The sequence below is a fragment of the Arachis stenosperma genome, chromosome 9 (assembly GCF_014773155.1).
Source record: "Arachis stenosperma cultivar V10309 chromosome 9, arast.V10309.gnm1.PFL2, whole genome shotgun sequence".
NCBI classification, from domain to species: Eukaryota; Viridiplantae; Streptophyta; class Magnoliopsida; order Fabales; family Fabaceae; genus Arachis; species Arachis stenosperma.
Genome location: NC_080385.1, coordinates 7,579,356 through 7,722,681, shown reverse-complemented (window position 1 = coordinate 7,722,681; position 143,326 = coordinate 7,579,356). Strand labels below are relative to the sequence as shown.

General features: G+C 31.7%; 12 protein-coding genes across 21 annotated transcripts; 9 read left to right on the top strand and 3 right to left on the bottom strand.

Moving 5' to 3' along the window:
• The first annotated feature begins 28,697 nt into the window (after positions 1–28,697).
• LOC130951409 (40S ribosomal protein S29-like) lies at positions 28,698–30,839 on the top strand. The gene is made up of 4 exons (XM_057880055.1): positions 28,698–28,790; positions 29,301–29,404; positions 30,444–30,543; positions 30,639–30,839. Exons 2-4 carry the CDS (start codon positions 29,343–29,345, stop codon positions 30,645–30,647), a joined length of 171 nt encoding a protein of 56 aa, XP_057736038.1. The 5' UTR covers positions 28,698–28,790; positions 29,301–29,342; the 3' UTR covers positions 30,648–30,839.
• An 8,853-nt stretch (positions 30,840–39,692) lies between these two features.
• Positions 39,693–44,254, top strand: LOC130950517 (F-box/FBD/LRR-repeat protein At1g51370-like). Its single transcript, XM_057879037.1, has 4 exons — positions 39,693–39,789; positions 40,452–41,711; positions 41,822–42,001; positions 43,362–44,254. Exons 2-3 carry the CDS (start codon positions 40,554–40,556, stop codon positions 41,996–41,998), a joined length of 1,335 nt encoding a protein of 444 aa, XP_057735020.1. The 5' UTR covers positions 39,693–39,789; positions 40,452–40,553; the 3' UTR covers positions 41,999–42,001; positions 43,362–44,254.
• A 7,051-nt stretch (positions 44,255–51,305) lies between these two features.
• LOC130951591 (B3 domain-containing protein At5g42700) lies at positions 51,306–52,895 on the top strand. The gene is made up of 5 exons (XM_057880282.1): positions 51,306–51,527; positions 51,607–51,702; positions 51,781–51,999; positions 52,205–52,411; positions 52,649–52,895. The coding sequence occupies exons 1-5, from the start codon at positions 51,378–51,380 to the stop codon at positions 52,694–52,696; spliced, it is 720 nt and encodes a 239-aa protein (XP_057736265.1). The 5' UTR covers positions 51,306–51,377; the 3' UTR covers positions 52,697–52,895.
• A 10,981-nt stretch (positions 52,896–63,876) lies between these two features.
• On the top strand, positions 63,877–68,829 carry LOC130950540 (uncharacterized protein At3g49140-like). Its single transcript, XM_057879063.1, has 11 exons — positions 63,877–64,062; positions 64,260–64,335; positions 65,100–65,322; positions 65,820–65,922; positions 66,008–66,075; positions 66,658–66,843; positions 66,956–67,084; positions 67,255–67,587; positions 67,679–67,831; positions 68,147–68,242; positions 68,540–68,829. The coding sequence occupies exons 1-11, from the start codon at positions 64,017–64,019 to the stop codon at positions 68,642–68,644; spliced, it is 1,518 nt and encodes a 505-aa protein (XP_057735046.1). The 5' UTR covers positions 63,877–64,016; the 3' UTR covers positions 68,645–68,829.
• A 143-nt stretch (positions 68,830–68,972) lies between these two features.
• On the bottom strand, positions 68,973–70,341 carry LOC130950541 (protein SAR DEFICIENT 4). The gene has a single exon (XM_057879064.1). The coding sequence runs from the start codon at positions 70,271–70,273 to the stop codon at positions 69,284–69,286; it is 990 nt and encodes a 329-aa protein (XP_057735047.1). The 5' UTR covers positions 70,274–70,341; the 3' UTR covers positions 68,973–69,283.
• A 14,197-nt stretch (positions 70,342–84,538) lies between these two features.
• Positions 84,539–85,769, top strand: LOC130950837 (protein PELPK1). The gene has a single exon (XM_057879433.1). It carries the CDS (start codon positions 84,597–84,599, stop codon positions 85,455–85,457), a length of 861 nt encoding a protein of 286 aa, XP_057735416.1. The 5' UTR covers positions 84,539–84,596; the 3' UTR covers positions 85,458–85,769.
• Positions 85,770–86,348: 579 nt separating this feature from the next.
• On the bottom strand, positions 86,349–87,779 carry LOC130948978 (probable serine/threonine protein phosphatase 2A regulatory subunit B''delta). Its single transcript, XM_057877825.1, has one exon. It carries the CDS (start codon positions 87,777–87,779, stop codon positions 86,349–86,351), a length of 1,431 nt encoding a protein of 476 aa, XP_057733808.1.
• Positions 87,780–98,559: 10,780 nt separating this feature from the next.
• On the top strand, positions 98,560–104,104 carry LOC130947737 (putative hydrolase C777.06c). The gene is made up of 12 exons (XM_057876442.1): positions 98,560–98,811; positions 99,008–99,135; positions 99,245–99,357; positions 100,630–100,671; positions 101,342–101,397; positions 101,523–101,599; positions 102,484–102,603; positions 102,814–102,890; positions 102,986–103,049; positions 103,170–103,220; positions 103,652–103,700; positions 103,833–104,104. The coding sequence occupies exons 1-12, from the start codon at positions 98,670–98,672 to the stop codon at positions 103,949–103,951; spliced, it is 1,038 nt and encodes a 345-aa protein (XP_057732425.1). The 5' UTR covers positions 98,560–98,669; the 3' UTR covers positions 103,952–104,104.
• A 10,825-nt stretch (positions 104,105–114,929) lies between these two features.
• Positions 114,930–118,490, top strand: LOC130947301 (protein indeterminate-domain 7-like). The gene is made up of 3 exons (XM_057875966.1): positions 114,930–115,656; positions 115,741–116,137; positions 117,319–118,490. The coding sequence occupies exons 1-3, from the start codon at positions 115,422–115,424 to the stop codon at positions 118,292–118,294; spliced, it is 1,608 nt and encodes a 535-aa protein (XP_057731949.1). The 5' UTR covers positions 114,930–115,421; the 3' UTR covers positions 118,295–118,490.
• Positions 118,491–123,891: 5,401 nt separating this feature from the next.
• Positions 123,892–127,245, bottom strand: LOC130948062 (uncharacterized). Of its 2 annotated transcripts, XM_057876768.1 has the most exons (3): positions 127,015–127,230; positions 126,031–126,211; positions 123,892–124,405 (listed from the first exon to the last, which is right to left on the bottom strand). In XM_057876768.1, the coding sequence occupies exon 3, from the start codon at positions 124,396–124,398 to the stop codon at positions 124,198–124,200; it is 201 nt and encodes a 66-aa protein (XP_057732751.1). In that variant the 5' UTR covers positions 124,399–124,405; positions 126,031–126,211; positions 127,015–127,230; the 3' UTR covers positions 123,892–124,197. The 2 variants fall into 2 exon arrangements, 1 of the variants encoding a protein (XP_057732751.1); XR_009072917.1 differs by lacking the exon at positions 126,031–126,211 and having other exon boundaries at positions 127,015–127,245.
• Positions 127,246–127,706: 461 nt separating this feature from the next.
• Positions 127,707–131,603, top strand: LOC130951173 (mediator of RNA polymerase II transcription subunit 9). Of its 9 annotated transcripts, none has more exons than XM_057879806.1 (7): positions 127,707–128,047; positions 129,158–129,304; positions 129,780–130,139; positions 130,229–130,291; positions 130,469–130,549; positions 131,004–131,062; positions 131,145–131,603. In XM_057879806.1, the coding sequence occupies exons 3-7, from the start codon at positions 129,804–129,806 to the stop codon at positions 131,200–131,202; spliced, it is 597 nt and encodes a 198-aa protein (XP_057735789.1). In that variant the 5' UTR covers positions 127,707–128,047; positions 129,158–129,304; positions 129,780–129,803; the 3' UTR covers positions 131,203–131,603. The 9 variants fall into 9 exon arrangements, with proteins under 9 accessions (XP_057735789.1, XP_057735786.1, XP_057735783.1 ...); XM_057879803.1 differs by having other exon boundaries at positions 129,756–130,139; XM_057879800.1 differs by having other exon boundaries at positions 129,701–130,139.
• Positions 131,604–135,770: 4,167 nt separating this feature from the next.
• On the top strand, positions 135,771–137,996 carry LOC130948977 (LOB domain-containing protein 22). The gene is made up of 2 exons (XM_057877824.1): positions 135,771–136,567; positions 137,867–137,996. The coding sequence occupies exons 1-2, from the start codon at positions 135,771–135,773 to the stop codon at positions 137,994–137,996; spliced, it is 927 nt and encodes a 308-aa protein (XP_057733807.1).
• The last annotated feature ends 5,330 nt before the right edge of the window (positions 137,997–143,326 follow it).

Genomic DNA, 143,326 nt, shown 5'->3' with positions numbered 1-143,326 from the left:
ACTAGATCAATTTAAACATTAATCATACGTAATAGCAGGATACATCAATTTAAGATACAACACCAGAAACCATAACAAATGTTTAAACATTACTCAAACTAAATAACAAAAGAAACGACATAGACAAAAGGGAAATACATAGCTAACTAATCAGAGTCCTCGATCGTGTCACTGTCGTCATCCTGCAACTGACCAATAAAGTGACCTCCAGTGCCACATAAAGGAGCACGACGAGCCCTCCGTGGTCTCTCATCCACCTGTGGCACCTGTGCCTGTGGCGGAACTACGCTGAAAGCCGAAGCTGGGGTACCTCCTAACGCGAACCATGGGTCCAATGGTGAAGGCGCAGGCTCGTTCAGGTCAACCGGCAAAGCTGGCTGTACATCCTGAACATGTGGCTGGTGCTCGGCAAACTGTGAATGTACCTCATCCATCTGTGGCCTATAATGAGTGGCATCATCCTCCCCCAAGATGTCTGCTATATCTCTGAAGAACTCTGACTGACTCACAGGATCATCAATGTCCATACCGACTGCCGCTGTAGTATAGTCGGCGAACATCTGAGAAGAACCCCCCACCTCAAACATCTTAGAAGAACCCCCCGCCTCGTACGTACCCTGATCCATCCCTGTGCCCACACCACCAATGTCCTCACCAACAGCATCCTGACCAATGTGATACTCTCCAGATGGTCCTCTACCACGGGCCCGTCCACCACCATCCCGCTGACCATGTCGTCTGGCCCTACGTCTCGGAACACGAGGATCAACATCACCTCCCTGACCACCAACACCCTGACCCTCATCTAACTGGTCGGCCAGCCATCGCCACTCTCGATCCGTCGTCCGTGTGCCGATACGCCTACGCCTGTCCACGCGGCGGTTGTCCGGTCTGTCGACAACCTGCACCATAGGAGGTGCCTGCGATGACCCTCTATGGCGAGCCTCCTCAGTCAACACAATAGGCCTGGGATCCTGAAATGCAACATCTGGGGATAGAAATCGGTGCGCCACACGACACCACCAGTCCAGGTACTCAGCTGATGGCCCAGGATCAGCAACTCGGTCAACGGGTAAAACTGAGGCATGCCGATCCTGCCAATGCTCATGCCACTCCCGATAATATGAGGGAAACCACCTATCTCCACCCCTGCCGTCCTTCGCATGAAGCCAGTCTATGTTAAGAGCCAAACGAGGGAGATGCTGAACCCCGCCGAACTGAGGCATAACCCTATCCACCTGGTGCCACTCAATCGCAGCAAAATAAATGAGACTCGTAACTGCCGTCCATAGCCTGCGGTGCTGGTCTAGTAGTATCTCTGGATGAACAATAGCTGCGACATCCGGAGTGGAATAGGGCTCCCACACAATCTACATCACGTAATGAAACTTTACGTAAAACAAATTGTATAACAGGCAAAACATAACTGAATGAACTACAAGTAAATTACTCACATCATGCACACGCAATCTATCCAAAGAGAGGCGTGCAGCCACCACTCGCTGATCTACTGCATCGTTCCTCGGTAGATACTGAGCCCATCTACAAGTTCAAATAAAAGAATGTCATAACATCTAATGGGACATGTAAATGAACAATTTCAAACTCTAGCATCATATTTCTTTACCTGGATGCAAGTGGAAACCCGAATCTGTTGAAATCACTTGGCCTCAGACAAGGAAATCTCCAGAAGATCCAAGACTGTAGAAGCTGAAGTGGCCCAGCCAAGTTGACGACATTTTTGTTTGTTCCACGACAAAGACATCTGTACAACCACGCCAGCGCGGCCGAGCCCCAGCTATATCTACCCAAGTCGTCCAACGACGCCACATATGGCAACCAGCGAAGGTGGACACGGTTGGCGTTCTTGTCCGCAAACAGCTGAGATGACAACATCATCATAATATAGGCCCTCGCGTATATACGACGATGTCCTCAGTAGCATCTGCTGGCAAAACCCGAAACCGCTCATGGAACCATGTGTAGCACACTGTCATCTGCTTCACTTTATTCTGCGGAGGTAACTCCCCAAACAGCTCACGGAACCACACCCATGCCGGTCTTCCATCTTCCATGAAATTCTCAAACTCAGTAAGGCACCCACTCACAGGCTCACCATCAATCGGTAAACCCAGCTGATAGGCCACGTCCTCCAAGGTGACCGTACACTCCCCAAAGGGCATGTGGAATGTGTGGGTCTCAGGACGCCACCTCTCAATGAATGCGCTAAGTAGAGGCTCATCAACCCAGAACCACTGACTGTTCAGCCTAGCCAAGTGATATAAGCCCGCCGTCTCTAGATACGGTATGATACGCTCGTGTAAAGGCATATTCTGTTGTCTTCTCACACCAGTAATAACCCTAGCAGGCTGTAAAAATAAAGATAGCGAACTCTCAACAGACAACAACAGCAACAATTTACAGTAATATGAATAAAAAACCCTAAGCATAACAACAATAGAGAAAATAAATCTACTAACAATATTACTAAGACGTAAACCTAAAAAATTATTTCTGCCAACAATATAAATTACAAATTCAATAAATATAAAATACTAACTATCATGATAACAGCAAAAAATTCTATTATAACTATTAAAATATTAACTTAACATTTACCATTAATGATAAGAACATTAAACAAAAAATAATAAAAAAAAAGCCGGTTTAACCAACCTCTTGGTCGATAAATCCAGCCACATGCGCAACGCGGTTTAACCGGTACAGCCGGTCTTCTTCTTCCATCGGTTCTCCCATAAACCGGTTCAACTTCTCAAACCAGCAACTTCACAAAAAAAATTTTTTTTTCTCTCTCACCCACCAACCTTCCCCTCACTCACAAAACTCACAAATGATCCGCCCTCACCAGCCACGGCTTTGCTATTTATACTACTCACTCATAAACCGTGGCTGCCTCTAAGGGTTTATGTTTGAAACCATTTACTCATAAACCGTGGCTGCCTCCCACGGTTTATGCTTCAGATTCTCTTCACGTAAACCGTGGCTGCCTACCACGGTTTACATACAATAAAATTTGATCATAAAACCCTGCTGCCTCCCACGGTTTATGTGCATTTGGAATCCGTGGTTGGCAGCCACGGTTTGTATATAAATGGATTCAACGCAAAATGGTAACCAAATTCCAAATGTTGTAATTTGGTAAAGCTTTCATCCAATCATTTTAATTTGGTACATTGCCCTATTTTTTACGTACTAATTAATTAGTGTCTGATTTTTTTATATAAATAATAATATATTTTATATTTTGATATTTTATGTAAAAAATATTTTTTTATTTATTAATTATATTTAGATATAATAATACAAAAATATTTATTTATTTATTAGTTATGTTAAAATATCTTTTTTTAAATAAAAAAATTTTAAAAATATAAATTATAACTTTTAAAAAATATATTTTTATTTTTAATATTTATTTTTATTATTAAAAATTTATTAAGCACACTAAAAAATAAAAAATATTTTTATTTAAAGATATTTTTTAACAATCTAATAATACCCAAATAAACTCTTAGCTACGCTAACTTAGATGATGGATGGGTCCTTTTCAAGTTTTTATCAATCTATGTTTTGGATTCAAGATACTGATTAAGTGAGGACGAGAATTGGTATGATCAAAATTTCAAAATACAGAAGTGGTTAATCTTTTTTTAATATTATTTAATTGTTGGTTAGTTCTTTATTTTGAAAGTTTTTTTATTATTTTAATTTCTTTACGTATTTTATATAATTTTATATGTTTCAATATTTTTACACTTATAATGATAAAAATAATGGAAAAACTCATGTTTAAAAAAATAAAATATAATTTAAAAAATATGAATTAATATATATATATTATCAGATTTTTTTAAAATAAAAGAAATTATTTTTTTGTGATATATACAGTAATTACTGATAAATTATTCTTTTACCAGAATTTTAACATTTGCGTTATCTTCTCTTTTCTTTTTAATTGACGCTATATTTTTCTTAAACCTTGATAACAATGTCATTTTTATCATCCCATCAAATACACCTCTCCTTCTCCAATTTTTAAATCTTAATTTCTCTATAATTTCAACGAATATATCTATCAATTTTTCAGTTCTCTCTTTTCTAAGATTTTCTTCCTAGTATTTTTTTTAAATTCAGTGGGATCAACAATAGTACTCCTCTTCAGGTAACTAACCCCCGATTTAGATCCTCTAAATTTTGAATTTCACTCTAGAGGCTCTCACCATTTATTTCATAAGTGGGACAAAAAAAAATATGAATGAAAAATCATTCAAAAATGCGAAATCACACTTTACCTTTTAAAAATTCAAAATTTAGAGAATTTAAATTCCTAACCCACATAACTTTGTATAACTATATAACAAAAACAAACCAAATTAAAATATTAGTTAATAATAAAAATAATAAGTCAATAATTATTATCTTAGAATTTTTATTTTTTGAATAATGATTAAAAGATAATTTAAGAGTAATTAAAAATAAAAAAAAGTTAAAATATTTTGGTGTCTCTTTTCACGCACTAATTACTATCATTTTTAACTAATATATCACAAATTTTTATCAATTTTTAAACTCTCTCTTTTTTTTAAATTTTTTTCGATAATATTAAAGATAACAATCAGATTTGATGATTTCATTTAAATCTTAAAATTTTGATTAAAAGATAATTTATCAATAATCACTATACATGTTATAACGGATAATTTATGTTTTATTTTAGAAAAATTACAGTAAAATTTATCATATATATATATACCATGAGTTTCATATATATTATTTAAGAAGTAAAAACTAATGTGAGTTTTTGTCGTTACTTAAATTGTTTAACCGTAAAATAATAATGATTCCCAATGGCTTGATCTGTCATTGTTATGATATATTTAACATACAGTTTAATAGTGCTTTCTATCTTGATTCATTGCTTTAACAATTAAAGACATCTCTTTGGGCATCTTAGTTAGACTTGTACTCTTTTTTAATTAGAGCAAGACATCTGGAACTCATTTTTCGTTGAAGCCCTTGAAGGTAGGTATGATGACGAATATTTTTTTTAAATAAAATTAAAAATTCTTTTGGAGATTGTGAATTTGTGACCATCAATTTCGTCAGCGTTAAACTCATCAAATGATCGAATTGGTAGCCTTTGATAGAATTTGAATCTTCTAAAATACGAAAGATAATAAAGCGATAAAATAAAAGATTGATTATTATTTATTTTATAATTTTATAAATGATGTAATTATTATTTTAATTTAAAAATAATTAATTTTTTACTTTATTATTTTACTAACTTTTTTATTTTAAAAGATTTTAATATTCCTAGATATGCCAAGGTTAAAATCTATCACTTTTATTTTTTTTCTTTAACAAAATATTCCTGTTAAAATCTATCACTTTTATTTGTTAAATTTTTTTTCTATGTTTAGCAAAAAAGAATAGTCTGAAAGACATGAAATCGAAACGCACTTAACATATGATGAGAGGTTTTTCAGTTTCTACTTTCTACTTGTGCCATGGCGTATGAATTTTAATTTGTTCTTTTATAGTATTGGATGTGACGTGAAAATACCACTTTGCATTGCATGCATTACATGTCATGTCATGATACACATGATCAAAGAAACTTTTTTATTATCATATGTAATCACTAAAAACTAAAAAGAAACCACCATTAAGCATTTTATTCATATTATTGCACACTCATATTCTGTTGACCGTAGGGAGCTATCGACCATTAAAAAGATTTCAGAAAAGAATTAAGTGAGATAATATAAGATAAGAAGATACTACATTTAACTCAAAATCTCAAGGTAATAAATTTATGGATCTTTTATCTTATAAATTTTTCACTCTTCTTTATTTTTTTAATGTGGGACTAACTTCAACACTTCTCACACTAGCAACATTAACATATTCATGTATAAAGTTTTTTATATTTTAGGAGAAAAATATAGCGAGTAATTTTCGTAAAATCTTATTTAACCGTCTAGAAGCTTTCTTAATTTGTATCTTCTTATCATGCATAATTTTTCTATATTTAATATATTATCTCAATTTCAAACCAAATTCAAAATAATGTTATTTTGACTTTTTAATACATTAAAAAAATTTTAAAGTATACTTATTTTGTATCTAAATACATTATTAGTTTTTCAAATCACATTCATTTTAAAAATGATAAGAGTAATTTTTCTTCTTGGAGTAGTAATGTGTACATACATTCGATAGATATCTTGTGTAGTTGGTCAATCACTAAATAGAAACAACCAATTTTTTGGATTATCGACAAAATATTAATGTGCTACAATATAGATGTCATATAATAGAGTAGCTTAGCCTTTTGAATGTGTTACTTGAGTTTGAAATGTCATGTTTAACTTTTATTCTCTTTCTCAGTTCGTTACTCTCTAAAAATATATAGATTCTATAATATTATATTTTTTAACCCATATTATTTATATAAATATGAAAATATTAAATAAAAAATAAGTATTTTATTTAAAATTTTCTATGAATTTAATTTTAATTTATATTTTATTGTAGTTTGTATTTAATATTTTATAAGTATTTGTTGTATTATTTATTTGTGAAATTAAAAATTATATATTTTTAATATATTCTTAATTATAACTTATTATTTTTCATGGAATATATTATTATTTAAATTATTATTATATATTTAGTTATTTATGTTTGATTAATATTTATTTAATAACTAAAATGGTTTAATTTTTTATTTCATTAAATAATTATTTATTTAGTATTATCGAAATATAAATAAGTAGCTAATAAGAAGTGCTTCATTCTAGTTACTTTTAGAGATTTCTTGAAGAAAGTTGTGTGGTGAAGATGGCTACCGTCCACTCATAAGGATATATATTGTGCTTATATAATTGTGTTCTCATAATTGGTTGTATATAAATGGTGGATAACATACATTATTATATTATGTGCGTTTCCATTTATTTACCTTTTTGTTTCAACCATAAACTTTTGTCTTCCACAGTTCAATTGATAATGCATATCCATTTATATGATCATGTGTGTAAGTTTCTCGTGACTTCAAATTGGCAAAAGATAAAAAGGTTTTCATGGGTGGTGATTATTATTGTTTACGATTAATTAACTTTAATTTGTTTTTCACAAACAATTTTCAATACGTCGTGATACAAGTTAAAATTTCTTCTTTTTTTTTTTTGGTTTCAATTGAAGGCATTTTAAAAGGAAAAAGTACGTGGGGATCAGGAAAAAAAAAACAAAATCACATTAATCTTAATTAATTTAATTTTATTTAATTTTTAATTTTTGTTATTAATTGCCGTGTTCAATGAAATCACTCCTTGACTAATATGTTTCAAAAATCCAAAAACCACTCCTGGGATCACGGAACACCTCATCAAGCCCGTTTCAAAATTCAGCTTCCCTTTGGTTAAATTCGAATCAACTTTCTTTTTCATTTGGTGGCGCAATTCATTGTTACTCTAGGTATCATTGACGGCGCCGATTAGAACTTTCTATCGCGACGGCTACGGTGCATAGTTTCGTGAGGGTGTCATCAACGGCGCCAACCTCATCAAGTCAAACAGTCAAAGATAACTACGATTGGATCACTTCCGAAAGAGAGCAACTTCCATGGCGTTTTCACCCACTGAAGAAGGATCGATTACTACATTCACCAATCCAACACAAGGCGATGAACAATTCAATGTGGATGAATTAGACATTCAAGAACAAGTAGGGTGCAAGGTATGTTTCATAAGCTTCTCATTGGTTGTTTTAAATTTTGTAACAACGTGGTATTTGAAGCATTCTTATTCATGCTAATTAAATTTTTTTTTACTTCAAAAATTATATCGTTATGGAGAATTCTGGCACAGTTATATATTGAGCTGAGTAAAAAATTGCTACTAAACACTTACTCATCATGTGTGAATCATTAGAATTGCCATCATTAAAGTATGCTTGACTCCCAGATTTGTGATACAATTTTCTTTGATGGTTTTTATATGACTCATTAAATATATAGTAAAGAATGTTCTTAACTTCACAATGCCTTTTTCCGGTTTCTTTAATTGAAGTTCGACGAAATTACTGATGTCGTTGTAATTAGAAAGGATGAGCTGGACGACGGACACCGGATTTGAATGTGCTATCTCGATGTTTCTAGTTCATGCTAATAAGATGTTTCTTAAGCGACATTGGACTTTTCACTATGTTAATTTTGCATTATTGATTAAGAAAGAACATGTGCTCTTTTTGGAGGTATTTATGCCTTGGCAAGGTTTTTATGAGATGAGAATATGCTTTGATTTCACACTTCACTTACTTCATTAGGGTAGGATATACCTACTCGGCACATGCCTTCAATATAGTATAACTCTATTAGTGAGTGCTTTATGAATCCTCAACTAGTATTAGGCCATATAATGACATAGGAGGAAAAAAGTAGATTGATAATTGTACACTTTCCTAAAGTTTAAATATCATTTCTAGATTTATCAAGATAGTATTTTACTGAAATTATTCCCATGTTACTATATAAAGGTGTTTTGTGATTTGTAAACCTATTAATTTTTTTTGTTTTTTTTTTTTAATTTCAAAAAGCTCATTTATTTGAGATATTATTATAGTATGCTAAGAATTTCTATTAAACACTTACTGTGTTAGGGCTAGTTTAATTCGTATCTAATTTTGTGTATTAACGTTATAGTTGCCGGATCATAGTGGCGTAGGTAAAGAGAAAATTCCACTCGTAGGAATAAGTTTTGGTTCGTTGCCTCTCGCACAGAAATTTTATGCAAACTATACAAAGAAAGTTGGATTCGTTACTAAAATCAGGAACACGAATTTCGACAAGACGCGGAAGAAATCAAAGATACCGGTTAATCAATCTATTTACTGCACACGTGAAGGTTATCGAGAGTCTAGGGTGAACGCAACAACTCGAGCAAATAGAATTACAGCCACGAGATGCAGAGCAAGGATGTATGTCGTGCTGGACAATGAGAATGAATGTTGGGTTGTGTCTAGATAAGAACTGAGGCATTCTCATCCTTGTTCGACTGAGAAAGCTGTCCACTATCATGAGTATCGGGAGCTGACCATGCATGCTAAGTGCGTCATTACGGATAACGACGAGGCTGGAATAAGACCCAACAAGACGTATCTAGCACTGGCAAACGAGGTTGGTGGGTCCGCAAACCTGAGTTTTTCAGAAAAGGATGTCAGAAATTACATCACACGCAATCTTCGATGCTCCGATGACAATGAGGACTTCTAGGGGATGATGAATTATTTTGTTCGAATGAAGGAGATCAATCCCAACTTCTTCTATGCAATAGATGTTGACGATGCTAATAAGTTTAGAAGCGCACTTTTGGTAGATGCAAGGTGCAGGGCTTCGTATGAATATTACGAAGATGTGGTGTCGTTTGACACCACAAACAGAAGAAACAGGTCTGTATATGTATTTGTAAATAGCAAGAGCAGTTATTTCTTAATTTTCTATTGTTGCCTCACAGTTGTCTTTGCTCTTTTTATAGGCATGGTCTGCCGTTTGCATTCTTTGTAGGTGTAAACCACCATGGGAAGTCTATTCTTCTTGGCTGTGCTTTACTTGGGAGCGAGGAGATCCCTCGTTTTGAGTGGGTGTTCATGCAGTGGGAGAAATGCGTCGGATCTGCACCAAGGGGAATTATCACTGACCAGTGCAAGGCGATGACTGGAGCTATTAGGAATGTCCTACCTGACACTGTCCACCGATGGTGCATCTGGCACATTATGAAGAAATCACAATTCAAGCTTGGTGGATACTCTAGGTACGGAGAACTGCAGCAACGATGAATCATATTGTGTGGAATTCTCCTTCGACTGAATCATTCGAGTCTGATTGGGCTGGTTTCATCAAACAATTCAAGTTAGGCCAAAACATATGGTTAGCAAGTAGGTGATTGTTAAAATAAATCCCTTCTGTTGATTTCTAGTTGTCTATTTATTCACATCATGTGATTTGTGCCACCTTGATTCCGTTCCTATTATTTTTATAAGAAATGTAGCTGAGTTTTCTACCTCTAGCGACAGTGGATGTTCCTTTCAGTATATAAAGAGATGTTTTTTCTATCAGTGTGTCTGGATGTTCGTAACCATTTGTTTTTTTTATTTGGGCAGACCTTTACGCGAATCGACGGAAGTGGGTTCCAATATTTTTCAAGAGTGAATTTTGGACAGGCATGAGGAGTACACAGCGTAGTGAAAGTATGCACGCATTTTATGGTGGATACCTGCATTGCAAGAGTGGGTTGGTTCAGTTCGTCCATGAATACGACAATGTCCTCGGAACCAAGGAGCAAAAGGAGCTAAAAGATGATGCTGCAGACTCGAAAGGTGTCATCCCATGTATAGGGAGCACGGGCATTGAGAGACAGTTTTAGTAGAAATACACCAGTAGTATGTTCAGGATTCTTCAACTGGAGGTAAGAAAAAAACCGATTGCATGGTTCGATCAATTGAACAAAAGGGAGATACAATTTCTATTACAGTGGACGAGCAGAAGGTATTCTAGGGGAAGCTGGTCTACCATACTTTTAGGGTCGACTTTGACACTTTGAGTCGAAAGGGTCAGTGCGAGTGCAACAAGTTTGAATCCGCTAGTATATTGTGTTGTCACACCCTGGCGGTCTGGTCATACTACAGAGTTGACATAGTACCGAGCTGCTATGTTCTTCCTCGATGGAGTAAGAATGTCATCCGCAAGCACACTTACGTCAAGAGTAGCCATGACGTGACTCGGAGTGATGAAAGCAACAACTTGTTCACGCATCTGTGTTCAGAGTTCTATAACATTGCGCAGGAGTTTGTTGCTTGTGATGAGGAAGCAGCCATCTTGCGAGCTGCCCTTTGGGATGCAAAGTCCAAGCTGATTGATTACCGTGCTAGCATATGTTTCACTACTACTGCTATATCTCAGAATACCGTGCCCACACAGAGCACAGGCGGTGCGATTGTACATGACATTAGGGACCTTCAAGAGTCAAAACCAAAGGACGGCCTAAGGGTAAGAGACTTGGAGCAGAGTTGGACAAGTCAATTAAGAAATCAATGCAAAAAAGGAATAGGAAATCACACCTGGTATGTGTTAGTAGCGGCTTATATTTTAAATTTTTATCACGCAATGGTGTTCTTCATTGATGTATGTTTTTCTGTTTGTGTTGTGCATCTTGTAAGATGAGGTTGACCTTCCGTCAGATAATGATCATCATGGGTCCCTTAGTAAAATATTTGAGGATTCTACTATGTGGAACTCATCGGAAGGTGGAGGATTCATGCACCTGTTGAACTCTTTTAGGCATATATAGATAGGTTTCTTGGTGCGAGTTTGGTGTCATTCTATACATACAACTTAATAAACTATTCCCTTTTCTATTTTGTCACTAATGGTTATCATGTTTTATTGTAATCTTTTCAATAAAACAAAATTGAAGACAATAAAAATCATGATTGATAAATGGTTTAAATCTACCGTGAAATTGGACCAAGAGAATTTAAAACAAGAAAAAAAAGCACAAAACGCATTGATATCTCAATGCAGTGCACGCCGTCGCTAATGCATAATACACGTAACAAAGAAATCATATACAAAACCATCCAATTTAGTTAACAGAAGAAACATCCGACTCCCTACCAAAGACACCGCCCACCTAAAATCCTACCTACTGTAGCTTGATCACGACCGAAGTCCGTGCAATGCGTTAATTACCAGCAACTTCACAATAGACATGACCAAAAGGATTATATACACCGATAATAGTTCACTCAATATTATCAATGTGCAATGAATTGCTTAAATAACTAGTGACATCACTAACTTGGAAAAACATTGCTTGACAATCCTGAAATAACTGATATATGAAACTTGCTGACGAGTATCTAACAAAACATGAGCCACTCACTCATCATTGAAATACTAATAAGTTCAAATGCTTTAAACATGACAAAACATAAAATAAATCCAGAACCATCCAATTTACAATGAGAAGAAACATCCGAGTCCCTACCAAAGACACCATCCACCTAAGATCGCACCTACTGTGGCCTGATCGCGACTGAAGGCCGTGCAATGCGTTAATTTCCAGCAACTTCAGAATTCCAGCATTAGATAAAAAATGATAAAAAAATAAAGAACACCACGAGAGTCAATGGACATCAGTGCCACTTAAGCATAGACATGATCAAAAGGGTTATATACACCGATTATAGTTCACTCAATATCATCAGTATGCAATGACTTACTTAATGAACTAGTGACATCACTAACTTGGAAAAACATTGCCTATGAATCCTGAAATAACTAATATATGAAACTTACTGACTAGTTTCTAACTAAACATGAACCACTCACTCATCAACGAAGTACTAACAATTTCAAATGCTTTAAACATGACAAAACATAAAACAAATCCAGAACAATCCAATTTATAAAGTAAAAGAAACATCCTAATTCCTAGCTCAAGCACCATCCACCCAGAGGTTTACGATTCATTGTCACCATCAACTTGAGAAAATCACCACCATGAAATGATAAACCTGCGGCGAAACAGGAATTATCAGGCTCACAAGAAACTAGTTTAAGATGGAAAATGCCATATTAAGCTACATAACTCTACCACAAGCAAAACATAGATGTAGTAACAGAGGTGACTATAGTGAGGTTTTCCTACCTAGTAAAAAATTCTACTTCCGTTGTCTTCCCCCCTTTCTCGGCTTTCTTGTGGGTAACCCCGCACGCTGCAGCATGCTCTTCGTGCTAGGTGCTGTGAAAGGTGATTTCACAGCCTTAGACTTTTTCCTAGGCTGGTTTCGGCACACATGATTGCTTTCCAATGCCTGCAGCGCCTTGCCAATTTCTAAATTGTGAGGACCCATTACTATGTCTAGAACGATCTCCTTCCTAAACTCATGTACAACGTCCTGCATGACAATTACGTGTTGGAGGATAATTTTAAAGACGAGAAAGAATTGACCACAAATGATTTCAACCTAATTGTTATGACAAATTCACCGTGTCCCAATGCTGCAATGGTTTATCCAAACCCCAAAACTGCATGAATTTGATTACGAATACACCACAATCACAGCTACATGTACAAACACAGAATATTACTTCCAACCATGATATCATTATCTAGTGAAGTGCTATTAAGAATATTGTTAGGTGTATATTTAACTGACCCATTATCTTGTTGTGGGACGCTAGCATAGAAACGAGGTAGGCCGTTCTCCGTGTGCTCATATGCGGGCATGGAGACTTTCGCCATGTCTTCAATGAGTCTCACCTGGAGATCAGCAACACGTTAGAAATCATACAGTTTCAATTACCAAGTCTAACGTCAAACTAATTAGTTGTCATATTCATACCGCATAAGCATGTAATTTTACTCTTTCATTGTTAGGCACTCATGTATTCATACTATCCAGCACCCACAGCCTTTTCTGAGCAATCTCAAAGGCATACAACCACCAATGACGATCGATGCAGACTGGGGCAAACCACTACGATGGAAACAGAAATATATATTTTCATGATCAAGTTAGTGACCAAATAGATATAGTTGCAAAATTTCTAAAACATTTAACGTGTTGCAATACATCTATTGAAACGAAAGCCAACGACATCTCAATTAAGCACACGCAAATTCAAGTGACTGAGACACAAAAACCAAAAAACATATTCAGAACCATCTATTTGACAATTAAGGGGAACATCCTATTGCCTATCACAAGGAACATCCAAGTAATACACACCAGGTTGTAAGTACTTAAACAAAAGCATCAACCTTCAAGCGTTAAATAATACAAGAACCATATAGTTTTTTTCATGTAGCGAATTAGCTTACCCATTTTCGCATGGAAGCTGCTATCTTGTCAAAAAATATCGAATCATCACCAAAGTGAGGACCCAGCCCCACATAACTAACGGTGGGATCCTCCCTGAAGGAAGCCAAGTTCCTCTTCTGCAACACGGTTTCCTGTTAAAAAAGTACTATTTAGGTCCAGATCTCAAATCATTATCGATTAGAATCTGCAATTTCGTGCATACCAAAATTTCGGGAGGTATACAGTAAAAGTCATCCTTAAACTGCAGTGATTCTGAATCATTAAATGTTGAACACATCCACTGAACAATCTGCATAAAATAAGTTTAAATTGCGTTAGCGTCATCTATTTTATCCACTATCTATATTAAGAAACATATTCATTATATCAATGTGATAGTATGTTATACTTACGTTGCTGGTGCCCCAGTGTCGGGGCAGCAGTGAGAAGATGTCCTCTCGGAGCAAAGATAGGTGCTGCCTTCCTTCATAGGACGCCAAAACCTCACTTTGCTCCAACGATCCATTGGCCGCCCATCGTCGGACTCGCTCCTCATCATCTTCGTCGATCTTTCGCCCTTTTAGAAGTGGATGCACCTTTATCGGAGTACATTGGGTATACTTCTGTTCCGTCCCAGCATTGCCCAATGAGATTTGCTTTCCTGGTGGGCTAGGAGTCATGCAAGACGGATTGGCTGGCATCACGGCCTGTAGTGGACTCGTATTCTGCAGTTGCTCAAAGTATTGCCATATTCGTTCACTCTCAAGGTCTCGGTTCGACAGGAAATTGGGATTACTGCAAGTAACTCAACCGATGTTAGAGAAATGACAGTTGTATACGGATACAATCCTTAACTCACTAACAAACAAAATAGACCAGAAAATGAGATAGTTTTGGTTAGGAGACTTGTCCGTCGAACTCCTATTCTTCATGTTTCACTAGCGCAACAGAGAGTGTTCCTGCATTGGGAAGGACAGAGACTGGTGTTTCATGGGTTCCCTAGTCCTGATTGAGGTTGCCTTCTATTGGTTCGTCACTTGGTTTTTTTTGTCAACTCTCTGTTTATATAGTCGGCACATCCGCTTGGCAAGAGGCTCATTCTCCTCATCATCATCAGTGCCACTTGGGAGATCCTTTTCCTCAAATTTTTTTGGGGGGCACCTACGTGGTCGGTCCTTTTTAGCCTCCCCCCTTTTTTGCGCAGCTCCCCTATTAGGCTATTTTACGTACAACAAATAAGTTGTGTAAAGAAACATCCAAGTACATTTAAATGACACTAGTACACGTAATCAAAGCTAGTCAATGAATTAAGCCGTAGATAACAGTAATTGTATACTCACCCTCGTGCTAGTTTCTGATCGTTTGGTGCGCCGTGAACTTCCCGCTGTTGGAAGTGGAGATGATGTACGTCCCCTTGGTCGTCTTTCATTTGAAACCTGCTTACTCTCTCCACTAACTGACCTCCGCTGTTTGAGGCAAGATCCAGAACCAAATTAACAATGGCGAACTAAGCTAGTTAACATGCTAAAGCAGTAAAACGTGCTTACCCTTGGCAGCACCGATTGCTTTTGTCGATGCTTCTGTGGTTCCTTTTTCCCCGGTTTCCTCTTGGCAGCTTGTGGTGTCTGGCCATTTATGTCGTCACCTCCCCCATGTCTCGTCAAAAGGCGCCCCTGAATTAAGAAACGAAGATAATCAAAGATTTTAATCAACCCCCAAATCCCCCGTGTATATCTCATAAAAACTAATGATTTAGTTGTGAATTTGAAAAATGGAATTCAATGATGTTTTTCTATTGAGCTCCGACTTCCTAACGTCATAAATTAACCGATTATGAGATAGAAACGAGTACCTCGGATAGAATATACTGCGCCTTCTTTTCAAGTCTCTCCGAGGTCCACGCAGCACAACCGAGCTCTGGAATTTAGTCTACAATTGTCCAATGACGACAGAGTCAGATAGGATGGAGTTTCGGAGATATTTCATACTGGTGGTGATGAAGATGTTCCTGTGCCCCACCACTCAACATGTACTTTCTCCGTGGCACATCTACCCCGTGTTAGATGTTTCTGATCCACGGAGATTCAATTGGCCGTTGGAGATTTTGAAGTGGTTCGACACGACAGTCGAGAAATATAAGCTGAAAGGGAACAAAACGTGTGAAGGCTGCATGTTCATCGTGCTGGTAGAACACAATGACCATTAATAAATTCTGTTTGCCTTTCTTTTTATGAATATCATAAATTGTATAAAATTAATTTCCTATACATTAGCTTGGAGAGCTCAGACTCTAGTACTGTTATTTGAATGTGATGTACTGATATGTTGCTGAATTACTTGAATCTTTGTTCACTAATTTTAGATGGTTCTGTGTATGATTTCAGCTGAGTGTTTCATGTCACTAGTTCCATGTCCAGTTGCTCTATACCAAATTAGTATATTCAGCGTGGTTTTTCGTAATGTATAACTTAAATTTGGCCCATCCTCTGTGTAGATACTCTATTTTCAGCGTCTGCAATACGGTGTGCTTGACAATTGTCTTGAGCATGAGCCATGGCTCGATGCGTGGACCTCGGAGAGACTTGAAAAGAAGGCGCAGTATATTCTATCCGAGGTAATCGTTTCTATCACATAATCGGTTAATTTATGACGTTAGGAAGTCGGAGCTCAATAGACAAACATCAATGAATTCCATTTTTCAATCTCACAACTAAATCATTAGTTTTTATGAGATATACATGGTGGATTTGGGGGTTGATTAAAATCATTGATTATCTTCGTTTCTTAATTCAGGGGCGCCTTTTGACGAGACATGGGGGAGGTGACGACATAAATGGCCGGTCACCACAAGCTACCAGGAGGAAACCGGAGAAAAAGGAACCACAGAAGCGTCGGCAAAAGCAATCGGTGCTGCCAAGGGTAAGCACGTTTTACTGCTTTAGCATGTTAACTAGCTTAGTTCGCCATTGTTAATTTGGTCCTGGATCTTGCCTCAAACAGCGGAGGTCAGTCGGTAGAGAGAGTAAGCAGGTTTCAAATGAAAGACGACCAAGGGGACGTACATCATCTCCACCTCCAACAGCGGGAAGTTCACGGCGCGCCAAATGATTAGAAACTAGCACGAGGGTGAGTATACAATTATTGTTATCTACGGCTTAATTCATTGACTAGCTTTGATTACGTGTACTAGTGTCATTTAAATGTACTTAGATGTTTCTTTACACAACTTATTTGTTGTACGTAAAATAGCCTAACAGGGGAGCTGCGCAAAAAAGGGGGGAGGCTAAAAAGGACCGACTACGTAGGTGCCCCCCAAAAAAATCTGAGGAAAATGATCTCCCAAGTGGCACTGATGATGATGAGGAGAATGAGCCTCTTGCCAAGCGGATGTGCTGACTCTATAAACAGAGAGTTGATAAAAAAAAAAAAAAAACCAAGTGACGAACCAACAGAAGGCAACCTCAATCAGGACAAGAGAACCCATGAAACACCAGTCTCTGTCCTTCTCGATGCAGGAACACTCTCCGTTGCGCTAGTGAAACATGAAGAATGGGAGTTCGACGGGCAAGTCTCCTAACAAAAACTATCTTATTTTCTGGTCTATTTTGCTTGTTAGTGAGTTAAGGATTGTATCCGTATACAGCTGCCATTTCTCTAACATCGGTTGAGTTGCTTGTAGTAATCCCAATTTCCTGTCAAACCGAGACCCCGAGAGTGAACGAATATGGCAATACTTTGAGTAACTGTAGAATACGAGTCCACTACAGGCCGTGATGCCAACCAATCCGTCTTGCATGACTTCTAGCCCACCAGGAAAGCAAATCTCACTGGGCAATGCTGGGACAGAACAGAAGTATACCCAATGTACTCCGATAAAGGTGCATCCACTTCTAAAAGTGCAGAAGATCGACGAGGATGATGAGGAACGAGTTTGACGATGGGCGGCCAATGGATCGTTGGAGCAAAGCGAGGTTTTGGCATCCTATGAAGGAAGGCAGCACCTATCTTTGCTCCGAGAGGACATCTACTCACTGCTGCCCCGGCACTAGGTCACCAGCAACGTAAGTATAACATACTATCACATTGATATAATGAATATGTTTCTTAATATAGATAGCGGATAAAACAGATGACGCTAACGCAATTTAAACTTTTTTTATGCAGATCGTTCAGTGGATGTGTTCAACATTTAATGATTCAGAATCACTGCGGTTTAAGGATGACTTTTACTTTATACCTCTCGGACTTTTGGTATGCACGAAATTACGGATTCTAATCGAAAATGATTTGAGATCTGGACCTAAATAGTACTTTTTTAACAGGAAACCGTATTGCAGAAGAGGAACTTGGCTTCCTTCAGGGAGGATTCCACCGTTAGTTATGTGGGACTGGGTCCTCACTTTGGTGATGATTCGATATTTTTTGACAAGATAGCAGCTTCCATGCGAAAATGGATAAGCTAATTCGCTACATGAAAAAAACTGTATGGTTCTTGTATTATTTAACGCTTGAAGGTTGATGCTTTTGTTTAAGTACTTACAACCTGGTGTTTATTACTTGGATGTTCCTTGTGATAGGCAATATGATGTTTCCCTTAATTGTCAAATAGATGGTTCTGAATATGTTTTTTGGTTTTCGTGTCTCAGTCACTTGAATTTGCGTGTGCTTAATTAAGATGTCGTTGGCTTTCGTTTCAATAGATGTATCGCAACACGTTAAATGTTTTAGAAATTTTGCAACTATATCTATTTGGTCACTAACTTGATCATGAAAATATATATTTCTGTTTCCATCGTAGTGGTTTGTCCCAGTCTGTATCGATCGTCATTGGTGGCTGTATGCCTTTGAGATTACTCAGAAAAGGCTGTGGGTGCTGGATAATATGAATATATGAGTGCCTAACAATGAAAGAGTAAAATTACATGCTTATGCGGTATGTATACGACAACTAATTAGTTCGACGTTAGACTTGGTAATTGAAACTATATGATTTCTAACGTGTTGCTGATCTCCAGGCGAGACTCATTGAAGACATGGCAAAAGTCTCCATGCCCACATATGAGCACACGGAGAACGGTTTACCTCGTTTCTATGCTAGCGTCCCACAACAAGATAACAGGTCAGTTAAATATACACCTAACAATATTCTTAATAGCACTTCACTTGATAATGATATCATGGTTGGAAGTAATATTCTGTTTTTGTACATGTAGCTGTGATTGTGGTGTATTCGTAATCAAATTCATGCAGTTTTGGAGTTAGGATAAACTATTGCAGCATTGGGACCAGGTGAATTTGTCATAACAATTAGGTTGAAATCATTTGTGGTCAATTTCTTTCTTGTCTTTAAAATTACCCTTCAACACGTAATTGTCATGCAGAACGTTGTATAGGAGTTTAGGAAGGAGATCGTTCTGACATAGTGATGGGTCCTCACAATTCAGAAATTGGCAAGGCGCTGCAGGCATTGGAAAGCAATCATGTGCGCCGAAACCAGCCTAGGAAAAAGTCTAAGGCTGTGAAATCACCTTTCACAGCACCGAGCACGAAGAGCATGCTGCAGCGTGCGGAGTTACCCACAAGAAAGCCGAGAAAGGGGAAAAGACAATGGAAGTAGAATTTTTTACTAGGTAGGAAAACTTCACTATAGACACCTCTGTTACTACATCTATGTTTTGCTTTTAGTAGAGTTATGTAGCTTAATATGGCATTTTCCGTCTTAAACTAGTTTCTTGTGAGCCTGATAATTTCTGTTTCGCCGCAGGTTTATCATTTCATGGTGGTGATTTTCTCAAGTTGATGGTGACAATGAATCGTAAACCTCTGGGTGGATGGTGCTTGAGCTAGGAATTAGGATGTTTCTTTTACTTTATAAATTGGATGGTTCTGGATTTGTTTTATGTTTTGTCATGTTTAAAGCATTTGAAATTTTTAGTACTTCGTTGATGAGTGAATGGTTCATGTTTAGTTAGAAACTAGTCAGCAAGTTTCATATATTAGTTATTTCCGGATTCAGAGGCAATGTTTTTCCAAGTTAGTGATGTCACTAGTTCATTAAGCAAGTCATTGCATACTGATGATATTGAGTGAACTCTGATCGGTGTATATAACCCTTTTGGTCATGTCTATGCTTAAGTGGCACTGCTGTCCATTGACTCTCGTGGTGTTCTTTATTTTTTTTATCATATTTTATCTAATGCTGGAATTCTGAAGTTGGTGGAAATTAACGCATTGCACGGCCTTCGGTCGTGATCAGGCCACAGTATGTGCGATCTTAGGTGGATGGTGTCTTTGGTAGGGACTTAGATGTTTTTTCTCATTGTAAATTGGATGGTTCTGGATTTGTTTTATGTTTTGTCATGTTTAAAGCATTTGAACTTGTTAGTATTTCGTTGATGAGTGAGTGGCTCATGTTTTGTTAGATACTCGTCAGCAGGTTTCATATATCAGTTATTTCAGGATTGTTAAGCAATTTTTTCCAAGTTAGTGATGTCACTAGTTCTTTAAGCAAGTCATTGCACATTGATAATACTGAGTGAACTCTGATCGGTGTATATAACCCTTTTGGTCATGTCTATTATGAAGTTGCTGGTAATTAACGTATTGCACGGACTTCGGTCGTGATCAGGCTACAGTAGGTAAGATTTTAGGTGGATAGTGTCTTTGGTAGGGACTCGAATGTTTCTTCTGTTAACTAAATTGGATGATTTTGTATAAGATTTCTTTGTTACTTGTGTTACGCATTAGCGACGGTGTGCACTGCATTGAGATATCAATGCATTTTGTGCTTTTTTTTCTTGTTTTAAATTCTCTTGGTCCAATTTCACGGCAGATTTAAACCATTTATCAATCGTGATTTTTATTGTCTTCTATTTTGTTTCATTGAAAAGATTACAATAAAACATGATAACCATTAGTGACAAAACAGAAAAGGGAATAGTTTATTAAGTTGTATGTATAGAATGACACCAAACTCGCACCAAGAAACCTATCTATATATGCCTAAAAGAGTTCAACAGGTGCATGAATCTTCCACCTTTCGATGAGTTCCACATAGTAGAATCCTCAAATCTTTTACTAAGGGACCCATGATGATCATTATCTGACGAAAGGTCAATATCATCCTACAAGATGCACAACACAAACAGAAAAACATACATTAATGAAGAACACCATTGCGTGATAAAAATTTAAAATATAAGCCGCTATTAACACATACCAGGTGTGATTTCCTATTCCTTTTTTGCATTGATTTCTTAATTGACTTATCCAACTCTGCTCCAAGTCTCTTACCCTTAGGCTGTCCTTTTGTTTTGACTCTTGAGGTTCCCTGAATGTCATGTACAATCGCACCGCCAGTGCTCTATTTGGGCACAGTATTCTGAGACGCAGCAGCAGTAGTGGAACGCATGTTGGCACGGTAATCAATCAGCTTGGACTTTGCATCCCAAAGGGCAGCTTGCAAGATGGCTGCTTCCTCATCACAAGCAACAAACTCCTGCGCAACATTATAGAACTCTGAACATAGATGCCTGAACAAGTTGTTGCTTTCATCACTCCGAGCCACGTCATGGCTACTCTTGACGTAAGTGTGTTAGTGGATGACATTCTTACTCCATCGAGGAAGAACATAGCAGCTCGGTACTATGTCAACTCTGTAGTATGACCAGACCGCAATGGTGTGGCAACACAATATACCAGCGGATTCAAACTTGTTGCACTCGCACTGACCCTTTCGACTCAAAGGGTCAAAGTCGACCCTAAAAGTATGGTAGACCGGCTTCCCCCAGAATACCTTCTGCTCGTCCACTGTAATAGAAATTGTATCTCCCTTTTGTTCAATTGATCGAACCACGCAATCGGTTTTTTTTCTTACCTCCAGTTGAAGAATCCTGAACATACTACTGGTGTATTCCTGCTGAAATTGTCTATCAATGCCCGTGCTCCCTATACATGGGATGACACCTTTCGAGTCCGCAATATCATCTTCCAGCTCCTTTTACTCATTGGTTCCGAGGACATTGTCATATTCATGGATAAACTGAACCAACCCACTCTTGCAATGCAGGTATCCACCATAAAATGCGTACATACTTTCACTACGCTGTGTACTCCTCATGCCTGCCCAAAATTCACTCTTGAAAAATATTGGAACCCACTTCCGTTGATTCGCGTAAAGGTCTACCCAAATAAAAAAAACAAATGGTTACGAACATCCAGACACACTGATAGAAAAAACATCTCTTTATATACTAAAAGGAACATCCACTGTTGCTAGAGGTGAAAAATTCAGCTACATTTCTTGTAAAAATAATAGAAATGGAATCAAGGTGGCACAAATCACATGATGTGAATAAATAGACAACTAGAAATCAATAGAAGGGATTTATTTTAACAATCACCTACCTGCTAACCATCTGTTTTGGCCTAACTTGAACTATTTAATGAAACCAACCCAATCAGACTCGAATGATTCAGTCGAAGGAGAATTCCACACAATGTGATTCATCATTGCATGCAGTTCTCCGTACCTAGCGTATCCACCAAGCTTGAATTGTGATTTCTTCATTATGTGTCAGATGCACCATCGGTGGACAATGTCAGGTAGGACATTCCTAATAGATCCAGTCATCGCCTTGCACTGGTCAGTGATAATCCCCCTTGGTACAGATCCGACGCATCTCACCCACTGCGTGAACACCCACTCAAAACTAGGGATCTCCTCGCTCCCAAGTAAAGCACAACCAAGAAGAGTAGACTTCTCATGGTGGTTTACACCTACAAAGGATGCAAACGGCAGACCATGCCTGTGAAAAGAGCAAAGACAACCGTGAGGCAACAATAGAAAATTAAGAAATAACTGCTCTTGCTATTTACAAATACATATACAGACATGTTTCTTCTGTATGTGGTGTCAAACGGCACCACATCTCTGTAATATTCATACGAAGCCCTGCACCTTGCATCTACCCAAAGTGCGCTCCTAAACTTATTAGCATCGTCAACATCTATTGCATAGAAGAAGTTGGGATTGATTTCCTTCATTCGAACAAAATAATTCATCATCCCTTGGAAGTCCTCATTGTCATCGGAGCATCAGAGATTGCGTGTGATGTAATTTCTGACATCCTTTTCTGAAAAACCAGGTTTGCGGATCCACCAACCTCGTTTGCTAGTGCTAGATACGTCTTGTTGGGTCTTATTCCAGCCTCGTCGTTATCCGTAATGACGCACTTAGCATGCATGGTCAGCTCCCGGTACTCATGATAGTGGACAACTTTCTCAGCCGAACAACGGTGAGAATGCCTCAGTTCTAATCTAGACACAACCCAACATTCATTTTCATTGTCTAGCACGGCATACATCCTTACTCTACATCTCGTGGCTGTAATTCTATTTGCTCGAGTTGCTGCGTTCACCCTAGACTCTCGATAACCTTCGTGCGTGCAGTAAATAGATTGATTAACCGGTATCTTTGATTCTTTCCGCGTCTTGTCGAAATTTGTGTTCCTGATTTTAGTAACAAACCCAACTTTCTTTGCATAGTTTGCATAAAATTTTTGTGGGAGAGGCAACGAACCAAAACTCATTCCTACGACTGGAATTTCCTCTTCACGTACGCCACTATGATCCGGCAACTGTAACGTTAATACACAAAATTAGATACGAATTAAACTAGCCCTAACACAGTAAGTGTTTAATAGAAATTCTTAGCATACTATAATAATATCTCAAATAAATGAGCTTTTTGAAATTTAAAAAAAAAACCAAAAAAGAATTGATAGGTTTACAAATCACAAAACACCTTTATATAGTAACATGGGAATAATTTCAGTAAAATACTATCATGATAAATCTAGAAATGATATTTAAACTTTAAGGAAGTGTACAATCATCAATCTACTTTTTTCCTCCTATGTCATTATATGGTCTAATACTAGTTGAGGATTCATAAAGCACTCACTAATAGAGTTATACTATATTGAAGGCATGTGCCGAGTAGGTATATCCTACCCCCAACGAAGTAAGTGAAGTGTGAAATCAAAGCATATTCTCATCTCATAAAAACCTTGCCAAGGCATAAATACCTCCAAAAAGAGCACATGTTCTTTCTTACTCAATAATACAAAATTAACATAGGATTTCCTTCATTCGAACAAAATAATTCATCATCCCTTGGAAGTCCTCATTGTCATCGGAGCATCGGAGATTGCGTGTGATGTAATTTCTGACATCCTTTTCTGAAAAACCAGGTTTGCGGATCCACCAACCTCATTTGCTAGTGCTAGATACGTCTTGTTGGGTCTTATTCCAGCCTCGTCGTTATCCGTAATGACGCACTTAGCATGCATGGTCAGCTCCCGGTACTCATGATAGTGGACAACTTTCTCAGCCGAACAACGGTGAGAATGCCTCAGTTCTAATCTAGACACAACCCAACATTCATTTTCATTGTCCAGCACGGCATACATCCTTGCTCTACATCTCGTGGCTGTAATTCTATTTGCTCGAGTTGCTGCGTTCACCCTAGACTCTCGATAACCTTCGTGCGTGCAGTAAATAGATTGATTAACCGGTATCTTTGATTCTTTCCGCGTCTTGTCGAAATTTGTGTTCCTGATTTTAGTAACAAACCCAACTTTCTTTGCATAGTTTGCATAAAATTTTTGTGGGAGAGGCAACGAACCAAAACTCATTCCTACGACTGGAATTTCCTCTTCACGTACGCCACTATGATCCGGCAACTGTAACGTTAATACACAAAATTAGATACGAATTAAACTAGCCCTAACACAATAAGTGTTTAATAGAAATTCTTAGCATACTATAATAATATCTCAAATAAATGAGCTTTTTGAAATTTAAAAAAAAAAACCAAAAAAGAATTGATAGGTTTACAAATCACAAAACACCTTTATATAGTAACATGGGAATAATTTCAGTAAAATACTATCATGATAAATCTAGAAATGATATTTAAACTTTAAGGAAGTGTACAATCATCAATCTACTTTTTTCCTCCTATGTCATTATATGGTCTAATACTAGTTGAGGATTCATAAAGCACTCACTAATAGAGTTATACTATATTGAAGGCATGTGCCGAGTAGGTATATCCTACCCCAACGAAGTAAGTGAAGTGTGAAATCAAAGCATATTCTCATCTCATAAAAACCTTGCCAAGGCATAAATACCTCCAAAAAGAGCACATGTTCTTTCTTACTCAATAATACAAAATTAACATAGTAAAAAGTCCAGTGTCGCTTAAGAAACATCTTATTAGCATGAACTAGAAACATCGAGATAGCACATTTAAACCTGGTGTCCGTCGTCCAACTCATCCTTTCTAGTCACAACGACATCGGTAATTTCGTCGAACATCAATTAAAGAAACCAGAAAAAGGCATTGTCAAGTTAAGAACATTCCTTACTATATATTTAATGAGTCATATAAAAACTATCAAAGAAAATTGCATCACAAATCTGGGAGTCAAGCATACTTTAATGATGGCAATTCTAATGATTTACACATGATGGATAAGTATTTATTAGTAATTTTTTGCTCAGCTCAATATATAATTGTGCCATAATTCTCCGTAACGATATAGTTTTTGAAGTAAAAAAAATTCAAATTAGCATGAATAAGAATGCTTCAAATACCACGTTGTTACAAAATTTAAAACAACCAATAAGAAGATTATGAAACATACCTTGCACCCTACTTGTTCTTGAATGTCTAATTCATCTACATTGAATTGTTCATCGCCTTGTGTTGGATTGGTGAATGTAGTAATCGATCCTCCTTCAGTGGGTGAAAACGCCATGGAAGATGCTCTCTTCCGGAAGTGATCCAATCGTAGTTATCTTTGACTGTTTGACTTGATGAGGTTGGCGCCGTTGAGGACACCCTCACGAAACCATGCACCGTAGCCGCCGCGATAGGAAGTTCTAATCGGCGCCGTCAATGATATCTAGAGTAATGATGAACTGCGCCACCAAATGGAAAAGAAAGTTGATTCGGGTTTGACCAAAGGGAAGCTGAATTTTGAAACAGACTTGATGAGGTGTTCCGTGATCCTAGGAGTGGTTTTTGGATTTTTGTAACATATTAGTCAAGGAGTGATTTCATTGAACACAGCAATTAATAATAAAAATTGAAAATTAAATAAAATAAAATTAATTAAGATTAATGTAGTTTTGTTTATTTTTTGGTTGATCCCCTTTTGGTTTCACATACTTTTCCTTTTTAATAATGTGAGATTACATCTAATAATATAAAATTATTCACTTTTATTTTACTGGTTAAATACTGGTCAAATTTCAATAAAAATACTAGTTTCCTAGACTTTCTCTTTTAAAAATAATAACACTCAAATTAATCCCACCAATAAATTTTTATTATTTTAAATATAAGTCTTTGAGAACTACTTCTACTTTTAATCAAAATTTAACGTGTTAGACAAATAAGTCTTTAATAAATTTTATTATAAAACAATTAAATTTCAAAAAAAGATTATAAGACATTTAGTCTCCCTTTTTAAATGATGAAGAGACTAATTTGTCTTAGGGGATAATTTCTGAAAATTTTTAAGAAATAAAAGTTGATATAAAGAATTAATGATCTAATTTAAAATATTTTGGATGTTAACTTAGGTATTTATTCTTGAAGAAAATATATGGAGAAATTAAAACAACGTATTTTTACCTTTCATTTTAATTGATACAATACCATTAAAGATATATTTTGTCGATTTTTAGCAAATCGATGGTAGTTCGATATCTAGTAGTCTGGGAGCGAAACCTACTCCTCTGTGCGAATATTAGTTTTCTAGAAGTGCATCAAAGCGTCTCCGATTAGACAAATATTAAAAATAAAAGAAACAAAATAAATTTGTAAACTGATAAATGAGACTTAGACATTAAAGTTTTGAAAATTAGATAAATGGCAAAGAAAAAATTTTGCATGAAAATTAAAAGAGAACAATAAAAATACCTTGAAATAAATCAAAGAACTTTAACAGAAAGAACGAAATGCAGGAAGATAAATTAGACAAATAAAGTGAATAATACTTGATAAATATAATTAATTGAAATGTTAAAATTCCATCAAAGATAAATTAAGAAAATGAAGAAGATGGAAGGAACCCTACAGAAAAATATAACTCGATTGTAAACTCAGAAATTCGCTGGAATGTGAGAGTGCCAGAGTGTTTTTTTTTTAGTAAAAGTTTTAACCCTTATTTCCTAACACTTCACAGTATTTATAGGCTATCTTACATAACGGTTAATTAAATTATAATTAATTACAGTTAAATAAAAAATTATGAATTTGAAATACAATCACTGTTGGTAACTGTTCCCGCTACGTGATTGTAGATATTTTCTATGTTTTCCTTGCGTGATGAAAGCCACTAACCTTTCCGCTTCCATTTCTATTCGACCAGCTCTTCGAAGACTTTACTCGATTTCTTAAATCGAATCTCTTATTCGATTTAGCTTCATTCGATCAACAAAATGATCGAAACCCAAATCGACGCGAGCTACTCTCAAACTCATACTTATACATGTGTCTTCTCGAGAAACTATACTTGATTTACATCGATTCGACAAATTTCTTTGATCGAAAATATTTTCGATCAACAAGACAAAAATTGAGAGAATAGTTTTTTTTTTTATATATACCGTATCTTCTAATCTAATAAATCAAAAACTAATTTTCTGCACATCTAACCTCCATATTTCGGACAAAAATTGAGAGGATTTATTTTTATTGATCAAATCCAACAGAATAGGTTATCATATTTGAGTATTTGACTGGCCCAGGTTTATTATTATTATTATTTTTGGGTGAGGTTGTTCGATACTTAAACCCAACCCACCGTTCGGCCTACAGGTTTCCTTCTTTTTGGTGGGAGCATGGGCCAATAAGTTAAAATCACAAAAATGGTTAAAAACATAAAACTCAATGCCCCATGACAATGATATATTCATGATGGACAAAAACAATACCAAGAAAAATGTAATGAATCATGTGTACAAAAACTATTGTTTATGTAACCAGAAAAAAATACATTTGTTTATTCATTTAAAATTGTCATACAACATTTGTTGAAAAACATAAATATTTTCGAACTAGAGCAGTAACTTGAGTAGTAGTAAATTTTTAAATAAAAATTTAGATTGATAGAGAATTAATCGTTAATTTAGAAAGATACTATAAATAAAAAAATATTTTTTAAATTAATTTTTAAGATGATTATTAATATAAAATAATTGTTAAAATAATTAAATTAATTAATTGATATAATTGATTTATTATAATTGATTAGATTTAAAATATTAAAAAAATAGTTAGAGAAACAATTTTTAAAAGAGAATGATTTTTTTAACTAAACTAATATATATTTATCGTATTCCGTTAGAATAAGTAATAAATAATTTATTTTATTATGTATCGTATAAATTAATGAATCAAAATAATTGGTATAATAAATGATTGATATAAGTTATAATAAATTATATTATATTTAAATATATAATTAAATTAATTCATTAATATAATTAATTTATCGTAATAAATCATGTTTAATAAGTGTAGAATTATTTTTTTTAAGTTAAGAGTAAGATTCGAACTCATAATTTTTAAATAAATATAAAAAAATTATATCATTTTAATTATAGAAACTTAATTTTTATATGATAGGATAAAAGAATAGAGAGATAAAAGAGAGAGAGATTATTATGTAGTCAAATTAAATTAAATTAAATTAAATTAGATGTAGTTTTTCCTATGTTTTATGAGAGAATGAAAGTGTATAAATGCATGTTAACTCACGGCGCCTAATACTAGGGTTTTCACTTACACTCTAAGGCAGGCGCTTCCATCGTCTTCTTCTGAGGTACGATTTTGATTCATCCTTATTTCTTCTCAACTATTCGGCGTTTAAAATCAAACTTCTCTTTTTTTAAGAATTTCTCTGCAATTTTTTCGTGTGAGTGAATGATATTGGAAGATTTATGATTTCTAATCTTTCGCACTACTTCTTGAATGGAATCATTACCATTAATCTTAATCTTAATTTCTCAATTCCCAATTTCAATGAACTTATTCTTTGAATTGAATTGAATGTATTGTATGTCATGCTTTGTATTTAGGTTCCTTTTATAACAGCTACATTATTCTCGTTGTGACCTTCGATTATATTATAACTTGAAGTTTCAACTCAATCGCTTAGCTGAATTATGAAACTTTTGATTTGAAGCGTTAGGTTAATGAATGATTAGCTCATTAACAATTGTTTCGTCAATGCTTATGATATTTTGTATCTTCTGTCGTGCTCATATTGATGAAGTTTTTCGATGGATATGTTTGTGTGATGCTTGTTTTCTTTGTAAATTGGTATTTGCAGCTTGAGATTTTGTGCATTTGAATTTGGTCTAGCGGAAACATCATGGGACACACCAACATTTGGAACTCTCACCCAAAGAACTACGGGCCTGGTTCTCGCACTTGGTATATTACTGAGCCTTATCTCTGTTCCCATTAATTTTAAATTTTAACTATTTGTTTGAAAATTTTTTTGTCAATCCCATGGTGTGGTGCTAGTAAAGATTTTTCTTTCCTTATTAAGATTTTTTTTTCTTATGGGAGTGAAAAGTGGGAGGAGATTTTTTGTCAATCGGTCATGCCATTTTTTGTGATAAAAGAAGAAATATTATGAAAAAGAAGAAAGATAAGACAGAGCATGCAGGACGAGAGATCCTCAATACTTAAGCTTGGAATAGCCAACAAAATTTCAAAAGTGTAAAGCTTTCCCACACTTTATATATATATATATATAGAGAGAGAGAGAGACATCCCTCTGAAAAGATTCCCCTCCTTTCATGAATCATAAGATGGTTGGATCATTGCTGCATGGTCAGCCTTCTCTATTTTCCACGCTTCGATGTGCTTTATGTAATAATGTTATCGAATCACTTTCTAGTACTTGTATTGTCCCCTACATGACTTTCACATCTCTAGAGAATATCGTTTGCGTTTGGTTCAATTTAGATGCTATTTTTGCTTTCTTTTGATTTGGTTGTCCTGTTCTGTGCATACTTGTAGCCTTGCCCTTGTAGGATATGTATGTGACTTGGTGTTTTAGAGGGGAAGAGAGGGTAGGGAAGGTTTTGAATCACTTCAGCCGTTCCCTTCCCTTCCCTCCCTTTCTCGAAACTAAACTTGCTAGCACCCCATTATATAAAATCATTTGTGAGCTATTATTTACATTGTAGGGCCATCCATTTGTAATTGCTATCCAGCCTAGTAGAGGGAACTTTTTAGCTTGTATGAGGCCTACCCTTTCTGGTGTAGTTTTAGTTTTTCTTTCAAGTTTCAATATGGAATTAACACATGAATTCTTGACTATTATATTTTAGATATTCTCAAAATTGTTGCTGATTGAACTGAAGTTGGTTGGGTGTAATTTTTATATAGTATTTTACTTACGCATTTTGTTTTTGCCAATAATGGTGGATAGTGATTGTTCTTTCCTGTTCTCTCCTTGCAGTCGGGTGTGTGGAAACCCACATGGAATAATCAGGAAGTATGGCCTCATGTGCTGCAGGCAGTGCTTCCGTAGCAATGCCAAGGAAATCGGATTCATTAAGGTATGAAACATTTGAATATAGTTAATTAATCCAAAGTGAATTTTTCTTTATATCACTAGTTCATTAACTTTATGCTGATTTCTCTGTTTTTGCAGTACCGCTGAAGAGCTTTGACGCTTAGCTGCCCAACCAGCTGTTTTAGATTATTGATTTATGATGTTATATTTGAAGAAACTTGATTTTTTTTATGGCAACTAGTTAATCATCAGACCAAAGTTTTGGATTACTCGGAATATTTTCTATACATTGTTGATTGTTTTCAACGTCCAATCTGATCCTTTAATTATATACTTCAATTTTGTGTGTTTGCTGTGTCACACAGCTGCATTACCATCTATTCTTCCATTTGCTTATTTATGTTTATATTTATAATAGGAAATATACTATTAGACAATCATTAAAATATACAGAAAACATAAGTTTGTTATATATATATATATATATATATAGTCATTTGTAATTAATCTTGACATCAATTTTGTTAGTGTTTTGACTGTTTGTAAAGTTGATTCTAGGTAGAATTAATCCTATCATAATTGGTTTTTGATAGAAAGGTGATTTCATTGAATCAATTCTATGCTGTGCAATTCAAATATGATATTACCCAACCAGAATCAATTTTACCCTCCAAGAACTAATTCTACGCGCACCTGAATGGATTCACCATAAGGAATATGTAAACAATATAGACGGATGAGAAATGATTTTTGTGCACCTAAATTGATATTATGCTTTTATATACACGTCAATTGTCATTTATAATTATTAGTCAGATTGTAATTATAAAGTAATACATTGTATAAAAATCCTTTCTATGTGGGGTAGTCGTACCTCTTACATTTTGTTTGGATGTTTGATGGAAAATAAGGAAAAAGAAAATAGGAAGAAAGAAAATGAAAGAAAAAGTAGATTTCTTTGTTTGTTGTTTGGATGTAGAGAAAATAGATGAAAAAAAAAAAGATAAAATTATAATAGAGTAAAATTATTTTATTATTCTTACATATATTATATATAAATTATAATTTATTAATGTATTTAAATTATTTTTTCAATAAAAAGATTTTTTAAATTATTTTTCAAAATTTTAAAGGTCATAAACAAAAAATTATATATTTGTTTTTCAAACAAATACATATAATAAAACACCAATTAGAAGAAAAAATTAGAGTTAGTTAGGAATTTTATTTTTTGTTGTTGAAAGGATAAATATAGAATTTAACATTGTTTATCCGTTCCTTTCCAGTTTTCATCGCAGCAATGAGAAAAAAAAAAAATTTATATGGACTCTACACTTATTTTTTTGTTTTTCACCCATTTTCCACTTTAATCCAAATAAAGAAAAATGAACTTTTCTATTTATTTTCTCCCCTTTCATTTTCCTTCCTTCTAAAATTTGTTGTTCCAAACAAAGTGTTAAACTATGGCTTTTGGAGTTAAATCTATTTAATTTCTTATGCAGTATTATAGAAAAAAAATAAAAATAGAAAAAATATATTTTTTACTTATTCTCTCATCATACACAAGTTTATATTAAACTATCAAAATTCATGCTCCAACTTTTGACTTTTGAGTAGCCTTTATGATTATGAGAGGGGTAAGTCAGGTAACTATTACTTTTTATGCTAATTTTTGAAGTTAAAGTTAGACTTATTTAATTGGTTAGGGTCATTTTTATCTGGTATATTTTTATCTTTATACTTTCTAATCTTACTAGTAAGCAAATGTGTTAAACATGAAATTAAACAAAAATTAAGGAAATAGTTATGAAAGATAGATACGTAACGTCAAAACCCTTGTAGTTGTAGGCCACACTTTTGCTCTCAATTACTTTTGAAGCCTTTCTTCTCCTCTATTATTTGTCCCTAACCTTTGATGTAATATTTCTTGTCTTGCTAGTCTGTTTAGGGGTTTATGATGATATTGAAACAAATATGTTAATTAGTGAAATAACGGTAAATAAATAACAAAGGGGTGTCAGTGTGTCATATCACTCGTTTGTTTCTTTGTGCAATCTATGTGAGATGAGAGACTCTTTGTCCTTATGAAACCATGGCAAATTACGTGATCTTAAATTTTTGTCACTATTTCCTTTTGCTTTTCACAAAATTTTTGTGAGGGGAAATTTGCATTGCATTTCCCGGATTTTTTATTTTTATAATTTAAATAAATATAATAATAACTAAAATAAATAATTTAAAAAATATCTACCAAAATCAATACCCTTTTCTTATCTCGTTTACACGGTAAACAAGATAATTTTGCATGTATCTCGTTTATATTATAAACGAGATAAGAAAGGTGGACACGACACATGTATATCTCGTTTATCGTGTAAACAATATATAAACATATATCGTCATATCTTGTTTACACTATAAACGAGATACATGTATTTTTAAAATAAAAAAATTGAAAATAATAAAAAAATATTAATAATCCAAACTTTTAGCATGCAAATGGTACATAAAAAGATTGGTAGAAAAGATTAAAATGAATATGTTTAATCAATTAGTACTAAAAAAAGAATAAAAAAAATTAGATTAGATTAAATTATAATCCAATTAGATTAATTTAAATTTGAAAAAAAAAAATCATTTGCCAATTATTAGGAGAGGTTGATGAGATAGTGAAAAGAGAATTGAAACGATCTTCCATGTGGATAGTGGGAGATAACGTGAGAAATAACATTTTTTTATCTCTCAACGCTATCTCCCACTATCTACGTGGGAGATAGTCATTTCAATCCTCTTCCCATTATCTTCATTAACCTCTCCTAACAATTGGCAAACGATTATTTTTATTTTTCAAATTTAAATCAATCTAATTGGAACATAATTTAATCTAAAATTTTTTATATACATTTAAATAACAAGGGAGATGGATTGTCCATTTAACACGTTTATGTGAAAGCACGCTTTCTAACTACCCATTATTAATCTTATTGTTTCTAGCCGACAAAATTTTTAAATTTTTCATGTGAGTATTAATTTTTAAATTATATTTCAAATTTTTATTTACTCTTATGCAACAAACGAAATTTAAAATATATATAATTTGAATAAAAATTAATACTCAAGAGAATACATATGAAATTTAAAAATTTTATCAATTAGAAACAATAGTATTAATAGTAGACAGTTAAAAAAAGATAACCGTGTTAACAGTGAGACGGTGCACTTATATGCTATCACATCAACGTGTTTAGTTTAAATGGACAATCAATCTTTTTTATTATTTAAAATGGACTGTTTCGTCCATCTTCTCCATTATATGAAATATTCTATTTTTAAAAGTTTGATCCAAATTATATTATTAATATTTTTTTATTATTTTTAAAAATTATATTTAATTATTTATAAATACATATATCTCGTTTACTATATTGTAAACGAGATATATAAAAATAAAAAAAACACACATATCGCGTTTACACTGTAAATAAAATACGTGTAAAATTATCTTATTTACAATATAAATAAATGAGATAAGAGAGAAATATTTATTTTGATGAGTATTTTTTAAATTATTTATTTTAATAATTATTATATTTATTTAATTTATAAAAATAAAAAATCCTGCATTTCCCACTTACTGTCTTGCCGATTTAAGCATATGATGAAATTGAGTAACGGTCTAAAATATATAACAAATAATGAGGGTGAAAATGAAATTAGTAGTTAAAATTAGGTGGAAATTTAGGTGTAGCCGACCTCACGTGAAATTGATATTTAAAAATGTTAAATAATTTAACTGATTTGACTAAATTTTTATCTAACAATTCTCAAATATCAATTTCATGTAAAGTCGACTTTACCTAAATTTTCATCTTAAAATTATTAAATAATAATTTAATTAAACATATTAAATTATTTAATAATTCTTAATTATTAACCTCACATAAAAGATATTACATATGATTCTTTACCAATAGTTAATCATCAGTGCACAATATAATAAATAAAATACAAGTACGTTTGAGAACTATTATCTTCATTTTTTAGTCATAATTATTTTTATTTCGATTATTTTTTATATAAAAAACAAATAAATATTTGTGAACTCCCAACATATCATTTTAAATTGATCCATTCATAAAATTTAACTTTCAATTGACTCTGGTATGTTGAGTTTTATTCGTAAAAATATAATCTCGTTGGATTCGCATGATGAATGAATTTCATTAGTAAGAGTTTATAAGATTTGGGAAAAGATTAATTGAGTTTGGTCAAATAGGTACAAATTATTACATGTACTGTATCTAGTAAGGATAAGATTTTTCTAGAATTTACAAGTGAGTATCTTTCAACTAAGGAGTTAGCTTTTTTAGATTCTATTTAATTTAATGTTGTTGAGTTACTTACTTAAAACTAATCATTCTTGTGCGTGAAGAAAATGTTTTACAAGTCTCATATTAATTAAAGATAAAATTCCTACAGAATTTATAAATATGATACGTCCTTTAATCTATAAAGTTTTTGAAATTGAATTAGAGCCAACTAATCTTAATTTTAATACAAATTAACTAAACACCGTTCCTCTGATCATGATTTTTAATAGGTAGGGTGTAGTATTTTTGGAGACCGCTAATGTTTATATTCTTAATCTGTTTACCAAAATTTTAAGATTGAAAGTTAATTTGTCTAAGTTTAAGACTTTCTACTCTAAGAATATTTAAAAAAAAGTATTGAGAGTGTCTCATATTTAATTTACTTAAAATTTGGACAAGTATTTAAGTATTAATATTGACTATGAGTGAACAACAAAAAAAATAAATCAGGAAATAATTGAAAAGGTTTACGAGAGGTTGGCTAATTGGAAAGGACGTTTTCTCAATAAGACAGGTAAACTGTGTTTAGTTAAATTGGTTATGCTCGTCATTATCAAATGCAGATTTTTTATCTTTTAATTTATATTTGTGAGAGAATTAATTCGATGATAAGACAGTTCTTTTAAAAGGGTCAGGTAAACAAGAGAAGTCTAACTCTTGTGAAGTGAGAGAAGATTGTAACCCCTAAAAAATTTGGAGGTTTGAAAGTCTGTGATTCACAGTGTGTTAACATAGTTCTTCTTGAAAAGCTTGTTTGACAACTTCTCCATAACAAAGACAAACTTTGGACAGAACTCTTAATCAAAAAATATTTTTCTCACCAAAAATTGGAAAAATACGAATAGAGCATTTTAGGTTTACAAGAATGTGATGAATGCTTATAACCACTTAAAAAATGGTTTTGTATGGTGTTGCGAAAACTTGCATTAATTGTTATAGTTTGAAATGTGGATCTCTTTTGATAACCTGGTAGATGCCATTCTTAATGTTCATATAACTGATCTCTGTTTTTCGATCGGTGATGTGATACATAATGAAAGTTAGAATTTTAGCAAGCTATATTTTTCTCTTCTAAAAAATGTCAAACTGTTTTTAGAAAATTTGTCCATCCCTGATCATTGTCATGGGTTCTCCTTTGCCGATTACACCACAAAAAATAAATATCATTGGTTAGCTAAAAGAAATACCACTGAGATGAGAATGATAACTAGATTTGGCTGTGTAACATGTTTATTTCGAAAAAGATTAGGTTGTTGTTGTGGCAATCCCTGCATGATTCCCACTGAGCTTCGGTTAGTGTTGCGGGAATCATCCTAAAACTACCTTACATTGTTTGTGTGATTGTGAAGCAAAGGTTATTTAGCATAATCTTAGTCTATCTTATATTGTAAACTATAGTGCTGCAGATTTTTCTTCTTGGCTCAAGTAGAGTCTAAAGGGAAGAAGGACTTTTAGCAATTGCATCAAGGTTAACTGTGATTGGAAGCTTAATTTAGGATATGCAGTTGGCTAGTCTTGGATGCGCTTTGAGAGACGAAAGAGGAAGATGACTTCTTGGTTGTTCCAGCGCTATTCCACCTTGGCCTATAAATCAAGGTCTTATGCTAGTTTGGGAAGCTGGTTGCAAATGGGTGATCTGCGAAATAGATTTCTTCGAGGCGTATTTGATTCTAGGACTGGAAGTGAGTCGAGCCGAGTTGAGCTAGACTAAACTCAATCTCGACTCACAAAAATTAAGTTTGGCTCACGGCTCGATTCATTAACAATCGAGCCTATTTCTTAAGCTCAAACTTTACTCACCAAAAACTCACAAACTGGCTCAAATAATAAAAACATAATCTATAACTCTATATCAATAAATTATAACTTATATATTTTGAACAATATTTAAAAAAAATCAATTTTATATATTCTCTATCTATCAAATAATTATAAATTTTTTATTTATATCTTACATCAAAATTATATATAAAAATAAATATAAAATTTTAAACAATTAAGATTAGGCTAAATAATTTGGTTATGGAGTAAAAAGAGGTGTTTTGGCTGGAAATGGGGGAACTTAGTGTATTTACACATGGATGGACATGTCAGATGACATGCCCAACACGTAGGGGGCGTGTTACAGGCACCACGTGGGGGGCGTGGAGGCCATGTGGCGGAGACTGGTTGGAAGAACCACGCAGCACGTGGGGAGCGTGGTGAATCAGCACGCCGGGGGCCTGATGACACGTGGCAAAACGTGATTGGCTGAAGCATGCAGCACGTGGGGGGCATGTTGAATGCTCCGCTCTATATAAGACCAAGCTCGGTACTATTTTCATTCCGAATGAGAGTGTGCTTTGAGCGTTCTCTGAGTGTGTTGGTAGTGTAATGGAGGGTACCGCAAATTTGGTAGTATATCGCAATGGTGAGATAATACGGAATTCTTATGAGGGAGTGAGGTTTGTGTGCCAGAATTCATTTTCGTTTGTAGTTCCATGCACTATGACCTTTATGGAGTTTCAGAACAGTCTCTGTCAAAACATGGAGAATAGTATGTTAATGAGAGTGAGCAGAATTCTGTATCGGATTTCGGTTGTAGTTTTTGGTGGATTAATACAGTTTGATGCCATGCCAATCACTAACGAAGCGAGTATGCAGAATATTTTTCAAATTCATCGGCAGACTCAGATGCGACAGCCACAGATTGAGCTGTATGTTGAGTTTGAAACCGTAGAGGCAGAAGGGATACAAAATGATTTAGATATAGAGGATGATAGACATGCAATGTACGAAGGAATGAATAGTAACAGCGAAGAGGACTTCGAAGCCACTTATGAAGTTGGCGACGAAGACGAGGATGATGATGTGAAAGTTGAGATAGCAGTGAAGAATGTAGTGGTTCATCCCTCGAGAAATCAACCGATGAATGTGCCACCTTTTATGCGTGAGTTGGATCTCGACGCCATGCACGCACAGGAATTTTCGGAATATGCAAACATAGGTACGTGATGACTGAATAATAAGATTTTGTTAATTTAAACTTTGGATTGATTAATGAACGATGATTTCTGCTTTCTGTAGGCGCTGCTGATATTGAGGACGGAGAGTTTCGGATTGAAATGGAATTCAGTTCTAGAAAGCTAGCCGTCGCAGCCATTAGAAGTTACACTATCTCTAGAGGAGTTGACTACGATGTGTATGAGTTTGAGTCACAGACGTTCTATGCAAAATATAAAATGTATGGACGTGGGTGCGACTGCTTATCCGAGTTAGTTTGATACGGAAAAAAAGTTATTGGGAGATCCGCAGATATAACGGTAAGCACACCTGCACTACTTCACGGGTTCCACAACAACACGCCCCTTACATGTTGATTGTGCTCTGTCTCGTCGCCACATCAACACACCGCCAAACTTGCTCAGACACCACGCTCCTAGCGTGTTGTATCTGACACCATCCTCCGACAAAACACCTCCTTCACTTATATTCGACCAATACACCAACACAAATTCCATAAAAAAATAATTTCTGTTAAGATTATATATATATTTATATACACTACTATTTCATGTGGACCTAACCTCCAAGTCTATTGGTCCATTTGTACAACGATCTGGAGCCCCTAGCTCCATACTGGCTGAAGGCCTAAAATTTCTGCCAGCTCAGTGTAATCTAAATAAATTTTTGGATTTAAAACCCCTAATCTCCTAACTACCTAAGAGATAAGATAAATAACTATATATATATATATATATATATATATAGAGGAGCCTCCCAGATATGTGACACACACATTTGTTAATCTTACTTTTTAAACTCTTTTTGACTTGATCACCGAAATTTTTTTGCAAGTCACCCTCCATCTTTCACATAATTGAATCGGAGACCGTAAAAATCATCAACTTAGAGCACAACGAATTTCAATATTTCAGAGATTCATGAACGGTAATATATTACTCCCCTCATCCAAAGTGAAACTAGTACAGTTTTGCTCTTAATTCTTGAATGTATTCAAACACAACAATGTACAAACTACAAACACATTTACTTTTGAGTTTTGAGTAAACTGATTTTGATTAATTCTATGTTTTCATTCCGCTAATTGATTAGTCTTTCCAATCCAATTTGAAAAAAGAAAAATACTATAAACACTATTTTTATATATACTTTTTTATATATTTTTCATTTTTGACAATAAAAAAAATTATCTTTTATGCTATAAAAAAAATATACACATTTTCTCTTTAAAAAATGTTAAGAAAGTTAATAGTTAAAAACTTAAAATAGCAACGATGTCTTCTTCTACATTCAAATCCAAATTCTCTGTATTGTAGATTTCTATGAGTATCCATTCCAAGTATTATTGATAGGAATAATATTTTACTAATTTCTTAAATATCAAATCTGTGATTTTATCGAAAATAAAACATTATTGAGAGAGAGAAGAAGGAAAAAACGAAAAAGAGGGTCACATTTGTCGCAGCCATTGCGTGCTACCAAACAGTGGCAATTAAACTATTCGAGTTGTGCAGTAAAAAACTCTCTCACTTCATTAAATTTCATTTTAAATCTTTTTTATTACATCTAATTTATACAAATTATTTTAAACTTAAATTCAGATCTCTTAATTTAAATTTAAAATATTTATTATCTAAATTAATTTTATTTATGTTTTTAAATATATTTAATAAATAAAAAATTTCGATTAATAATCAGTTAGTCACATCAATATTAACTACGATAAAAGTAATATTATCAATTACAAATTTACAATAAAAAATAAAGTTACAATAATATAATATAGTATTATTTAAAATATAAAGCTCTCTCCCCAGAAGGAAAAAAAAATCCCAACCCCTGTCAACGCGCGTGCCCATCATCAACGTGATCATCATCATCTTCTTCTCCTTCTTCTTTCCCAGGACCTCACCCAGGTGCAAAAGTCACTTCCTTTTTCAACTGCCCCAATTGATTTTATTTGATTATTTATATTTTTAATTTTCCACTGTGTTGTTAGGTTGTGCTTTTCTGTGACTTTTTCAACTGTGGGAAATAGTAAAGTTTTGTTTTTGATGTTCGTTTCTATCTCAAAATTGGTTAGCTGAGTGGTTTTATACTTTGGTTTCTGATGGGGTTTTGCTTTAACATGAATTTGGGGTTTCTTTGTTTCAATTTTGTTGGGGTTCTGTTTGTTTGTGAGGAATTGATTTGGGGAGAAGGTTTCAAAAGGGGATAATTTCTCTTTATGAGAGGGAATTATGCTCTGTGTATTTATGCCCTGTGTTTTCATGTTTCAATTGTTAGAAGCCGTAGTGAAGGTAGGTTACTCTTGATTTTCACTTCAATTTCTTGATTATTCAATGGAATTTTGCTAACTATATTTTTAGGTATAGATAAGATTTTTTTATTTTTATGTTTTTCCTTCTCTTTCTCTTGTTGTCACAGATAGAGTAGTAGCATTACTGCTAAACCACTAAGCTAATCACTTTCACTGGATTGCTTCTTAGTATAGATAACATTTCTTGTATTAATATGCTGGATTTCATGTTAACACTTTTAGTTTGTATTTGTTTTATTCTTTTTTCTTTCATGCCAGATTACAGATAAATTAGTACTATAGCTAAACTACGGTACTGCTAAAGCACTAAGCTAGTCACTTGGTTGTTCCAAATTTGGAGAGCAATAATTTGATGGGAATATGATTGAGGGCTTCGACCAGTGCAATTCGATGTTGTGCTGGGAAGACGAAGCTGAAATGCCAAAAGTTGAATTTCAGGAATCTGGTCCTGCTTTGAAGAAAGCCAAGAAAACCATTTTGGCTGCTGAAAATGTTGACACCTATGAAGTGGCTGAAAGCCAGGACAGACTTGGTGACTTACCGGATTGCCTTATCCATCATATATTGTCGTTTATGGAAACGAAGGATGCAATTCGAACATGTGTTTTATCTAAAAGGTGGAGGTATATTTGGGCTTCAGTTCCCTGCTTGAACTTCAGCAGCAAGTCATTCAATCGGTTGGTTGATTTCAAGAAATTTGTGTTGTGGGTTCTATCCCATCGGGATGATTCTCAGGTCAAGGTTCTTATTTACTATCGCTTCGGGGTGGATTACGCAACAGATCAGTATCTGTTGAATAAGGTTATTGAATATGCAACATATCATGGTGTTGAAGAAATCAGAATCAATCTTCGGGCTAAAACCTCTGGCAGCCCACCTGTTGAAATCCCTTTGCCTCTATTTACTTGTCAGTCTTTGAAACGGCTTGAGTTAAAAGATTGCAATCCTACAAATGTCTCGTCCCCCGTTGGCTGCAAGTCATTGGAAACGTTGCACCTGGAACATTTTTCAATGTATCCTGCTGCAGCTGACTTTATGAATCCATTTTCAAGTTTGGCGGAACTCTTTGGTTTTACAACATTGACGACTTTGCACCTTAACAGCTTCACTCTGTGTTATACAGGAATTGACTGTCTCAACCCATTTGCTACATGTGTCAATTTGAAGAATTTGCACTTAGGTGAAATGTCCTTTAAGTCCGATTTGAACCCTAAGGATTTTGTTATATCTGCTCCCAAACTCAAAAACTTGAGCCTAATGTGCAACCGCTTCAAATGTAAGATTGTAGTTGCTGCACCAACTCTTACCAATTTCAGCTACTTGTATTCTACATCTTGTGCCTTCTTTGAGTTCAGTCTTCCATCTTTGGATGGCTTGGTCATTGATATTCATGAACCGCGTGATCAATTGGAAAAATCAATCCGGAGGAAGAGAGAGGAGACTTTGCATGGTTTGATCAATATGATACGGGGACATTGTAAATCTGAAGCAGTTAAACTATCATTCTGTACAGTAGCGGTTAGTATGTCAGAGACATAGACAGTTTGGTTTTACTGTTTTGCATTTTCAAAAGAAATATCGTACAGTTTGCCTGATTTTTATTTATTTATTTTTGTGCTTTTTTCCAGGTTACCTGTGGTACTGCAGTTTTTCTAAAGCCAGAGTTTTACTCCTGTAGTAAATTGAAATCATTGAACTTCGGGGTGGGTTCAACATACAAAATCTTCATTAGCAACCTTGACAATATAACGGCCTACTTCCGTGATTGCTCTCAACATGCAGATTTTGAAATCCTGACTATTTAGAAGGTATTCATAAATTCCCTTCATCTTGAATTAATTTGATCAACTTTTATTATGCTAAACAATGCTTGTGGATATATTCGTTAGAGATTGCTTTCTTTGCCATGGCTGATCATATATAAATCTGAATTCATGGTTAAAGTTTGTATGTGGATAATATTCTACATTGACTATTTTAGCATCTAAGTTTGTATGGTGTCTTGCATTTACTTTGCACACATGTTTTCCAATGTGAAATTATATTTTTAGACAAAGAAGCCCATGCATTTGTAACCTATAACAAATTTTCATACTAGTGTGAATTTACAAATTTTCACTTATTTGCATCATCTTTCTTTGTTTCTTCATAGGATATTTGATGTAATGCCAGTGTAAATGTTGCATTAAGGTGTAGCGTTTGATAATTGTTTAGATATTTATACTAGTTTTGCTATAGATGTAGATTATGGGGAATAGCGATCTATAAGAAGGATAGTATAAGCTTATAGTACAATGATAATGGGCTACAATCTATTTCAGTTGTTTCCTTTATTCATTTCTTGTTTTATTTGATAATTACAATAATACCATATTTTTGTTTTGCTTCAAGCTTTCTTGAGTGAAATTCCTTTAGAATTATCTTAAAAAGATGGTATACAAATGACCACATGGTATCTTTTTTTTCAATTAACTAAAAAGATTATCTTTCCTTTAGAATTATCTTATTTATAGTGTACTTAGAACTTTTACAGCTTATCAAGCTTTTAAAAGATTTAAATTGCTATAGTGATCAGTGACGTGGCTTCAATCTTTTAGTTATTAGGATGAACTGAGGTTGTATCATATGTGTAACATGTATGGTTATGAAGCTAGAAACCGTGAAGCGTTGATTTAGATTTTGATGTCTTGACTATAGACGTGATATATGATAGGATGTAGTAGCATGGTTTGTCCATGGAGTAGACTCCACCAAATGGAAAGTGGCTAGTTTATTGTTGTATATGGTTATGAAGTATAGTGAAAGATAATACTCACTCTTCTTTTTTACCTTCTGTCATAACTATTTTTTTGTTACTTCCCTGGATCAATTTGTATATGGATACAATACAATTGTACCGAAATACCTTGACAAAGATGTTCCAAAAAGTGACAATGATGTATAAAAGAGATTTAAGTCTTCTGCACTGTTTTACATATCATTAAACCTTTTTGTGCATCGAATTTAAACCGTGCTTAGGGCTTATCAATATTAAATGTCTCTGTTGCTACTATCTATTCTTGTTCTAAATAAGCTATTGTCTCCTTATCTTTGTCATTGAGGCTGTTGATATTAACTCCTTAATATTCTTTTCATTCCTCTATTTTTTTTTTTTTTTTGATTTCAAAGGATACATCGCGGAGCAGGCTTGGCTTATGCTGGGGTGGAGGTTAACCCAATACTTGGATCATTGTTGTATAAACAAGGATTAGTGCTCGGTAATAGTTTCACTGGGAAGGATTGGGGTATACTCATATGTGGTCAATTTTAGAAGATAGGTCACAGTGAAATAGAAATTCAAACACTTTTTGTATCTTGATTCTCCTTTTGTAGTCATTTTCACCCCAAAAATAGGGGAGAAAAGAAGCAGAATATAGACCCTTTTTTTCCTTAATATTTTCTAGTTTCTTTTATGGGGTAAAAGGAAGGAAAAGGAAATAAAGATCCAAGTTATTAGCTTGCTTAGACAGTTTTAGTTTAAGTGGCTATAAATTGGGAGTTGATGTGAAATGAATTTGGATTCTTTAGAATGAGGAGGTTTGTAGAGTGATAAAGCGAGACGATGAAAATCGTTAGATCATTTGACAGTTCTAGTTTTAGTGATCTAGGGGTGTTTATACCCTCGCATAATTACTTAACAGATATCTTCATTTCGGAGGATTCAGATTCATACTAAAATAAGGCATTTTATGCTGATAATTTTTAGATAAAAAGTCAAAAGAATTGATGGCTGAAAATGTTGCAGCAATCTTTTTACTCCTATATTCACTGTTGACTGCTGAAACAGCCAAAAGAACAAGTGTTCATTTCAAGGTGAAAGACAAGGAATGCCAGAAACTATTCAATGGGAAAAATATTTGCATTTAGCTGCCTGGTGAATGGTGATCCAAGGTTGTAGTTTCATTGTAATTCGGCATGTACTGATAATTTTAATATTTAGCAAGGATATATTTATTTTTGGTTTTTTCTTTTTGAATTATTATTATTATTATTATTATTATTATTATTATTATTATTATTATCTCCGTTTTAAAATATCTATCATTTTAGAATTTTGGTACTTGAAAAGCTTAATGTATTTGAATATAATTTATATTAAGATACATTAAATCTTTTTAACATAGCAAAATTCTAGAGTGATAGATAGTTCCTAGTTCATAGGAAATATTTGCCACGGATATCAATTTGGTTTTTGGTAGTGGCGAGAATATCGTTTATTTTGGGGGAAATTCTTACTTATTCTATGGAAGCAAAATAATTGTTTCTCCAAATGATTTATTTATTTAGAATAAATGACAAATAGGTTCTTGAACTTTTAATTCGCGGACATTTAACTTCTTTAGGACTGAAAAATACAGAACGATTTTTGATATTTCAAAACGCCGTACAAATTGATCCTTCCGTTCAATTTGCTTCGCAACACGTTATGGATTCAGATTACCTGACGCTTATGGGTACATGTCTCCAAAATGCTGTGAATGGGCTGATGTGTTCCACTAGAAAAAGTTATGGGACATTGTAGTCCTTGTGCACTAAGACAAGTTGTTTCGGAAAATGTTGTGCAATGGTTCTTATGAGATATGCCTATGATGCCCATATCAGTCACAGACAATTACAGGAAGTCCTAACACTTATGTTTTTTCTCCAAAAAATACAACGCTTCGACTTCGTGTTGTCGTCGTTGTTGTTCTGTAAAGCAGTTCCATGAAAGGTTCATGGTGCTACCTGCGTTCGCTATGAAGAGTGGTAAGTACATTGTTGTTTAAATTTGTTCTACTTATGCCCTTTATTTGTTATCAATGTCATAAGATGGGACTTATATAGACTGTAAGTGAGTGTAGTAGCTTATTAGTTGTGGGGTTAGTCATTTGTCGGGTATTGTTTAGTGAGATTTTGGAGATTTTGATAATAAGGGTTGGTTTTGTGTTGTGTAATGAAAAATGTTACAGATGGTTGATGTATTCGGTGTTCCCATGTTCCATCATGGGGGCTATTTTTCAAGGGTACCTACCGGTAAGTTAGTTTATCTGCATAGTCAAGTTGAGAGGTTTTCGCCGATGGATTTGGATTTTGTCAATTTCGGAGATCTGATCACGATGTTCAAAGGACTGGGGTATCAATTGTATAAGGAGGCTTACTGGTATGATCCAAAAAACAAAGATATAGAGTAAGGGTTGCATGTACTGAGGAGGGATGCAGGGATCAACCAAATGTGACAGGCTAAGTTGAGGAACAAAGACACGGATGAATTTTACATTTTTTTTACCATCCTGTTGATCAACCTGAGATCGCAGATGATGATTGTGAGAAAAATGATGAGGTTGAGGAAGAAGTCGATCCAAATGACTTGGAGAAGTTGGATGACTCATCTACAAATGATGATAGCGATGGCAGTGAGGAAGATGAACTATATAAACTACCACCTGCTGGTTATGAAAGTGGGAGTGAGAGTGGTGAAGATGATGAGGGTAGAAGGGTGAGAGCTGCCAAAGGAAAGAGGAAACAATTGTCTTCATCGTCGAAGAAAGGGGTTAAACCAAAGGAAAAGCAAAAAAAAAACAAGCAACACATGAGTCTAAAAGGCAGAAATTTAAAGCAAGAAGAGTGGGCTCATTTGAAAAAGGTTCCTCAAGGTTCACTGGGCCTGCTAAACAGCCCAGCACAAGTGGACCAAGAAGACAGCCCAATAGAGCTAGGCCTGCTAGGGAGCTCAACATGAGACTAGCCATTGCAGAGTATGTCAGTGATATAGACACAAAGGATGAGGACATTGTGTTCGAATATGAATCTGAAGAGTTGTATACCCCTGTCTCATCAGAGGAGGAAGGAAACAAACCACACTAGCCTGAGTTTGATGAACAGTATGGTTTCAAAAAAGGCAGATTTGAGCTTGAAACAAGATTTGCTACAACAGAAAGGTTCAAAAAGATTGTGAAAAATTCATTTATTGCTGAGGGGAGGGAGTTGGTCTGGATTAAAAATGACAGGAAAAGGGTTAGAGTTAGTTGCAAGGGTGAGGATTGTCCTTGGATTGCCATCTCTCCTACAATAAACAGCTGCAGTGTTTCCAAGTAAAAACATATAGGAGTGAACATACGTATGCAAGAGATCTAGGAAGCAATGCAGCTGACTAATACTGGATCAGCAAGAAAGTAGAGAAAAGGATGACCACCCATCCCCACAATGTGCAAGGAAGTGCACTGCTATCTCATGAGGCGTATGGTTCAATACAAGAGACTAATAGGCTGCCATCACGGAAAGCTTGCACCAGTTCAAGAGAAAAGGTTGAAGTGGCTTGTCAAGCCAAGTAACAAGTGAACTGCAGAGTGGATTGGTGATAACAAGCGCAAGCATTTTGAGGTCACCTACAATGGATCTAAATTGGATGTGGACCTGATCAAACATACATGCACATGTAATAGATGGAAACTAACTGGTTAGTGTGGAATTATATTTATTTTAGTGAAAATTGCATTTCTCTACTTGCTGCTGGTGTTTTTATTACTTGAAATTGTATTTGTATACTTGTTTTGGCTGTCTTTGCCTTGCTGCTCGTATTATGATTTCTTGAGTTTGTATTTTGCTGTTATCCTTACTTGCATTACTGTTACCAATTTGTTGTATTTTCTGAAAAAGGAATGTTGTACACTCATGCCGTAGCTGCAATTAGAAAAAGATATGATAACATAGAAGATTACGTGCATTCATGGTTATGCATGGAATTTCTGAATAAGACTTATGAGCACTTCATCTAGCCTGTTACTAGTGAAGAGTTTTGGACACAAACTAATCAGATTAGGCCTGCTGCACTTGTCATTAAGAGGCCAATCAATCGTCCAAAGGTCCATAATAGGTAAAAAGACCCAGCAAAAATGGTTATTGAAGGTAAAAAATTGAAGAGGAGTTTCTATGTGACCTGCAGCAAGTGTGGTCAGACAGGACATAATTATAAGACTTGCAAGGGTGCGCCATCGAACCCAAATTGAAAACTTAATACCAGGAAACCAAAGAAGAAGACCGATAACAACCTTTCACTTGTGGTTCTATCATTGTCACAATCAACCCCTCGGGCAGAGGTACTTGACTGGACTAAGGATCTTTATGTCCCCCCGATAAAAAGTTGTAGGATTTAGTTGTCCATTTTAATAGTGTGTAAAGGACCTACTTGTATCTTTTTAAATTTGCTTGATGACTTTAGTGTCTTTCTTCATTCATGACATGAACATAACATGGTGTTTCAGGGTGAAGAGCCGAATTCAGCTAAGGCAACCAATCAGAACCATTCTGCAGCTAGCACAACTCCGGATGTGGCCCAACAAGAAGCTACTCCAGAAGCTTCATCTGTGCCTGTTTCTACAGTCCCTGTAAGGCAAGGCCAAATTCAATTCAAACCTCCAGCCAGAGTTCTAGCAAGGCCACCCAACAGAACCTTGAGACCAAAACAACCAATTAAAAGAAAGGATGTTGGCAAAGAACATGTTCAACCATCACAACAGCAAAGTGCAGAAGCAAGTGGAGGACCATCTGATGAGACTTTGGCTACAGCTAGCACTGGAACTAAAAGAATGTTTGTGTTCATCCCCACCTCAAGAGTCAACAATTCCAAGAAATGATGTTGCTATTTTAGGAAGTCAGTCATAGCTGATGTAAAAATGTGACAAACTTATTTTGGTGTGTTATGCATTCTATTATCTTTTTGGCAAAATTATGGTGTTCAGGTGGTTCAATATTTTGTTAGGATTGTAATCCTTCAAACTTATCTTATTTGGTGTGAGACTGCTTATCATATTTTGTTAGGATTGTAATCTTTCAAACTTATCTTATGGTTCAATGTGTAATGATCCAAATTATTTAATAAATTTTACATACCTGGACCATCAACATGATATTAGATATAGCCATTTAAACACATGATATGTTACCGCAACAAAATATTATTATTCATCAAAGAATAAACATAACTACATTATGTCAATTGTTCCTCACAACAGTAATGCACAACATCTAATAACACCTAATAACAGCAACAACAGCACAAATTACTAACAAACATACAACAATAACCCACATATTAGATTTTTTTTCCCTCTCTAGACAGGAAAGCTTCTTCTCCAACTTAACCAGCCTCTGTTCTACTTTATTCTTGCACAAGTACTACTCCAAGTCGTCAACCTCGTTGCCACAAATTGACTTCTCTGTACCTCTAATTTTTACAACATGATCATCAAGTCAGACAAAGAACTTGTAGTGAGGTGGATTTTTTAACTGCAACATCAACAATAAAATCAAAATTCAGCTAAACACATGAACAACTTCAAGCTTTACAGAACCATGTTACCTTGAAGAAGTGGCACCCAAGAAACAATCGGTTGGGGTTAGTTGGCGTCTTGGACTTGTACAGTACAGCATACACGCCACACTTGCACATCGGAGCAATGCCGTCCTTCTCTTCTCCAACCTCTACGCAACGAATGTGAGACAGCAATCGAACTCGTTGGGTGCTCAAGGAACCTCTTCATTGGCCATAGACGCCCTAGACGCAACAACCCCCTAACTATACAAGTGTGATGGCGTCTGGGACCAATTTGGAGAATTAGGACACCTCCCAAAACGTCATTGTTTTGGGAGCAAAACAGAAGGACCTTCTTATCTTCCAAATGAATATCAACATCTCATCGTACTGAAAGAGCCTAGCAGCGAAAACGACACAAATGTCCTACACAAGAACAATATGGAAGCACTCACAACACAATATGGCAGCAACTATAACAAGCAAATATAGCAAGTAAAGCAATAATAAGAACACATCGAGATTTTAACGTGGAAAACCCTCTCAATGTGAGAGGTAAAAATCACGGGTCGTCCAGACCAATGAAATAACTCAACTATAATCAAACGAGGTACAAGAGAGTCTCAAACAAAGCACAAAAACGTGCATATAACCAGCCAAAACATCAAACTCACCAAAGCTCATAAATGAGAAGTAAGAAGATGAAATATACCTAAAAAAATAGAGCTGCTGTCAAAACCAATTTCTCCCTCTTGAAACCTCCAATTAAAATCTCCACCGTCCATAATGAAAAACAAGATGTGAAGAATCTACAGTTCAAATTTCACGTCAATCCAACGGTGAAATAATAAGAAACTGCCGTTCCAAAATTCCTGCTCTGTGTAAAAATTGGAAACCTAATTTCTCTCTTGCGAAGCCAATTTCTCCTACTAAAAATCTCCAATCAACATCTCCACCGACCAGAATGAAGAACAAAATAATAGGAACACGCAGTTTAAATTTCAAGCCGATCCAACGGTGAACAACTGAGAAACTGCCATTTGAAATTTACTACTTTGGGCAAAAACGGAAATTCTGTTTTCTCCCTTCTTTTTCTCTTTTGGTGGCTACTCTCTTTCTCTCAAAAGGCCTCAAAAAACTAAATTAGGGTTATGACATTAGGATGCAAGAATACACCCCTAAAAAGTTGGGCTTGAACCTCACAAAGGAGAGAAAAAATCCAACACGTACATCGTAACGGATACATCACTCCGTTATTACCACATGGACGCCACATCAGTCTTGTCCATTTCACATTAGAGAGCAGATTGAACGGAAAGACTAATTTGTATGGTGTTTTGAGAGGTCAGAGATCGTTTTGTATTTTTCAATCCTAAAAAAATTAAATGCCTACGAATTAAAAATTCAGGAACCTATTTATCTTTTATCCATTTATTTATTATTTTCATTTCTATATTTTATTCTTTCTCTTGTTTTGTGTTTACTTAGTTTCCCTTGTATCGTGCCTTCTATTAGTCTTAGGTAGATTTGTTCAAGGCAAGGTCTAAATATACCTTTGAACTTGTTAAACACTCCGAACAGAACAATAGTGTAGGTTCAGTCTCAACAAATTAATAATAGAGTAATTATTCAAATCAATTTGTAAGGTTTTTAATATTGGATAATTTTTTAGGTTTTAAAATATAATTTGTAATATTTATTTTATTAGACAATATATATATTTTTTTAATTTGATTAGGTTAATAGAAATGATTGTGGATTTTTTAAGAATTGTTTTGAGATTTTTTAAACTCTTAGAATTATTTTGTATTTCACTCTTTAAATCAAATTAAAAGAAGATTTTACTGTCTATGAAGATAAATATTGAGAGTTATTTTATATATTTTAAAATTTAAAAGATTATAGTGTTTAATTTTAAAAATTTTAAAAACTAATTTGAGTAAGGGTGAGTAATTACTCTTAATAATAATAAATAAATAGAGTACTTCAATTGTCATTTTTTTTTTCAATTGAATTTTATAATCATCTTACGAGTGACAAAACTGATATTATATGATAACAGATAAATTCTTAATTTATTTAAGTATTATATTTTGAATTTAATCTTTAAAAATTAGGTATGCAACAAATTTTATAGTCAAGTTTTATTCAACCAAAAATAAACTAATAAAATTAAGAATTAGTTGGTAATTTCTGCTCAATTGAGAATTTATACATAATAAAAAAATATTATATCAAATCTATTCCGGAAAAAAATCCTAGGCTTAGTTTGTATCTTAAGAACAAAATTTTTAATTTTTTTAATTAAAATTATTAAAGTTTTTGGAAAATGAAAATGTTGTTAGGTATAATATTAATTTTTAGAATTAACATTATCAAACACATGAATTGAAGTATTTTCATAAATGTCATTTCCTGTTCCTGCCCTTTGATTCCTAGTAGAGAAAAAGAAAAAAAATTGAATATTGTGATTTTTAGGCTAATTTTTTTTAATATAAAAAAAATATTGGTATTTTTGTTGAAAATGAAATTATTTAGTGTAATTACAAGTAGGTGAATTTTGTAGGTAGAAAGTCAACATGTAGGGAGCGTGTTGAATAACTTCCACGTAATATACTTTAAATGTTAATATTCAACCAAAACACCATCTCTATTTCCATATTAAAAATAATTTCTGTGATTTTTAATATAATTTATTGATTATATGTTATTTTAAAATTATTTTAATAATAATAATTTGTCTCTTTTTAAATGGCATCCCTTGTGTGGGAAAACAACGGTCGTCTCCACACTGCCCTAGACTCTGGTCCTCATTTTGAATCTCGCCGTTGTAAGAAACGTGAAAGAAGAGGAAGATGACGGCAAAGGCCAGTGAATACGAGGAGATTCGCCGGAAGAGGTTGGAGGAGAACAAGAAGAGGATGGAGGCCCTCAATCTCCCCAATCTCTCTCAGGCCCTCCACACCTCTCCTCTTTCCAAATCCAAATCACACTCTCCCTCTCCGGTATCTCTTCTCTTCTCTTCTCTTCTCTTCTCTTCTCTTCTCCAACCATCATTTCCCTCACTCTCCTCTTTGCCTGCAGCTGAAGCGCGTCAAGTCACGCACCATTGAGAAGCAGGTGGTTGTGGTGAGGAGGTCCAGCCGCGTCGCCAACATGCCAGCTCCTGTTTACAAAGAAGTCTCTCTCTTTCTCTCTTCTTCTAACTTTTCCCCTTTTCCCTTCTTCACTTAATTTCTATTCAATCTCCCATGGCAGGTGGTTATTGATCGTGTAGTCACACCTAGAAGCCGCAGATATGGCGGCTCCTACGATCGCTACAGGGATTATTCAAAGCGGGTGTATGCTTCCGATGAAGCTAGACAGGAAGCCCTAGACAAGGCCGATAAGATACAATCCGATTTGCAGTCTAAGTCTCATCATCCATCCTTCGTTAAAACCATGCTCCAGTCTCACGTCACCGGCGGATTCTGGCTGGTCCGTAATCTTAATTCTCTCTCTTTTTTTTTTCTCGTTATTTTTGTGGAATTGTTCTAATGAAAAGAATTAGAGTTCAGCAAGGTTTACAGCTTTTGAAGTTTTGTTAGGAATAGAATTTTGCAAGTTTATTTATCTTTAGAAATGATTAGTAAAATGCAATGATTATAATCGGTTTATCATTGTGGCCATCTTTGACAAATAGGGTCTTTCAGTCCAGTTCTGTAAGACGCATCTTCCAAATCGTGACGAAAGAATTACTCTGATTGATGAGGATGGGGATGAGTATGAAACACTATATTTGGCTCGAAAAACAGGACTTAGTGCGGGATGGAGAGGCTTTTCAATTGCTCATAACCTAGTTGATGGGGATGCTTTGGTTTTTGAACTAATTAGCCGCACTACATTCAAGGTGACTAAACATTCATCATTTTCGGTTTTTAGTACATTCATCTTGTATAATTAAGAGAATGGTATGTGTGAATGTGATTATTAACACTGCTATGGCATGTCATGACTACTGTTACACAGTTTTCTTATCCCCTTTTGTGCTATCTCATTTCTGCAATGTCTAATCCTTGCATTATCCCCATTCCTTAGGAGTGCAGGTTTTAATAACGTTATTGTGGTTTCTATTATTTTCTTTCAGGTTTACATTGTTAGAGTGAATAGTCCTGGAGAGGGTGAAGAGCAATGAATTTCAATAGAAATTTGGAGTCAGTAAACTAATGTGTAGGTATTATTGTTAGTAACTAATTAAAGTTTGCAGTTAGCTCCACTCCTGGAGTCTTTCAAATACTGCTATAAAATTGTAATGATATTTAAGTTATTAGTCCTGAGACCCTTAAAATTTTAGTACTATGGAATTTTGATGATCTTTGCTGGATAAAGCTATATAGAGAGAAAACAATGTGTCTTAAGAACCATAAAAGTGACAAAAAGCTTTGGAGTCCAAAATTACTCATATTTATAAGAAATAGATCAGCATTGTATTGCTATTGAATATTAATTGAAAAAACTACAATCGGTTAAAAATACATATAAATTTTACTAAGAAAATACTGAATTAATAAATAAAGGTCAAGTGTTGTTACTGAAATACAATGGAAAAGTATGGAGTATTAGAGATATAACCATTAGTGTTACCTTTTTTCATTAGCTAAAGCTTTTGGGATGCGTGGTATCATGACGTGGTATTAGAGCGTTAAATACGAAATGTCAAGAGTTTAATTTTTGGTGAATCCAAGGGTTTCATCAAAAAATAAACAACTATTATTTTTTATAAACATTTGTCATTGAAATAACGAATTTTTATTCTTTCATTGTTGAGATTGCATTGTGTCTTATGCTGACTCATGTGATTGCATTGTGTCTTATGCTGACTCATGTGATCCATTAAAGTTGTTTTTCTAATAAGTCGTATATACCAGCTACCAGCTCTTTAAAGAAAACCCTCTTTTTGTTATAAAACTTTCTGTTCAATTTATTTAATTAAACTACCTTTATATCCGTTAACACCAAATATATTTGTTTTGCAAACTCACAGTGTAACATATAGCGAGAGCTGTTTCATAAATCTATTTTATCTTTTGATTTTTTAATTTATGTATAGCAGTATTCATATATGAATGACAAAGTTTTCAATGACATATTCATGTACTTGTCCAACCAAAACTATGTGTTTCAAAAGGGTTATTCAATGAAGATTTTATGATTGTCATAGTGTGAAAATATTTTATTTTGATCATTAGATAATAAGTTATAGAATTTGATTTTTATTTGAAGTAAAAGTGTTATTTTTATTTAAAATGTTGCTAAACAAATAAATCACACTTTTTAAACAAAGATCATCATAAAAAAATGCTTTTAGTATCTTCATTGAAATAGTTAGCTAAAAAAAATAAAAAAAAAACATTTAGTCGTGTATGCCCACACTTGGCAGATTTGCTTTGATTGTCTTCTCTTCAATCAATTTAATGATCAGCTTGCACATCACCTCTTCTGCTAATCCATAAGTCTTATAGAACAATTGGCAACTACCACAAAAAAAAAACTTACACAATAATCTGTAATAATCAAAGAGACATTTAAGTAAATTTGATTAAAAATATTATCATAATCTAATTAACAAATTATGAGATAATTCTTTTGAATTTTCAAAGTCTTGTGTGACGACTTTGGATAAATTTTAACGCTACCGTATCTGCACCCAGACTTCAACGCTAATCTTTTGAGTTAGGGGAATGCTAGGGGGACAATGAGTTTGGTGAACAATATGAACAACCACCAATCAAATAAAAACACACTATACTTTTAAATTAACCCTCTAAATTTTAATATTAAAATAACCATCCGTACACTAGTAAAATGAACATCCAATATATCTATTGTTTACATTGTTTAATATTTTCATTGTTCACCTATACTTTTCCTTTGAGTTAAGACTAAATCAATCTAATCCTCAATATTTAGCAAGAAAACTAAGAATACAAGAGAAAGAAAGTTTTGGTTAAAAGAACACTTTATTACTCAAGTGTTTGTTACAAATGACTTACACACTCAAACTTTAACTCTCACCTCTATTTCCACCTCTTCAATAGATGGTTATGATTAAATCTAACTAACGGTCCAAATTGATCATCCAAACATTCATTACAAATATCTATCCTACTACATTTTTCTAAATACTTCTAGATTATTTCATACTACTTTTCATACTTCTATATACATCCACACTCTTCTAAAATATTCTATGACCTTCCAGAGTCTTTTAGAACCTTTTAAGATATTCTGGGACCTTTTAAAGCATTTTAAAAAGTTCCGAAACTATCTAAAACATTCTCAAACACTCTAGAATATTATACAAACACCTTAAATCTAACATTCTAAAACCGTGACACTTGGTTCCTGATATCACTCGGAACTCCCTGATTGCAAGCTTTCCATTGAGTGAATAACTCAGATTTCTTCAGAGGTGCCTCAGAGTAGCTAACAGGAGATGATAAGCTTAAAACACTAACTTCTTAAAACACTAAGGCTATGTTTGGTTGGAAGGAAAGAAATAGAGAGGGAGGAAATAAAAAGGAAAGAAAGGAAAGGAAAGAAATTGAGTGGATTGTTATTTTCTTTAGATGTGTTTGGATGAAGGAAAAACATGAAGGAAAGAAATGTTATAAAAAGATAATTTTATCCTTATAGTATAAATGATATCAAAAAAAGTAAAGGGGTAATATTGGAAATAGAGAGAGAGATTTAATTTTCTCTCCATTTTCTCTCCATTGTTGGAGAGAAAAAAAATTAGTGGGTCCCACCAATATTTTTCCATCCATTTTCCTTTCTCTCCCATTTCTCTCCTCAACCAAACAAGGAAAATAATTATTTTCCTTCCTATTTCTTTCCATTCATTTTCCTTCCTTCCATTTTCACCTCAAACAAACACACCATAACTTCTTACTATTTTTTAGAGTTTATGTAATACCCTGAAAAACTTTGGTTTGCATTTTCACAAAGATACAGCTTTATCAACCAAAAATTAAAGAAGTTACAAGTTATCATATAATAAAGCTTCCACTGCAAAATTATAATCTAATATGTACAATCTACATAGAGATAATTAGCATATATCTCGTCCAGATATTCTAGCTCTATTTCAGTGGCTGTCTTAGGTGCCCCTCCTATAGTAAATACATATGATGATTCACCACAATGTGGACACTTTAAAGCAGCTCACGTTCTCTACAATTCCCAAAATCTGCAAGAACGGTTGAAGATGTCATATGAAATGAGAGAAAACATAGTATGCATTCAGGGTTTCAGATAATATGTCAACACCATATATGCGGGTAAGGAATCTATATATCAATGCTAGCCTTTTGGAGTTCATTCAACAGTTAACACTGAAATTGTATTATGAAACAAATACAAAAAGAGCAATGCTAGGGGCCGGCAATTTTTGTGATTGTTAGCCATCAACTAGCCATTAATGATGATTTGATGGTGTGAGATTGGTGTGAAATTTCATCCAATGACTCACATTTTTCTGCTGGTTACATGTTGGCCAAAATTTATTAAAATTGGTGGCCCTATACTTTTCCATACAAAAACACACATAAAAACAAAACATATAAGCACAAAATGAATTTGTTTCAAGTACACGTTTGATATAAGATATGCTTCTCATCCTTAATTAAAATAATTCACAGAAATAAGCCATTAAGATTCACAAAAGCAAGACACGTGCTTTCATAACTAAAAACTAATTCCAACCTAATGTAATATAGTGATTCAACATAGTTAGAAATTATGCAAATAATCAAATAGTGGTTTAACATAAACTAAGTGGAACATTGAGATATATTATCATAGGATAATCTCTATTAAGAAATATATACAATTGGAACATTGGAACGTGTAGCAAATTAACTCCTCTATATTAGTAAATAGATAAATAAGAAAAAAAAAATTAAGGAACACCAAGTGACTATCGTACCGGAACACTGTCATAGAATAAAGACATAATTAAGAAAAGAGGGAATAACATACCTCTAACTTTTGGATAAGAAATTGGTTTATAGGAGAGAAAGACTGGATTTCTTGATCAAGCTTTTGTAGTGCTTCTTTAGCCTTATCTGGATTTACCTCATATTTCTATGAATCTTCCTGCATGAACTATGCAAGTTGCAACCATTAGATGGGTTTAATATTAGCCTCTTATCCTTCAATAATAAGCCATTATTATGATCACTGTGCACTAAGTTTCCACATAATGGTGGCTGCTTATAGAAGTAGAGAATCTGCACAAGAAAGATGAAGAAGCTCAAGTATATTTCTTTTTCTTTTGCTTTTTTCACTCAATCCAATTAAAACATCATCTATGGATACAAATTTTTATCCCATTTTGTATAATATTATTACATACCTAAATATGACTGCATGGGTGAGAGTATAATTGTTCTTGTTTTTTTTTTTTGCAGTTTTTTTTTCATAATTCAATAATATCAAGAGAGTGTAATCATCCTGATTGACCCCTTTTCTTCCTATTTGGTTATGTGTGTGTGAATTATTTTTCTCAGGTACCAATTGTTACAACTGGTATTAGAGCAACGATCTTGGAAGGTCAATGAATGGTGTTTACATGAGCTGCGCGAGCTGCAACTATCGAGGCATGCACGAAGCGTCCAGAACAACATATAGAGGAGCATGCTCGTACCAAGGAGGAGTAGGGTTGCACATGAAAATGGTCCTGAAGAGGTTGGAAGAGTTAGGCCGCCGCAAGAGGCAGCACGCTGGGGGAGAAGGAGAACGGGCGGAGGTGGAGGATGAGAAAGTAAGCGAGAATCCCACACTGCAGCAAGGCCAAGTGTCCAAACGAATAATGGAGTTTGAAGTGCAGGAGTGGCCAAGTCCATTGTGGACCCAAACATTACTTCAACTTCAGTGAATACTGTTGGGATAAATAGTAGTGAGTCAAATGGGCCAAAACGACAAGAAGTGAGGAGATTGTCTAAAAAAAAAATGGCTGATAGGCAAAGGAAAGGATAATGCTTTAAGTGTGGAGAGAAATGGGGACAAGACCATGTTTGCCAAATAAAAAATTTTTAAATTATTTTGATAGGCTAATAGGCTAGGGAGAAGAAGAAGAAGAACTTGAAGATGAAGCCTTGGGCCTTGTGGAGTAGGGAATTGAGGCCAAACCATTAGAACTCTAGCTTTCATTCTACACTTTTTAGGGCCTAACTATACAAAAGACTTTTAAGGTACAAGATGAGATGATGAGTGATGTGAGGGTTACTTTCGGTCTTAAATTTTCACATAAAAATAATCTCGTCGAATTATAGATTTAAACCAACAAATAATCCTCAATCAAATTTTAATTTTAGTTGTCACAAGTTTAATCTAATAAAAATAACCGAGAGTATTACTCCCAGATCGTTCTCCATAAAAATTACAATCAAGTGCTCAATTATTGGTTATAAGTTTCATAGAGTGGGTTGATGATAAAAAGGCAAGAAATTAAATGACAAGAAATTTAAAGAAAATAAGAAGTAAATCAAGCAACTAAAGATAACAATAACTAAAGAGACATTCATGACAAAAATTGAGAATCAAGATTTTTTATTCTAGTTATTAATCATAACACAATAATTATCAAGAGTTAAGCTTATTACATTATTTTCACATCGGAAGAAAGTCAAATATGCTTAATAACCCCAATCCATAAGTAATGTTAATGAAAATAATGTTAACTAACAACTCTAAATCACCAATATAAATTGGGTATCAATGACTCAACATTGTCTAATTTCTCTTTCCAAATCAAGAATGCTAAAAAATCTACTCTAAAACTAAGTCAAGCATTTTATCAAACACTTGGTGTGCATAAAAAGAAAAGCATCATAAATTGCAAGAATAATAAAATCTACTACTACCAAATGCAAGAAAATAACAACAATAACTCAAACAAGCATTAAGAAAATATAAAACATCAAATTGCATTAAAGGAGATGAAAATCAACAAGAATTCATAAACATAAAAGTGACATAAAAAGGGAAAATAACAAGAAGTCTTAAGAAAACAAAGATGTAGAAACAAGAAATTGCAAAAAAAATTAATTGAAAACAAGAATTAAAACCTAAATCTAAGAGACAATTAAACTAAAAACCCTAATTTCTAAAGAGAAGAGGGAACTTCTCTCTCTAGAACAAACCTAAAGCATGATTCCTATACTACTCTAAGTGCTCCCCCTTATTCCATCTTGAATTCTGCCTCAAATACTTCAGAATTGAGTTGGATTTGGGCTTCCATCAGCTCAGAAATCTCCCCCAGTATATTCCTTTAATGAGGTCACGTGACAAGTGTCATGTGTATGTGGGATGTCACGCATACGTGGCATGGCGAATTCCTTCCTCACGCGTACGCATGGCCTTGCATTCACCAAATCCTTATTTTTCATGAGTTCTCCATCTTGCATGCTTTTTTTTCACCTTTTTTATCCAATCCTTGCCTCTTAAGTCTGAAATCACTAAACAAATATATCAAGGTATCGAGTAGAATCAAAGTGAATTAAATATAGCAATTTAAAAGTCTAAAAATTATGTTTTTACTCTTAAGTGCAATTTAGGAGAAATTCACAAAATCATGCTATTTCATTAAATAAATGTGGGATAAGTTGATAAAATTAACCAAATTTAACACAAGATAAACTCTAAAATTGAGGTTTATAAATGGGTCAGAGAGTTATAGTTTTAATTAATCATGGGACTTTTACCAATTTCATTGCTGCTAAGGTGGTGAAAAGATATGGCTGAGGCTTGTCCCAATGGCAAATACATTTACCTCCTAAGAGTACTACATGGATTCAAATCTCTCTTAATAAAAAAAAGTATCAATGGGTGTGTGAGTAGGATGGGTGTGTGTTCTATGTTGTATTGACAAAAAAAAGTGGTAAAAAAATTGACCTTAATGGTGTTAGGGCTCAGAAAATTCAGGATGAAAGTGAAAAACAGAGCATTTAAAAATGAAAATGAGGATGTAATTAAAGTGAAATTGAAGATTCAAAGAATCACCATTCATCAATCTTACTTCTTAATGGAGCTGGACAGCACTGAAGTGGTGCTAGGAACCGGATGGGTGGCTAGTTTAGGACAGTTTTGGAGAGACTACAATGTCATAGTTCTTTGCTAGGAAGAGCGAGGTCAGAAACAATAATTTTCAAATAACATTATCACACCTCTATTGGCAGATTCGAAGGGGGCAGCAAAGATAGACATTAGCCCGCCATTTAAGGAGTTGCTACAACAGTTCAAAGACTTCTTCATGGTTTCACTAGGACTCCCGCCTAGCATGAACAAAGATCATGCAATTATACGCAAAGAAAGTGCTGAAATTCTCAAAATTATATCCTATAGGTACCCTCATTACCAGAAGATTGAAATTAAAAAAAATAGTAAAAAAAAAGATGTTGCAATCGAGAGTAATCAGACCTAGTACCATTCCTTTCTCTAGTCTTGTGATTTTAATAAAAAAGAATAATAAAAAATTTTGACCTTTTTGTATTGACTACACTACAGGACTCTCAACAGAATAATAATAGATTCTCAATTTATACTATAGGCGAATTATTAGATGAGCTAGTGGATGCTTGGAAATTTTCAAAATTGGGTTTGAAATCAGAATTGAGAATACCAACAACAAAGAGTGAGGAGATTGTCTCAATATGGAGAGAAATGAGGCAAGATCATGTTTGCCAAATAAAAATTTTTAAATTATTTTAATGGGTCAAGAAGAGGAGGAAGAACTTAAAGATGAAGCTTTGGGCCTTGTGAAACAGGAAATTGAAGCCGAATCATTAGAATTTTAGCTTTCATCTTACACATTTTAGGGCCTAACTACATATAAGATCTTTAAGGTGCAAGATGAGATGATGAGTTTGAGAGTTATAGTTTTAATTGAATCATGGGCTTCTACCAATTTCATTGCTACTAATGTAGTGAAAAGATGTGGCTGAGACTTGTCCCAATGGTAAATACATTTGGCTTCTAAGAGTGCTACATGAGTTCGAATATCTGTTGATGAAAAAGAAAGTATCAATGGGTGTGTGAGTAGGATAGGTGTGTGTGTTTTGTGTTGTATTGACAAAAAAAAGATGATAAAGAAATTGGCTTTAGCGGTGCTAGGGCTCAAAAAATTCAGGATAGAAATGAAAAATAGTGCATTTGAAAGTGAAAATAAGGGTGTAATTTGAGTGAAATTGAAGATTCAAGGGATCAACATTCGTCAATCTTACTTCTTAATGAAGTTGGGCAACACTGAAGTGGTGCTACACATTGAATGGGTGGCCAATTTAGGACGATTTTGGTGGAGACTACAATGCTATGGTTCTTTGCTAGGAAGAGGGAGATCAAAAACAACAAATTTCAAATAACGTTATCACACCTCTACTGGCAGATTCAATGGCGGCAGCAAAAATAGATATTAGCCCGCCATTTAAGGAGTTATTATAGTAGTTTGAAGACCTCTTCATGGTTTTAATAAAACTCTCCCTAGCATGAACAAAGATCATGTGATTATACTCAAAGAAAGTGCTGAAATTCCCAAAATCAGATCCAATAGATACCCTCATTATCATGGTTGAAATTGACAAAATAGTAGAAGAGATGTTTCAATCGGGAGTAATGAGACCCAACATCATCCCTTTACCTAGTCCTGATTTTAGTAAAAAAGAAGGATGTGGGATTTGACATTTTTGTGTTGACTACATTACAGGATAAGTTATTGGATAAGTTGGAGGATACTCGAATATTTTTAAAATTGGGTTTGAAATCAATATACCAACAACAAGGAGTGAGGAGATTGTCTCAAGAAGAATTAGGTGATAGAAAAAGGAAAGGATTATGTTTTAAGTGTAGGGAGAAATGAGGACAAGACCATGTTTCTCAAATGAAAATTTTTTAAATTATTTTCATGGGTCAGGAAGAGGAGGAAGAACTTGAAAATGAAGCTTTAGGCCTTGTAGAGCAGGGGTTTGAGGCCGAATCATTAGAACTCCAGCTTTCATCCTACATTTATTGGGGCTTAACTACACATAAGACTTTTAAGGTGTAAGATGAGATGATGGGTCAGAAAGTTATAGTTTTAATTGATCCAGGGGCTTCTGTCAATTTCATTGCTACTAAGGTGGTGAAAAAATGTGACTGAGACTTGTCCAATGACAAATACATTTGCCTCCTAAGATGTCACATGGGTTCGAATGTCTCTTGATGAAAAAGAAAGTATCAAAGATGCGTGAGTAAGGTGGGTGTGTGTTTTGTATTGTATTGACAAAAAAAAAGTGGTAAAAAGATTGACCTTAGCGGTACTAGGACTAAAAATTCAGAGTGAAAGTGAAAAATAGTGAAAGTGAGAATGAGAGTGTAATTTAAGTGGAATTGAAGATTTAAAGGATAACCATTCATCAATCTTACTTCTTGATGGAGCTGGGTAATACTGATGTCGTGTTAGGCACTGGATGGGTAGCCAGTTTAAGATAATTTTGGGGAGGACTACAATGCCAAGATTCTTTGTTAGAAAAAGAAAAGTCAGAAACAACAAATTTTAAATAATGTTATCACACCTCTACTGGCAGATTTGAAGGGGACAACAAAGATAGATATTAGCCCGTCATTTAAGGAGTTGTTATGGCAGTTCGAAGATCTCTTCGTGGTTTCAGTAAGACTTCCCCCTAGCGCGAACAAGAATCATGCGATTATACTCAAAGAATGTGCTGAAATTTCCAAAATCAGATTGTATAGGTACCCTCATTACCAGAAGGTTGAAATTGAAAAATAGTAGAGGAGATGTTGTAATCGGGAGTACTGAGACCCACCACCAGCCCTTTCTCTAGTCCTGTGATTTTAATCAAAAAGAAGGATTATGATTTGACATTTTTGTGTTGACTACATTACAGAGCTCTTAACAGAATAACAATAGCTAATAAATTCCCAATTCCTATTATAGATGAATTATTGGATGAGTTAGGAGATGCTCGAATATTTTTAAAATTGGATTTAAAATCAGAGTACCAACAACAAGGAGTGAGGAGATTGTCTCAAGAAGAATGGGCTCATAGGCAAAGAAAGGGATTATGTTTTAAGTGTGGGGAGAAATGGAGGCATGACTATATTTTTCACTTGAAAAATTTTTAAATTATTTTGATGGGACAGGAAGAGGAGGAAGAGCTTGAAAATGAGCTTTAGGCCTTGTGGAGCAGGGAATTGAGGCCGAATCATTAGAAGTCCAGCTTTCATCCTATATTTTTTGCGGCCTAACTACACATAAGACATTTAAAGTGCAAGATGAGATGATGGGTCAGAGAGTTATAGTTTTAAGTAATCCAAACACTTCTACCAATTTTATTGCTACTAAGGTGGTGAAAAGATGTGGCTAGACTTGTCCCAATAGCAAATACATTTGTCTCCTAAGAATGTCACATGAGTTCGAATCTCTCTTAATGGAAAAAGAAAGTATTAATAGGTGTATGAGTTGGGTATATGGGTATTCTATGTTGTATTGACAAAAAAAAAAGTAAAAAAATTGCCCTTAACAGTGCTAGGCCTCGAAAAATTCAGGGTAAAAGTAAAAAATAATACATTTAAAAGTGAAAATGAAAGGAGTTTAAAGTGGTCTCTGAAATTGCACTTGAACCTCAAAATGGTCTTTAAAATTAATAGTTACTCAATTTATTCCCAAACTTATACTCTGAAACTCATACTAGTCCCTAAAACATTTTTCGTTCATCAAACACTAAACACAATATCGTTTTATATTTATTAAAAAAAAAAAAAACAACCTCACCCCTTCTCCAATTTTCTTTTTTCTTTTCTTTTTCCTTCAACACTTTCTTCTTCTTTCTCCAATTCTTTCCCAGTTTTCTTTTCTCTTTTAGCTTTTAGGTGAATTTAAAAAAAAATAAATTATTATTTTTTAAAATATTTATAAAAAAATAAAATTAATTTTATGTTTAAATATTTTATAAAATTTTTTTTGTTTATTAATTAATATTTAGATAATTATATAAAAATATTTTTTATTTATTTATTAGGTAAAAAATATTTTTTTAAAAAAATATAAATTATATTTTTAAAAAAATACTTTTTATTTTTTAATATTTTTATTTTTATTATTAAAAATTTATTAAATATACTTAAAAAATTATTTTATTAATTTTTTTATTTAATAGCGCCCAAACATATACTAGGTTATAGACTGCTGGTATGAAACGTCATCGTTTTACTTAACCAGGATTCAACAGGCAGCCAATGACAGTATGCGAGATGTGCCGGTGTACAGAAATAACTATGTAGGTGCCGTAGCTGATCAAAATACAAAATACCGAAGCAAGAAGGAAGAAGCCAATCACAAAAAAGAGAACCTCATCTTCAAAATGATGATGATGATGTTGTTGTTGTTGTTGTTTTTCCATAGGTAGGTAATACTTTTCTTCTATCAGAGAGCAAAACTTGAAACTGCACTAACGACGATGTTTCTTGAGACCACCGTGGCCGCCTGCTTCCCCGCCATCCTCCGTACTTTCTAAACCACCCTCTTACTGTTTGTTGAAATTCCTCAAGGAGATTTTTATATACTTTTCTTCTCTTGTTTTCAATGTTAAAAAGAAAAACAGCATTTGTGTGGTTTGCCGTTTGCTACAAACAGAAACAATAATGGTTCGCTGAAAATGTTGGTTGAATAATAGAAGACTAATGGTGCATTGCTGTTGCAGATAAGAGGGTTGTCCATATTGCAGCTTCATGCAAGCTCCATCCTTACAACTCCAATTGTGCTCATCATATGCTCTGGTATATTAATCATACATTCTGACTTGTGAATTGTGAATTATCATTCTTCTCACTTTTTTTCTTGAAATGAGAGATTCAGAGTGTCAATGTTTGTTGGAAGAGAATGAATACAACATTTTGTTTTTTTGTTATTATGCTATTCTCTCTCTATCATGCACTCATACCATGGCAATAGCGAGGAACATTAGGGTTCATAACTCATAATACTATGTTCCAATGCCTAATTCAATGCAAATCCATGGGTCTTATGTAGCATATTTATTGGTTTATTTGGTTTAACGTAGCAGAGGCATAGGGCCCTATGACATACAAGTGGTATGGAATTAAATGCATGAATTGGGAAATAAAATCTGGCACAGATTTTCAAATGGACTAGATGGTGCCTTATGGTATTTTTTAGGGTCTATTTTAAAGCTGCCATCAAACGACTTTATCCATTTTAGGAGAGTTGACCATGGAAATGGTATCAAAGCCTACCCTAAATGTGACTAACTAGTTAGGATTTTGATTCTTGCCACAGCCAATTGAGCTGAATGAAAGAGAGACCTGTGAGATTTGAGAATTAAATTCTAGATTTGTACACTTCTTAAAAGCGGCATAATTTCAAAACCCTCTTTTTTCTCCCTAACCTGAAATACGTTTCTACAATGTGTATTTTTAATCTGTAATCATTCATTGAAATTTTTTGATGGAGCTTAGCTTGCCTAAATGACGTAGTAGATGCTAAATTAGGAAATATATAATAGATGAAAATAAATGCACAGGGAAAAATGTCAGAAGTGCAGTGGCATTCGCTTCACAAGAAGGAACAAACTTGTACCTGTAAAGAATAGTATTCGTGCATCAACAGAGTATCTAGGCTCAGCTCCAGATCCTATAAAGAAAAACGTGAAGTCATCATACCATCCATTTGAGGAATTTGCACAGCCAGAGAATAGTGGAGATGCTAGGCCTACATCAGCAGAAACAAGTAGAACAATTATTGAGGTATAAATTTCATAAAAAGAAACCTATTAATTAGTATTCATGTTGCCGATCAATGAAATAACCCCTTTCCACATAAGAAGAAAGAAAAATGCAAAATAAGATATTTTTTTATAAAGGGAATTTAGTGATATAGACAAATGGTACACCAATCAAAATACCAATGTAAAATTCACAAAGTTTCTTTAATAAATTCATTGAAGTTAGATGACTAACTTCATTATCTTCTCATTCAATCAGCAGATACTCCATCTAATTAATATTCATCTTTGAAAAAAGTCGATCATCTGTACTCACTTGGAACCAAACCTTAATAAACTATGTACCTTAGATCTTGTATCTTAATGTAGTATAATATAATCAATCCTAAGCTCAACTCATGTACTTGAATGCTGAAATTGTGGCAAGACCTTTGTCAAGCAGCTACTCAGTAGTTTTTCATATTCATCCTGTTAACCACCAATGCATCACCAATGATGAATGTGGTATATCCTTTTCAGGTCAACAGCAAAGCAACACTCGTGTTCTCGGTTCTGATCAATGGTGAAGACCATGAAAATGTTGTTTGGCCAGATGTGCCATATTTGACTGATGAATGTGGAAGTGAGTGAAAATATTTATCAAATGAATAAATTTTCTTGTGTGTACGAAGTTTCATCTATCAAATTAAGTTACATGTTCATTGCAGATATATACTTTCAAATGAAAACTGGTGAAGATATTTTGCAATCCCTTACTTCAGAAGAAAACTATGTGGTATGGCCATATCTATAACATTCTATAATCATATATTGTCCTAACATTTCTTTTTGCATATACTCATGCCGGTTGGCCTTCTTCATAATAGTTAGTGTTATGTATGTGCACTCTTCATATCTTGTCATGTCACCTAATAGGAAGTGGGAACATTCAGATGTGCTATTGGATATTTGGCTTGAGCAATCATTTTATGTTGTCACTATTTTGTTTGTACTGTTGTCAATGTACTCTAGAGGCACAGAACACCAAGCCTTGTCTATAATATGCTTTTCTGGGACAGTTCAGCTTTCTATTTCATAATTTATTCAGAATGTCTATACTCTTCTTGCCATTAGACATCAATAGTTCTCATGTCTTTTGTAGATTTGGAAACTGGATTCATAGTTTATCTTCAATCATCTCTTTCTAATCTCATGATTCCAGTTGTTCTATGCAAAGCTTGCATCGCTTCTATGTAATGACTTCAATCATCTTTTTTCTTTCTAATCTCATGTTTCCAGTGGTGGTTTGCAAATCTTGCATCTCGTCCAATGTAATAACAGTCAGTTTTGGCTTGTCTGTCTGTACACTGTATTGTAGCAAGTCATTGTTGGTGTGGATACCATGGAAATGATATCTGAGATGGACTTATCAAATCCTTCAGAAATTAACTTTGGGATTGAAGAAATAGGTGATGAAGATGTTGATGACTATGATGAAGAGGATGAAGATGAGGATGAGGATGAGGATGAAGACGAAGATGAAGATGATGATGATTATGATGCGGTATAATTCATTTGTTTCTTTTCAATATAATTCTGAGGACTGTATTCATTTCTGAACTGTAAACTTTACAGATGGAAACATTATGCATTATATTCTATTATCATGTTTACAGGGATGGGTATCTGTTCATTCAGATGATGATGAACAGGATGATTCTGATGAGGAGACACTTGCAGACTGGGCAAAACTGGAAACTATGCGTTTTTCACATCCGATGCATTTTGCCAAAACGTTGGCCGAGGTAAATATTAATGTTAGGATATGTTAATGGAGTTTATTGATGATATCTTTAAGATGACAAAGTGAAACAAGTGTGATGTGGCTTCTAGGCAATTATATGCAGAATCTTTTGAATTGCAAATATACCTAGGGTTGTTGGCACTAATTAAATCATTTATGTTTTGGGATTAGATTGCTTCAGATGATCCAATTGATTGGATGGAGCAACCTCCAGCTTGCCTAGCTATCCAAGGACTTATAAGACCTGCCTTTATTGAAGAACATTCTATGATACAGAAGCATCTATCTGCCACTCAGACCAGTAATACTGACATGAGCGAACAGATCAAAAGTAATGGAGAAAACATTGATTTGGTCAGTGACCATTTGCACAATTTAGAACCACCTAAACATGATGCAGCACAGATGGAGAAGAATGACAATGAAGATATTCCAATTAACGAGACTGCATTTTACAAACTGGAGATGACTAAGATCCAACTATTTACAGCACACGGGGTTCCAGTAAGTTGAAACACTTTCAACCTGTGTACTAGTTTTTACTTAGAAATGTTTGTTTAAGCACTAACGGAAGATTTGCTCATAATTGTGGCAGACTCTTCTTGAAGTAGAAGATTACATGAAAGCTCAACCTGATGCCATAGCACACGCGGCTTCCAAAATCATATCGCGTCTGCAAGCTTGCGGAGAAAAGACTGAACAAGCCCTCAAATCTCTGTGTTGGAGATGCAAGGCTATTCAAGTGGAGGTATTACATGGACTGTGGAAAAATTACTTGAGTTATTTCTATGCATAAATAACTGGTTGTTATACATTTTAGAGAAATTAGTTGGGTGAGTCATGATATTTGCAGTTGTCTCATTACATTAAACCAAAAAATTGAGTTTGATATAATCCAAAACACTATTAAAACTACTAAATATATATTGTTAATGTGGTTTAAGTGAAATTCTCCATTAGTAGACTCTTCTGTTCCAGCACAACATATGTAATAGGTATAGTATGTATAGTGTTAATAGGTTTTTTCTATTGATTAATCACATTTGCTTGCAACTTATAACAGGAGGCACAACTTATCTGTGTAGACTCACTTGGGTTTGACGTAAGGGTTTGTTCAGGCACGCAAGTTCAAACGTTGAGATTTGCTTTTAAGAAAAGGGTACATCAATTTTTATTTTTATCTTTTTTTTTTTTCGAAACAAATTTCAATTTCTTTAATATGTCGTTATAAATGGATATTAATCATGCTTCATGCCAACCACTGTACATCTAAACATCAGTAACGTTAAGCAAGAAAATCATCTAAAGATTGCTTGATCCAGTGCACCCTTGGTTAAGTAATTTGGAAACTGTTATGGTTTAAGTGATTAGTTAGCTTTATTGCACGCTATCAAATTGATTAAAATGAAGGCTCATATCTGTATTCCCCTTCATAGTTATTAAATTTTTTGTGCAGGCTACTTCAGAGTACAGTGCTGAGAGACAACTCAATGATATACTATTTCCAGGAAGTCACCAGAAGCCACAAAAATTGACTCAGACACATCAAAATGAATGCTAAAACTAAAACCTTCAAAATGTCACATTCCTTTTAATTTTGTATCACTAGTGTAGTAGTGTTGTATGCCATTCGCCAATGATAGTTCATAGAGGTAAAAGAAAAAGGAAAAGTAGGCATGTATCATGTATGTGCCCACCCTGTTGCATTAAATTATAATTGAAAGTAATTGCTTTCCTGTGCTGATTCTTTTCTGATCTCAATTTTTTCATTTTCTGCTCACACTTATTTGTAATTAGTCTATATTGCCCACAAATACAAGTATAAAAGAAGCATTAGACATGATCAGGTGATGATAATAACTCTATTAAATCATAACTTTAGATTAACTTGTTCTGTTGCAATCCTCATTTTGTCTAACTATTGAACCATCTGAGACTCATGATACAATTTTCTTATTATCTAGAAAACATTCATAATCTAATCATATAAATTGACTACATGTATTGCATTATGATGTCTATGTATAATCATGCCAAGACTTAGAGTTCAAAAAGTACTCAAAAACAGACTAGATTCTGAAACTTGAACTTATTGAGATGTGAAACTATTATCAGTCGGTGACGGAATAAAAGTTTAGTAAGCACATAAATCTCTTGTACATATTGAATTATTTGGCTTTAACTACACTCAATATTATATCTAGCCCCTGATATAAGTCTCATACACCAATTGTGCAGCAAGCATATCTACAACAGCAGAACCAACAGACTTAAACACAGTAATCTGCTCCAAACTGGTTCTCCCAATTTTGTCTCCTCTAATAAGTTGCAACAAATCCCCTCCAATCTCATCTTTTCCAATCACTCCTCTCTCAAAAGCACCTACAAGCTCCCCTGCTTCTACCAAAGCAGCTTCGTTATCCACAAACACAGTCCCCCTCCTAATTGCCTCATCATCACATTCCATCATTGAAGGCTTGAATGAACCCACCAAATCCAAATGAGCACCAAGCTTCAACTTTTCACCCTTCACAAGGGGTGCCTCGGAATTAGTGGCACAGCTCACAATATCGCCAAATCCAACAACCTCGTCCAAATCCTCACAACCCTCAATTCTTAACCCTTCTTCAAATTCCCCACTTTCTCTCAATTTCTGTGCCAAAGTTCTTGCCTTTTCAACTGTCCTATTCCAAATCAAGACTCTCCTCAAACTGGGCCTGGCTGAAAGATGAGCCCTGATCAAATGGGGTGCCATGGCTCCAGCACCAACCATGACAAGAACCTCACTGTCATCTCTAGCCAAATACTTGGAAGCCAAGCCAGAGACACAAGAGGTTCTGTAAAGGGTGAGTTCAGTAGAGTCCATGGAAGCTAGGGTTTGGCCATTGGTGGAATTGAAGAGGACATAGCTTCCCTGAACACCAGGCAAGTTGAGTGCAGAGTTTTGAGGGAAGTGTGTAACAAGCTTGACACCAATGTAAGGGAGATAAGAAGGAGAAGAGGACCAAGATGGCATCAAGAGGAGAGAGGAAGAAGGGGAAACAGAATAGTGGTGGCGGATTGGAGTTTGGAGAAAGGTTGAAGCTTTGGGGAGATTTGATTGGAAGTGATCTATGAGGGTTTTGTGGGTGAGGATGGAGCATAAGGTCTCAGTGGATATGAAGAATGGAGAAGAAGAAGAAGAAGACATGGTTTTGAGGTTAGGAGCAGGCACAGGTGTTATTGACTTGTTCTTCAATACAAAAGAATTTGGCTAACCAATGCTACTTAACAAAAACAATAACAGCAATAATGACTGAGATTAATTATATATTTAAATTATTTTTTAATTAACAAAATAAAGAGAATTCATGTGAGTAGTTAAAATCCTCAAATGAATACTGACTGAGATTTGCCAATCAGTTCAATAATATATGTACCATGCGTCTACACAAAAATATTAACATAAATCTAAATACTTTAAAATATTATTACGTATTTTTTTCAAATTATATTATTATATTTATTCATATTTTAATTATAAGTATAATTTAATTTAATTATATTATTTATGAAAATTGATTATAAATGTGAATCAAGTTGAATTATATTATTTTCCAACGAATATGTGACTATCCTATATTTCTATAAAGATAGTTAATTGGTATCTCAGTATTCATATAAAATAATGATTGTTTCTGTCAAAAAAATAATTGTTAATCTAAAATAAAAGAAATACCAAACAAATATAAGTATAGTTAAACAAATTAGTTGTTCCATACTTCCATCTACTAATTTAGCAATTTTAATACTACAATAATATTTTATTTTAAATACTAAGTAGTAATTTAAAAATAAAATAAATTAATCCACATAGATATACCACTTTTGTTAAACATAATTACAAATCTACTTCCAATTTAAATGTAAATATTGCTCTAATTATAAATACTAACTTAAATATATAAACTTTACTTAAATAAAAATATTGATCCTAAAATAAGTATTAACACTAATTAGCATCTTTTTTGAACAAAAAAAAAATTCAACACACTAAAGTGGAGCATGTAGGAACAAAGAGCACAACAAAACACAAGACACTAAACACAACTAAAAATGTATAATCCGTTGTCATCTCCGACATTATTATCAACAACCAAACGGATCAATACCACCCCAATTCCTGTAACTCAAAAACGACCTAATCTTAATTTCTTCAACACTTGTCTCTAAATTCTGAAATACTTTACTATTTCATTCCAACCAAATGTTTCAAATAACCGCAAAAAAATCTATCAGCCACTTCTTTTGCGTAAACTTATCACCTGATACTCCAATCCAACTCTCAAAAGACTCTTTAATAGTCCCCGACATGGTCCAAGCTCTAGCAGCACACGTCAACCAAGTGCACCATACCTGCCTCGTAAATTCACAACCAAAGAATAAATGATGCACAAATTCTATATCCTTTTTACACAAAACACAGATATTATCATTATGATTAATAATCCCAAGTCTACTTAGTCTCTCTTTTGTGTTGACCCTGTCTACTAAAATGAACCATGCAAAAAGTTCAATTCTTGGAGGAACCAGGCCTCTTCATATGGTACTAGTGAAGCTGTAACTTGTGATGTCCTCCAGAAGAGTCTCTTTCTGCAATACATGTACAAATGAGTTAGTGAAAAAAATACCTTTTATTTCAAATTTATGTACAACTGTATCCTCTCTACCAACAGATAATTTTACAATCCATAACCGGTCATGAAGTTGGTTGAGCAACTCTAACTCCCATTAGAATAGTTCTCTCCTCCATTCGAAGTTCCAGACCCACTCTAACCCATTCCAAAATCCACAGCCTCCTATTACAGATCCTTATTGGTTTGAAACAGAGAAAAGTCTTGGAAAACTATCTTTCAAAGAGCCACTTTGTAACCAACTATCCTCCCAAAAATAAATACCTCTACCATTTTCCACCTCTATAGACAAACCACTAATCATCATATGTCTCACCTGTTGCTCCTTAATATTAAGCTGACAAATATCTTTCCATCAGCCCCTCTTGACGGTAAAGGTTGTTTTGACAACCTTAAAGTTGGGTCCAACTGATTACAAAAACATACAACCTTCTTTCACAACGGACAATCCTCCTTTGAGAAACGCCACCACCACTTGAACAAAAGCGACCCATTTTTGAGTAATGCATCCCCCACCCCCAAACCACCTAACTTCTTTGGAGCTTGAACCACCTTCCATTTCACAAGTGGTATATCATTCTTCCCATATTCTTTACTTCACAAAAACCTTTTCTGTAACCCAATTGTCTTTTCTGCAACTGCTTTTGGCATCTTATACAAGATTAAGTAGTAAATCGGCAGGCTATTAAGAACAGATTTGATGAGAACCAACTTACCAGCTTTATCGAGAGATTTAGCTTTCCATAAGCTCAGTTTATCTTCCACCTTGTCTATGATCGGTTTTCATGTCTTCACCAACCGAGGATTTGCGCCTAGAGAAATCCCCAAGTACTTGACAGGTAGCACAACTTTGGTACATCCCAACAAACCACACATATGTGTCACTCATTCCTTCTCACAGTTGACTGAAATCAAGCTTGACTTATCGAAGTTAATACCCAGGCCAGACATTAACTCAAAACAACGCAGAAGTCTCTTATAATTCACAACTGTCTCCGTTTCCTGAGGGCAAAATAAGATCGTGTCGTCTGCGAATTGGAGGTGCGATAACTAGTGCGGAATTTATAACCCACAAACTAACCGGCAAGTGCACCGGATCGTACCAAGTAGTACCTCAAGTGAATGAGGGTCAATCCCACGAGGATTGATGGATTAAGAAACGATGGTTAATTGATTTACTTAGTTAGACAAACAAAAAATGATGTTTAGAAAGTTCAAAAGCATTAACAGTAAATTCAGAATATCAGAAAGCAAGCAGTAAACAAGTTGTGAATAATATATGGAGAAATAGTTAAGGCTTCAGAGTTATCTATTTTTTTAATTGACTTTTCTTACTAACTATTTTAATCATGCAAGATTAAATTCATGACAAACTATAAGTGACTAAATTGTAATTCCTTAGACCTTTTTAGTCTCCTCTAACATTTATCAACCGCCAATTCTTTGGTCACTTAATTCCAATTAGAGGGTGAAGTTCAATTCTAGTTTATATACCACAAAAATCCTAATTACGCAAATATAAGAGGATTATATGTCAGGTATCCCGTTAAGTACAGATAATTAGAGGTTTAATTAGGAAAAATTGTTTTCAAGCTGTTGTTCAAGTAAAGAGCTTTTTCAAGTTATACAAGAACTCAATTAGAACCAAGTCATACTTCCGTTCCACCCAAATTCATAAAATAAAGAACGAAAACAATTCTTGAATTATAAATCAGTACATGAATTAAAATAGAAAAGTAATAGTATCAATTCACACAATAGACAAAGCTCCTAACCTTAACAGTGGAGGTTTAGTTGCTCATGGTTCAGAGAGAAAACTAGGATTCTGAAAAATTATAAATTGCAGAATGAGATAAGAGAGAAGAGAAGAGCTCGAAGGGTTGATTCTTTTCTCTTTTATATTTAATTCTAATTAATGTAAATTATATTTCCTAAAACTAATTAATATTTTTTTCTATTTTAAAATAAAAATTAAAGTTTAATCAAAATCAATTAAACAATATGTGCGAGCCTTGTAAGCGTGGGGACCACTTGGCTTTTATCATGTGTAGCGCCAAACTTGGAAGAATCCAAGTTTGGCTTGAACTTGTACGTGAAGCATTCCTTGAAGTATTTGTTGTTAGTCCTCAAGTTTGGCGTGGAGCGGTCCGTAGTGCTTTTTTTGGAGGTCTTGTGCTGGCGCCAAACTTGAGCTTCCTTAAGTTTGGCCCAAGTTTGGCGTGGATGAGCCTGTGTTGCATTCTTCACTCTTTCTTGGCTGGCGCCAAACTTGAGTATTCTCAAGTTTGGCTTCAACCAGCCAGCATGCACTCTCTCCATTCTTCATCCTTGGCGCCAAACTTGAGGTTTCTCAAGTTTGGCTTCAAGCCCTTATTCTGCTGTGGCTTCGTTTCTTCACGTCAATTCTGTCAAACTCGTCCAAAATGCTACCTAAAATAAACAGAATTTCACACAACTCAAAGTAGCATTCATAGTGGCTAAAATATTAAATCTTGATTAAACTTAGCAATTCAAATGCAAATTCACTAGGAAAAGATAGAGAAGATGTTCACGCATCAACAACTCTATGTTGTCCCGTCCCACCAATAGTGGAGAAATACATCCATTCCTTACCGCCTCACCTACCATCCTGTCCAAAACGTCAACGACAAGAACAAACAAAAAAGGAGAGAAAAGATCTCCTTGTCTGAAGTCTCTCTCCATCTTGAATGGTTTGGATGGTGACCCATTAATCAATACTGACATAGACGCTGTGGTCACACATTCCTTCACTCATGTTCTCCATCTAAGACCAAAGCCCATCTTCTGTAGCACTATATCCACAAAGCTCCATCTCACCCTATTATATGATTTCTGAAAGTCTAGTTTGACAATTGCCGTCTGCTTCCTTCGCAGCTTCAGCCATTAAACCATCTCACAAGCAATGAGAGCACCATCATGTATTTTACGGTCTTTTACAAACGTAGACTAAGTCTCCCCCATTAAACGTGGCATCACTAAACGTATTCTTCTTACCAACATTTTGGATATCACTACGCGCATTTTTCTTACCAACACTTTGGATATCACTAAGCGCATTCTTCTTACCCGTACTAATTAGCATCTAACCTATTATTTATAAAAGTTAACCTTATTTTAAATCAATATAATTATAATTTATAAATGAATAAATATATTTGTTTTTTTTTAAATAACTAATGGATTTACGTTCCCAAGGCATGGTTAAAGGTAGAAAAAAAACAAATGCTATGATGCTTATTATATTATGGCTAATTTACTAAAAAAAATAAATATATAAAATTTAATAAATTTTAAATATTTTATTTTTATTTTAAATATTTTATTTTTATTTTAAAAATAAATTAAACAATTTAAATACTATAATAAAAAAAATTTATAAATAAATAATTTAAATATTTTATTTACGAGTATAAGTAATTTATAGCATTGTAAATAAAATATTTAAATTATTTATTTAAAAAAAATTTCAATAAAAAACACCATTTTCACAAAAAAAAATATCGATAGAATATACTTGTGTACATTTTTTTCTTTTGTAAATCTTTTATTTTTAGAATTCAATTTTAATATACTATCAATATAAAATTTACGTGCATCTAATTACGTAATGTCATATTATCAAAAATAACTATTTTTTATTAATTACATAAATTATCATTTAAAAGAATAGATATAATTATATGATTATGTAAAATTTTTTACATTATTAATATATTAAAATTAAACTTTAATCATTATTGATAAAAAAAATAAGATTAAACATCTTTGTAGACTTGACGTGCCACTAACATTTCATTGGTTCAATTCGTTAAGCAGGATCTTATTTTTCTTCAAAATAACAATTCTCTAACGGGTAGATCAAGTTATAGCTAAAGAAATAATGCCGACATTTGACATTGTAAACCAAAGGCTAATTTTTTTTTATATTGTTTAAATATACGTGTAAACCAAAGGCTAATTTTTATTATTGGAAGATTGGGTGTTTTTTTTTGATATAGTGTTTTATTCAAATCGGACGGTCTGATTTGTTTGAAGAGAAAAATAAATTATAAATCGGAGGGTCCGATTTATTTGGAGAAAAAAATAAACTACAAATCGAAGGGTCCGTTTTGTATTTTTTATTTTTTTTTATTTTTTAAAATAAAAATCGGACGGTCCGATTTTAACATTAAAATTTTTTTTTTCGAATTCACAAATCGGACCGTCCGATTTGTGATTGTTTGTTTGAAAAAAAAAATAAAACAAATAAATTGGTGCATTCGATTTGTACATCCCATACCAATGTAAAACACACTTCTGTTCACAGCTTCTTGTTATACACTTCTCTCTCCCACATAAAAAATAACAAGCGTAAACCAAACATTCTGATTTCTGAGTAAATTATTAATGCAAGTTTTCCACCATTAGAAGTACAAGTTCAGGTGTACCTGGCTCTATATAGGTGGTACTATTTTCGTTAAAAGTATACAGACCTAGAGAGGTGGAAAACGTAGGGACTTAAATTTATAAATAATAATTATGTTAGAAAAGAAAAGAGACAACAGTAAAAAAAAAGTTTATGTATATTCATATTATATAGAATAGAAAAATTTTTAAATGATCCAGTCACTTTTATTGGTACACTGGTGTATATTAAATCTGTACCATCAAAATATTAATTTAAAAATATGAATGGATGAGATCTTTTATATAACATGAGTTTATAATGAAAAACATTGTGAGGTGTGTACTAAATTTTACATTCCACGAGATATGATTTATGAAAATTACCCCTGCTGCCCCTTGACACAAATTTCCCTTGTTGGTGGCTTGGTGGCTTGGTAGCTAGTTCCTTGGATGGCTTACCTTTTGTTTTGTTTTTTTTTTTTTTTTTGTCATAATCTTTTGTTTTGATTTGGCTTATTTTCTTATTGCACGGCTAATGAACTTTTTTGGTGTATGATTTTTCTTGTATTAATTTGTGGGTAGTGAATGATTTTTTTGTACATTATTTTTGTATAATTTTTTATCAGCATTATTTTTGGTCCTATTATTTCAAGTATTACACAAGTATTATAATACATTATAATATAAAATTTTTTGTTCTGATATTTAAAAAAAAAAGTAATCTTTTATCATATCGGTATAATTGAAAAGTGAGATTCAACCAAATAATATTTTTAACAATATAAAAATTGAAAAGTGAGATTCAACCAAAGTAATCCTTTATTTAAAATTTTTTTTGTTCCAGCATAAAAAAAAGGCTCAATCATAGTTGAAATAATGGTTTCTGTTCACTTTCAATTATACGACCTGCACCAAGCAAGCACATCCGGTACAAGTCGGTCAAAGCCAACTTGGATGGCTTACCTTTTGTTTTGTTTTTTTTGTGTCATGATCTTTTGTTTTGATTTGGCTTATTCCCTTATTGCACGGCTAATGAACCTTTTTGGTGCATGGTTTTTCTTGTATTAATTTGTGGGTAGTGAATAATTTTTTGATACATTATTTTTGTATAATTTTTTACCAGCATTATTTTTGGTCTTATTATTTTAAATATTACACAAGTATTATATAACATAAAATTTTTTTATTTTCTGATATTAAAAAAAAAGTAATCCTTTATCATATCGGTATAATTGAAAAGTGAGATTCAACCAAATAATATTTTTAACAATATAAAAATTGTTATCTAATATAATAAAAGAAATTAAAAAAAGATAAATTTAATGTATTTTTTTTATAAAAAATATTAGAAAGTTATCAAAATTTATTATTTTTGTCATTAATTAGTCATTAATATTTAAAAATATAGAATAAAGTATATTATTAGACTATTAAACTAAAAAATTGAATTAATAACTAAATAATGACAAAAAATAATAAATTCTAATAATTTTTAATATTTTTTATTTTATTTCCAAAATAGTATTTATCATATATATGTATATAGATAAAAAAAATATTTTTTTCCCATTTACAAAACTTAAACCCAAAATTTCTTAATTAAAGAATGAGATATTTATATACTCATCATCTTTACTAATCTTGTATTGTAATAATTATATATATTTAATAAATAAAAAGAATTTAAAAGGTACTTTTATACCTACTAATTTACTAGTTTATCTATCTATACATCTATTAATAATATATTAAAACAGAATTTAAGATAGTTTCTAAATGCATTGTTAATTTTTTAATTTTTTAATATTATGCTACGTCAATTTAAGTGGTTAATTGATACATCTTATCTAATTAAATTACTTTTAATTCTTCTGTTTTATTTGAAATATTTTTTATTTTTTTTTTACAAAATAAAAAGATCTATTATGGGATAAAATATATTCTTAGATTATTAGATTAAAAAGATTAAACTAAAAGAATTGAGCCAATAGCTAAATAATGATAAAAAAAAATAATAAATTTTGATGACTTTTTAACATTTTTTTAAATAATAATAAAAGTTGATTTGTCTATTTGTTACAGAATTTAAGATGAAAATTAATTTGTGTAATAAATTTAGTAACTGATTTAATAATTAAAATTTGTTGAAAATTAAACTTTTCGACCAAAAAATTTAAAAACGAATTTACTATATTATTCTTAATTTATTATTTTCTGCAGAATAGGTAAATAATTAATTATATAACCTATGTATTCTGTAACATTAATTAAAAAATTAGATCGTGTGGATTCATGATATACCATATTTTAGTCTATTCATATCCCTAATATATTATATAATATATATTTAAAATTATATGTGTAGTGAAAAAAGTGAATATTAAAACTTTTTTCTTATAAAAACTCAAAGTAACTACTAAAATAATCATTTGAATTATTAATTTAATATATTTGTTTTTTATAAAGTTAACCTAAAATAAATAACTAATTTATCTTTGTTTGTGTTATTTTAATTTTATTAAAAACTTGATGATCATGCTATTTAGTATATATGATCATGCTGTTTGTGTTAGTTTAATTTTTATTTAAATTTAGTATTTTTTATTTTAATAATAATATAATATATATAAAATATAGAATGATTTAATTTTTTTTATTTTATATTTGTTTTTAGTTTTATTTTGATTTTTTATTTTCTTGAATTTTATTTTATTTTTTGTTTTAAAATTACTTTTGTAAAAGTCCATCAAATCGAGGATCCAACAAAGTAAAGTTTTCACATACTTATATGGCTGGCTCAACTCTACATCCAAACATGCCTTGCAAAAGAACTACCCTCAACTGTCTTTATCATGTCCTTTCATGTATTTTTTTGCCATTTTACATAGCAGAACAGGACAAAAAATCTTCTGTATGTTCACCAAATCCGTACTTGGTTTACTGAAGTACCACTGAAGTGGCTGGTACATGTGAAAACTTTCCTATAGAATGATATAATATAAAAGGACATTTATAGTTGTTAAAAGAATCGAAATTATAAAAATATAATATTTTATAATAAATATTTAAATATGCTAAATAATTTTAATAAATGTTAATTGATCCTAATATATTATAATATTCTCTTCAAAATTCAAGTGACAACTTAAAGTTGAAACTTATTTAAAATATCGAAAAAAATTACATAAACGGATGGAACGAATGCATATAGAACTGTCAGAAAAAAGTGCAAACAGAACTATAGTCGCAAAGAAAGCACAGACGAAATTGTCGCAAGGGAAACGCAGACAAAACTGTCACAAAAAAAAGGCAGATAAAAATTATCGCAAGAAAAGTGTATACCAAAACTGCCACAAGAAAGCGTAAACGAAACTAGCGCGAGGAAAGTGCAGACGAAACTGCCGCGAAAAAACATAGACTAAACCGCCACAAAGAAGCACATATGGATTTAACGGGGCAGGGCGGGGGGAGAGATGCCTCCTGCTCCCCATCTCCACCCCCAGATTTGCTCCCCATCCCCATTTTTCATAGGGCCCATTCCCGCGGGAATCCCATTCTCGCGGGAATCCCATTCCCAATCTCTCTGATAATTCTGACTAATTATTAATTTTCATAGGAATATAGTTAAAAATATCCATCCTATACAAAAATAATAAGATTTTATACAAAAAAGTCTAAACGATAAGATGATGACTTCTTTCAAAATGACAAAACTGCCACATGAAAGTGTAGACAAAACTACCGAAAAGATGACAAACTGTTTAAAAAAAGGTGGCAAACTACGAAGAGATGGTAAAATGTCAGAAGATGACGAATTGTCGGAAGGTAACAAAAAATATATGGTTTCTCTACGAGAATAGGTAAGCAGAATAAATGGCAATAGTGTTTGATTAATTAAATTCGGAAAGACACAAGACCGATATGATACGCTAATCAGTAAAGTGAAAAGGCATCAAAACAATGACAAAAGACAAGAAAAAATAACACAGAAAAAAAGTGTGAAAAATACGGTGATTTTACCAAAAAGAAACAATCTATCATCTTCAAGAAATATACCATGACCCTGATACCATATTAAAAAAGATAAGAGAAAATAGTGAAAAAAAGGTTTATGTGTACTCAAGTTGTTTTGAATAATATAATAAAAAAGGATATTTATAGGAACTAAGATAATCGAAATAATAAAACTGTAATATTTTATAATAAATATTTAAATATGTTAAATAATTTTAATGAATGCTAATTGATTATAATATATTTTAATAAATTAAAATAATAAAAAAATTCTTAGTCCATTTTCAATAAAAAATTTATCATAATTTTTATTTATAATTTACTTGTCATAAAAAATAACAACACATCAATTTTTCTATCATAAATAATAAATAAAAATTTATGAAAAGTTCTTATTCGAACCTATGTAAACTTTGTGCATTGGAATGGAGGGTTAAAAGAGTCCCTTCTTTTTCTTTTCTTTTTCTTTTTTTTATCAAAAAAGGGAGTTCCTCCTAAAAAAACTTTTAATATCTAATAAAATCTTGTTAAGTGACAAATTAATAAAAAAAAATAAAATACATATTACATATGTATTAATATATTACATGTATGTTATATATATTAATTTTTTTATAATAATAAATTATTTTTTAATTTGTAAATTTTAATAATATTATTATAAAAAATAATTATTATATTAATTTTAATTATTTTAATTAATTAATTAATTAAGACTATAATAAAAATTAAACTTAGTTCCTCACTACTTTCTTCTAATGAAAAAAAAATATTTTAAATTTTTATTTATGATACAAAAATTAATATAAAATTATTTTTTTATGACAAATGATTATATAAATAAAAATTAGAATAAATTCCTACTGAAATTGATCTTAAATCCTTCCTTCAACGCTAAAATTTTTAAAACATTCAAATTAGTCGTCATAAAATGTTTTTTTTTATGTGCAAATTACTACAATAATGTACTACTTGGTGTTATTTTTCAACACGAAATGCCTTACAAGATCTTTTAATTGAAGTTTTAATTTTGATTTGTGTGCTACTTTTAAGTTTCTTGATCAGTCTGCGAAACCTGTACAAAATCAAAAATTAAAATAAACTTGGATATCAAATTGTAGTAATTTAAAGCCACTAAGAGGGGTATAGTGAATTCATATATTCAAATCTTATTTATTATCATCAATATACCAAAAATGGAACATGATGGGGAGCTTAGAAAAAATTTTGAAAAAGAATCAAATAAAAAAATACAGTGATATCCAACTTAAAATTTTAAAATGTTAATTAATAAATCTCTAATTTTATAAATTTTTTATTATTTCTTTTTTTTTTAATGTAAAACTTATTTCATACATTTTTCATATTTGTAATACTAACATCTACATTTACATGTATCCAAAACCTCACAGATTACTCTGCATGTTCATCAGAGTTTAAATTAAAGTTAAAGGGGAATTAGCTCAACAAAAAAATAATCACAGTAGTTGGCTCAAGTTTGGTACCTTAGTTACACCTAGCAAAGAAATAATTGCAACATGTAACTTTTACAAGAGAGAAACAAAATCAAATTAACGTAACTTTATAGTCAGCGTGTCAAAATTTTGCAAATACATAATGAAGTGATGACGAGATGCATGCCACCTTGATTTTTATCAATATATACCAAAAGAAACAGAGATATTCTACGTGCCAATTAACGTTAATGATGTGGATAGGACATTTTTATTTGTTTTGGTAAAAAAAAATGACAAAAGGATCATTACACCTCATGAAAATATGGGACAGAAGCTGATTTGTCTCTCTTTTTTTTTTTTAGACAAAAATTGCGATGTCATTCGAAAAAATAATAGGATAAAATTAGAGGTTAATTTTTTTTATATAAAAAAATATTAGTATTTTTGTTAAAAATAAAATTATTTGGTATAATCATAGGTAGGTGAATTTTGGAAGTAAAAAGTAAATACGTAAGGAGTATGTTGTAATCAGTGACGGACCCAAAAAAATTTAGTTGTGGGGACAAAAATATAATAAAATTTAAGTATAGATATATTTTTTTTGTTCCTATGATACCCAACAAATTAAGGATTAATTATCAAAAATTTGAATTTCATTTAAAAGAGCCAATAAATTACTATATATACGAGACGAAATTCAAACTTACAACACTTGCTTAAGTGGACGACTAAGCTAATATAACTTAATTTAATTATCAACTAATTAACTAATATAATAAAATTAATTATCACTTTTTTTGAGTTTATTTGTTTATTTAATTTTTTATTTTATGCTAAATCAAATTTGACAATATAAATATTATTAAATGTTAAGTTTAACAAAATATTTTTTTATATAAAACATAAAAAATTATTTATATTTTATTTTAAAACAAATATAATATAATTATATATATATATATATATATATATATATATATATAAATAAAAGTATTAGTGTTTATATAAGTATTAGTGTTTCTTTTAAACTTTGTGAGGGCAAATGCCCCCTCTTCCATCAATGTAGGTCCGTCCCTGATTGCAATACATGGAGACGTGTTGAATATGTGACACTATCTTGACCAACACGTGGGAAGTATATTAAATAATTTTTACAATACTGTAATACATTTTAAATGACAATATTTAACTAAAATATTATCTCTATTTTCATATTAAAAATAATTTTTGAAAATTGGATGTTAACTCTTTTTTATTAATTGTAAGGAAAAAAAAAACACATTTATCAAAGTATAGCTACTAATATCGTCTTCTAGTTAGATAACTGGTAAACAAATTAAAATGGTCACCTTATTAATGGCCACGTATTCGAATTTTGTAGGAAAAAAATGTGCTAAAATAAAAAATCGATAATCATAGGTCTCCGAACCAAATTTGTAAGAATACTTAGCATATAATTACTAAAATTTTTGTGAAGCACTAACATACTAATCCCAGGGGTGTTGTAACTTGTAAGTAGTGGCATATAAATGGCAACTTAAGGATTCCTAATTCCGTGAAAAGTATATTAACATGATATAGACTATACAAAGTGAAAAATATTAATGGCATCCATAAAAATATTAAAAATTAATTATTAATTAAGAAAATAGATACGATGACTACCCACATAAAAGTATTCAGAATAATTTTTAATCATTTAAAAATATTAATTAATAATAATTAAATAATTTAATATATTTAACTAAATTATATAACATAATAAATATTTGTATGTCAACTATTATCTACATATCAAAACTGCTCTAAGTATCTTAACGAAAGAATCACTCATAAGTCATAATGCATCGATCAATAATCCAAGACCATCTCACCGGAATTTCTTTGTTTCTAACCTATGAAGCACGGACGGACTGTGTATATCAAAAATATTTTGGACACGATATTTATCGATATTCGTTTGATATGTGTATTTGTTGATAAAATTTTTTTTTTAAACATATTTGGACATACTTAAATACCATCATGTATCGGTGTGTTTAGTCTTATTCTTAATATATATTTTTTAAATAAATTTAGATATAGTATATATTATTATTTAATAAAACAAAAAATATTTTAAATACTTGATATAATTAAAATAAGATATTAAAAATAATTAAAAAATTAATTTATATTTTAATATCAATAAAATATCAAAATATTATTATAATTTATTTAAAAAATATTTTATATTTTATATGTATGCGTGTTTTTATGACTTATAATATTTTAAAATTTGCGTGTCGGTGTATTTTATGTCGTGTTGTCTATGTCAATCATAGGTCATTAACAAGAACCAAATTGGCACAAAATAAAATAGAACTACTGCAATGAATTTTCTCTTTTAATAATGTATGATATTATATATATGAATATATACTAGACACCAAAAAAAATATATGAATATATACTAAATAATATCTTTTTAAAATAATAATTAATAAATAGTACTATTAAATGCTAATAAGTTATAGTTCAAATGGTATAGTCTCTCTATACTTATTTATTTAAGAGGTCGCAAGTTTGAGCCTCTTTATCTTTGGTAAAAAAAAAATAGTACTATTAAATAAATAAAAGTGATGCAGCGGCTAAAATTTGGTGATGTTGGTTACACCTTGCAGAGAAACTTTGAAACAAATAGCAATAAGATATTCAAAATCTAAGTCACCTAATTTTTCTAATTATCAAAGTTGCATTGGAAGTGCATGCACGAATCGTACTCTTTTCAATAATATTATTAATTAAGACTTAAGAGGCAGGAAGTTGAACTACCCTGTACTATAGTCATCACTAGTGTCACAGAACCCATATCTATAAAAGGCCATAATCACACGCACATATATCATCATAACCATAATTACCAAAAGGCTTTGAAATCCTTTAGATCTTGAAGCTATATCATCATCTGCTAGATCGAACCATGGCTTCTTTCAAATTTTCATTGGCAATTTTACCACTTTTGCTCTTAACTTTTTCTTCAATTACATGCCATATAATGATTGCAGAGGCACGCAATCTCATGGACTCTATGCCGCAGCCAGAAGTGCCAAAAATTCCGAAGCCAGAGTTGCCACCATTTCCTAAGATTCCAGACATACCAAAGCCTGAGCTCCCCAAGCCTGAACCTCTACCAAAACCAGAATTGCCTTCACTGCCTAAGGTTGAGTTACCACCACCAATGTCGAAGCCTGAGATACCCAAAGTTCCTGAAATTCCTAAGTCAGTGTTGCCTAAAGTTCCCAAGATCTCCAAACCTGAAATTCCTAAACCAGAATTGTCAAAAGTATCTAATATTCCAGAGCCAGCATTGTCTAAAATTCCTAAGCCAGAACTACCTCAGACTTCCGAAACCCCAAAGCCAGAATTGCCTAATAAAGTCTTTGAAATTCCAAAACCAGAATTTCCTAAAGTTCCTGAAATTCCGAAACCAGAATTACCAGAAGTCCCTGAAATTCCAAAACCAGAATTGCCTAAAATCCCTGAAATTCCTAAACCAGAATTACCAAAAGTTCCTGAAGTTCCTAAACCAGAATTGCCTAAAGTCCCTGAAATTCCAAAACCAGAATTACCAAAAGTTCCTGAAGTTCCTAAACCAGAATTGCCTAAAGTCCCTGAAATTCCAAAACCAGAATTACCAGAAGTTCCTGAAATTCCTAAACCAGAATTGCCTAAAGTCCCTGAAATTCCTAAACCAGAACTACCAAAAGTTCCTGAAATTCCTAAGCCAGAATTGCCTAAAATTCCCGGAATTCCAAAATCTGAATTACCCAAATTTCCTTAAATTTTCAAGTCAGAATTGCCAAAATTCTCAAAGTTCCAAAACCAGAGTTTGCCATTTATGCTAGAGCAAATGGAACTCAAAGTCCCTGGAATTTTAATCCATAGATTTATACTATAGTCACTTCTATCATATTATATGTCCTGAAGTACCACTATATAGTTCCTATCATATTACCATTTGATGTGTGCTTCACTTCATAGTGCCTAGGTTATACAATGGTGTGTTTATTTCTTTTGATTGTGTATTTGTTTTAATATTATTTGTTGCCAATTGAGATAGAGTGGATCCAATAAAACTTGTTTGTAATTTTTACTTTGTTGTGTATGATTAATACATATTGTTATTCGTTCATTTGAGTTTATTAACTGTAGAACAATTTACCTACCAAATCGATTGGAATCCATGTGAATCAATCGTCGCTAAGTGCCATTACAGATATAGCATGAACTTGAGAAATAAGAAATACAACGTTCAGAGACAGTAGCCCAACAAAACATGAATACATCAGTTTCGAAACTCTGCCTTTTTAATTGATGAAAATGGTTCAATCACAATGCAAGCAAGATGTGTTAAAAAAAAATTTAGCCCCGTAAAATATCTATTATTTTAAAATTTTGGTCTGGTAAAATTTAAAAATTCTTTTTTTTTAGTCAAATATCATGTTCTTGAGTTTCAAATATTCGAACAAAACATTAACACGATGAAAAAAAAAATTGTGCAATTGGATTGTAGGTGTTTTATTTTTGTACACCTAATTTATCATCATTAATTTAAATGTGGTTCTTATACACTTTAACATCTTCTATCTTCTCCGTCCTTAAATTTAGTAGGTATAGAAATCAAACAACAATGAACTAAAATAATAATAAAAACTACATATATATGGTGACCCTAAAACACCTTAACCTTGAGAAATTTAGTTAGATTGAACAGGGTATTGAAAAAATGTCCAGAGCTTTTACTACCTTTGAGGTCACGCAGAGTGATATAACCCTCATTCTTAGGGTTAATCATGTCAAACATCATGCACAATATATCCTCAAAATATATAGGCTCAAGTCCCAAACACTCCATTCTATGCAATTGCTCTTCATAGAAAAATTGCAGTTCATGCCTTGTTAGAACTTCATCTCCATCTAGATCGATGCACTTTAACCAATACTCAAGGCTTGGTTCAGCTAATTTATCCTCTTCAGCAGTCACGAAGTAAACAAAATCTTCATAACTCATCCTTCCTTCAACCTTACTGGTAAATTTTCTTGGAATCTCGGTGAATATTCTGTCCACGATTCGATAGGTAAGAGCATGGTTACCGTATCTGATAAGGCTTTCTTTTTCTATCAAGAAATTGTTGTCCGAATCCAGCTCCCAAAACTGGCAGTATGTAGAGTAGAATTGTTCATAAGAGAAGAATCTCAAAACCCTATTAATGTCGTCTTCTTCGTCAACTTGATCCATTGCATCAATCAAGGTTTTGCCATAACGCTTCAGCTCTCGCAGCGTAATTCGACCGTTACCCGATCTATTCACGTAGTAAAATATTTTGTATATTACGGTTTCTGCGTATCTTTCTTGGAAATCAGGTGTGTTCTTCAAGAACTCTAGCCCCGGATGAGTTTCTAGAAGCTCGTATAGCACCGGATTAAAATCGTCATGAGTAAGGTAATCGAGCTCTGGCTTCTTTAAAAGTGTGTAGATTTTAGTTGCTTTGTCACACGTCATCAAGTTCTTATTGATCCAATAATCATAAAAAGCATCCTTCGTGAGGTAGGCGTGATTTTCATTATTGTTGATTTTTCTGAAGAGAACCTTCGAGAAGAAGGACGGCAGGTCGCAAACTTCCTTCGTAACGAACTTGAATTCTTTCATATGCATAAGGTGTCCCGCTTCTTCCCCGTAATCATTGAATAATTCGTAGATCTTAAACCTGCATTCTTCAATCATCTCTTGTGGTGCTGGGCGCCCATGTTCAAAGTAGAACTGCCGTATATTGTCATCGCTAGCAGCCTTCATATTATTACAGAGGTCGATTCTCGGCGTCGCGGGGCGATTCAAGGAAGTAGGGGATGGCGTGCATTTTGGCGAGAGAGGTGGAAGACCTTTTGATGATAAATTAGACAAATTATTGAGTGTTTCATTCTTCAATTTTGCTTCGTTTAATAAAGTCGTTATGAGTCGATTGCTCTCCGGAAGAGAGAGCCATTGGTCGAAGAGAGACTCCAGAAGAGCGGCGTTACTCTTGAGAGCCGAAGCAGGCACCTCCGGCAGCTCCAACAAGTCCAGGTCTAACACCGCCTCATTGCCATCGACCTCCATCTTCATCTGAATGTCAAAAGCGTCGCGGTGATTAGCAAGAAGCTCAAATTCAGTGCCTTTGGGATCGGAAATCTAGAAAAATGAAGTGAGATTTTGACGGAAAAAAGAGGATGCAAGCTGTTAAAATTCTGCATGTCCCCGTTATTTTTTATATTGGTAAGGTACAGTTGTTGTTACATGCAGTTTTGAAGTTTTTTTTGGCTGGCGTTGTTATCTGAATTCTGAAGGATGCGTTGTGTAGCGTTTTTTTGTTGCAGCAAACAATTAGCAAGGTCATCTTGTCGTGTGTTAATGCTGGCTTAATACTGATTTTCATTCTAAGCGGAAATAATAACTAGCTAGTTCATTTTTAGAGAATAAAGATAAATAAGGTTATTTAGGATAGGAAGATGTTCACGTATACCACTACATTTACTTGGAATATGATATTTCAATTTTTATAACCATTAAGATTTATATTAAACAATACATGTGGTCAAGATTTAATGAATAAAAATGTTGTGTACAGCAATTATAAAAAGTCCACAAAAAATCCGCAACAGATTCTTCCTTTTGTCAGTTGGGAATGGATTAAAATGTCCAATTTACCCAACTTGTATTGGACTGCTGCATCATGATATATATTGAGTCAATAACTTCTGAGTTATGTCAAGCTTTTTTTTCAAGGTATGAGCCCTCAACTCAACTTAATTCACAGTGAATTTTATTTTTTATTTTTTATTTTTTTAAATTGGCCTCTTAAATACATGTATAATGTATTATCATGAATGTTATGGGATTAAAAGTTTATTAAAAAATCTTTGAAAAATAATGTTAAAATGTTTACTTTTGTTCTTTTTTAATTTATTTGAAATTTTTAATTTGTGTCAAATTTTAAAAAAATTATTATTTTATATATTATTTCATACTTCGTTAACAAAATAATAAAATATATACAAAAAATTTTTGTTATATTTTGTAATTTTATGCATGAAAAATATGTAAATATTTTGCTTTTATATAAGCAAACTATACACAACTGAATCAGACAAAAAATTTTGAAAGAAAAAAAAATTATTTTAGGTTTCACTATAAAAAGTATATTATTCCTATGTTAAATGTAATTTTTTTAGTTTAATTATTTTATAGGTTTTTATAATTTTATTAAATTTTTTATTAGGAACGAATCTAGAGGGGGATGAGGAGTAGCTTTGACACCCTAAAATTTTAAAGAATTATACTTATACATGATATATGTATTAAATAAATAAAAAATATAATATTGGATAATTTAATATTTTATATGTATTATTTTTTATTAGGTGATGAATTTATGTCCCAATTATTTAGTCTATTAATGTTTTTCACTTATCTATCATACCCTCAAGTTTTTATATCTTTTAAATTAATTTTTATATAATCATCTCTATATCTATTTTTAAAAAAAAATCATTTGTTTTTTAATATTAATATATTTAAATTTATATTATCATAAAAAATATCCATAAGAGTTAAGTATGATTTTGGTTCCTACTGTGTAGATCAAAAAAATTTTTCTTTCTCAATTTTTTTTGTATACAAAATCGTCCCTAAGGTTTAACTTGATTTTAAAATCGTTATTTTATTTAAATTTTAAATTTTATTACCAAATTATTTCTAACAAAATAAAATTATAAAATAAAAATTAAAAGGAAAAAAAAAAGAGAACGGATGAGAGGGAGAAGGGAATCACGCGAAGGGAAGATGGAACAAGGAGGAAAGAGAAGGTGGGGAGAAGGAAGAAGAAGAAGGGGGAAGGGAGGGTGGTGACGACGCCGGTAAGAGAGGACGGACGTCAACGCCAGCAGATTGGGGAGGAGGACGCCGCCGCGTCGCTGTTCTACTCATTCTCCTCGCTAGCTCGCCAGTCGCCGCTACTCTTTGCCGTTTGCTGCTGCTCCTTGTCGCTCGTCGTTGCTTCGCGTCCTCACCGCTAGATCTCGCTGCTGCTCCTTCTCATCGCTAGATCGCCGTTGGTTCTCTCTAGGGTTCCAATTATGTTTCTGATATGTTGATTTTGTTAATTAAGTTGATTATTCTGCTTCTTTTGTTAATTACATTGTTAGATTTGTTGATTTATTAATCACATTGTTGTTGTTGATTCTGATTTCAATCTGATTAATTTCATTATTCTTTTGCTTTTACTTCTTTCATTTCTGATTCTATTCCATTCTTCTGCTTCTAATATTTGCTAGTTAAAATTCTATTTTGATTTTTTGATATTTATTAGTTGAAATTCTGCTGCTGCTGTTGAAATTTTAGTTGAAGAAGAAGAAAAAGAAAAACATATGCTATTGTGACAGAGAAGAAGAAAAAGAAGAATAGAAACTAAGTATTTTTGTGAAGAAAGAGAAGGGTATTTTGGTCTGAAGGACAATTTTAAAACAAAGTTAAACCTTATGGACAATTTTGTATGCAAAAAAAGGTTAGGGACGAAAAAATTTTTCCAGCATATACTTTCGAGACCAAAATTGTATTTAACCCTATTAATAATAACTTACATAGTTATATTTTAGTAATCACATTGTGTACTTTAAATGTTCTTTTTTTATAAAAAATATTCAATTTTTCCTAAATTTATATTGTTAAAAAAATTTATAAATATATTTTATAAAAGTACTGCATCTTTCACATAATTAATAATTTATAATTTATTTTTAAAATTTTTAAAATTTTTGAAAGAATTAATTTTAATTAATAAGATATATGATAATTTTTTAATTAAATACACTATAAATGATTAATATTTTATAATTTCATGATATATTATTGATATTGTTGTGTTTCTTTTATATAATTGTGATGCTAAAAATAAAATTGTGAAAAAATTTTATAATTTTTTAATATATATTGATAAAATTTTTGAAAAACCAACTCAATAACCATAAGTTATATCTAATAAATTGCTTTTGTGAAATAAAAAAATATAATTAAAAAATAATTAAAAATTTTGTCTAAAATTCGACCCATCCATATTAAAATTTTTAGATTCGTTCTTGATTAGGTTGGTATATTTCTTTCTTTTCTTTTCAATTGTGTCCCTATACCATATCAGATTTTGTAATTAAATTCCTGTTGTGACAAAAATATTGAAACTAACAGATTATTCTGTTAAACAAAACGAATATGCCTAACACTTGACTGAATATTTTATATAGTTTAGCAGAATATTTCGTTAATTCTAACATTTTTATCACGGTATGGACTTAGTCATAATATTTGATATAGTATAAAAATCCAATTAAAAAAAAAATATAAAGACTTAATTAAAAATTTGATAAAATTACAGAATTAACAAAGTAATTAAAATTTTTTTTTTCTATTTTTCATTTTCAACTGATCCATTTCTCAAGTATCCATTTCTCAAGTATTACATCAAATGACTTGAATTGATTGTTATTTATACTTTAAGATTGAATTAGCTCAATCATCATTTTTACTTCACAAAGCTCAGTCTTTTTTGAGAAAATAACAAATAATTAGGTCTTTTATCTTTTATCTTGAAGACAATTAAGTTTTTGATGAATTAAAAATACAAAAATGTCTCTCACTTTTTAAAAAGTAAGACATTTAAGTCCCTCAAGAAGACTTATTTGTCTTTATATATTTTGAACGGAAGGACTTAAATGTCTCGCATTTTAGAAGGTGAAGATCATTTTTGTATTTTTAATTAATCAGAGACTTACATATCTTCAAATTAAAAAAGTAGAGACTTATTTATTTTTTTTATTATTATTTTTTTATAAATTTAAAACTATTTTCTATATATATCATGTATCTAATACATGTTTTTTTAACATATAATTTTATTCATCACGAATAAAGGCTCCATCTTAATTAAAATGTATATTTAAGATTAACCATTAAAGAATATTCTTTTCAAATATAATTTTGTTAATTTTTTTTATCTTTTGAGACCAAATTAGTAATTCTTATGAATTTTGATTTAATATATTCATAATTTATTTTTACGTATTTGATATATATATTAAAGAATTTTATTTTATAAAAAGTAAAGTTGTTAAACTCTCGAGTTAATTCTTAAATTTTTATAAGTTTATGAATTTATATTAATAAAATGAGTAAATTTAATAACTAATAATTTAGATTTAAATAAACTAGGATGAATTCGAGTAAATTTCATAAATTTGTATAAATTCGGTAATTCTCAAATATACTATTTTAAATTTATTTTGACATCTTAAGTATTAAAACATTTAATTTCAAATTAAAATTTGAAAATTAAAGATTTGACATTTATATCTAATAAATTTTAGTTTTTAATATCACATATTTGTGATTTATTCAAAGATAGGTAATCAGGATAGAAAAAAATATTTAATAAAGTAAAGTAAAATTTTACTATTATGTGTTTGATTATTTAATTGATGTGAGAAAAATAAATTAAAAAAGACTTAAAATCGTTTTATAACAAAATATTAATATATAAGTAAAAGAATTGCATGTTTCAAGTAATCTTAAAAATAAGCTCAAATTAAACTCTATAATTTAATTATCAAATTAAATTAATAATTTAATAAATATTAGAATACTTGTTAATGCATGAACTTACATGTTTAAAGATGTAGTAAATAAGTTGTCACATTATATTTAATATATCGTTATTATTTTATGCATACTAATGTTATGACTTAAAAAAAATATTATATATACATTAAAATTATTCACTAAATTAACTATTATATATATTTATATATAATATATATAATATTTTATATTTTAATATATATTTTATATTTTAATATATATTTTATGTAAATAGTTAATTTTTAGTATGTACACATAATATAGTTAATGGCCTACATAATTTTATTAAACTTTTTAAAATATGAAATTATAACTATTTATTTATTATATTAATTTATATCATTTATTTATGATATTGTTTATATATAGATCCATCGAAAATTAATTTCCATTTAATTAAATTTGAACATAATAATTGTGGGCTAATATCTGCAATAAAGTAACTTTTCTATTATACGTTATTATTTGTTACTTGTTAGCTACTAGCCAACTTTTTTTTGAGTTGGTCTTTTGTGACAAATCAATTCTACAAGTGGAGTTATTTTTGTCATTTCCACCTTCACTATAAGACAAATAACTCTTGGCAAACTTTTCGTACGTGAAATATCGTATTCCAGTTTTTGCAGTGGAATACGTGATAATTTTCCTTTAGGATAATTACGTTTTTAACTATTTTTCTCTGAATGTACACAAGGTTTTAAGTAAATTAATTATTTATAGATTTTTTTATTATTGAAAATGAGTAATAGGTCACTCGGATGAAACACTTAAATTGATCTCTTTGTTATCTATGGATCGATGTTTTTACATTTTTAATGGCTAATAAGTAATAATGCAACTATGTTAATGAATTTTGACACTAGATTCGGTTTTGGAAACTAATTCATTTATCAACCATAAGTCAAGCAAATCTATTAAATATTATTAAAATCAGGTTTTTTTCAATTAATAATATAGCTGATGTAGCATATTTTTAAAGGTATTTTTATTTATTTTATTTTATTTATTTAAACACATTAATAAATTAATTTTTTATTTAATTTAATTGATATAAATATTAAATTATTTAATATTTTATTTGCTCACATTAATTATAATTACTCAACTATATTAATTATTTGATTTGAATGAAATAAATAAATTATTTTATTTGCATTAATTTTTTATTTTATGTATTTTAATTATTGATTTTTAAGTGTTATAATTAATTATTTATTTGATTTAATAAAGATAAGTATCAAATTATATAATATTTTATTTGATTATATTAATTATAACTAATTAATTATATTAATTATTTGATTTGATTATAATAAATAGGTTTATTTTATTTTAATTTGTATCTTTTTGTATTATGTATTTTGATTAATAATTTTTAAAAATGTTACAATTTTTGCATAATATATTTATAAGATATTTTTATTTATTTAAAATATTTTATTCAACGCAGCCCAAACAATTATAATTAATTCACTACATTTATTATTTAATTTAATTAATTTAAATATATATTACTTGATTTAATTTATTGTCACTGTTTGAGTCATTATTTACCAAATTAAAAGTTTTTTTATTTTCTTTATCTTAACTATTTTTATCTTAAAGTTTAGAATTTTATTCATTATTTTATTTTTTAATATCAAATCTAATATTTTTATTAATATTTTTTTATAATTTATTGTCTAATAGTTATATGGTCACCATTAATTATATAATTATAAATATTTTTTTAACTTATTGAAAAAACACAATCTCATTCCTTTTTTTTTATTTTACCTATTTCTTTATTTTATAACTTATTCATGCAAAAAATTCATATATGCTAGAAGAGAATCTCATTTTTTTACTAATTATTCTTCCATTCGATAATACTTTTTTTTTCTTATGATGCATTATTTTTACTCTTTGTTTTTTTAATAAATTATCAAATATTTAGTATTTGTTATTGTACTCTATCTCTTAAATTTCTTTTATTTTGTTCCTATTTATTTAAATTTTTATAATTTTTTATTATAAATTTTATCATTTTTATCTCATACAAATTAATTTATCACAACTCTTTTACATGTTGAATCTTCTTAATATTTAAATTATATTCTTTACATGTTTAATTTCATTTTTAATTTAGAAAAATGCATGAGTGATGAAATAGCATCGATAAAGGTTGTTGCGCGTCTTCTTCTTTATTTTTTTTTGTCTTACCACCCTTTTTTTAGGGATCATGAGTAATTTATATATAATGGTGCATATGCATAAAGGATATGTATAAATTGCATCATATCTTTTGTTAGTAAACTTTAAATACTTTAATGTAATGAAAGCAGAGGTTAGAGTATTACCTTTTTGGGATGGAGAAGTGTCCTCGAAGACAGAAAAGTGGTAGAGAAAGGGCTGCAATGGAGATCTTCGATCGATCATTTTCTACTTCATAGAGGAGGGGGTTCCCAGCTAACAAGGAAGCGGGATTTAGAATAGAGGTCAATTCTAAACTGGACCAAGATGGCCTATACACCAATTTACCGGCACCATGACCCCTATACCTTAAGGGGGATTGGAAGCCTGTTGTGATAGGCCTACATTCTCCCTGCTCTGGCAGCGTTTGCAAATCCACTCGCTGTCTTACCGAGGAAGGCCCTATGTCTTCTCTGGGATCAGTGTCTTTAAAGTGCTTTTCATAAGCCAGTCAACAGTTGGCTAAGATTCTCTTGATGACTTCGAAAGAAAGCTTTCACTCTAGTTCTAGGGAGCTTCCTTTGTAAGATCTCTTTAGACCCTCCGTCCACCATCGATCGTACTTTGTAAAGTCATGTGTTTCGCCTACCTCCATCTCTCGAGCGACTTCCAAAGCTTTCGCCTCTTGTGTAATTTGCTATCGGTGTCGCTACTCTTCTCCTTTTGATTCAATATCAATTCTAACAAGCAAGAAAGAAAAGATAGGTCAGCCTTGCCATTGCTTATTTGGTGTTCTAGGAGCTCCCTGCTGCATATTGAGACAATCGGCCTATCTCAGAGTTTTACACAATAATGAGGGACTATTTGCACCAGCACTCCTCCATGAAGGAGGAGTTATGCTCTACATATTTCACTAGTGGCTGTGCCAAAAAGCTGTAGAAGGCCCGAGATCCGCAACGTCTTAGTTCCTCATGCACCTTCGCCTTGAGTTTGAGTCCATCAGAGGCCAGCTCCCATACCTATCGGTACAGTAAAGGATAAGAGTAAGCTTTTGAAGTTGCCTTGTTTTTTGGCTTTAGAGCTAATGAATGCGGAGTTACAATGAGTAACAAGCAAGCGAATGGAGCGTAGCATAGTTCACGATAAGCTAGTCAGCAGGAATAGCGGCCTTTTTGCTGCTAGGTCTAGTCAAAGATTCAGCAGCTACATCCAGATTGTACATTACTTCCGGCAGTGTACCTACAAAACACAACATTACCAGTTTTCAGAGTGAAGGATTTAATAAACCAAGAATAGAGAAGCTAGAACTAACAACTCATCCAAGAGATTTTTCCTGTGGACATTAGTAATCGAATATTAACAATTCAATTGGTGGAAGATGAAGACAAATTACATTGGGTTCTGAGTAATACGCAGCAATATTCTGTTGCATCAGGGTATAAAGTTGCCTATAATTTCTTCCACAGCCCAATCGAAAGCTACTCAGACTACTTCAGACAAAGTTCCTTGTGGAAGGGAATGTGGAGACTCTTAATCCCTTATAAGATAAAGATTTTCTTCTGGAAATTGCTGCATGACTGCCTTCCAGTTTTACAAAATATTCACCGCTGGTTTTCAGAAACATTGGGGGAGTGCCCCGTCTACCAGAGGGAAGAGGAATCAACCTCCCATTGCCTAATCTATTGTACTGAGGCTCAAGAAGTGTGAAAGTGAACGTCTATTAACTACTTATTACAGCCGCAAAGAATGACAACCTTCTGGAAGTGGTAGACACAAATGAAAGAAAAGATAGCACAATAGCACTATAGTGATTTTGAGCTTAATATTTTTGCTATCACCTGCTAGAGTGTCTGAAAAAGTAGTAATCTGAGAGTCTTCAAACAAACCAACAGAGGAGTAAAGCTATGCAACGAACTTCAACGCAACCCACAGAGAAGTTTGAGCCCTAATCTTTGAAAGATCTTCTTTAATTTCTTGTTACCCTTTCAATTATTCCGAAGCTATGCTATTATTGCTTTTCGCTATTGCTGAACAATCTATGGGAGATCCCAAATTCTGATCATAAGTCCAAATTTGGGCAATTTCAATTATTTTAGTAATATAATAATACATGTCTGCGTTTGGGGAAAAAAACTTTTTATTATCTATAAGAAACTTGTAAATTAGTTTGGACCAATAAATCTATAATCGTTGTGGCCTTGTGGGCAACTATAGGAATTCATATGGATTTTTTTTAATTACATTTAAATGCAAGGACTACACTCAATGTTTAAAACGGTGGCGTTTTAGGCAATAAGAATCTATTTGTCAACTTTTTTTACAATGAACACACAAAGCTTCCTCAACGACATTGTATTAACACATAGGCACATAACACGTCAAATAAGTGCAATATAAGTGGTCTCTGCTAAATTTGAGGGAGCACTTTACACAAAAGAATCCATCCATCATGCGTTTTGAATGGTAAAGAGCAATTTTATATTTTTTAATTTTCAGAGACAAATTTGTCCATAAATTAAAAACTTAGAGACTAATTTGTCCACTACCCATTTATATTTTACTTAAGAATAAAAGACAAATAGGTCTCTAACTTTTTTTCTGCAGATATTTTTGTCCCTAACCATTGAAAAATACTTTTAACTCCTTGACGTCCTTAAAAGTTGGACGGATTAGTCCCTCCGTCCAAATGATTCCGTCAGATCCAACGGAAAAGTCTGACGTGACTCTCGTAATACTTGTCACGCGTACGCGTCGCCTGGCAGACTTCCTCTCACACATACGCGTCGCCATGAATTCAGCAAATCCTCATTTCTTCATGAATTCTTCACTTTGCATATTTTTTTCCATTTCTTTCAAGCCATTATTACCTTTAAAACTTTAAATCACTCAAACAAACATATCAAGGTATCGAATGGGAGAAAATAAATTAAATTTAGCAATTTAATAGCCTAGAAAGTATTTTTTCAATCATTAAGCACATTTAGGAGAAATTCAATCTCCAAGAACATATATGAACAAGTAGGACTAAGATAGTATGATGATTTATGAATTCCACTAATTCAAATCTCAAAATAAAGTATAAATATACTTGCAAGAAGAAAGCTCGTGAAAGCAAGGAACCGGAAGTGTTTACACTCTAATCTCTCTAGTGTTTGAAGGTCGATTCTTTCAATTCTCTACTAATCTTGCTTTCTAAGACTTGCTCTTCTTCTACCAATCAACATATATTCAATGCATGGATACACATATCAATAGGTCTTTTCAAGGGTGATGGGGTTATGGCTAAATTTAATTTACTTTTCTCCCATTCGATGCCTTGATATGTTTGTTTGAATGATTTAAAGTTTTGAAGGCAAGAATGACTTGAAAGAAATGAAAAAAAGTATGCAAAGTAGAGAATTCATGAAGAAATGTGGATTTGCTGAATTCACGCGTACGCGTGACAAGCATTACGGGAGTCATGTCAGACTTTGGTGTGACGGAGACATTTGGACGGAGGGACTGATCCGTCCAACTTTTAGGTAGCGTTTGAAAAAGAGACAGAGACTAAGAGGCTAGATTGAGAGACAGAGACTGAAAGACAGAGACAAAAATAAATCTCAGTATTGTGTTTGGTGTAAAATGGGAGACAAAAATTAAGATAAAGATGAAATTCTAATTTAATTTACACAAAGGATAAAGTTGGAATTAATTACTTGAAATGAGGGTATTTTAGGTATAAAATATTTTAAAAGTTTTAGTTTCCGTCTCAAAAAATTTCAGTCTCCTATATTTCCACTTTTTGGAAGTATTGAAATACTGAAATTTTGGAGGCAGAGATTGAAATTTTAGTACCAATCTCTAGATCAACAAAATATGAAACTAAGTTCCAGTCTTTCAATCTCTGTCAGAATACTTCAAAACAAACGCTACTTTAAAAAGGTCAAAGATTTAAAAATATTTTTTAATAATTAGGAACAAAAATGTCCACAAGAAAAAAATTCAAAGGATTTATTTGTCATTTAATTTTTAGTTAATTATTTTGGAAAAAAAAGATTCGGAAGAATCAGGTCGAAGAAAAGGAATACTTTTGCAGTGTCTCTGACACACCCAACAGAAAGAAAGTAAGATCCAGTATTCAGTGTGCGCGTCCAACGAAGCCGATTGGTCTGCTTAGCAATGGTGGTTGCTCCCTCCATTCGGCTTTTCCCACCTTCCTTCGCCTCCATTCCCTTTCCTCATCGCTTTCCCTTTTCTTCCCGTTGGCGCTCTCCTTCTTCCATCTCTCTTCTCCTTCCCATTCACTCTCGCCTCCAATCCAGTAACTATCTAACTAACTACTCTCCAATTTTGTTCCACTTATTTATTTATTATCATAATTTGATTGCATGATTGTACTCTGATATTATTTAATTGAAGCTAGAACTATGCTTTTGGATTGTTCGGATTCTTAATTTGATATGGAATTAGGTGAAATTTGTGTTGATTTTTTGCCTTTATTCTATTTGCTGCTGCAGCTTCTGCAAATGGAGATATTGGGGTTGAATTACCTGGTGATCAGGCAGAGATTATATTCATGGGGACTGGAACCAGTGAAGGGATACCTAGAGTTAGCTGCTTGACTAATCCTCTGAAAAAATGTCCGGTACAATGAAGAAAAAAAAACTTTTTGGTAAAAATAATTAAGATTTTGCTGCAATGGAAGTGAATGTTTAGGGTTTTGTTAAGATTTCTATTTTTCATGATTGTTGTAGGTATGTTCAAAGGCTGCTCAGCCGGGCAATAAGAATAGGAGACTTAACACAAGCATCCTCGTTCGTCACCCGGGCTCCTCAGGAACTCACAACATTCTTATAGATGCTGGAAAGTAAGTTTTTGTCTGTGTGTGATCTGCAATTATGTTAGATTAGGGATTAGGATGAGCTTTTTACTTATTTTGTTTTGATGTTAGTCCAAGTATACGATTTCATGATGGCGTTACATTTGTCCCATCACCAAAATTTAGAATGTTTTTGAACATATAAAGACTTGCTGGAACACGTGCTGGATTACAGTAAGCAGACAATAGATGATTTAGTTAAATTTTTTGGGATATTTTGATGCAGCAATGAATCATAATAAAACTTTAGACCTATGCAGGTAGTTATTAGAACAAGTGAGGTAACTGTTGAGAACTTAGGCTGCGAATATAAGGTGCTCCCAATGGCCTTCAGGGATGTGTAATTACAACTTTGATGGACACTTGAGAATTGAGATATTGTGGCATGCCGCTTGCAGTTGCTGGAAATAAGTGCGTGATTTTAGGTCCATAATGGAGAGAATTGTTGGGGTAATGATGAAGAAGTATAGATTTTCATGAGAGGGGAAGTGGAAAGAAGCAGGGACGAACTAGAAAGTTGGAAAGCGGGGAAGGAGCCAAGAGTGTACATAATATAGAAATAAAGATCAATACCCGGGAAGGCGGGAAAGAGGATTGGATGAACCTGATGCACTTCTGTCCTTAATGTTCGTGGCTGGAGTGATGGCTGATATTTGGTTTGGTCTTCTTGGTAAAGCAAACAAACAAATGATTGGAGAACAAGAGATATTGTTCCATGGTGTAGGGTTTTCTTCATGTATATTGTGTTAGACTAGATGAAAAAAAGTGTATTTGTAAAGGGTGGCTTTACTACTCCTGCATGGTCAAATTTGCAGCTTTCCTTCAAACTGCTTCCAGTATATATTTTATTATATGCCAAAGAAGCTGAAAATTGATCTATGAATAATTGAAGAAAGTTTAATGTTTCTGGCTTTCTGCGATAGAAAAGCCTTCAATGAATTGAAACACTGAATTGCTAGATCTACTTTGATATCTACAATATGCATGTTCCTTATAGAATTGTGAGTGTCAATGAATTTTCCTTGTGTTATAGTCTTTGATATATGGATATTAGTTAGGTTTGAGCTGTCTAGTCATTATATATACATTCTGTGTGTTAGGAAATAGTGTGATGTCTGAACAGGTACATTTAAGTTTCTGAAACTGTAATTCTGATTTTAGGGCATTTATAAAATCTGTTTCAAGGAAAAGCCCGACAACATTGTATCATGTGCGGTTCATTTGGGTGTTGATTACAATTTATTATTATTGTTATTGCAGATTTTTCTATCACAGTGCTCTGCAATGGTTTCCTGCGTTTGGGTTAGTTCACTTGTTAAATTCTTAAGCTGTTTCTATGTAGTTATTTGAGATGGATTCTCTTTTTGTCTGCTTTATTTCTTTTTCTTTGAAGAAAGGGTGTTTTAGAGCAACGGTTGAGTTGTCTCCATGTGACTTCAAAGTCACTGGTTCAAGCTTTAGAATTAGCCACTCGTGCTTGTATCAAATTAGGCTGCCTACATTACCATTTAGATGTGACTCTTCTCTATACCCTATGTAAGACGGGATGCTTTTCAATAGACTGCCCTTTTTATTTATTTTTCTTAGTAAAATTAAGGGAAATTTGAAAATATTATACAATATTAATAACGAGGGTAAATAAACTGGTAGGTGGGTAAAGTATTTGAATAAGACATACGAATAGTGGCATTTGGTAAGGTTATTATTCATTGTCAAGCATGGGAGCATGAGTAGTGGTTTGTGTTATTACCAAATACCCATGCAAAATAAAGAGGGATAATCAAATAGCTAGATTGTATTTTGATACTAAGCAGTTTAAGAGAGAATACATTAAAATACGAGTACAAATTTTCTGTCATAGCAGCAGTGGCATTTCTTGTTGTATTAATGCAGTTTTTCTTTCTGTTCTTCTTGTTGTTCAATTGTTTTACTTCGCTTTTTATCTCTCTTTAACTAGTGTTTTTTCTTTCAGGATAAGAACACTTGATGCAGTAATTATCACTCATTCACATGCAGATGCAATTGGAGGTCTCTGACAGTACTTTCTAGTCCTCTCTGGATAAGTAATATCAACATGAAAAGTCTAATGTTTGCTTCAAATAATAAGTCTGCTTGGTCATTTAGATCTGACCCTGCTTCTATCTTCTTCGAAGGTCTTGATGATCTTAGAGATTGGACAAACAATGTTCAGCCACACATTCCAATATATGTGGCCAAGCGTGATTTTGAGGTCCACTTTCCTATGCTTCCCTTCTAAAATTAAAATTTCTATTTTACTTTCTGCGCGTTATTTTTTGTGTGTTTGACTTTTGGAATAAAGAAGATGGAATAGCCTCTTACATCTTTGCAATATATTAAAGAAATCATCATTTCATTTCATGAGCAATATATATCTAGTCTTAATGCTTTCTCTGGATTTTCTTGTGGAAGTTATGCAACTAATTATATTGAAGGTAAAAAAGATTTATACAGCAACTGAGTGAGTCTTTTTCAAAGTTCAGGAGGATTCAAATTTTGTACTATACTGTATCTAGCTTTCTTATCCTACCTGAAAGGGATTTGTTCTGAAACCTCAAATACAGCAGTCTTCTGACAAAATGAAATTTTCCTTTTCTATAGTCTGAAGGTCAGAGTTGTGTCAGAAAATTCTGTCAAATCTCTTACAAATGTTATCTTTTTAAATCCAAGTGTTCAAATATTATTCACCGTGAGCTTTTGAAATCAGACATGGTTGGGATTTGGGAAGTTTCACATCACATGTGATGACTTCAAAAATACCCTGCACTTTTAAGATTATTGCATTACTTTAATTAGTGTAGCAGCACAAGAAATGCTTTAGGGTAGTTTTAAACCTTTTTCCTTCTCAAATATTTTAATTTCAGGACGGAGCATAATAAGCTTGACTTGTCCTTTTTGCATATTTACTTTCCCTTATGCTGTGGATTTGGAGTTCCTCTTCTGTTATCCTTGAGAGGAAAAAGAATGAAAGCTTATGGCTCATTTTTAATGAGTAATGACCACCTGACTCATTCACCATGTGTTACTTGAATGAACAACTCTTGAGATATGTCTTGAGGATTTTCTTTTAAGAATTCGTTACACTGAAATATGCAGGTGATGAAGAGTACCCATTATTATTTAGTAGATACTAGTGTCATCACGACTGGTGCTGCTGTCTCAGACTTGCAATTCAATATTATATCTGAAGAACCATTTTCTGTACATGGACTGAAGGTCAATCTTACTAAGAATTGTAATAGTTCTAAGTTTGTTTCTTAGTCCTTTATAAAGAAATCAAGTTGTAAAATCACTTTTTTGAAAATCTGGCACAAACAGATCCTTTATCTTCTCACTTATCGCTCAATTAATTAATTGATTTCTGGCCATGTTTGTGTCTTGTGCATGGTGTGTGGCTCTGATTTTCTTTGATTGTTGTAATTACAGATTACTCCATTACCAGTGTGGCATGGCAAAGGTTACCGATCCCTTGGATTTCGTTTCGGTAATATTTGTTACATAAGGTAATGCTTGTTTATTGACTATAAGCAGAAAAGTTCTTGCAATTCGGTCTAGTCCATCAATATATATGAGCTGATTCTTATGTCTAAATATGCAGTGATGTCAGTGATATTCCAGAAGAAACTTATCCGCTTTTGAAGGATTGTGAAATTCTAATATTGGTGACTCACACTACCATCCTATCTATTGTGTCATAAACATTGCTTCATTTTTACATTAAATAACAAAAACATATGATCTACAAATTTCTCTGTTGCTCATATGGTGTACGATTTATACAGGACGCTCTACGGCCTGATCGCTCCTCTGCCACACATTTTGGACTTCCAAGGGTAACCTCTTTTACATTTGTTAAATTTTTCTTGGAGAAATGAAGTAACGTTAATGTATATATGTAGGAATACAAACAAAGGATGAGAAGGGGATTAGTTACAGAGTCTTGAAATATGGGAAACTAGTGTTTGGTTATTGTCCTGAAACAAAGGAGACAAGATGTTAGGAACAAAAACATTTCTGGTCAAGGGGATGGAAACAAATATTTTGTACTTCCAAAGCAAAGGGACAGTACATGTTAAGTTAATTTACGTACTTCGAAAATAGGAGGGACGTGAAAAAAGTATCTCTGCCATCCTACTGTCTTTGTCCTCGTCGACGGATAATCCTTCCAGGGTTCTTAGCAAATGCCACCAATGAATTATACAATGTAAAAATTCTTCTCTTTCTAAGTCCAGTTCTAACAGTATTCTGATCTTCCGGATTTCAGGCGCTAGATGAAGTCCGAAAAATTCAACCCAAAAGGACACTCTTTACAGGTAACATTGATTAGCCTGAGCATCCTTGTTAGGAGAAATAACTTTAAAAATGCTGGAAGTCAGCATTCCATTTTCCATGTAATTCTTTTTAGCACAATTATGTTCAATTTCTCCTTGTTTGGCAATTTGAAGGTATGATGCATCTGATGGATCATGAAGAAGTGAATGACTATCTTACAAAATTATTGGAATCTGAGGGCCTTGATGTACAATTGAGCTATGATGGGCTTCGTATTCCAATCACACTTTAGCTTGCAACCATATTCTCATTCATAAGACGATTAATCTTTTCTGTTTTCTTTTTCCCTTCATAGAAAAAGATCAATGTTGAGATGAAGATCATTACAATTTTTTTGACAATATGAATAAATCAACCCTGCAGGCTCTTGCAGCTATTTAACTTTTTTTCCCCTCTTTTCTTTTTTATTTCCTCTCACTTTTTGAATGTGTGTGCAAGTGTGTGCCAAATAACATTAAGGATGATGGCGCACATAAAAATAAATGGGAAATGTTAGGAAATTAATACTTTTGGTAGAAAACAAAAATATGAATTAGTTATTGTTAGCTCAAATGTGAGCCAAATACAAGGAGAAAATGCTAGTCATCTAACATTTTTCAAAATAAACTAAATGAAAGATTTAACAAATGTTTTAGTAAAGTGGGGTGACATAAAATGGCAGATCATGTAAAATTCAATAACCTCAATTTAAAGATATATGAGATTATAAAATTTGAAAACCTTACGGCTACATTTGTTTTCTGGAATTGGGACTGAGATTGAGGATTGAAATTGAGTATTGTATTTGGTGATTAGAAACTGAAATTAAAATTTCATTTTCGGGATAGAAAATTTCAGTTTCTTCAATATTTCCAGAAAATAGGGACATAAGAGATTGAAATTTTTAAAGACGAAAACTGAAATTTTTGTAATATTTTTTTGTAGAAATATTCTCATTTAATTTTTAAAATTTTAAATCTAGTCCTCAATCTTTATATTTATCTTAAACCAAACATGATATTAAAATATAACTTAGTCTATCTCTTAGTCTCACTCTTCCTTTCAAACACAGTCTAGATGTTGGAGTTGCCTTCTACACAGTGTTCACAACAAGCAACAGCCATGAACTATGCTCCAAAAGGTAATAAAACGAAACTCATTTTAGATCAATGTTAATAAAAATTCGGGAAGAATAGTTTTTGCAAATTGGATTTATTGCATTGTATCAACAATGATCGCATTATCATCATTGAATTTTAATGTGCATTGAACTCTAATAGATAAATTATTCTAATTCCCTCAGCTTGAAATCTTTGTAATGTAAAAAATCGATATTTACTTTGTGATGTTTAAATAACATGGGGCATAACATTCCTAGACGACGGAAAGGTCGTGTCTGGTTACATTTGATTTGGACAGCAAAACTTTCACTATGTTGGAATTAGTGCTTTGACAGTGACAATAATATTATTGCGGTCGTAGATTTGGTTGCCACATTTGCTATATTGTAAATGGAACCGTAGAACATTGCCATAATGGTATCTACTTTGTTAGGTATCACCTTACACTTTCCACATCATAAAATTCATGTTGCGGTTCCAAGTCCACAATGTTTTCTATCCACCGGTCAATCAAACTAATTCAAGATATTTTTAGTTTTGCTTTCATCAAATTTTCTCATGTGCCTTTATCCAATGCAAACATTATCTTTCTCGTTAATAATAAAAGGATTTCCTTCTTTAGTCTTATTTTGATAAGAATATTTGTATTTTTATGGAATGTATACTACCATTGATTTCTATATAAATATGTTAAGCAATTATATAACAATGTCTCTAATAAGAACTGATATTTAGATAATATTTACTTTTTGTTATTAAAAATTAAATATATTTTATTTTATTTTATTTAAATTAATAAATATTATTATATAAATTTATATTATATGAATTTAGTGCATCAAAATTATAGAGATATTAGGTACCTTTTAATTTGTAAAATCTTATATTACTATATTAGCCAGTTATAAATCATTGGAAGAGTTTTAAATGTACTGAAAATACCGGTCTAATTATTTTAACCGTTGATCTAAATTATAAAAAATATATATAATATATATTAATTAAAATTAACAGTTAAAATAATTGAAATACTGATCTTTTCGATACACTTGAAATTTTTTCTAAATCATTACCATATAGGAGAGAAATAACGGGGCATTTGCGACGGAACTACTCCATGGATAGATGATAGAGCATGTGACTTGTGAAAATAAGTGTTGATAAGGAAAAATGGAAAATTAATAAATCAAATCAGCACTCAAAAGTATGGCATGAAAATTATAAAAGGATTATTGCCACCCATTTGAAAGGATGCGACGTCCTCGTTCTGCCAGAGAAGCATATCCTTATCTTTCTTGCCCTTTTTTTTAATTATTATTAGCAAAATCATTTTTTTAAGTAATAATTAATCAATATTTTTTTTTTAATTTTTAACATTTATTCGTTCAATATTTTATTGGCTGATTATTAGACAAATATTTAGTTCCTTAACAAAATTGAAAAACTAGTTACTAATTAGTCAACTGCATAAAAATGGATATTAATTAGTCTATGTTCACAGAAAAAATAAATGAAGAAAAATTATAAAATGATAACATAATAATTTAATCACCATTAAATTTATGATTTTTATTTTGTGTAAATTCTATTATTTTAATTTAAAAATGATTAGCTTTCATTTTTTTATTTTATTAATTTTTTTTTTGCTTTAAAAGAGTTTGATATCTCGTATTCACATTATAATAGACCTTCATAATTAATATAATCAAATTAAATTCATCTTTATAATCAATTTTTATAATTAATATAATAAAAATTTTACATTTTAATTAAGTTGTAAATAATTTAACAAAATTGGATTTATATTTATAATCAAATATGAATAAAAATATAAAAAGTAGTGCTAATTTAAGTTTGATGTTCATAAAAATGTTTGATTTTTTCCTGCAAAAGACTCGATTGTTACACCCTAAAAAATTTGATTATTTTTATGGTTGATTACACATACGTGATAGTTAAAAACTTATAATTTTTAGTGTTGGAGCATTTTTTTTTTGTCTTTTCATGGCAAATCTGAAAAGCTATAAAAATTGCTATTAGAATGTATTAAGGAAAAAGTAAGGTTTCGAAAAATGGACTCATCATTGAACTGGTAAAATCGAAATTTCAAAAATTTAAAAGTTTGATTAAGATTAAGCTAGATTAATTGTTATTTTTTTAAAATTAAAAATGAGACTCGAATCCACGATTTTAAATGAATATAAAAAAATTATGCCACTTAAACTATAACTTGTTAGCGCTTTAAGTAAATTAATTAAATAAGATATAATAAAATAATATATTTTTGTATAAAAAAATATTTTCCTAAAAACATAAATACTTAACCATTTTTCAAACCCATTTTTTACAATTGAATTTTTGTTGAACCGAATTGACTAAGTTTTCAATTAATATAATTGAACCAGCTGGTTCAATTCAATTCCTAAAATCATAAAATAAAGAATTATGAGTCAAATAAAAAATTTTAAACTTAAATAAAATAATGTACCGAAAGTTAAGTATAATAAATTGCGAGCTCAACTTTAAAATAAGTATATCCTAACTTAATACATTCATAATTATTAATACAATAACATCAATTAGGGGATCATAATTTATCTATGAACCTGATTTTATGGAGGCTTTTAGAGCTTGCTTACGTTTCCTTGAGCTTGACGTTTTATGGATGATTAATTTTTTGTAAATCGAAATTTTATTTATGAATTTGTTCTTGGCTAATGAGTTTTACTGAATGTACAAAATAAAATCCGTGCAAATAAGATTATTACTTCACCATTTCAAATTAGCTGTGTTTTTCGTTTTGTTTTAATTTGCTTCTTAAAAATAAATAAACAAATAAATAGAAGGATTTTAAATTTACAATATAGTGAATACACTATTCTTCGATCATTATATTATAAAATAATAATTCAGTCGAACGAGATAGGGACGCGATCGTTCTCTCCATAAGTCGTTTTCACTTTTCAATTTTTCATGTCTCTGGGATGCAATTCGTCAAAGGCTATGCCAGCAATAATAATTTAATGTAATCACCTTGTGATTATGCTAATATATAATGACATATCAATATGTAGAAAGAAACTCTAGTATATGATTAATCAAAATGCACTACAATAAAAAATCAAATACTATATATCTATTTATATAAATACATATATTTAATATATATTTTATACAAATTTTTATTTTAGCGACTATTTTTATGTATACATATATATAATATAGTTAATTCTTAATTTATTATGACTAATATGTAATTTTTTAAACAGGACAACTTTTTCAATAGAAATATCAAAAATATATTTTTATAAAAATATAATTTATTTATTTAATTTTATTTTAAATAAAAATAATATTTTTATAATATATTAAAATTAAATATAATATATCATCCAATGACTAAAATAAAATATGTTTGCATAAAAATAATTAGAAAATTTTCGATGAGTATCCACAATTAAACAATACTAATCAATTAACACTATTTACGAAGGAATTAAGCGAGAGAACATAAGATGAGACGACATACATTCAACTCAAAACTTTAAATTTTAAGTTAATAGGTTTCTCATTTTATAAATTTCTCATTTTTTTATTTTTTTTTATATGAAGCTAACTTTATACATTTTTCACACTTGCAACGTTAACAAAGGATACATTCATGCATTTGAATTGCCTCTTCTCATATGATAATTGGTATATTGTTGATGCAAAAGGTCATCAGTACTACATGTGTAGTGTAGGAGGCTACACTTGAAAGTGGAAGGAAAATACTTGTTTTAGAAAATAGACAAATGAGTGTGGAACCCACATGAATGGCATCATCATTTTAAAAGTAGGGGCCACTTGTATGATCTGCAGCTCTCATGTCCTCCACACTTGGGTCTTGTGTACTGTCGCATGACTTTCATCTTCAAATACAAATGAAGAAATAAAAACATGGTAAAAAAAATTAAAGGCACACACAAATGTTAAAAATGTGTGTATTAATAGTTAACATTTAAAAACGCGTTAAAAAATGTGAAGAAAGATTGCTTTTTACAGTCACCAATATAAAAAATTTTCAAAATAAATTTTAAAAATCTATTCGTACACTAAAATCTGTCATTAAAATCATCTATCAAAATATTTATATATAAATACATATGTAATTTAATTTATTTTAAATATATATTTAATTATTTATATTCTAATACGTATTTTATATTAGTAGTTGACTTTAATAACTAATTTTAGTGTATACATAATATACTCGAATAAATTCAATATTTAAAATATATATCCAAATAGGTTCCAAATTTTTTGTGTTAGACATCTCAAAAAAAAATTATTACGTTGAGGTCTTTAAACTTTACAAAATAATCTATGAATCTTTTCGTTATATTTTTAAAGAGAGAAATACTAAGGGTCAATAATTTTGGTGTTTTATAACCATTAATTAGTCATCAATAGTGTTTTTAATAGTGTGAGATTATATCTAATGGTGGGAAATCACTCACTTTTATTTTAATAGTTAAGTACTAGCCAAAAAATACAAAAATTACTAATCCCATAAATTTTTCTTTTTAAAAATTTATTTGTCCAAATAAAAATAACGAATCTAATTAAGATAAAGATTTATATACTTACTTATACAAAGTTTAAAAAACCCAATATAATAAAAATTTTTAGAAATTTATTTGGATATATCCTACAATATATATATACTTTATTAATGTTGATATTTGATTGTCACTACTAACGACATACACAATAAAATTGATTACTGGTATTTGATTTAACATTGTCCGGTAATGTGTGGTCACAAAGCCTGTTATCAGCTATTGAGAAACACCGGGAATCAATGTCTAAGATGCGCATAACATATCGTCATTGTAATCGTATTCTGTTGAGTGTGGAGAAATAAATTGAAACCGATACATACATGGAGTCAAAGGTCATACCCTGTTTATCTTTTATGAGTTTAATGATCAATTCAATTTTTGAAAATTTTGATATTTTATAAGGTATATAATAAAATATTATCTAAAAATTTATATTGCTCACCACAGAAATAATTTTAAAACATAAAAGTTACAAATAAACTTTCAATATATATTAGTTTTCTACGATATCTTCAAATTCAACATAATTAGTCCGTTGTGAATAAAAATTTTATTTAAGAATTTGTTATTAGTCAACCAATTAGTATATACATAGGGCGAAATTCGAATTCTTAATATTTATACATAAATACATAGTGACTGATTTTAGTGTCCAAATAAGGAAAAATCTAGGGGCCAACAATTTTATTGTATTTTGGCCAGCATGTAACCAACAGAGAAAGGTGAGCCATTAGATGAAATCTCACACTAATCTCACACCATCAAATCATCATTGATGGCTAGTTGCTGGCTACCAATCTTAAATGTTGCTGCCCCTAGCATTGCTTTACAAATAATATTTTTGAATAATCAAATATAAACTCATTGTTTGCCGCTTATTAAAAGATTTTTTATTTATTTCTGTAACTATTAAATTTTTTTTTTTTGGTTTATCCATTGTTGATTTATTTCAACATTATTTTTGTGATGAATTTTTGGATATATTTGGGTAGTAGTCTCTGCCAATTTGATATTATTCCAAAGACTACTTTATATCTCCACCAAATTGTGGTGATGATATATATCATACTAGGTAGATATGAGAAATCTATGGATAAACCAGTTGGAAGTTTGAAACCACATTCATGATTCATGGATGGGAGTAAGTGGGAACCGATTATGCAATACCCTTTTAACAAAGATATATCTTTTCTGGCTCTCTAGAAGGAACTAATAACAAACCATTTTTTTACACCCTTTTATGTATTCGGTTAGTGGCTTCAATTCATGGAATGCTTAATTGAGTAGATATTCCGATTCTCTCCATCATCATCATCATCATCTAAATCTTCTCTCCCTGTTGTGGATCTTTCGGTCTAAATGGTTATCCGTTTTAGGGTAAATCTGGAAAAAGAAATAAAAATTAATCAACAATATAATTTTTAAGAGTTTGATTTTCATGTATTTATTATGCAGTTGTTTGGTTGGTCGGTTACCGAACGGTTCAGGTGGAGATTCGAGGTGGCGGGAACGCTCTGTCCGGAGAGATTGGTGCTGGGATCGGATCTGCCGGTTAGCCGAGTTCTCGTTATGAAAGGAGGGAGTGTCACCTGCAAAGACACTCCGACGTTCTAGTCAGTTAGTGTGCAGGCGAGAAATAGATTAGGTGGAATGTGTGACGTATCTTGGGAGAGGAGTAGGACCCTCCCCTTATATACTATGTCAGATGTGGGTCCCACGAGGGTAGAACCCACCTTCCTCGAAGTTTTCCTGTACAGCTGTGGCGGCCAGCTGTCCCGGACGCGTGTTCGGGCCGGATATGAGTACGTCATTCGACCGTTCAGGTCGGGTAGTTAGTGGGTCGGGTCGGCCCAAATTCTCTTTGGGTCAGGCCGTAACAACAATATTAAAACGTTGTACAATCCTGTAATTTATAATAATTTTTTAGACTATTCATTCAAACAGTTAAAATAAAAAATAATTTTTTTTAATGATGCAATGTTAGGTAATTAAATGCACCTATAAAATAATTTTATATTTATAATGCATTAAAATTAAGTATAATTTTTTTATTTGTTTAAGTTAACTTGAATCCCCAAACACCCCCCCCCCAAAAAAAAACTAATTAAACGTAACCCTTAAATATAAACCACGCATTAAGATAGGAACCACAACTCTAAATTCTATTACATGAATAATTAAGCTAAGAAATAATGAATTATTAGAAAACAAACACTTCCACTTATGGCAAAATAGTTTTACTAATATATTCTTGACTCCGGAGTTTTATTTTAAATTCTTCTAAATTTTGAATTTTTATTTTAGAGAATAAAATATGATCTCTTATTTTTAAATAATTTTTTTATATTTGTTTTGGTCCTACATATAAAATAAATGATGAGAGATCACATTTTATTCTCTAAAATAAAATTCAAATTTAAAAGTTTCAGATCCGTTTATTTCAATGTTATAAATTGCATTCTCAAAAATTATCCTCTCAAAAATATTATATACATGACATGACGATAATTTATTTTTTGAAAAAATTTTAGTATATTCGTCTGTTTAATATTACGAATTTCTTGGAATATTTTTAAATTTACAAGAGTAATTAAAAATAAAGTCTTGTTGTTTACAATAATTCATATCATAGAAATATATTTATACATTTGATGATAATTATTAAAATAAATTTAATTATGATACAATTAAAGTATAAACTATTTTATACAATTATTTAATAATATTTATTTATTCAAATGATTGTTTAAATATTAATTATTTAATTATTAAAAATATGTAATTTGATATACGTATAAAAATTGTTTACACTATTAATACATTAAAACTAACTTTATTAAAATATCTTCAACATGTTTAACTATAAATTTTTTATTACTATTTTGAAGAGTTTTTTAGTAATTTTATATTTAAAATCTTTCTCAATCTCTTTGATGAGAATCAAAATATTCGAAATATATATAATCCCTAGAAATAAATATCAAATAGCGTGAGAATTATGTTTTATTTCTTGAAACATAATTCATAAAAATATATCATTTTTAAGTCATTATACTCGAAAATAAGTCCGCAAAAATTTGAAACTAAGGTCCACTATTGAGTATATCATCAAACCAATGTAGTCCACGTAAGACTATTCCAATTTGATTCTTCCAAGTTGAAACTTGAAATTAATAATCTTATATAATTATATTATTCGTAATGCATGCTTTTCATACTGATAATGACTTATAATAAATGAAAATGACATGAGCGACAAATATTGTGGCTGTTAAGATATGGCGGTAATATAAAAGACAATAATGCAACTTCACAACTTTATACTATTTTCCTATTCAATTTAAATACTCATTACTTAATTACTTAATTATTACAACTAATTTATCTTGCTTCTTCTATTTAATAATAATAAACTTATATAAAAAATATTTAAATTTATTTTTTTATTATAAGATTAGAAGTGTCTCTGAGTTTATTTTTTTTTGGATATTGGATAAGAATTAATGTAATCTTTTAATATTGGAAGTTATGATATTTTACAAAAATCTGAGGCTATAGAATTTATAGAATGCGAATTATCAGAACAAATTTTTTTTAATTTATAAAGACAATACACAAATTAGATATTATATTATTTTAATATTAAATTATAATACACAAACTGCGTATTGCCAGTGTAATACATAATCTACATATTGTACTTACATAGAATAACACTTCTAAAATATTATAAAACTCTATTTTTTTATAATATTAACGTAAAATTTTATTCACTTTTTCATATTAAAATAAAAAATTCGTGTCTCTAAACAGTAATATTATTATTGTTAGGCAGCTTTAGTAGATCTATATCAATATATGTATATTTAAATAAGCCATCAAGTTCTTTGTTTATGATATAATTGAAAGAACCATGCAGAAATTGTCAGAAATTCAGCTTTTTATATAGTCAATAGCTACAATGATATAGAATGAAACAACAAATTGTATAAAAAAGAATTAAGGTAGCTAGAGATACCTTTTAGCCATGCTTGTTAGAATTTAATCAATGAATCAATCATATCACTGTAAATATAGAAAGCCGATCGATAGAAATAAGAAACTAGAAGATAGAAGGGTCTAATAGTAATAATTTAAAATAATAGTAGAACTGAACTTGACACATACAAAACACTTTCCCCTTCTCATATTTTTCTCTTTCTCCCACTCATCACTACTATTTGTCTATCTATACCTCCATATATTCAAATCATACTACTTTCTCTTTTATCTTTTTATGATGCTTTTTTCAACCCTTTTTTGTGCTTACTTTATGGTCCAAAGGAGAATTACAAGGAGCGAGGATGTGTATAAAATAAGAACAAAAGTTTATTTCAACAACACTGATTCATCACTGCTACATAGTACATACATCACTATTTGTTTAGTGAAATTCTAATATATATATTATTTGAAAGAATGAATTTAATTTGATATCAGTGTAAATTGATGTATCAAAATTAAATTTATAATTATATTAACTAGATATATATAGAGTAATTTAATTGATATCATTATTAAGTATCTAAGAAAAATAAAAAATTACATTTTAAAAACTAGTTAATAAAAAAAAAAGAATTCTCTTTATATATAATATTAAGTATTATATAATACCCGATGAAAAATTTTGAACACCCTATAATATCTAAGTCCTTAACAGTATTATTAAAATAAATTTTTTACAATCATGTAGTCATATGTTATTAAAACAAATTATGCATATAAAATGCATTAGAATTTTGCTAATAATTATCCTTAAATTGACTAAAATTTGAACATTTTATTTAATAATAATTACTCATATATCAATATTATTATGTGAAGATATTAGCTAAAATATTAAAATATTATATTAAATAATTTGATTAAATATATTAAATAATTTTATGATTATTTTTAAGTATCATATTTAGGTAGAGATATTTTTATATAAAAATTTAGGTGTAGTTAATTTTATATAAAATTGATAGTTGAGACTGTTAGACATTAAATGATAATTTAATTAAATTTGTTAAATTATTTAACAGCTTTCAACTATCAATGTTAGATAAAATTAATTTACACTTGAGTTTTTGTTTTATTTAATATAACGACTATGTTAGGTATACTATTAAAATCAACTACCAAATCGAACTAAGAATAGTCGAATATAAATACATATTAGAATATAAATATATATTAAAAATAAATTAAATTATATATATATCTATACACAAATTAATATTAATTACTGATTTTAATATACTAATAATATTGTTGTTAATATAAGGTATTAAGAGAGAGAGAGAGAGAGAGTGTGTGTTAGCAGTAGGGTTCCCCCTCCCCCTCCTTGTGGTTTTCTAATTTCTACTGCAAACAAAACCCTTCTCATCCACACCTTTTTTTTCCCTCTCTCTCTTTCTCTCTGTCTATATTTTTTGTTCATATTTGTGTGGCCATAATTGGATTTTCTCTCATCTTAGCTTTATAAAACTAAACATAATATTTCACTCTCTTCCTCCTTCTCCTCCTAAGCTTCTTCCTCTTCTCTTCTCTTCTCTTCTCATCTCTTCATTTCAATAAAAACCAAAACTATTACTTGTCTCTTTGCCTCACTGCCAAAACCACCACTGCCTTAAGCTTAGTGTGAAACCAAATCACTTTCATTCATTCAAGAGAGAGAGAAGAATACTATATATTCATCAAACTTTTCCCTTTCCTTTTTCCCTTTCTTTTCACCGGGATTTCAGATACCATTTTTCTCACTATCAACTATCAAGTATCAACTCTATTACTGCACTTCACTTCTTTTTCCTACTTTTTCTGTTTTCGGCAACCTTTCTCCTCTAGATCCCAGAAACCAAAAACCAAAAGATCTATGGCTCATACGTAGACATATATATATATATATATATATATATATATATATATACATAACTACCATTCTTAGAGGCTTATTTGAAATCAAGTAATTAATCATATGAGCATGATGAAGAGTTTGATGTTCCAACAACAACAAAATCAGCAGCAGCAACAAGTGGTGGTAGTGGAAGAAAACATGTCTAATTTGACTTCAGCTTCAAACGAAGGTAATAACAGTGTTTCCTCAGGTACAAGAACTGAAATTGGAACCTTCATGACTCCACCACCAACATCATCTGACACTTCTACACAGCCACCATCAAAGAAAAAGAGAAACCTTCCCGGCAACCCAGGTTCCCTTCTTCTTCCTTAGCTTCTTTTTCTTGAGAGAGTTATGTAATTAAACATGTTTTTCTTTTTCCTTCTAATTGGTTCAGACCCAGATGCTGAGGTAATAGCTTTATCTCCAAAATCTCTCTTAGCAACAAACAGATTCATGTGTGAGATCTGCAACAAAGGGTTCCAGAGAGACCAGAACCTACAACTCCACAGAAGAGGCCACAACCTACCATGGAAGCTGAAGCAGAGAACAAGCAAAGAGATAAGGAAGAAAGTGTACGTGTGTCCTGAACCCAGTTGCGTCCACCACGACCCGTCACGGGCCCTGGGGGACTTAACTGGGATCAAGAAACACTTCTGTAGGAAGCATGGTGAGAAGAAGTGGAAGTGTGAGAAGTGTTCAAAGAAGTATGCAGTTCAATCTGATTGGAAAGCGCATTCCAAGACCTGTGGCACTAGAGAGTACAGATGTGACTGTGGAACTCTCTTCTCAAGGTAACTAACTCCTATTCTTGTATCATTCAAACTATATAAAATGCAAACATTCAAATCAACGATTAAAAATGACTGAATGAGTTGATTTCTGTAAGATAAGTGGAAAAGATTTGAAGTATGTTTTAACAGCTATGAAAATTCAAATGCAGTTGTTTTCGATTATTTAGTTTTGATAATTAATTTGTCAATGATATTATTAGTGAGTTTGAAATTTGTGTATATGTTTTGATTTTGGTGGGCTGCTAGGTGAATATTAAAGTTAACTAAATTTTTATGGCAAAAATGCAGAAGAGGATGACATAAATGCTTAAGAAAATTAAGTAATAGAAAAAAAAGAAATGATAAATTAGGAAATAATGAATGACATGTGAAATTTACTACTACTACTATGAGTTCTAGTTAATTTTTATTCACCACAAGTGTCAGACCAACATCTATACTCTCATTTATGAAGGATGGGATTTTTGAAATCCGAGGTTGACTGAGATATGGTGTTTGAATTATTATTTGAAATCATTTATTATTTATTTATTTTGTTCATTTCTTTCGGTTTCTATGGTAAATTGGTCTTTGAACATATGCTAGAGATATTAGAAGTGAAAATTTATTCCAATAGAGAAAAGTTTTGAGGTCTGTAATATATACAATAGTGTATTAGAATTACCAATACTTGTTAGCAGTTTTGTTAATCTAAATTCTAAAATGATTGGTGTTTTAAAATAGAAAGAGTGTTAACATTTTCTTCTTGGATATATAGGAGGAGAGATGAGACATGATACACTATTGAATGGACCTTTTATTTCATTAATATAGAAGTCTCCCATAAAGTATAAACACCTCATGAGAGTGCAGATTCTTAGTTTGTTTTTTTTTTTTTTAAATTAAATGTACCACCTAACATGCACTATCCACTCTTTAAGTACTCCCAGATAATTTCCTTTGTTTAATTTTGTTGTTTTTGTTTTTAAATTGGAAAGAAAGACAGAGAGAGAGAGAGAGAGAGAAAGAAAGATAAATATAATGGTGTTTGAATAATTTCTGGAGTAGTGTAGTGTGTGAGTGTCATACACAACACAATAGTACTAACACTTTAAGTAACATCTTTCATTAGTTTTTGTTTTCTTGTGTGTGTTTGTTTGTGATTCTCTTTTCTGATATGATCTCTCTTTCTTCAATTACAGGAGGGACAGTTTCATAACCCACAGAGCCTTCTGTGATGCACTTGCACAAGAGACAGCAAGAACCACCACCACCACTTCAACAACAACAATTCCCCAACTTCATCATCAATTCAATAATCCCCAAATTTTCCCATTGAAGAAAGAGCCATTACAGTTACACCACCAAAGTTTCAACCTTGTTAGGACAGAACTACCCCCATGGCTTGGAAGTAGCAGCAGTAGTAGTAATACTCCAACCCCATCACAAAATAATCATCAAGGTCAAGACTTTTTGAATCTCCATGAAAATAATGAGAACCCAAATCCAAATCCAAATCCAAACCCTAACCCTAGGCTTGTAGGTGTTGGTGGTCCCACAATTGAAGGGTACCCTTCAGCTCACATGTCAGCAACAGCTTTGCTGCAAAAAGCAGCTCAGATGGGTGCAACCATGAGCAGCAGCATTGGGCCCCACCATCAAAGTCACGTGTCTGTTAATCCTTCTGCCACTCTTAATCACTTTCCTTTGAATTTGTCCTCACGTGATCACCACCACCATAACCATAACCATATCACCACAACCACCACCACCACCACTACCACCACAACTGCTGCTCCTTCTTCTTCTTCTTCTCTTCTTCATGATGTCATGATGATGAACTCTTTCTCTTCTGGATTTGAAGCGGCACAGTTTGATGATCCCTTTGGTGGAATTCTTGTTAGTAATAATAATATCACAAAGAAAGATGGTGATGATAATGGTAACGGTAATGGTAATGATGGCAATAATAATAACAACTTCTTGTTGCATGATGCTCTTCCAAAGACAACAACCACCACCGCCAATGACCGTGGTGGCCGTGGCGGCGGTGCAAAAGAAGAGCTGACGAGGGATTTCTTGGGTCTAAGGCCACTTTCCCATAGTGACATTCTCAGCATTGCTGCTATGGGAAACTGTATGAATGATCACCAAAACCAACCTCAAAAGCATTGGTAATTAATTAATTAAGGTTAATTATTAGCTCAATCTTAATGTGTATATGGATTTTCTTTTCTTTTTTCTTAATCATTAATATATAATTTTGTTTTATTTTGTTACTTTTTAGTTTTTGTTGATGATATTGTGTAAATCTTCCCAAAGGGAAGGACGTTCCACAATCTTCGTTCCTTAAGTACTTATTTTGGATACTCAATTATGTCCATGGATAGATAGATTAAGAATCATTTTTGAATCATCATCAATAGATAGCAAAATAACATAAATTACACTATTTTCTTATCATTATTGAAAGTTAAGAGTTTTTTATAGGTCTAATGGAACCAACATAAAGAGATTTTAATATACATCCACTATGTAATTTTATATTTTTATTCAATTAAATTATTCATGTGGGCTTTTTCATTTTATTTTTATTTTTTGTAGCAAGTGTGTGAGAGAGTTATTTTACAAATATATATAATATCTGTATAATTTCAAATATTAAGCTTGTTTATGCTTCATTCAATTATTGAGAATTAAAAATGACAATTTTGCATTGTCTATGAACATAAATTTATAATTCCACCGAACCTTCTATATATGTAGTTATGGGATTTAATTTTTTTTATTCAACTAAAAGATGCATGTCTATTTAAAAATTACACATAATTTTCTTATATATATATATATATATATATATATATATATATATATATATATATATATATATATAACTCTTTGGTTAAGTATTGGAACAATATTAGGTACTGGGGAAAGTCCCTACATTTACTATATTCCAAAATAAGATATTAGACAACAATGATTAGTTTAATTTAGGTGATAGTGATTAAATGGGATATAAAAATAAATATAGTTGTTGCTTTAATTTGAATCTTATATTCACAATCACAACAAAAACATGAATACAAAACAACAAAACTGTATGGCCACACATGTTTTTGTTAGCAAGAGGCAACAAAATATTATATAGATATAGGTATGGAGAGAAAATATGCCCGAATAAAGTTTGTTAATTATATATTATATGGTAGGGGAGCATATATTATTAAGCATTGGATTCTTCAGAAGAGGGAGCATTCGTTAATATGACAGATGTGCATGCATGTTAGCTTGTAAACTAATGTTTTTTTGTTTTGTGGTTTAATTATAGAAATTAAATGTGATAAGTTAGTTTTAATTAGTTTAATTTATTTCTACTCAGACCATTATCTTAAATTATCTTGTTAAGTCTACTAATATATTTTTAATAGCAGCATTTGAAAATTAAAATATTAAAAAAGAGACCTAAGTAAGTATGTCATCTTCTCCTCACTTATATTACATTACAGTTTTTTTCTTTAAAATACAAAATTATATCTATTATATTATTTAATTAATCAATTTATTTTCAGAATTTAAGAAATAGAACAAGTGAATTGATATGGATGGAAGTATATACCTATCAATTCACTAGTAGTAATAGTAAATTTAAATAAATAAATGTAGTAACAAGATTTTGACAAAAAAAAATTAATAAATATTCAATTATAAATAAATTAAAGAATATATATGACCTACTTGTTTTTAGATTCAATAGTTTTATAATTCCTACCAAATAATATTTAGTAAAATCTAAGGAAAATATAATTTATAATATTTTATTTAATTTCTACTAAAACACATAGTTATAATTACATTATATGAGACTAATAATTATTATTATTATTATTATATATTCTTAAGGTATATATACATATCATTAGGGTAATAATGACATGTGTGTTTAAGTAGGAACTTTACAAGAAGGGAAATGCGAGACAGATATGCTTATCCCTAAACCCCTAGCTTAGACTATATATATATGCTTTTTCACATTATTAGGTCAATGTAAGTAATATATTGATAAATTGAGAATTGATATAGTAATAATAAGCAAGCTAATTAAGCATGCATTGAAAGTGGCGTTACCACCTCAACTTTCATTGGTTTTGTAAAGGCAAAACATCTCTGCAGCGAAAGATTCCTCTGAATCCCAATGCTCTTGTGTACTGAGCCTCCATCATACACACATGAAAAGGAAAGGATTAAAAAAAAGGGGACAAATATACATAGTACGTACCAATAATCTATGATCCTACCCATATTATTATATTCTCCTACCTTTACATGAGAAGGGAAATTAATAAAATTTGTTTAAAAATGTCTTTGGTTAATTGATAAAGAACGAAGCTAGGCTAAAGATATAGAAATGATATGGTATAATTGCATGTTTGTCATTTTCATGTAAGTAGTGAGTTATCTTTGTGTGAGATAGGGAAGGTGCAGACACACCTAAACAATGTAAAGGGAAAGCTAAGCTGGTAGCTAGAGAATATAGATACAGCAAAAAGCACACTCTTTCTTAGCCATACATTCTTGTTACATTTTGTAACTAGTGTCTTCAATTTTTTTTTTGTATGATTAAAAATAAAAATGTAAAGTTTTACTTTTTAATTTTTCAATTAAGTGTTAGTTTTATTTTATATACATATTAAAATGTTCAAAATTTTATTTGTCTAAAAGAAAAATATATTAGGTTAAGTTTTTTTATTATATTTTGCTTGAATTTAATTTTAATACACTGTCAGTATAAAATTATTTTACACGTACATTTAATCACATAACACTACATTAACAAAAATAATTATCTTTTAAATTAATCGTGTAAATAATCATCTTAAAAAATGATTATGATTGTACGACTGTAAAAAACATTCTTAACTTATAAATAAACATTTTTTGTTGTTTATTTATATAATAGTATCTAAATATCAAATCCTCTCTTGAGTTATTATCTTGAATTTTAACATACATAATATAATATATACATGTGTAATCGATCACAATATAAAATGTTTGTTTGGAGGTGAAGATAATTGTAACATTATAAATTTTGCTGTATATTTTTGTTCTTTTAAAAATAAAAATAATAAAGAATTACAATAGTATACAATTTTTGTCTTGTCTTTATCTTTACACTTATATGATGTCATAATAACTACATACTAATAACAAACTTAGTTAAATATATATAAAATTCTTTATAATAATAATTAACAAAAACATTATGTACTATATTATACTGTTTATATTGGGTGTAGATGTGATTTGTTGGGAGTGCTTTTTGGAAAAAAATCTGAATTAAAAGTCACAAGGTAATAAGAATGCAAACACAACAATAATAATTAATAAGTGGATATTGGTAGCTCTAAAAGCTGAAAGAGTTGGCAGAATGATTGAAGGGTATTTGTTTGTTGTATGTGTTTTTTCTCTTTATTGATGTGCATGTATATATATTGAGCCATAATCCTAGTTGACTTGTCGTTGTAAAAAGATTATAAAGATGCCTTTTTCTTTTCTTCCATCTCCTTTGGCCAAAATCAATGTCACCTTTTGTGTTTGACTATATAAGCCTCCATCACTTTCTTCTCCAACTCATCTATATATGTAGTGTAATTATGTATGTGTGTTTATCTTCACCTATATATGATTGGACCAGTTTCTACACCCTGTGTGCCCTTATTCTTCTTTTAATTTCCATGTATTCGATATATTAATAAAATTATAATTTAAAAAGATTTTCAAAATGTTGCATTAGTATATAACAATTTATTAGAGATTATAGCCAAATAAGGCTATTTTTTGGATATGAGAAGCATGTGTGTGTTGTACATTGTTGTGTAGAATGTGAATGCTAGACATAGATGTGAGACAGTTTTTCTGAAATAAAGGATGAAGAAATCGGACCATCTGATTTTTTTTTTTTTAAATTAAGCCTCCTAATAAGACGGTTTGACTAATGTGGGAAAGAAAAATTAAATTTAAATTGGACCTTCTAATTTATGTACCCCAAATATTTTTAAGTTTTTAAACACAAATCAAACGATATGATTTTTGTTTCTAACACCACAGTTGCATAAAGTACTTTATAACTACGTCCTAAATTATTTCCCCTTTCATATTTAAATTAAAAAGTGGCCAAATAATGGATAGGATTTTGAAAATTTATATAATAAAAAGACTACTTTATTAAGTTACTGAGACAATACTATATTTTATAGGAGAGAAAAAAACAAAGTATTAGTTAGTGTCTTAGTGAGATAATATTGCATTATAGACACTATTTGATTTTATATTCATATGAGCATTATTACCCACCATATACTATACGACTCATTTTTGCTTTGATATGAGTGTTACATAATTATCAAAATCAAGTTGGCAATCAATAATCTATCAAGGAATTGTATTGTTAAAATATTTTTTATTAAAAACACACACATATTTATATATATATATATAATTACATCTATATTAAAATTAATCACTAAATCAATTTATACATATTTATTTACATTCTTTTAACTAAATAGTCAATCAATAAAATAATTAAATTTATAATAGATCAATAATAAAACTTGTTTGCATTTGTATAATAATTTTTTTTATATGCTTAAAATCTCAACTTCTTTTGGTTCAAAATAGAGAAAAAAAAAAGGAGAGGTGCGTGTGAGGGGATGAATAAAGAGAAAGAAATAGAGGGAAATGGTATTCTGATTTTGATTCACATGGGTTGCTGTTAACATTTTCAGTCATCTATCCTATTCGTATTCCTCGTGCTCTTGTCCGACACCAACCTCAAATTTTTTGGTGCTGATCAATCTTTTTTAATAATTAAAAAAAAGTAAATGTCCTTTTTGTCCTTAACCATTGATTTCTCATGAACTTTTTACTTCCTAAAAAATCTAAAAACCCAAATCGGTTCCTTTCTATTTTGATATATATACGTTTCAGTTTCTATTTACTTTGAGTATGAGTAAATGTCTTTTCTGGTCTCTAATCAGAGACTAAAACGTACATATATCAAAGTAGATAGAGACCAATATAAGTGTTTAAATTTCTTAAAAGATGAAAAATCTATCAAACAAATGGTTAGAAATCGAAAAGAGCATTCACTATTAGAAAAATAAAATATGATTCTTTATTATTAATTTTATAAGTAAAATTTAAAAAATATAAAAATATAAAAAAATTAAAAATTACACTTTATTTATTTCTTTGATTATTAAAAAAATTAAAAGGATCCATTTTTTTCAAACGGCTCCACTCTCGCACTCAAAGTACTGCTACAGTGCTACAAACTACGCACTACTAAATTCTAATTGAGATACATGGATTATGGATAGTCAATGTTATAACTTCTTAAAGAGAAAGTATAGCAACTCAATTTTAGTTAGCTAATATTAATCAATTTTAGTATTTAGGTTTATAATTTATAATTTAAAATTAAAAATTTATAATTTAAAATAAATAAAATAATTTTTAAAAAATTAACTAATATTAACTATAAAAAGTTAATTACTTTTAAACAAAAGAATAAAATATCTTAAAATTTTTAAAATTATTTTTAACGTTTATTTTGTTTTAAATTTTATTTCTGATGCTTTAAATATGTTTTAATTATATCTTTAGAGTTTAATTATTGAGTTACCATTTACCAAGACAGCATCTCAAAAAGTATATTTTACGCTACATCTCAAAAACTAACTAATCAACTAGTATTTATAGGCAGTAACTAGGAAATAAAATTTATATAAAAATACAAACATAAACTGGCACAGGAAAGTTGAAAAGAAAATAAATTCACTGCAAAGTCATCATTTTGCAAAACAAAATTTACAACATCTAAAACACACTACTCAGCTGAGTGTACAGCTTCATCTAAGACTTCATGATTCCATATCTAACAGAACATTTGAAGTGGTTATTATATTCACCATCTGTCAATATCACAATCTGCAAATGGCTCTCTTTGTTCCCATAAAACTCGGGGAAGATTCAACTAATCTACATAAAGAAATCCAGAAACAGATAAAGATACATTATTTTGGAGACTGTTGAGGAGCATCTTTTTGTTCTTGTTTTGATCCTGCCACAGCTGCGGTTGCTGCTGCTGTCATTGCAGCCGCAGCTGCGCCCATTTTTACACCACCTGCAGCCTTCATTGCGCCGGCTATTTTAGCGAATGCTGCAACCCCTCCAACAAGTATAGCCCTCAATGCAACTGTTGGTTTTATTGCCATATTCTACCTGCAAAAGAGCAAATTAGATTGACACCAACTTGAATACTGAGCAAGTTTATTACATATTAGCATAGGAATGCCATTTCCAAACACAAAGAAAACCCCGGTTTCCGTCAATCAGCAACATCAATGTAAATGCATGCCAGCGATAAACCATGAACTTTCCAGGATTACTATTTAACCCTCTAAAAATGAAAGGCCTTTCTCATACAGAAAATGTGTACAATAGCAATCATGAAACCATTTTCAAGCGCAATACAAGTATTCACAAAACTTAGTAACTCGCTTAATAGAGTGCATGAAAGAAAGGGTGAAATAAGAAAATAGACACAGAATTAAGGAAGAGTACGGGTGCACATTTGTAACCAAGTGAGCTGAGTTGGCAATGGCACGGGAACGAGGTTGTTAGAACTTAGAACTATACAGGGTGTGGGAGAGACGAAGAGTGCTGTTAGAAAGCTGAAATAGAATCAGATTTAGGAGAGAGACTCAACATCTAACAGGCTACCACTATTGTACACATTTTCTGTTTTTGCAGTGAATAATACATACCAGGAAGAGGATGAAACTGCCTCTTTTGCTCAAGTCCTAGAGGTTTACTCATCTAATATTTGTTGATTCTCCTATAATTGGCACCTGTTCTTACAGAACAAGTCCAACTAGAGAATTATGGACATTACTTTTGATTGTATGTATTCTATCCAAAAATTTTAAATTATAATCAATTTGGTTTACAGAATCATCTGACAAATGGTAGGTCTAAACAATACAAGACATCATAAAAGACTTATCCCTTTCAGAAGTTGATGGTCTTAAAAACATTACTAGAATTGGGCCATTGACATCAGTTTAAAACCATATTTCATCTTCCTTCGAGTGTTGGCCTTTTTAAAGATCTCTCAATAGCATTGAATGGTACACAGAGCCAATTTCACCTGGTAGGACCAGGCATGCTTGAAATTAGAGAAAGAGAGTAAAAGGAGTAACTAACTTAATTATGGGAGTCATCTTGTCTATTTATACTGAGGAATAAAACACATTTTAAGACTAACATAAGCCCAAGGCCACTAACACTATATTATATTACTTATTCCCTAACACTTGCTATTGCCATTCTAATCATGAATATCATAATCTTCAATCAAAAGCAGGGTCTAACTTGAGGGCACAGATGTTGATAAGGTTTCTTCTCTGTTCCTAAATTTTGTATCTTGCTGCAGTTAGAGCACTGAATAATTACTTTTCATTTTAATCCTATCAGACACTAATTCTTGTTGGTCCTGTGTGTAGAGCTTTATATTTTCATTGTAACTTTGAGACATTTCTATTCACCAATAATCAATAATCATTACAAGAAAAGGGAATCAAGGTGCCATAAAAAACTCATCAGCTAGTGTGAATTTAATTTTGTCAAAGTTAGCCAGTACTAAAATGGTTTACTTAATGCACCCACAATCAAAGCTATTTGGTGTTGAAGTTTAGATCAGATCACCAAGTCAGTTTCAAATCACAACTATAGTTCTTAGCAACTATGACTCTTTCGCAAATAGATAACCAGTATTCCTCCATTTTGGCACCAGGATGGCTTGCCACAAGCTAAAACAGATTCAACACAAGAAACATAAACTTTACCCAATTCCATCGATTTATTGAGCTTTATCCTTGCTATATTGACTTGAGGAAAAAATCTCTACAACACCACCAGAGCAGATACATTTTTTCAATTAACCTACTTCTGCACTAAGCATTGCAATCAATGCATCTCCATAGATCACAATTTCAGATATGATTGTCTTGCAAGATTTGGACACAACTGTATCGCCCAAGATATGCATGAAGAGAAAGATAAAATGGGTAAGTCTGGCATAGAAGTCGCATAGGTGCCGGAATCAAAATTAATGTAAATTCTGTTGGGAAAGTAAGATAGCATTAGAACTTTTACATATCCCCTCATAAAACTATGTGAAAGGCATTTTCTAGTCATGAATATAAAATTTTGTAAATAAGGTTTCTTCTTCCTCTTCTACTTTGAAGCATAGGCATTTCTAAATGGCTAGTTTACTTGTACCGGATACTAGTAGTTGTTGGGCACTAACTATTCAAAGTATTATAATGAAAAAAAAAAATGTTATATATACCCTCTCGTACGGCAAAAATTTCATAATCCTACTCTTATATGTACAGGGTATCGGTATGGATATTGGTATGGATACTGAATCCATACCTATGTAACAGTTTTTTCTCCCCTCTCTTTTTCATTTCCTAATATCTGCTTAGACATCAAGATAGTTGGAGCATGAAGCTTAAAAACCCCCTACTTTTGATCATACTTAATTCACGGAACTCTAATTAGGTATTTAGTTTTGAATTTACAGATGATAAACTATCATAAACAATCCTAACTAAAGAACCTCACCAAATTCATAATCCCCCCCCCCCCCCCCCCCCCTCCTTCTCTTTTAATTCACATAATAAATCAAGAGTACATTAATCCTCTACTTGTATTAATATTCTGAGCCTAAACAAGAGTTAATTATTACAAAGGATAGCTGAATTGAGAATGACGGCATTTGCAGCTGATACAGCAAGTTCAAGTACCCCAAAAAAAAATCAAACCTGAAAGTGAAATGGAGGTGGATCCACGTAAAAGATGAAAACTTTGAGGGAAATCTGAAGAGGAAAGAGGACAGTGCAACGACGAATCTAATGCTCGCCCCGCTGTGTTCCTTGCCTTGTACCTCGGACCTAGATATAAGGTCTGTAATGTTCAAGGTTGCGGGGAGGGCGCAATGCGGCTGCTCCAAACGACAACGTCGTTTCATGTATTGAACAGTATATTTTTTAGAGATAAACAACAAATTTGTCCTTGAGAGATTTATAACTACAATAAAAATAATTAAATATATATTTATAAAAGATTTGTAAGTAAATTAAATGTTGATGTATTTTTTTATAAATAAAATTTAAAAATAAAATTATTATATTTAAAATTCTTTTATTGTGATCGAAAATTTTTTAAAAAATAAAATTATTTAAAAATCAAATTTTATTTTACAAAATTTCTAATTAGAAGCATAGTTATAAGAACCGGATCGAATCAATCAGAAAATTATTGAATCGGTCATTTAATTGGTCCGATTAGTCATTCTGACCAAATAAGGAATAGAATCGGATAAAACCGATTTGAACCGTCCTGTTTTGAGAAAAATCGAAGAACCGGCGATTTTTTTGTAACCGGCCGGTTTGGAAAACTTTTTTTTTTTTTTTCGTTTTCGAAACGAATATCTCTTGCTCTCTCGAGTAGCCCCTTGCCCCCTTCCCCCTAACCCTAAATCCCCAAAAGCCAAAACAGCCGTCCTTCAAGTCTTCCTCAGCTGCTCATCACACCATACATAGTTGATCACCGCACCTCACCTCACCGTCGGCCTGTCGTCTTCTTCCTCCTCTCGTCACACCAACACTCTTCCTCGCAGTCTCTCTGAGTCTCGAAGACTCTCTTCCTCTGCTCCGTCTCGCTGGCTTCACAGTGTGTCCGAGTACGTCGAGTTCGTGGCTCCGCGTCTCTCGTCGTCGTCGTCGCTGCTGCGGTGCTGCCTCTCCGTCGCTGCTGCGTTGCTGCCTCTCCGTCGCTGGAATCTGCCTCATCCAGGTTGGTCTCCTAACTATGAAATCTGTTCTCTGTTTTTTTTAGTTATTTAGTTGGATTTTAATTTGATTAAGGGAGTGAATAACTGATAGGTTAATGGCAGATTGTTGATTATGTATATATTGTTGAGTTATAACTTGTTCTATTGTTGAAATAGTTGATGGCAGATTGTTAGATTTTTTTTTCAGATTTGTAGTGGTTATGTTTGTTTTTATTGATGTAACATTGCTGTGAATTTATATTGCTGGATATGAAAATATGGAAATATGGAAATATGGATTGTGTAACATTGTTTTTGTAATACCTGCTGTTTTATACCATTGCTATTCTATATTGTTTTAGAGTGTCTTCAGCCAATGCACCATCCTCCACGGCTCCTTGCTCCGTCGGCGCGTCCTCTCCGTTCACTGCCTCCTCTCTCGGATTGCTGGATTGCTGGATTTTCTAGCAATTTTTGTCGGAGTTATTTGCTGTTGAACTATTATGCCATTGTGCATCTGTTTAGTGTAGTGACTCTGAGTCTTTTTGTCGAATTATTTGCAGTTGAACTACTATGGTGTTGCTTTTAAATGCGTGTTGAATTAAATGGTTGTTTTCAAGTTGAATGCAACCATTTTACTTGTGAGTTAAGTGCTTGTTATCCATTCATCAATTTCTCATGGTTGTTTGTCTTAGTTAGGTACCAATCTTGCTCATAATTTAAATCATTCGACAGATTTAGGCTTGAAAACATGTCGGCAAAACTGGTTTTATGTCCAAAACAGATTTTAGTGAATGCATATATGGTTGCTTTTGTCTTGCCTAACAGGAACCCTTTGAATTGAACTGTTGGAAATAGGTTATGCTCCCAACATTGAACAATTGATGTGAATTTGTATTTTGTAATAACTGTTGTTTTATACCTTTGCTATTATATTTTTTAGTTACGTGAAACCGGTTTTACCGGTTCAACTAGTGATTTATCGATTGAACCAGTAAACCAGTGAACCAATAACCTGACCGGTTTGATCACCGATTCGGTTCTTACAACTATGATTAAAAGTACAATTTATTTATCTAGTATAAACATAAATACAGTTCACCATTTATTAAAGAGATGAATTTTTTTGTTAGTTATCCATTGAAAAAAAAGGTCGAAAAGGAAACCCAGCCTTTGCCGTATCCTCTGCCCCTGATTTCTCTTCTCACTCTACCGCTGTGATTCCCTCCCTTCCTCTGGCTGCAGCGTTTCTTCGTTCCGTCGGCATCGTCCTCTCACTGGTATATTTGTGTTCTTGCTGTTATCTTAAGAATGGTGTATGAATGGAATTAAGAATCAGGGTGAATATTTGGATGAGTGTGTAATAAGGGAGAAGAAGAATTATTATAATTTAGAAGAGTAATTAGAGAAGAACATAGTCAATGAGAAGGAAATTTCATTTCATCACTGATGCATACAATTATTCCACTAGTTTTACTCTTATTTATACTATTTTAACTTAGACCTAGTCCTATTCTTGTAATTGCTGAGCTGGAAGGGCTTTTGCATAGTTCATAGTTCATACATATACTGTGATTATTCATTCATGTGTCAATTTTGCTTTTGTATATTTTTCAAGTAATACTAGGGGCTTTTGCATCCTCTAAACTTCTAATGGTATTTGGTGGTTAATGTAGAAACAATAGTGGTATTGTTGGTGCTCGAACCCTAATCTTTGTTTGCAAAGGGCAGAATTGAATTGAATCGATGGATCAGTTTTCTTCAGGAGGAAACTGGACAATGATCCCAACCCACAACACTAACACCCCAACCCATTCTCAATCTCAAGATCCCCTCTATCTCCACCAGCAGCAACAGCAGCAGCAACAACAACAGTTTCTCCATCAAACGTTTCAGCAACCTCAACAGCCTCAATTCCAACAACAGCAGCAGCTTTATCAGCAGCAGCAGCAACAACAACAACAACAACAACAACAGCAGCAACTTATTCTGCAGCAGCAGCAACAACAACAACAACAACAACAACAGCAGCAGCAGCAGCTGCAACAGCAACAGCAGCAGCAGCAGCAGCAGAACCTTCACCAATCACTAGCCTCACACTACCACCTCTTACATGTAACCTTAACCCAGTTTCCCCTTAACTTCATTGTTATTGTTGCTTTGTTATGATTTATATTTAATTTTAGTTTTATTTTTGGGTATAGCTGGTTGAGAATTTGGCTGAGGTTATCGATCATGGGACTCCAGATCAACAGTCAGATGCATTGGTATGATATATTTTAAATTTTATTCATTTTTTTTTTTGGCCTTGTTTTCATTGTTTTGTTCAATATCAATCACCTTTTTTTTCTTTTTTCGTTTTGGCAATTGAACTTCCCAATTGAGGGTTGTTTAAAAGTTTGAATAGTCATTTGTGTCATATTTGGTTGGTTTTGTTGTTATAGATCACTGAATTGAGCACCCATTTTGAGAAGTGCCAGCAACTGTTGAACTCAATTTCCGACTCCATTAGCACCAAGGCGATGGTATTTAGCAATTCTGCAATTTCTGTTTCTGTTGTAAAATATGTTTCTTATTTATGCTTTGCTTTTACATACATTGGTTGCTACATAGAGGATAGGCATATTTAATTAAACACTTGAACTTCTAAGTATTTAGCTTCAAAAGTGTGCTGAAACTGAATAATTTTATTATGGTTTTGGTACTAGGTGCACTCGTGTGCACTTGTATATTTATGTGTGTTTTGAGCTGGGTTTGAGATTTTAGCATTTATACTTATGTGTCCAACCTATGCATGATAATTAAAAAAACACCTGCATCGACCAACACAGAAAAGAAGAATGATACATATTCTATTTTACATCTTGATATGATTGTTCTTTAAACATTATAAAAGTTGAGTCTTTAACTTGCTGTTTTATACTGGTGCTATTCTTGGTCTAATATGAGTTTGTACTTTCTGGTTGATGCTAAATGCAGACAGTTGAGGGACAGAACAAGAAGCTAGAAGAAAGTGAGCAATTGCTGAATCAACGAAAGTTAGTGCTATGTTTATCCGATATCTATGTTTGATTGAGTTGCTTGATGCTAAACACGTATTCATTTTTCTCCTTGGTACAGAGACTTGATTGCTAATTACCGAAATTCTGTCGAGGAGCTTGTTAAGTCTGAGCCATAGGAGCATGTCAATTTTCAGGTTGGCTAAGAACCACAAATATTGTATTATTTATCGAGAGATTGTAGCTTCCTTGTTTTACTAGGTGTGTATCTCCAGTTTCTAACTAAAAATTAACAAAATTACTAAGACTTACACTTGATACGTTGTTCAAGAGCATGTCTCAGAATTAGATTTATGTTCTACTATCTCAATGTAGTCAAGGATTAATAGGTGTAGCTTAAAGTTATTTCTTGATGGAAAGATAGCCGATAGCACATGTATATCTGATTATCATCAAAGTACAGAACACAAGAAGTGCATAGCTGAACAGCATTCTCATTGATGTTGAGGGCCACTGTCCTGTTGTCGATAGATATCGTCCTTATTTCTTTCTATTCAATTCAAGTTTATTGATTTGATTACTTTAGTATTAACTCTTTTGGTTTCCTACAATATGTCGGTATCTCCCAACTCAGTAAATCAACGAATAATCCATCACGGATCTGAATTCTATATAAGGGTCTGGCCTGCCCAATGGATTGCTGCATAGACAGGGCAGAATTCAAACCTCTTCAAACCTCTAATACTTTCTTATAATCGCAAATCAATAATTGTGAAGTGTGCGCATATAAAATCTAACGATTAACGATAAATATGTTTTTTGTCCTAGTTTATGTAGGAAAACATTTTTTATTGTTAACATTATATTTATTTCAATTTTATTTTGGATACTTCTAACATGTTTAAAAACGTTTTACTTATTCACTAATTATTATTCTTATTATATTCACTTCAAGTAATTATGATAAATTATTAACACATGCCCTCTGGATTTGAGTTTATCTTTTACAATAATAAATAAAAAAAGTAATTATAAAATTCACACTACAAATATAAAAATGGATTGAGAGAAACTTTATCTGTCTATCTCGAATTTTTGATCTACTTTTTAATCCACTGAAAAATATTTCTGTAAAAATATAGGATAAAACTCGTTATTACTAATTTTATGACTAGCTTTTACTATTTACGATGAGAATGAACAAATGTCATTCAAGTGAGGGTTGGTTGGTTAATAAGTTTGTTACAATATATCTCATAGTTTGGCTATTCAAATTGAAGGATGTTATTATCTTCACGAAAGATGAAAAAAAATGAAAAAAAAACCCTAAAGCCATACTCAATTATGCTTTATGATTATTATCATTCAGCTCAAAGAACTCATTCATTGCCAATGTGCATGACCACATCAATATCGATACCATAAGTTTGTAACCATATAATAAAACTTATTGTGCATTCTTTAATTATCACTGAATAACTTGTTTTGTATTTTTTAATTACTATTAAAATAATTGGATACTATTAAATATAATAAGTATGTTATTATAAATGTCATATGGGAGTGGATCCTCTCCAGTGAATAAAAAACTGGATGGTGTGCAGTGTTTAATCTAACCATTCACCACACTCTCTCTCTTATTTATTTCTGATCCCACTATTAAAATTAAAGGTGAGAGATTGCACTGTATTTTGTCAAGTGTTAAAAAAACTGGAGAGGATCCATTTCCATGTCATATATATAAAATCATGAACGTTGAGTTAAATAAAATAATTTTGAGTTATTATTTTGCTAATATAACCTATAATAAAGGAAAAGTCTAGGAGCAGTAATTTTAATGAATTTTGGCCAGTATGTAACCACAGAGAAATGTGAGCCATTGGATGAAATCTCACACTATCAAATCATCATGGCTAATTGATGGCTAACAATCACAAAAGTTGCTGGTAAAAATACAATGGCAAGCTTCGAATCATGCATAATTTGCATGCATGCAAAAATATATGATGTAGGTGTTAATTAATGGAGTGAAATATCAGCCACGTTAACATAATGTACATAATTAAACTGCTATTGACTCTTATCTCTTATAATGAACCATCTCCAAATGAATCGCTCTTCGTAGTTAAGAAAAATATATAATATATAATCAATAATATATCCTGAGGTAAAATGAGATTTTGACTTGACTTTTTAACTGCATTATTCCTTGGAATATGGATATTACACCACCTGTGTATACCGAAAAATGTATCCATAATTTCATATCATGCCTTGTCATGCCATACATGCCCATTCATTTTCTCCCTCAACATTACGCACACAAATTACATATATCAATAATGCCTTCAAAAAGCAAAATGAGATGAAATCAATACCACTAAACACAATGGTAACATGATAGGAGAAAAATCGGTATACAAGAACGTACAAATTTGAACACTTTATCTTATGTATATTAAAAATAAAAAGGTATTATTATTATTTTTTCAAAACTTCAATTAAAAATCTAATTATTTTCCGTTAATATTAACTAACTTTTTTCATATTACATAAGATTATTCATTCTTATACTATATACCTATTTATTTATTTTTGGTTAATAACTTAATATACTATAACGCAAATGTGAAATAATAATACTTGGTAATTAAGGTAACGAACTCTAAATTAAATGAGATAGTCTTTCTATACTCATTTAAAAATGGTATGTTCGAATCTTATCATTTAACTTTAGAAAAAAAAGAAAGAAAAAACTTGGTAATTAAGCACTATATGCACTACCATGTTGATGAAGGATTATCATGTTGTTCATAACACGCAGCGGAAGAAAAAAAAGTAATTCTAAAAATTTATTTTGTGTTTAAATTTTATTCCAATAATTTAATATATATATATATATATATATATATATATATATATATATATATATATATATTTGGGTACGCTAGTAAAAATCACTTTCTCCTTCGATGGTACGAAAGCGCTATGCGTATCCACACGGAGACCAACATTTGCTGTCAACTCCTTAACTAATGGACATATGATCTAACTTGAGAAACCTCTTGCAACTCTTTGCACGCCATAAAATTCTTCTTTAAGAATACATTTATGTGTGTAGAGGTGAAGGAATAAAACCCTTGTGTTTTATTCTCATCTCCATCACCTTCCTCTACTCTTGGCATACATATATATAGTATGAGATTTGTTACTGATTTTAAATTTGAATCTCAATTCAAATTTAAATCATATCTTAAAAATTTTAAATCTAAATCCTTCAAATTTATAAATCATATCCTAACTCAATTTGAAAACAGAATCAGTTAGTATCTCATCCAAATTTAGAAACAGAATAACTAATTATTTTCAAATCTCATTTAATATTATCAATTATCATATTATTATTATATTCTCGATGCTAGTAAAGAATATAATAATATTCTATTTGAATTAATATAATTATTTATTTGATCAAATCAAAATAATAATTAAATAATTTTATAACAGATTAGAACACTCATTAATGTGTGACCTATAGGTTCAATACTAAGTGGGTAGTAAATTAGTCCTACTAAATTTACTAATCAAGGTTGGTGTCTAGCAAACACTTCTCGACGACCCGATAGTATGAAGTATTTTTACTAAGAATCTCAAAAGGACAAAGTATAATTCCTTCCATCTTTCCAACTCTTAGTTAACCCTTAGAGTACTGTTTAATTGTCAAACTCTAATTTGTTACCATTATTATAATTAACTGTGAATGACCTAAGAATCTCATTTCTTCATTCATTCAATTCCCTTGGCGGAAGGTTTTTATTTATCTCAGTCATTATAATCATAAAGATCAAACATTTTACTGAGAGTTGACGGATTTCTTATTGACTAATCATTAATTCTACAAGTATTTAAATCATACCCAATATCTATTCAACTAGCACCCTAGAGTATTAGGTGTCCGAAATCAAAGTATAATAAATACATTGTTAATTATTATGACAGTCGCAGATCAAAGAAAACTCTATTACTATGTTCATCTTGAGAATATTCTATTGACAAATATGCAGTAATTATAACCATTATGAATTCTCAAATTGAGTCAGTTCAATGACCATATCTCTATATACACTATATATATATATATATATATATATATATATATATATATATATATAATTTAATAAATGAGATCTATTAATCTTCATCCAAGATTATTATATATATATTGATTTTTTTAGATTATTAATGTTCTTTTAATAATTTTATGACTAAAAATAATTTAAATTAAATTATAAAAAATTTATTTCTCAATATTATAATCACTATCACAATAATAAATCTATAAATTTAATAAAAGACGTTAATAACGTCTTTTAATATTAATTAGATTGTGGTCCTACTATTTATTTATATATGATGATTGGACGGAGAACCCAAAAATATCGATTGACACAATTGAATCCGTTATGATCTCTCTCTTTCTCTGATACACACATGCATGCATGCATATATACATGTCATGCATCCCCTAACATTTCTCTGAATCAACCATGATTTTCAGCATTCTTCGAAATTAAGGGAAGAGAAACTCTGATATTGGAGAAAAAGTCCGAAGCCTTGTAACATCCCTACCCTTCCATTCCCATCCCCTAACCTTCTTTCATCCCCTCCCCGCCGGAGACGCAGTTGATATCTCAAACTCCCCTCCTTCTTTTTCTGTCTCTCCTCCTTTTCTCTCTCACAAAAAGCCATGAGCTCCTCAAACTCCACCATTACAACACGCACTGGCAACAGCACCACCCAGGCCTGTGCTGCCTGCAAATACCAACGCCGCAAATGCGCTCCCGATTGCATTCTTGCCCCCTATTTCCCCCATGACCGCCAACGCCAGTTCCTCAACGCTCACAAGCTTTTCGGCGTAAGCAACATCACCAAGATCATCAAGGTCCTTAATCCTCACGAAAAGGACGAAGCTATGAAAACCATCATCTTTCAATCCGATATGCGAGCCAAGGACCCCGTTGGCGGTTGCTATCGCATGGTACAAGATCTTCAGGCTCAGATCGAGTTTCACCTGGCCGAGTTGGAGCTCGTGCTTCAACAATTGGCTATACTTAGAGCCCAGGCCCAACATCAACAGGCCCAACATCTTTATAACCAAACCGCCACCAGTAATATTAATGTCAGCGTCAACGGAGATGACAGCATCAATTCAGATCCGTTGACGCTGTACAGTTCTGGTGGCAGTGGCGGCCTTGTTGTTGGTGGTAACGGGGTTAACCATTACCATTACCTTCAACAAATGCCGCATCACGATCAGTATATGATGGTGCAAGAGGTGAATGATAGCAGTAGCAACAACGGTACCCCTTTGCAAGAACATGCTAACATGTGGTCCATGCAAAATTCGCTTTCGTCGTTGTCGTTGCAGGGGCAGAATAGTAACTGTAGTGTTGGTGATGAGTATGATCATAAGCCAATGCTTGATATGGCTTCCGATGACAGAAATGAACTTGGATTTGAGCCTCAAGATTTAGTTCAGCGCAGGTTTGTTATATATATATCATTATCTTTTCTTTTGATCTGGATGTTCTTTCATTTGAAGAAAAAATGTTATAAGATCATAATTTTGTCTCGATTTGATTACATAAATTATGTGATGAGTAAATATGATACGTACTTAGCAGATCTAGTTGATTAATTAGGTTACACAAATAAAGATCCAAGCTAAAAAGGTGAATTGTTTATATGTAATATAATAATTGCAATGGTTTGGATTCACAAAATTTAGTTCAATGTATATAGAATTCATGATATCATTGATTCACTTAATTATTTTAGTGTTTGTATGTTCTTTTGTTTGTGCCGGTGTTATATTGGAATTGGGTGAATTTGAACCAAGTTTTGAGAAATGAAATTGAAAAAAGGAAAAATTCTTTAAGAAAATTGAAATTAGGTACAGAAAGGATGGATTTTATGCTTGAATATAGAAACAATAACGGGAGCTATTCGAATTGGTGATGATGACGATCTCAAAAACAAACTAGATTTGGTGGTTGTGATTTTTTTGTTGCTTACGAGGATGATAATGTTGCCGTTAGAGTGGTTAGTTTACAGGGATGAGCTAGAAAATTTTTTTAGGAGGGTCAATATGAAAAATATAAATTAAAGAAAAAAATTAAAATAAAAAAATAAAAATTTACTGTATATAAAAAAGGAAGTATAGAAAAACAATGGAATAATTTTGTTTAACGGCTATAATGGACAATAATTGAGATGTTAGGATGGATTTAGATATTTACTCTATCTAAAAACTTTCGAATAGTGTTAATAGGAGAAATATTAGAAAATAAATATTTTTTAATAATGTTGTTCAATATTTTAGGTTAATATTTTATTTTAATATTATTAAAATTTAATATTTAGTATTTATAATTTATTATTTAAAAATTGACTAATTATTAATACAATGTATAATTCTATATTTATTATATTTAAAGTTATTTATTTATTTTAATAATAATTAATGAATATAAAATAAAAAAATAGATTATTTTAGACTAATTTTTATTAACTTTCAAATATTTTAAAATTTTCCATGTACAATGTTGAAATTTAAAAGTGACTGAAATTATACTAGAGAAAGAATTGCATGCATCCAATGCATGTGATTAGGAATAATTGTTTACTGGATATATGTAAATGGCAATATTAATTCCAACAATAAATTAAAGAAATAATCAAATATCTACTATGATTGAATGTATTACTATTATTTTGCATGTTCAATATTTTTCTAGTTGATACATATAAAAACATCATCTAATCATGTTAATTATTTTGCAGTGATGAAGCAGTTTTGTTTAAGATAGATGATGCTGTAATAAAAGCAGAAACTGATTGCTTCCAACAAGTTCAAGACCATGATCTGAAAGGTGCAGCAACTTTGTTTACACTCACAAATTGTACTAGCTGAGATATATTATAATTAGAGAGCAATATAGATTATTATTGTAGAAGATACATTTTTTTCTCTTTTATCTTCACATCATTTGTTGTCATTAGAAGAATGTTTATTTTAGCACATTTTATTTTTGAGCTTATTAAAAGTTTTGGAACTATAAATGCGGCTGTAGCAATACTATTTCTATCACAGAAGACTATCTCATTTTTTTTTCTCATTTAATTTTATTCTCTCTTCTAATAAAGGATAATACTTTCTTTTCATTGAGGTTCTATTATTATTGCAAATACACAATTAGTACTTTGATTAGAACAAAGACTACAAGAAGGACCTTTTGTATATGGGAAAGTGGCAAGAAAGTGGCAAGTGGCAACTAACATATGGTAATGTCTTAGAATGTGAGGTTTATCTTTGAAGTAGTGCATATGTAGAAGAAGGAAAAAATAAAAGGAAGAAGAGGAGACAATAGAAAAAGATAGTGACTAACGCCCAGTTTCGCTAAACTTTTTAAATAAATTCTTTTGAAAAAAAGCTTGAAATATAAAGACTTTTATTAATAACAACTTTTAAATAAATTATTTTGTGTTTGAGAAGTTATTATAGAAGTCTTTGTTTTAAAGTTATGCATTAAATAGAAGTGATAAAAATAGCTTTTGAAAATAAAAAAGTCATATTTTTTAACTTCCTCTTAAATAACTTTTTAAAAAGTTAAAAGTTTTTCTAAAAAATTATACCAAACACTATTAATGTAACTTTTTATAAGTCAAAAATAAAAAAAAAAAGTAATTTTTAAAATTTTTGAAACGAACCCTAAGTTCAGTATCTATAAATTAAATGTGAAAAAGGAGAAAAGGAAATTAAAGTGTTGTATAACAAAAAAAAAAAATAAAATAGATATTTTTAAATAAAATTTCTTTTTAAATTTTTTAATATAAGTATGTTTTATAGAATTATTATTTTATAAAAAATATTTTAATCTCATCCATTGATTTAAATTTTTCACACACTCATACGAGTATAATATAAAGTCATAAACATTATGTGTATCTCATATTTTTTAAACTTGTTTTAATTTGTTTGTTGGAAAAACGAATTCTTCTTTAATTTGCTACATTCTTAAGCTTTGCTTGTTCACACTGATGCATATGTAGAAACTTAAGGAGCTGAATCAGATGTAAAATTGTCCATCTTTCTCCAATAATAATATACAAAGGATAGCTCATAGAATAAATACATAATTGAATTTTTCAGTGTCACCTAAAGTAGTCACATACACCTCTAGAAGCAACATCTGGAAGGAGCAAAATGGGCTAAACTCATTGAAATAAACCTATTTATTTGCTAATATGGGAACTTAATTTGAGAATATAAAGTATTAATTAAGCATATAACAAAGTTACCAACTTATCAGTTAGTAAAGATGTATTTTGACTTAATCATACCTCTTAAATTTAAAGTGAGTATGCAACTATGTCAAAATTTTACTAGGCAAACAAAGTAATGTTATAAAATTATTTTTTTTTCAGTTAATATTTATCAACTTTTTTAAAATTATTTTATTTTTTTTAATTTTAAATCCTACATTATTAATCTTGCTCCCATCCTTAATTCTGTATCCTAAATTATAAACACAAAATCTTAAAATTAATTAATGTTGGATAACTAAAAACAAATTTTTTATACTTTTTCATGCAAATAATTTTACTGCAATCAAACACGATTACATCCAATAATAAGAAGATATACATGGTTTCATGGTTTCATGGTTTCAAGTTACTTTCAATCAAAATAAGAAGAATTACTTATATAGCACCACTATTCAATTCTTTATACATTGCCGGTTAAATTATTCTAATACATAATTTTTATAGTTTTATTAAATTTGTACTTATTGAATTATTATATTTTAAAAAATTTTAATTATATTTGAGTTTATGTGTATATATTTAAATTAGTTATATTTTCTAAAAAAAATTTTAAAAGTTTAATTCTCCTATTTTTATTACGGCGTATTGCTGATATAACAAAGACTTTTTATCTCTTAGAATAATTTTTTGACACATTATTAGTTAACGTCATATACATACAAAATTTATTAATTTTAGACAAAAATATTAATAAAAAAGATAAAATATGTCTGATAGAATTAATCGTTAAGAACTGAAATATTTTTTTTCAATTGATAATGGACAAAATAAAAGTTAATAAAATAATTAAGGGTTGAAGTGAAATTTTACTCTTAAAAAAAAATTCTGTTTCTGTATCATATGTGTCACAATCTATTTATGCAATATTATATATGTACGATACATGTGAATGATATTATTACGTATATAATTTCGTTTGTTAATTTCGTTGATGATTTTTCACATCAATTTTACTATGTTTATTTCGATCACACAATAGTATTTATATGAGAGAAATATTAATGTACCGTATTAAATATTTATATCCTTGATCATATTTAATCTTAACAATCACTGGATAAAAGAAAAATAATAAAATTAAAGATAATTTATTTTTATTATTATATAAATATTCTCTTTTATCTTGTATTTTTTAACTCTAATTTATATAAAATTAATCTAAAATTTTTATTAATTTAAGTATCAGAATTTTTTATAGATATCACCTCAATTTTTTCAAAAAATTCAGATGACATCATATTACTGAAGAAGATATTGAAATACCCCATCAACAAAAAGTTTAGATCTCACTTTCAAATCCAAATCACATTGATTAAAAGTAACCTTCAAAACACTATCCATAATATTTCTCATGCATGAGAATATCAGAGGGAAGAGATAGTGAAAAAATATTCCTTTAGAATTAAAGTGCATACATTATGCTTACTCGAGATAAATTGGTATACTTTAGTATTTTAGAAAATAGTAGAAACTGGAATTGAATTTGATTTGAAATGAAAGACAGAACAATTAATTTCTTTTAAATCGGTGGGATTAGAAACCTTAACATTATTGAATTTTCAACATGAGTCATGATCATTTCAAAATGTGTAATACTATATGAACAATTTTCTTCTTTTTTCTATAACTAAGAGTTATAAAACTTTTATATGCAAATATAAAAGTTTTTTAATACTGTATATAATAATTGTACAAAAAAATTGTTCTTGAAGAATTATTGATGATAAAAATTAAAAAAAAAAAGCAAGTGGCAAGTGGCATAACTAAAATAAAGTTTGTGAATGTGAGTGATCTCATCATGGTGACCTCGTCTATTATATCATTCAAAGAAAAGCAAAACGTGATTCTTTTGGAAGATTCTTCATGCAATTGATATTTGTTCACACACTCATACGACCATAAACATTATGTATATAAAAATTGAAGATTCTTTTGATTGTTAGAAAAACGAATTCTTTAATTTGCTACATTCTGAAGCTTTCCTTGTTCACATGCATATATAGAAATTTCCAACAACTAACCTTGAATATATACTCAAAAGAAGCCTTTTACGTAATTAATATATTAATGGTAATCAACAATAATACTTTATATATATATCAAATTTCATATAATTTTTTTTAATTTATTTATTTATTTATTTGTTATGGATGGAATAGGATGCAAAATTAAGGAATCGAAGTAAGAAACTTAAAAAGATGAATCAGATGCAAAATGGCCACTCCTTCTCCAATGATATACAAAGGATAGCTCAGAATAAATAATTAATTGATGGGATAAGTATTGTTTTAGTATCGAACGTTGGGGTCAAAATCGAAACCATTCCCAACGTAATTTTTGATTTAGAAACATCCTTAAGATTGAGTATGGTTTCGATTCTGACCCTTAATGTTAGGACTAAAATAATACTTATCCTTTAATTGATTTTTTCAGTGTATATGTCACATAAAAATAGTCACACCTTTAATTGTTTCCCTAAAAGCAACAACTGCAACGAGAAAAATGGGTTAAAACCATTGAAATAAACCTATTTATTTGTTAATATGTGGAACTAATTTGAGAACATAAAGTATTAATTAAGCATAACAAAGTTACCAACTCAGTTAGTGAAGATGTATTTTGATTTAATCGATCATAACTCTTAAATTTAAGATGAGTATGTAAACTATATGTCAAAATTTTACTAAGCAAATAATTCAACTCCAATCAAACATGATTACATCCAATAGAAAGATACACGTGGTTTCAAGTTTCAACAAAAATAAGAGGAATTACTTACACCAGTATTTAATTCTTTATAAAAAATATTACTTCTACACTAAAATTAGTCATTAAAATTAATTATTAATATATTTGTGTATAAATAAATGTATTATTTAATTTATTTTTAATATTTATTTATATTTCAATATATATTTTATATTAGTGACTAATTTTAGTGTATACTTAATATAGTTGATTCTTTATATATTTTAAAAAAAGCCTTAATATAAAATAGGCAACTATAATTTATAGTGGGTGTCGATTATGCACAAGGGAAGAAGATCAAAACTTTGACTACTATCGAAGGATTCGAGACTTCGAGGTAAAAGAGGCTCTAAAACAGATGAAAAATGGCAGGGCAGTAGGAACTGATAATATCCCGATTGAAATTTGGAAGGGTCTTGGAAAAAAGGCATCAACTGGTTAACCAAGCTTCTTAATGAGATTTTAAGGTCAAAGAAGATGACTGATGAGTGGAGAAAGAGCACCTTGGTACCTATCTACAAGAATAAGGGGGATATACAAAGTTGTGGAAACTATAGAGGGATTAAACTTATGAGTTATACTATGAAGCTATGGGAAAGGGTGATAGAACGGAGGTTGAGAAAAGAGACACAAGTAACAGAGAACCAATTTGGATTTATGCCAGGCAGATCTACCACTGAAGCGATATACCTATTAAGAAGGATGATGGAGAGGTATCGTAGTAATAAAAGGGATCTACATATGGTGTTTATTGATTTAGAAAAAGCGTATGATAGGGTACCAAGGAAGGTCTTATGGAAGGTTTTAGAAAAGAGGAGAGTAAGGATCGCATATATTCAGGCAATTAAAGACATGTATGATGGGGCCACAACTAGTGTGAAGACTCAAGGCGGTGTGACAGATGAATTTCCTATTGGTATAGGATTGCACCAGGGATCATCCTTAAGTCCATACATTTTCACATTAGTCTTGGAAATACTCACAGAGCACATCCAAGAGCCTGTGTCATGGTGCATGCTTTTTGCCGATGATATCGTCCTTATGGGAGAGTCAAGAGAAGACCTAAATAAGAAGTTGGAGTTTTGGAGAGAAGCTTTAGAAGTGTATGGTCTGCGCATAAGCCGTAGTAAGACGGAATATATGGAATGTAAGTTCAGTCTGAGAAGG

Bases quoted from the DNA above. Each gene is read 5' to 3' on its own strand.
- LOC130951409 (XM_057880055.1), top strand. From the start codon at position 29,343: ATGGGACACACCAACATTTGGAACTCTCACCCAAAGAACTACGGGCCT. The intron at 29,405-30,443 runs GTATATTACTGA...CTCTCCTTGCAG, and splicing joins GGGCCTGGTTCTCGCACTTG to TCGGGTGTGTGGAAACCCAC.
- LOC130950517 (XM_057879037.1), top strand. From the start codon at position 40,554: ATGATTGAGGGCTTCGACCAGTGCAATTCGATGTTGTGCTGGGAAGAC. The intron at 41,712-41,821 runs GTTAGTATGTCA...GCTTTTTTCCAG, and splicing joins TATCATTCTGTACAGTAGCG to GTTACCTGTGGTACTGCAGT.
- LOC130951591 (XM_057880282.1), top strand. From the start codon at position 51,378: ATGACGGCAAAGGCCAGTGAATACGAGGAGATTCGCCGGAAGAGGTTG. The intron at 51,703-51,780 runs GTCTCTCTCTTT...CTCCCATGGCAG, and splicing joins CAGCTCCTGTTTACAAAGAA to GTGGTTATTGATCGTGTAGT. The intron at 52,000-52,204 runs GTCCGTAATCTT...TTTGACAAATAG, and splicing joins TCACCGGCGGATTCTGGCTG to GGTCTTTCAGTCCAGTTCTG.
- LOC130950540 (XM_057879063.1), top strand. From the start codon at position 64,017: ATGTTTCTTGAGACCACCGTGGCCGCCTGCTTCCCCGCCATCCTCC. The intron at 64,063-64,259 runs GTACTTTCTAAA...TTGCTGTTGCAG, and splicing joins CTGCTTCCCCGCCATCCTCC to ATAAGAGGGTTGTCCATATT. The intron at 64,336-65,099 runs GTATATTAATCA...ATAAATGCACAG, and splicing joins TGTGCTCATCATATGCTCTG to GGAAAAATGTCAGAAGTGCA.
- LOC130950541 (XM_057879064.1), bottom strand. From the start codon at position 70,273: ATGTCTTCTTCTTCTTCTTCTCCATTCTTCATATCCACTGAGACCTTA.
- LOC130950837 (XM_057879433.1), top strand. From the start codon at position 84,597: ATGGCTTCTTTCAAATTTTCATTGGCAATTTTACCACTTTTGCTCTTA.
- LOC130948978 (XM_057877825.1), bottom strand. From the start codon at position 87,779: ATGAAGATGGAGGTCGATGGCAATGAGGCGGTGTTAGACCTGGACTTG.
- LOC130947737 (XM_057876442.1), top strand. From the start codon at position 98,670: ATGGTGGTTGCTCCCTCCATTCGGCTTTTCCCACCTTCCTTCGCCTCC. The intron at 103,050-103,169 runs GTGACTCACACT...CGATTTATACAG, and splicing joins ATTGTGAAATTCTAATATTG to GACGCTCTACGGCCTGATCG. The intron at 103,701-103,832 runs GTAACATTGATT...GGCAATTTGAAG, and splicing joins CAAAAGGACACTCTTTACAG to GTATGATGCATCTGATGGAT.
- LOC130947301 (XM_057875966.1), top strand. From the start codon at position 115,422: ATGAGCATGATGAAGAGTTTGATGTTCCAACAACAACAAAATCAGCAG. The intron at 115,657-115,740 runs GTTCCCTTCTTC...TAATTGGTTCAG, and splicing joins AAACCTTCCCGGCAACCCAG to ACCCAGATGCTGAGGTAATA. The intron at 116,138-117,318 runs GTAACTAACTCC...CTTCAATTACAG, and splicing joins TGTGGAACTCTCTTCTCAAG to GAGGGACAGTTTCATAACCC.
- LOC130948062 (XM_057876768.1), bottom strand. From the start codon at position 124,398: ATGGCAATAAAACCAACAGTTGCATTGAGGGCTATACTTGTTGGAGGG.
- LOC130951173 (XM_057879801.1), top strand. From the start codon at position 129,771: ATGGATCAGTTTTCTTCAGGAGGAAACTGGACAATGATCCCAACCCAC. The intron at 130,550-131,003 runs GTATTTAGCAAT...TGCTAAATGCAG, and splicing joins CCATTAGCACCAAGGCGATG to ACAGTTGAGGGACAGAACAA. The intron at 131,063-131,144 runs GTTAGTGCTATG...TCCTTGGTACAG, and splicing joins CAATTGCTGAATCAACGAAA to AGACTTGATTGCTAATTACC.
- LOC130948977 (XM_057877824.1), top strand. From the start codon at position 135,771: ATGAGCTCCTCAAACTCCACCATTACAACACGCACTGGCAACAGCACC. The intron at 136,568-137,866 runs GTTTGTTATATA...ATTATTTTGCAG, and splicing joins CAAGATTTAGTTCAGCGCAG to TGATGAAGCAGTTTTGTTTA.